This window comes from Scyliorhinus canicula, chromosome 16 (genome assembly GCF_902713615.1).
Source record: "Scyliorhinus canicula chromosome 16, sScyCan1.1, whole genome shotgun sequence".
NCBI lineage: Eukaryota > Metazoa > Chordata > Chondrichthyes > Carcharhiniformes > Scyliorhinidae > Scyliorhinus > Scyliorhinus canicula.
This window is the reverse complement of record NC_052161.1, coordinates 117036040-117156839: the sequence shown is the minus strand read 5'-3', so window position 1 is coordinate 117156839 and position 120800 is coordinate 117036040. Positions and strand designations below refer to the sequence as shown.

General features: G+C 47.1%; 2 protein-coding genes across 7 annotated transcripts; both read left to right on the top strand.

Annotated features, from left to right (window-relative positions):
• Positions 1-15683: 15683 nt before the first annotated feature.
• On the top strand, positions 15684-35968 carry cplane2 (ciliogenesis and planar polarity effector 2). Of its 4 annotated transcripts, XM_038773136.1 has the most exons (7): positions 15684-15796; positions 22942-23101; positions 24190-24342; positions 24883-25007; positions 32500-32636; positions 33673-33935; positions 35660-35968. In XM_038773136.1, exons 2-6 carry the CDS (start codon positions 22990-22992, stop codon positions 33911-33913), a joined length of 768 nt encoding a protein of 255 aa, XP_038629064.1. In that variant the 5' UTR covers positions 15684-15796; positions 22942-22989; the 3' UTR covers positions 33914-33935; positions 35660-35968. The 4 variants fall into 4 exon arrangements, with proteins under 4 accessions (XP_038629064.1, XP_038629062.1, XP_038629065.1 ...); XM_038773134.1 differs by having other exon boundaries at positions 33673-35968; XM_038773135.1 differs by lacking the exon at positions 15684-15796 and adding an exon at positions 20609-20811 and having other exon boundaries at positions 33673-35968.
• Positions 35969-46457: 10489 nt separating this feature from the next.
• ano11 (anoctamin 11) lies at positions 46458-116350 on the top strand. Of its 3 annotated transcripts, none has more exons than XM_038773129.1 (23): positions 46458-46955; positions 51272-51368; positions 64527-64708; positions 69365-69472; positions 69929-70065; positions 73332-73389; positions 76758-76868; positions 77124-77289; positions 79558-79648; positions 82835-82931; positions 84236-84379; positions 86154-86291; positions 87351-87449; positions 88769-88871; positions 92237-92348; positions 93118-93172; positions 94311-94408; positions 97848-97984; positions 100343-100548; positions 102464-102606; positions 111975-112065; positions 112529-112688; positions 114651-116350. In XM_038773129.1, the coding sequence occupies exons 1-23, from the start codon at positions 46824-46826 to the stop codon at positions 114743-114745; spliced, it is 2760 nt and encodes a 919-aa protein (XP_038629057.1). In that variant the 5' UTR covers positions 46458-46823; the 3' UTR covers positions 114746-116350. The 3 variants fall into 3 exon arrangements, with proteins under 3 accessions (XP_038629057.1, XP_038629058.1, XP_038629059.1); XM_038773130.1 differs by having other exon boundaries at positions 46824-46955; positions 112529-112663; XM_038773131.1 differs by lacking the exon at positions 46458-46955 and adding an exon at positions 47415-47725.
• Positions 116351-120800: the final 4450 nt, after the last annotated feature.

The window sequence follows — 120800 nt, the reverse complement described above, 5'->3', positions numbered from 1 at the left end:
GTTTATAACTAATTTATTTTTAAAGAGAAACAGTGCAGCTAATGTATTGAGAAAGAGAAATACAGACGTGGACAGAATTGGTACTTGCCACAGTACTTGTCCCACTGCAGATTGGGGTCATTGATACCAGGGCATACCTGTCCAACTGTGGAAAGAGACATCTGCCCTGATTGTATTCACCCAATGGGAGGAGAGAGCGTTCATTGCATCTATTCCATTATAAAGGATGGGGGGGGGGGGGGGGGGGGGGGGGGCGCTCTATTCTTGGTGGGGGCAAGTGACGAAGGAATGTTGGCTTTTCTATAGTTGTCCTAATGACTTAATATAGAGATACTTGAGAGATGGAAGCCCCATAATTGTCACCAAGATAGGATGGAGTCAATTCAAAGGACAAGAGCCTTTTTGTTGAAGACAGGTTGAGTCTGGTAGTAATCAGTTGGAATGTATTGCTGCAGCCCTATGTTGTATTAAATTCTGTTGTCTCTTAGAAATATGACTCTCATTTCAGTCTGGGCACAATTGGTAACTGGTGTTTTATTTATATTTTAATGGCTATTATCAGGGAACTAGTTAACACCGCTGTCTCAGTTTAATTGAGAGAATCGCACATCTCACTTGCTTTGATCTATTTTCAGTGACACAGGGAACTTGCTCGGTGATGTTTGATAGCTTTTCTGTTTCTGGAATTTCGCTTTTGTAAAGCCAATGTTTTATTTTCCTGCCTGTTCCAATCAATTAAGGCCATTTAACTGACACCACGCAATGTCTTTGTTCATCAATTGTGTACAGTTGTCTTTTGAAACAAAAACAATATCCTGTTTTAATTAAATAACGATTTTTAATTTTATCTTGCGTTAAGAGCAATTCCATCATCAAATGAGTTGGCGTGTACTGCCTATAATTGTCTATTAATCCAAGGCTAAGATCAGAATTAAGTTGCCGAGAGAAATAGGTACTTTGCTTCAATCTTGCTGTGGGAAATTTTCCTGAACTATTTACTTTAAGAATCCATTGTCTTTCTGCTGATTTTTGAGTCATGGACTTCAAGTCAGTATAATTTGCCGCCATTTTATTGTGAACCCCATTGCCTTTAGGATTGCTCCTGTGAGTTGCACCAAGGAGAGGTGGTGAGTTTTGCGATTTGTCACACACTGAGATCCCAAAATGAAATATGGTACTCTGGGTAGCTTCCATGGAGAGATTGTGAAAGGGAAAAAAAACACACAAAAACCCCACACACACAACAGAGAGTTAACATAATTGTCTTATAGTTTTAATATAGCCTTTTCAGCCACTTTGTGGATGCCAGGATAGTCTTGTCTCCTAATTTTTCTTTGTCCTCTTTCTCACTTGTCAGTAAGAGAAACAATATTGAATCCCAGCTCTGGCTATAACCCACATCAGGCAGGGTGCAATGTAAGCCCATGGGCATGCACAGAGAGAGGAACTGTGTTAACGGTGAAAGGGAGGCAGTTATGAGCCGATCCCACAGTATTGTGAGTGTCAGTGCCCTATTATTAGAAAGTGGGATAGTTTGTGGTGTGATGCTCCATAAATTTCACATTGTTAAAATCTAACAAACTGCTGATCATAAAGGATGGAAGAATTTGGATAAGATTTAACACGCGCAGCAGAATTAAAGAATTGCAGCTTTCAAAAGCACATGGCAGCAAATACAGGCCTTTAAAGGACATTCTGTCTTTTGAAAGCCAATCACCCACATTATAGCTTTCAAATTGGAACTCATGAGGTCACCATGAATTTTGTTGGATGGTTGAGCTTTTGATTTACTAATATGTATATGTAGCCACATAAAGGTTTATCTAGACCCCAGGCCAGCCCTGTAGTCCTACACGAGATGAATGTACATTGAAGCTAATGGGTGCAACAGTTCACACATTAACCAACTCCCTCAGTTGTCTTTGTGAAATTTGGTGGTTTGGCATCTGCTGCAACAAAATGGGTAACATTTTATATGATGTGACACAGTCAAGAGACCCTGGCTGATTTGTATGCTGTTTGGGTTAATCTGCAAATGCCAGATCCTTCAAAATGAAACTCAAAGTGTTGACAATTGCCCTGAAAACCAGAGAATCATGTGCGGTCCCTGAGCACAGGAAAATCACTCTGGAGAGAAGTGAGCTTGTCACAGGGCTCTGAATGCCATGATTTTATGGAAGATATCAGCTTCTTTGAGTTTACTACAAACGTGTTGAAGGCAGTAAAATGGCTTTAAATTGCACAGATGTGGTCCCTTTGCCAGACCTGCTGCTTTGATCTATTTTCTACAGGTTTCAGTTAATGTAAGGATGAACTAAAATGCTGCTCAAATTTTGAATCAAGTAAATGTAACTGGTGAAAAACCTTTCACTTTTTGATGTGCTCCAGGTATATGACAAGACTGTTGGATATATGGGTACATATCTGGGAATCCTTTTCACACCTCAATTCATTGAATTCATGCCCGGGTTTGATGAGGTTTGTGATGCAGATGTATTTTGTATTTGTGATTTTTCTCCAAGTAAAACCACAGCTGTGGTGCTATTTATGTCAGCCTGTTTCCTAATCACGTAATCATACTATTGATTCACAAAATCAGTGACGTTAAATTCTATGCAATACTTTCAACCCCAAAACGTAGCTATTCAAACTGGTTCCAGCTTATCCTTCCACTGATTCTCAAACTTTTTTTCTATCCAAGCTGTGTCATGCTGTCACTGTATCAATTGCGTGTCTATCTTCCTGAGGAGGAAGGTAAGCATGGTCTGTTGCACTCTGGATTGCTCCAAGATGTTATGCCTGGTGGTGGATATTTAGAGCCAGTAAGTTCTCTGTACAGACTTGGCTATCTGATAACTAAAGCAGCCATATCCACAGTACTCTAGGATATTGTTGATTAACCAGCTAATCTCACTAATGGAACGTAATGGGGTAGATGTTCACTGGCGAGGATGTGGGATCTTTCCTACTAACGGTCAGAAAACCCTAATGGGTAGAGTAATTCTGTACCAAAAGGTGGGAAGAATGTAAGTTGGGCAGTTTTAGCTAGTTATGCACCAGCAAGTATCCCTGTGTACACATGAGGGTCCTTAACCATTTGTTCTGCCAACCTGTGCCTAATTTATCTAATAGTGGATGAGATGTGATTTTATGGGACGAGCATGACCAATTCATTTTGGACACAAGTGTAGCCTGGTTCATAGACTCACATATTGTGATGGGTTTCCCGGCAACAAGCACCTGAATGTACAGTAGCTCTGTTGGCATCCTGTTACTGGCACATAGCTGTTCCTCTTTGCATACCCTGACCCCTCAGGATAGTCTGATTTCAGTATAGTATGGTGAAAAAACACTTGACCAATTAACCAATTGTATTTAGAGAATACCTAAATGATTGGCTCTTGACTTCAGCTCCTGCCATCCAATCCGATGATTTTACATGTTCAGCTGTTGCAGAACTGGGCATCAATACAAACTAGTTCAAACAATTTCAAACACAACAGGAAGGGAAATTATGACACTTGAAGCCTGAGAACTCTTTGTTCATTGACTATTTATAATCCCCTGCAGATGTTCTATTGATGTATTACACCGAGCAGTTAAGTGCTGAGTTGGTTTCATCTTCCTCTGCCAATTTCTATCAGGGTGCATCTTCACTGGCTTGGGTTTATCTATTTATCAACCATTTGATTTGTTTCACCTCTTTTGATGCGCTATTTTTGACTTTGCACCGTTGCTTAATATCATTTTTGTTCAGTTTTTTAAAAAATCCTAATTTGTGCTTAAGATGAAAGAGTGAACCAGTTTGCAAATTGACCATCTAGCTCACAGGTCACGTACAGCACAAGCACCCTCCGCATTTTCACAGGAACAGAAGAAAACGTTAATTTTCCATTACTAAAAAGCCTGTTGCCTCTCTCGTATTGTCAACTTACTTTTTTGTTGACGAGTGCCCACTTGGAATGGCCAACCCTATTTCATACAGGATTTCTCCAGCGAGCAGATTTTGGGAGACTTATTTCACAAACTCAGGCGTAAAGGTTAAAGATTAGTGACAGACTCTGCATCACCCAATACCCCCTCTTTATTTTTTCAGAAATCTAAAGCTTTACTATCATAAATTTAGGAAGAAAAAATTACATTGAAATAAATTGCACTTCAGTATATCAGAATTTGACAAAACATTTCATATTCCAATGAAATACTTTCAAAATTCAGTTCACTTGTAACATAGGGAAAGACGATTTGCACACACAGTCCCAACATTTTGTAACTGAGACAAATGACCAGTCATGTGTGGTGGTGGTTGAGGGATTAATGTTGATCTGGACACTGAGTAACATCGTCCTGTTTGAATAGTGCTAAGGAATCTAACATACACCTAAAAAGGCAGACTTGTCTCATCCGAAAGCCAACAACACTGATGGAGCAGGCTCCCTTGGTACTGTATTGAGTAGCCAAACCTATTTTATAGTATGCCCAAGACCTGATTAACTCAATGACAAATTTAGGGCTTAGGCATGTTGGGAGCTGAGACCGACCAGATGCAGTTTTTAACCCTTGATACCCAATTGGGTGGTTCAGAGAAGTTTTTGCAATGTTAGAAAAACAAGAAACTAAATCTCAAAATATTCCTTTTTTTTGTATTTTCCTCTAGGCTTGTCACATGGTAGAGTAGTCCCTGGTAGCAACATCTTATTTTTAGCTCTTCTGTATGAACTGAGAGAATCTGTTTTGCATTCAATTCTTTGCACAACCATGGAGATTCTTGCCCAGGGAGTTGCTGCTGCTCTGTCCCTATAGCAAATGTTTTTTTGTTCCCTCCGAGCTGCAGCTGGCAGCTTGAGTAGAGCAGAAATTCTGGAGTTGCAGTGGGCAAACCACTGCTTTCTTTTCCACTCCCCACTCTGAATGTGCAAGTATGAATTGTAAAATTAATTGGGAAGGAGGGAATCTGAGATTTCAGCACAAGTGCACCAGAGCAGGTTTCCAGCCAGGTCATCAGCCTGATGCACAAGGAATGTGTTGCAGTCACCTACTGAAATATAAAGATACAAACATTTTTTGCGCAGCTGTGAATAGTCTAATGCTGAATCTGTGTTTTCTTGATTTACATCTGGTTCCAAATGAACACAAATGATATGCAGAAACCTCTTTAATGCTAAAACAAGGCAAAAAGAAAAAAATACTCCAGATGCTGGAAATCTGAAATACAAAACAAATGCTGGAAATACTTGGCAGATCTGGCAACATTGTGGAGAGAAAAGTAGAAATGACATTTCAGGTCGATGACCATTAATCATAATGCTGTCTAGCTTTCTCCGGTAGTTTAAATAAACAGTTGATGCCTCAGTTACAATTGGGATTCCATCTCATTATTCTTGTTCTCCCCCCCCCCCCCCCCCCCCCCCCCCTCAACGCCGCATAATAGCTAGCACTATTAGCAATGCTTATGTACAAATCTGACACATTGATTTTTTTTTTTGCAATATGGTGATGGTATTTGAAACAGTTGGCATTCTGTACTCTTGTATTAATATTTTGAATTTGAAACTTAACCTTTTCAGTGGAAGGAGAAATTGAAAACTTATCTGGACATATTATAACAACAGTCATTTCAGTGAGAGTCAATAGAATTTTGTAAAACCTGCTTTTGTGCTGAAATGACTGTTGTTGTCAATGCGGATGATTGAATCAGCGTTGGGAAGCTGTACTTAAACCAGGTTTCTCCCCATCAGAATAGCTTCTGTTTATATCAGAAGCTTTCCTCTCTAATGCAGTGGTCTTGTGTAAAATCTGCACAGCATTCCTACACAGATGCAACAGTAGCTTGTATTATGGGCTGAGCAGGTGTTGTTGCCTGAGTCCATGATTTAGAGTGAAATGGAGGTGTTTTGTAAAACTGAACCAACCTTTAATTAAAAAGACATTGTTTAAAGAAAGAATTGAATTGTTATTGCTGTTAAGTAGAGCACCTGATAGTGTAGTTTCAACGTGAATTGCGTCTGAGCAACGCAGACTCCAGGTTAAATTCCTGGTTTGTTCTATGTTAACTGATTTCAGACAGATTAGTAATAGGAATGCCAGCATTGGCCTAGGAGGGGAAATCAACCAAGGTTCTTGCTCCCATTGCATATGCAATATCCTCTGTTGAAAAGTGTATGTGTGTGGAAGTTGGGATACCCTACATGACCAAATAGCCCGTCATCACTCATCTAGACTCACATATGATTGACTATTTGGGTAGGTTACTTTTGGGTAATTTACCTAGCCCAGATCTTGTAACCGAGCAAGGGTTATCACTGGGAAGATAGGAATAGGAAGGAAAAAACATTGACATAATTAGCAGGTGAATGTGTATCTGATGATTACCGTCCACAGAGAGTAAATCATAAAAGTGAAGATCATGGCAACAGACCTTTTGATAATTAATTTTAGGTGTGATCCTTCCCATCCCATGATATTTATATCCACTGTGAGCTCTTGCATGTTTTACCCAAGTAATCAAGTGACCTACCTGTTGTTGAAAGTTGAATGTGGCTGGCACAGTGGTTAGCACAGTGCTGCCTCTGCACCGAGGACCCGATACGATACTGGCCCCCGGGGCACTGTCCATGTGGATTTTGCACATTTTCCCCATGTCTGTGTGGGTCTCACCCCCACAACTCAAAAAGGTGTGCAGGGTAGGTGGATTGGCCACACTAAATTGCCCCTTGATTGGGAAAAAAAGAATCGGGTACTCTAAATTTATTTTTTAAAAGTTGAATGAAATTGTAAATTCACTGTGGTCAACCTCTAGGAACGTGATGTCCTTTCATATTGAGGAAGGTTTAAAAAGCTGCCTCAGATTGCACCAGACAGCAGCTGACTTACTGCATTTATCATAGTAGTCAGGATAGTTCCTGATGGCCGAAAGAATTGAGCCTTTTCCCAAAAGGTCACATTTTCCTTTTCTTGAGCTGATGCTCGGAAGAACATGAATTGTTCCAGAGGCTCAATCTTAGCCAAAACTTTAGACGAACATGATTTTGATAGTTCTCACTTGAAATTTCTTCAGCTGCATCTTTACCACTGCAGATATAAGGTGGTATGAGGCGAGGATCACACATTTGTGGAATACTTTTAATTTTTTTTTATCAGCGAAATGGGTGGAAAAATTGCTGAGGCCCTAGAAATTTGTTTTATGCTTCTATTGAGAGGAGGTGCATGCTGGAAGACTGGCATTTGGTAAATACAATCCGTTTTCAAAAACTAAGATGGAAGTAGCCCAGGAAATTACACACAATTAACATCTGTGGTAGGAAACATTGGGATCTTTAATAAAGGTGAAATTACTAAATACTGCCTCTGCTATTTCTTTGCCTATTTCCCTCAGGATTATTGGGTGTGTCCCATGAAGTCTCAGCACCTTGTTTAGATTAACTAACTTCTCTAATACTTGCCGTTTATCTTTGATAATATTGCACATCTGGCTTTTAACCAATTCAAGGTGCGTCTCCTCATTTGGAAACACTGAAGTCATGACTCACCAACCAGTGGAAATAGATTTGTCCAATTTACTTTGAGGTGTTCAAATTTGAGTGATTACTATCAAAATAAGACCATGAGACATTGGAGCAGAATTAAGCCACTCGGCCCATCGAGTCTGCTCCGCCATTCAATCATGGCTGATATGTTTCTCATCCCATCCTCCTGCCTTCTCTCCATAACCCCAATTCCCTTATTAATCAAGAACCTATCTATCCTTGTAAAGACACTCAGTGACTTGGCCTCCATAGCCTACTGCGGCACAGATTCACCATCCTCTGGCTGAAGAAATTCCTCCTCATCTCAGTTCTAAAGGATCATCCCTTTAATCTGAGACTGTGCCTTTAGATTTTAGTTTTTCCTACTGGTGGAAACATCCTCTCCACGTTCACTCTATCCAGGTCTCTCAGTATCCTGTAAGTTACAATAAGATCCCCTCCTCGTCCTTCTAAACACCAACGAGTACAGACCTAGAGTCCTCAACCGCTCCTCTTATGACAAGCAATTTCCTCTTCATCTCACTCTTCTTGTGAAAATAATTCACAATATTTCTAGCCTCACCCCAGCTAAAACCTCTTAATCCCTTGTATCACAATAAATATCTTCTGTACTCTCTCCATGATCTTTATATCCCTAAAGATGGGTGCTGAAAGTTAGATAAAACATTCTAACTATAGCCTGGGGTGGCACAGTGGTTAGCATTGCTGCATCACAGCGCCAGGGACCCGGGTTTGATTCCGACCTTGTGGAGTTTGCACATTCTCCCCGCGTCTGCCTGGGTTTCCTCCGGGGGCTCCGGTTTCCTCCCACAGTCCAACGGTTTGCAGGTTAGATGGATTGGCTATTTAAATTGCCCCTATATGGGGTTACAGGGATAGGATGGGGGCTTGGGCCTAGGTAGGGTGGCCTTTCAGAGGGTCGGTGCAGACATTGACCGAATGGGCTCCTTCTGCAAAATAAGGATTCTATGATTCTAATCAATTATTTATAGGGTTTTAACTTTCACTGCGCTAATACCCTGTGCACTTATTTATACCTGTACAATTAGTATAGTTAGGAAAGTCTCTCCCATCAAAAGGTACCATGTAGACACTGAAGGATTTTACAAAATATTAGAATAATTTAATAAATCTAAAAAGTTACAATTTCTGAAAATCAATGTAAAACTGAAGTTGATGAAACTACAGTAGATCCCCATCCATATCTGCTTAAAAACAAAAAGATTGGACTATTGGCCCAGAGATAATTTAACACATCCCATCACTCATACCTGTGCACAAGACTTGGTGTCAAGTACAAAGCCTGCTGATTAAAGGCACAACTTACTATAGTACAATGCTAAATAGAACAAAACTTTCCAGGTTGTCGATACTTGATCTTGTAGCAATGCTACAATTGACAGTGTAAGGAAAGGGCAGTACCCTGCAGCTAAAGTATTCCAGTGCCTTTTACTTGAAAGCATATGCATGTGGAGCTCAACTGTGATGGTCTTCATAACTTAACCTGCCAAAGCTCACTGCTGAGACCAAAATAATTACAAAAAAGAATTGACTGGGGAGATTAGAAAAAATTCTTCATGCAATTTTAGAACCTGGGATTCTCTACCACAAGTAGCTTTTGGAGCAGAGTGCTTCAGTTTGTTTCAATGGCAATTGTAGTTAATTGAAAAATGAATACTTAAAGGTGTGGCAATCAAACAAAGGACAGATCATAGAATTTACAGTGCAGAAGCAGGCCATTCGGCCCATCGAATCTGCACCGGCTCTTTTTTGAAAGAGCACCCTACCCAAGCCCCCACCTCCACCCTATCCCCATAACCCAGTAACCCCACCCAACACGAAGGGCAATTTAGCATGGCCAATCCACCTATCCTGCACATCTTTGGACTGAGGGAGGAAACTGGAGCACCCGGAGGAAACCCACGCACACACACTGAGAACGTGTAGACTCCGCACAGTGACCCAAGCCGGGAATCGAACCTGGTAAATAATTTGTGCAGAAACAGTTCATTGGAGACTTGGAAGGTAATGTAGCCTGTTGTGCTGAATTGTGCTATGACTATACAATTGGTGACTGATATTCGTTGATCAATTCAGTATCTTCCATTACATTATTTCCCTAATGAATAAAGTTCAAATTTGATACCCGAATTCAAGAAAAGTTCACAAACCTCTGATAATACATAGATGGGTTTATTTACAAGAGTGAGATACATCAAAATATCCCCAGTGAGAGTCTCATTCCGGCTTAATGCATGGGGGTGGGGGGAGAGACATAATAAGTGTGCAGGGAAATGACCAAGATCAAACAAAATAGGAAGGTTTATAGTATGGAAACCAGGAGTGATTAAATAGTATGATGTGAGCCAAATGGAGACGATAGACAAATATAGAAGCAAAAGATGGGTGCATAGAGGTGTAAATTGTTGCAGCAGATTAACAGTGGAGGGGAAGCATGGAAAACTGACAAAATGGGAGGATTTCTGTGGCCTGGAATGTGTTAAAATAAAGGACGATGGTGGCGCAGTGGTTAGCACTGTTGTCTCATGGCACCGAGGTCCCAGGTTCGATCCCGGCCCCTGGTCACTGTCCATGTGGAGTTTGCACATTCTCCCTGTGTTTGCGTGGTTTCGCCCTCACAACCCAAAGATGTGCAGGGTAGGTGGATAGGCCACGCTAAATTGCCACTGAATTGGACAAAATGAATTGGGCACTCTAAATTTAAAAAAAAAAGAAAGGCCGATAGACCTCAATGGTGAAGACCACCCATAGGGGATCTTTACCTCTTCACAATATTTAAGAAGCATTTTGATGAGCACTTGAAATGCCATAACATACAAGGCTACGGACCAAGTGTTTGGAAAATAGGATTGGATTAGATAGGTGCTTGATGGCTGGTGCAGACACAATGGGCCGAAGGGTTTCTTTCTGTGCTGTAAAACTCTGACTCCATTCCCAGAAATTCTGGTGCAGCCTCAGTGTTAAAGCTGTAAAAGTGGAAAGATGGGTTGCTGTATTTTGAACTTGCATTCAGCCTCATTGAACAGCATTCGAGGCCAAAGATAGTGATGTTTGAGCAAGATGGAGAAAGTGGCAGGAATCAGAAGCTTCAATGTTTAATCTTAAGGACATTATCTCTGGTATTGCAGCACTCCCTCAGTTTGGCACTGGAATGTCAGTCTGAAAATAAATGCAGGCGAGCACTGTCATGTGAATCTGGAGCCAGAAACAAATTTGAGCTGCATTTATCAGTAAACACTGATGATGTTAGTGATTTCCTTACCAGACCAGGCACTAATTATTTTTTATAACCTCAAGTTTTTGAACTCTGCCAAGGAAACCGGTTACTCCTGTCTACTCTATCTCTACCCCTCACAATTTTGTATACCTCAATCGTGTCACCCCTCAGCCTTTTCAGTTCCAAGGAAAACAACCTCAATCCTCATGGCTACAATTCCCCAGCCCTGGCAACATTCTAGTAAATCTTCTCTCCAGAGCAGTTACATCCTTCCTGTAATGTGGTGACCAGAACAGCACAGAATACCCCATTTGTGACCTCACTGCTGTTCTGAATAGTTCCACCATCATATCCCTATGTTTGTATTCAAGACCTCTGCCAATGAGGGACAGCATTCCACATTTCTTTTTTTAAATAAAGTTAACCCAATTCATTTTTTCCAATTAAGGGGCAATTTAGCGTGATCAATCCAATCAACACGGGGAGAATGTGCAAACTCCACACGGACAGTGACCCAGAGCTGGGATTGAATCTGGGACCTCGGCGCCATGAGGCAACAGGGCTAACCCACTGCGCCACCGTGTGCCCCCACCGAGCATACCTGACCAGAACCCGAATGAGCAGGTTCTTCCCGGAGGTGGAGGGACAAATGAGAATGGTGCCAGGAAGGAGTCGAGTGGAGATACTTCATTGAGGTACTAGAGCGGTTTGGACTAAATAATAACAATCTTGATTAGTGTCACAAGTAGGCTTACATCAGACTGCAATGAAGTTACTGTGAAAATCCCCTAGTCGCCACATTCTGGCTCCTGTTCGGGTACACTGAATTCAGAATGTCCAATTCACCTAAGAAGCACATCTTTTGGGACTTGTGGAAGGAAACCCACGCAAACATGGGGCGGGGAGAACGTGCAGACTCTTCACAGACAATCACCCAAGCTGGTAATCGGACACTGGACTTTGCCGCAGTGAAGCAACAAAGTTAACCACTGTGCTGCTGTAAGGATAGGGTTATCTCATAGGTGAAACTCCTATACAATGCCCCCAAGACCAGTGAACGGACCAATGCCACCAGACCTGAATACTTCCAGCTACACAGAGGCACCAGGCAGGGATGTCTGCTGTTCCTGCTCCTGTTCGCCCCGGCCATCGAGTCATTGGCGATCGCCCTGAGAGCGGCGAGAGGCTGGAAGGGAATCCGAAGGGGGGTAGAGAGCACAGAGTCTCGCTCTATGTGGGTGACCTGCTCCTCTACATCTCAGATCCACAAAGTGACATGAAAGAAATCATGAAGCACCTGGGAGAGTTTGGAGCCATCTCGGGCTACAAACTTAACCTGGGCAAAAGTGTCCAAGAATCCCCAAAACAGTACTACAAAGTAGAAGAAACAGGTACCTGGCCCTCCCGAACTTGCAATACTACCGCTGGGCAACCAAAGCAGAAAAGGTGAAGGGATGGGCACAGGACCCAAACACGGAATAGGTGAGGGTGGAGGAGTCCTCTTGTACAGGGACACCCTTCCGGGCGCTTCCCATGGCGGCACTCCCATCCCCGCCAGCAAAACACTCCTAAGCCCAGTGGTGGTAGCGACCCTGTGAACTTGGAACCAGATGAGGCAACATTTCAGTCTGACTCGTATGTCCATCATGGCCCCCATCTGCAGCAACCATAAGTTTGCACCAGCCATGCTCGACGCCACATTTAAGAGGTGGAGACAGGACTGGGGGGGACACTGACAGTTAGGGACTTTTGCAAGGGGGACAGATTAGCGACCCTCGGGGAGCTGACGGAGGCACTGGACCTACCAACCGGGAACGAATGCCGACATCTACAGGTCAAAAACTTTCTTTGCAAGGAGAAGACTACATACCCACAAACCCCGAGAAGCACAATGCTCGAAGAGTTACTGGACGTGGACAGTCTGGGGAGGGGAAACTGTGGGGATTTATAAGGTCAACATTTAGAAAGGTCTCCACTGGAAGAAGCTCAGGAGAAATGGGCAGAAGAGCTTGGGATGGAAATAGGGTGGGGACTCTGGAGTGAAGCACTGTGCAGAACCAACTCCACTTCCTCATGCAAGGCTAAGCCTCATTCAGGTGAAAGTGGTGCACAGAGCACACCTTTTCTTTTTTTAAATAAATTTAGAGTACCCAATTCATTTTTTCCAATTATGGGGCAATTTTAGTGTGGCCAATCCATCTAGCCAGAGCCAGGATCGAACCTGGGACCTCGGCGCTGCAGGGCTAACCCACTGCACCACCGTGTTGTCTCCACAGAGCATACCTGACCAGAACCTGAATGAGCAGGTTCTTCCCGGAGGTGGAGAGACAAATGAGAATGGCACCGGTAAGGCCCGGTCAACACACCCACATGCCGCAGAGTTGTCAGGTTCTGTACAGCCTTCTTTGAGGCAATGTCCAAGGTTGTGGGAGTGAGGGTGGAGCCTTGCCCAAAAGTGGCAATCTTCGGGCTATCGAACTATTCATGGGGAAGAGGACCAACCTCCTTGCCTTTGCCTCTCTCATCGCCCACTGGAGAATCGGCTGGCAATCAGCAGCACCACCCATAGCTGCAGACTGGCTGGCAGACCTATCAGAATTTCACTACCTGGAGAAGTTCAAGTTTACCATCTCTGGCATCAGGGAGTCAACATACCATCCTGGATTCACATCTGCGGCACAGAAATGCCTGTCTGTACCCCTTGCTATCATAGCCCTGCTTTCCTCCCGTTCTGTGCAGCAGAGCCACTTGTGGTGCCATTAACTTGGCTGTTGCTGCTTTCTACTGAGAGGCTATCTTCCCCCCCGTCCTCCGCCCCCCCCCCCCCCCCCCCCCCCGGATACCAGCACAAGATGTTATCTTTCCAAAAGATTGGAGTATCCAAAGCGGTATATCTATTTGAGAGGGGGATGACCACAGGGGACTCCTGCACTTCCTTCCTCAGCCTTTTACTTTGTTTGATGGGCATCTTTCTGCCTGTGCAACCCTCACCTGTGGTGTGACCATCTCACTGGACGTGTTATCCATAATGTTCTCAGCATTGTGGAGGCTCCACAGTGATTCCAGCCGCAACTCCAGCTCCAAAATGCAGTTAGCCACTAGCCACTGCTGGACACACTTCCTGCATATGTGGTCATCAGGGACACTGGAATCATCCTTTACTTCCCGCACACTGCGCAAGAAGAGCACACCCCAGGCCTGAGATCTCCTGCCATGACTTCTCTCTAGATTAAACTAGTTATTCCCTTCAAGAGAATTTAATTAAGCTCGGGATCTTACTTTGTTTCAAACACTTCTATTGTAATCAAAAGTCCCTACCTTTATTTAAGCTAATATATCATATTTTAAAAACAGTGAGAAGATACTCTGCAGGTCTCACCTGTTTTTGTTGGGACTGTTTCGTTTGGGACCATGTCACTTTCTGAACTGTGACGTCACCTCCAAAAGCCGCTATTGGTGGCCCCGATGGGCCCCGCTGTTGCTAAACAACAGGTTTCACATGGACACTGTTGACACCCAGCTCTGCCTCACCACCAAATCTCCTGACCTTTCCATTGTCTCTAAATTACCAGTCTTGTCCAACATCAGGACTGGATGAACAGAAGTTTCCTCCAACTAGATATTGGGAAGACCAAAGTCATTGTCCTTGGTTTCTGCCAGAAACTCTGTTCTCTAACCACTGACTCTATCCCTATTCCCCCACCAAACATCAGAGGCTCTCAGACGTGATGTTGTATTTGATCCTGCCATGGGATTCCGACCACCTATTTGCTCTGTCACCAAGACTGCATACTTCCACCTCCAGGGACCAAGGTTCAATTCCATACTTGGGTGACTGCCTGTGTGGAGTCCATTTGCGTGTTCTCCCCTGTCCGCGTGGTGCTCTGTTTCTTCCCACACTCCAAAGTTGTGCAGGTTAGGTGGATTGGCCATTATCGATGTGTGGGGTCACGGGGATAGGCTGAAGTAGGGTGTTCCTTCAGAGGGTTGGTGCAGTCTTGATGGGCCAAATGGCTTTCTTCTGCACTGAAGGGATTCAATGGAACTGTGTATAGATGTGGTGAATTATAAACACTAATAATCCACACTGTATTGTACAACATGTGTTGAGCCTGTACCTTGTACTAGATCATGTGTAGTTGCGCGGCTCTACCCCATAGGGGGAGATGAGGAGCTTGTACTGGGCTCCACCCATGGCTCCACCCCCTAACCAGATGTCTAAAGGTTGCTGTTGTGAGTCTGCCTGCCAGTTCATCTAGAGTTCATCTCATCACAGGCAGGCTCTATTGTCAGACGATTAAAACCACTGTTCACTTCTAACCACGTGTCGTGTGAATTGATGGTCTCATCAATAGATTGATGGCCACACTTCCAACATTGAACATTCAGGTCAGCCTCAGCTCATTTGCTGAAACCTATTATTATAGACTTGACCTACAGAACACTCTTCTGCCAGCCTCCCATCTTTCACCATAAATGAATTTGAGCTCATCTAAAACTGTTGCCCCTATCATAAATTACACCAAGTCCCCATCACCGCTCAGCATTTGAGAGCTGCTGTCTCAACCCAGATCCCTCTTCTCCAAAGAGAAAATGCTGGAAAATCTCAGCCGATCTCACAGCATCTGCAGGGAGAGAAAAGAGCTAAAGTTTCGAGTCCAGATGGCCCTTTGTCAAAGCAGATTGCTCTTCTTCCTGATTTAATTCTGAGAATGAATTGCCTTGGGCTCCGACTGGGATGCACCGACATGCAGGAGCTGTCTGGGGGATAGAGCAGGAGGAAGGCTGAGCAAGGGACAGCTTGACGCCCGGGGCCGCCATGGAAACGACGTACGTGCCGTGGCATCACGCCTTGTGACGTCGCTAAGAGGGGCACCAGCGCGCAGGGTTACTGAGGTGCCTGGTTGCCATGGAAATGTGGAGAGCAGGCCGCGGCTTCAGACTAAGGGGCGCGCGCGCGGCATAAGCAGAATCGCCGGGGGCGCGCTTGAGGCAAAAGAAGAATCGCCGGGCGCGCGAACTTTCGTGAAATGTGAGTCCAGGGGCGGTGCAGGGATGGACTTCGTCCGAGAAACAGAGAGATTGGACTGGTCCCGGGGATTGGGGGTGGGGTGGGGTAATGGGGCTGGTCCTGGGGATTGGGGGTAATGGGACGTCCTGGGGATTGGGGGTAATGGGACTGGTTCTGGGGATTGGGGGTAATGGGACGTCCTGGGGACTGGGGGTAAGGGGACTGGTTCTGGGGATTGGAGGGATAATGGGGCTGGTCCTGGGGATTGGGGGATAATGGCACTGGTCCTGGGGACTGAGGGATAATGGGACTGGTCCTGGGGATTGGGGGGAATAATGGGGCTGGTCCTGGGGATTGGGGGGCTAATGGGGCTGGTCCTGGGGATTGGGGGGGATAGTGGGGCTGGTCCCGGGGATTGGGGGGATAATGGGGCTGGTCCTGGGGATTGGGGGGATAATGGGGCTGGTCCTGGGGATTGGGGGTAATGGGACTGGTCCTGGGGACTGGGGGGATAATGGGGCTGGTCCTGGGGATTGGGGGATAATGGGGCTGGTCCTGGGGATTGGGGGATAATGGGACTGGGGGATAATGGGGCTGGTCCTGGGGATTGGGGGATAATGGGGCTGGTCCTGGGGATTGGGGGATAATGGGACTGGTTCTGGGGACTGGGGGGGAATAATGGGACTGGTCCTGGGGATTGGGGGGCTAATGGGGCTGGTCCTGGGGATTGGGGGGGGATAGTGGGGCTGGTCCCGGGGATTGGGGGGGATAATGGGGCTGGTCCTGGGGATTGGGGGGATAATGGGGCTGGTCCTGGGGATTGGGGGGATAATGGGGCTGGTCCTGGGGATTGGGGGTAATGGGACTGGTCCTGGGGACTGGGGGGATAATGGGGCTGGTCCTGGGGATTGGGGGATAATGGGACTGAGGGATAATGGGGCTGGTCCTGGGGATTGGGGGATAATGGGGCTGGTCCTGGGGACTGGGGGGATAATGGGGCTGGTCCTGGGGATTGGGGGATAATGGGGCTGGTCCTGGGGATTGGGGGATAATGGGACTGGTTCTGGGGACTGGGGGATAATGGGACTGGTCCTAGGGATTGGGGGGATAATGGGGCTGGTCCTGGGGATTGGGAAATAATGGGACTGGGGGATAATGTGGCTGGTCCTAGGGATTGGGGGGATAATGGGGCTGGTCTTGGGGATTGGGGGGATAATGGGACTGGGGGATAATGGGACTGGTTCTGGGGACTGGGGGATAATGGGGCTGGTCTTGGGGATTGGGGGATAATGGGGCTGGTCCTGGGGATTGGGGGGATAATGGGGCTGGTCCTGGGACTGGGGGGGATAATGGGGCTGGTCCCAGGGACTGGGGGGATAATGGGGCTGGTCCCAGGGACAGGGGGGATAATGGGGCTGGTCCCAGGGACTGGGGGGATAATGGGGCTGGTCCCAGGGACTGGGGGGATAATGGGGCTGGTCCTGGGGATTGGAGGAGATAATGGGATTGGTCCCGGGGATTGGGATAATGGGGCTGGTCCTGGGGATTGGGGGAGATAATGGGATTGGTCCCGGGGATTGGGATAATGGGGCTGGTCCCGGGGATTGGGGGATAATGGGGCTGGTCCTGGGGATTGGGGGATAATGGGGCTGGTTCTGGGGACTGAGGGGGATAATGGGACTGGGGGATAATGGGACTGGTCCTGGGGATTGGGGATAATGGGGCTGGTCCCGGGGATTGGGGGGATAATGGGGCTGGGGCTGGTCCCGGGGACTGGGGGGGGGGGGGGGGATAATGGGGCTGGTCCTGGGGATTGGGGGGGATAATGGGGCTGGTCCTGGGGATTGGGGGGGATAATGGGGCTGGTCCTGGGGATTGGGGGGGATAATGGGGCTGGTCCTGGGGATTGGGGGGGATAATGGGGCTGGTCCTGGGGATTGGAGGGGATAATGGGGCTGGTCCCGGGGATTGGGGTATAATGGGGCTGGTCCTGGGGATTGGAGGGGATAATGGGGCTGGTCCTGGGGATTGGGGGGGATAATGGGGCTGGTCCTGGGGATTGGAGGGGATAATGGGGCTGGTCCCGGGGATTGGGGTATAATGGGGCTGGTCCTGGGGATTGGGGGATAATGGGACTGGTTCTGGGGACTGGGGGATAATGGGACTGGTCCTAGGGATTGGGAGATAATGTCTGGGGGATAATGGGGCTGGTCCTAGGGATTAGGGGGATAATGGGGCTGGTCCTGGGGATTGGGAGATAATGTCTGGGGGATAATGGGGCTGGTCATAGGGATTGGGGGGATAATGGGGCTGGTCCCGGGGATTGGGATAATGGGGCTGGTCACGGGGATTGGGGGATAATGGGGCTGGTCCCGCGGATTGGGGGATAATGGGGCTGGTCCCGCGGATTGGGGGATAATGGGGCTGGTCCCGGGGATTGGGATAATGGGGCTGGTCACGGGGATTGGGGGATAATGGGGCTGGTCCCGGGGATTGGGATAATGGGGCTGGTCATGGGGATTGGGGATAATGGGGCTGGTCCCGCGGATTGGGGGATAATGGGGCTGGTCCTGGGGATTGGGGGATAATGGGGCTGGTTCTGGGGACTGGGGGGTAATGGGGCTGGTCCTGGGGATTGGGAGATAATGGGGCTGGTTCTGGGGATTGGGGGATAATGGGACTGGTCCTGGGGATTGGGGGATAATGGGGCTGGTCCTGGGGATTTGGGGATAATGGGGCTGGTCCCGGGGACTGGGGGGATAATGGGGCTGGTTCCGGGGACTGGGGGGGATAATGGGGCTGGTTCCGGGGACTGGGGGGGATAATGGGGCTGGTTCCGGGGACTGGGGGGGGATAATGGGGCTGGTCCCGGGGATTGGGGGATAATGGGGCTGGTCCTGGGGACTTGGGGATAATGGGGCTGGTCCCGGGGATTGGGGGGATAATGGGGCTGGTCCCGGGGATTGGGGGGATAATGGGGCTGGTCCTGGGGATTGGGGGATAATGGGGCTGGTCCTGGGGAAGGGGGATAATGGGGCTGGTCCCGGGGACTGGGGGGGGGGGGGGATAATGGGGTTGGTCCTGGAGATTGGGGGATAATGGGACTGGTCCTGGGGACTGAGGGGGATAATGGGGCTGGTCCTGGGGACGGGGATAATGGGACTGTCCTGGGGATTGGGGGGGGGGATAATGGGACTGGTCCTGGGGATTGGGGGGATAATGGGACTGGGGGATAATGGGACTGGTTCTGGGGACGGGGATAATGGGGCTGGTCCTGGGGACTGGGGGATAATGGGACTGGTCCTGGGGATTGGGGGGTAATGGGGGTGGTCCTGGGGATTGGGGGATAATGGGGCTGGTCCTGGGGATTGGGGGATAATGGGACTGGTCCTGGGGATTGGGGGGTAATGGGGGTGGTCCCGGGAATTGGGGGATAATGGGGCTGGTCCTGGGGATTGGGGGATAATGGGGCTGGTCCTGGGGAAGGGGGATAATGGGACTGGTCCTGGGGATTGGGGGGTAATGGGGGTGGTCCCGGGGACTGGGGGATAATGGGGCTCGTCCCGGGGACTGCGGGGGGGATAATGGGGCTGGTCCTGGGGATTGGGGGTAATGGGACTGGTCCTGGGGACTGGGGGGGATAATGGGGCTGGTCCTGGGGACGGGGATAATGGGACTGTCCTGGGGATTGGGGGGAAAATGGGACTGGTGTTGCGGATAGAGGCTAATGGAACGGGTGGAGAGAATAGAGGGGAAAGGGGCTATTACTGAGTGGTTGGACCAGATAGTAACAAAATTGGTGCATAGTGGAAAAGATTAGCATTGTGTGGAGATTGACAGTGACTGGTTGAAAGTATATGGTGACATTGGCTCACATCTGTTTCCTTGCATTCATTACAAATAAGGAATGTCATTGTTGGAATAACTTTGTGTTTGTCTTGACGCCCCAGTATGGTGCACCGTCAGAGGTACCATCCTTTGGGTCAGGTGTAAACTGAGGCTGCAGCACAGTTGGATGTAAAAGATTTTGTGGCGCTATTTTGAAGAAGAGCGCGAGAGCTCCCTGCAGTATCCTGGTCCTTGGCACAGGTTGGCACAGCCAGGGGCAGTGGGAGGGCGGACCCTCTGGGCAACCATATTGGGGGGCAGGGTTTGGGTTATGTTACTTTTGGGGGTGGGGCAGAGGGTGAGAGAGAGAGAAGTGAGCCCCAATGCTGTGGTGAGGGGGCACCGATGCCGTGGTAGGGTGGGTTGGGGGAGAGCCCCTGATGTTGACACCTGTGGGGAGAGCCCTCAATTATTGTGGTGGGATCGCTGCATCCTTACGGGGTTGTGGGGGGGGGGGGGGGGGGGCTTTACTTTCTGTGCCCTGATCTCTGTGAAGTTGGCCATGCCAGCTCCATCAGGCTCCACCCTGTCACAATGAACCATGCCCAGTGTTTTATTTTCAGTGAGGCTCCAGTTCTAAAATTCCAGCTGGGCCACTGGAAAACTGCACGGCGAGTCTCAGTCAGAGCTTGACACTCTGGAAAAAATATGGGAAAATCTTGCCCGATATCTCCGTCCCTGACGATCCCTCTCATTTTCTCTCCATGAGTTTATCTTCCTCCTCGCTGCATCCACGGTTGTCTTTCAGTTATGTATTCCTTTTTTTTAAAAATAATTTTTATTGAAAAATTTTGAATTTATACAACAATAACGCACCTTAGTAAAATACCAAAAATAACAATAATATTAACAATCATAAACATTCACCCCACCTCCATGAACTATCCCCTCCTCATCTACTTTCTTGGGCTGTGCCAGGGTGTTTGCAACTTTGGCGCCCTATTTGTCCCCAGATAAATTTCCAGCTCCATATTGTCTCCATCACAAAGGCTGCCTAATTCACTGGGGGAGCAGAGAGGTGAGCGGGTGGTGATCAAGGAGAAATGGGAAGAGGAGTTGGGAAGGGAGATCATTTGGGGAGTATGGAGTGACGCACAGCGAAGGCTAAACGGGACCTCTTGTGCAAGAATGAGCCTGATCAGTTTAAGGTAGCGAACAGGGTGCATATGATACAAATAGTATCTCGCACTAAATATAAACTTTTCTGTTCTCTTCAAAATGTCAAACTAGCACAGAGTTTTCTATTGCACCAACTCTCAACATAGATAAAATCCACTCTTGAAAAGCAGTCAGTACTCCGATTAGGTTAATACTCCTGATAGCCTCTGACTGCTTTCTGGTTGCATGATCACAATACATTTCCAAATATCTTTGAAAATCATCTCGAGAAATGGAAACTAAAAGCAAATATTCCTAATTTATTTTTGGTGGTTGGATATTTTAGGACTCAAAACAACATCTATTTAAACACAAATCTAATTAGCCCGATGAGATGCGTGTAATGGAATGGAATAGCTCAACCCGTTGAGCCCTTCCAAATGCTTGGAATGATCTGTGAGACATGTCCCTAACTAAGAGCAAAGAGCATCTTGTAATTGCAGGCATGATCCAATTGATGCTTATTAAACCACTGTGAACATAGAAAGGCAATGATTTCCGTATACCAGTGCCTTTAGAATTGCCTCTTTTTGTTCACCTCAGGAAAAGGTGGCGCCACCTGATTTTCTCCTTGATCATGCAGTCACCCAACAAAGAAATTCACCAAGTAATTCATAAGAGACAAAAATACTTCTGACACCTTCTGCATCATTTAAAAAGTAAATTTGAAAACTTGGTTCTCGGAGACGTTTTCATTCAAAAGATTATTGGAAATTATCACAATGTTTGAAATGTGAAGGATACCACTGAAAGCGAAAAATACAATGTTATGTAATATATGTTAGAATTTATTATTTTTTTGCAGAAATGTTATTAAGTTTCTAAAACTGCTGGTGAAATCTTTGTATAAAAAAAGTATCCCCTGGAAATGACTGTCATTGGATTATGGTGAATGGTATATAACATGGAAGCTTTATGCTTAAGTAGTTGGGTGCCTTTTATGTACGAAGCTTGGGCTGAGAATAATAAGTGTTCAGAATTGTAACAATGTGTTCTCGAGGCAGCCCTAGGGGCTTGTTTAGCACAGTGGGCTTGTAATGCAGAACAAGGCCAGCAGCGCAGGTTCAATTCCCGTACTGGCCTCCCTGAACAGGCGCTGGAATGTGGCGACTAGGGGCTTTTCACAGTAACTTCATTGAAGCCTGCTTGTGACAATAAGCGATAATTATATAAAATTAAATGAGATCTACAAAGACCTGACTGCTGGTAGGTTATAATCCGTGTGGTCATGCTGGGATTGCCACTCGGTGGCTGAGTGATGGGTAGCTTTACGCTGCTCTTACGTCACGTTAGACATGAACCTGATTGATGGGACCTAGGAGAGCTTTATCCAATACCAACAAGGAGTCAGTCCTGTTCCTGTCAGTATTTGAATTTGGTGACACTATGTGTTTGTCTCCAGGATTGCTTGAGTGACCGGTGCAAAGGTTGCACCTCACACCACTAGTTACAGAATCTTTTTTTTTTAATTGTTATTAAGATTTTCACAAAATATAAACAACAAAACAATATTAACCAAACAACCATAGTAACAACCAAAGAACAAACCCCCCCCCCCCCCCCCCCCCCAGCAACTACAAAAACAAAAAAAAAGAAAACAACAAAAAGGAAAGAGATAACACCCGCCACATCCAACAAACCCATGTACACAATTCTCCCTCCCACCGAACCAAACCCCCCCCCCCCCACCCCGGGTTCCTGCTGCTGCTGACCTATTTCCCTACCGTTCCGCCAGGAAGTCCAGGAAAGGCTGCCACCGCCTAAAGAACCCTTGCACCGACCCTCTCGGGGCGAATTTCACCCTCTCCAACTTAATGAACCCCGCCATGCCATTGATCCAGGCCTCCACGCTTGGGGGCCTCGCATCTTTCCACTGAAGCAAAATCCTGCGCCGGGCTACTAGGGACGCAAAGGCCAGAACACCGGCCTCTTTCGCCTCCTGCACTCCCTGCTCAGCTGCTACCCCAAATATACTAGTTACAGAATCTATCTGTCTGGAAAGAGTGGAGTAGGAACAGACCAATCAACGTCCAACCTGCCATCCTGGCCATTTACATTTTTGAGATACAAACATCTGGAAGTATAATTTCTACAATAGGAGCCTGCTTCATTTTTCACAGTGTGCTGGCTGATGGCAACTGGACATTCTTGACTTCAAAGCCCAAGAAATGGCAACCTTCCTGAAATCAGGATCTCTAGTAACAGCTGATTGGCTCAGTTCTGTGGAGGGCCGGGAACATCTGGCCAGTATTTTGCGCAGAAACAAGAGGAAAATATTTGGTAAGTAAAAATCTATCCTCCTCAAAAACCTGAAGGGAAACACACGATGGACAGGCAGATTTCTGACAATCTCTCTTCACAGAAAGATGTGAAAAAAGGCTGGGAAGGACTAGTTGATTTGTTAAAACTCCAGATTCGGGGATTTAATCTGTTTAATTCCTTTCCACAATTTCCTTTCGCTAGGGTGGGTGGTGTTTACTGCTTGTCATATTTTAATATCCTCATTGCAATTTTGATAATCAAGAGGACATGGGGTGGTCGCGGGGAGGGGGGGTGAAAAGAGGGAAAATCTGTACAGACTGTATAGTTGATTATTGGGAAGTATGTTTCCCGGGGTGTTTATTTGCTGTAATCTGTTCTGATACATGTTTGTAATAAAATACATTTAAAAAAAAGAAGACACGGGTTGCACAGTGGTTAGCACTGCTGCATCACAACGCCAGGGACCTGGATTGAATTCTGGTCTTGGGTGACTGTCTGTGTGGAGTTTGCACGTTCTCTCCGTGTCTGTGTGGGTTTCCTCTTGGTGCTTCGGTTTTCTCCCACAGTCCAAAGATGCGCAGGTTAGGTGTATTGGCTAAAATTGCCCCTTGGTGTCCAACGGTTAGGTGGGGTTACGGGGATAGGGCGGGCAGTGGGCCTTGGTAGGGTACTCTTTTGGAGTACAGGTCTGATGGGCCGAATGGCCTTCTGCACTGTGGGGATTCTGTGAGGACAAGAGGACATACATGTGTATATATACAGTGGGAATGAGTACAGTACAGACAGCTGGTTTGGTTTAACTGTGTTGTGCGCAAGTTTCCATCCACTCAAATCACATTTTTGGTGCATTTATTCTGGAATTGATACCAGCTCTTTAGTTCATTAGATGTGTCATTGCTGGTTGTGGTTGTTTTGTCCGACAAACTGGCATCACTATGATAGTTCAAGTTTGGGAACATTTTGAGTAATTGAAGAAGGATTTATTTTTCAAAAGCATGGATTGATGGAACCTAGACTTGCATTATCTGTTACCAATCAAGAGTCAGTTCTGTTCCTGTCAGGATTTGACCTTGGCAACACTATTAAACAAATGTGTTCGTCTCCAGGATTGCTTGAGCGACCAATGCTCCCCCCACAGGTTGCACCTGACACCGCTAGTTACAAGATCTTTCTGTCTGGGAAGAGTGGCGTGGGGAAAACAGCAGCAGTTGCAAAGTTTGCCGGCCTAGAAATTTCCAGTGTTCATCATGAGACCACAGGTGAAGCTACAGACTATATCAGCTTTATGTATGTATGTATGTATGTATACTAAAGTGTCCATACTGGCTATATGCATGTGTCTATACATATATATTCTATAATTATGGCAGCACGGTGGTGCAGTGGGTAGCACTGCAGTCTCACGGCGCTGAGGTCCCAGGTTCGATCCCGGCTCTGGGTCACTGTCCGTGTGCAGTTTGCACATTCTCCCTGTGTTTGCGTGGGTTCTGCCCCCACAACCTAAAGATGTGCAGGGTAGGTGGATTGGCCGCGCTAAATTGCCCTTAATTGGAAAAATGAATTGGGTACTCTAATTTAAAAAATAATGTATTCTGTATTTATATATGGCGCTATTTCTGTATTGGCTGTGTATGTAAGTTGATGCAGTATTATGCTATACATGTACATGTACACAGTACTGCTCTGGCTGTGGGTATGTGTGTTCTATAAAATCACTAAAGCAAAAACAATATCTCTGATTCTAGTGAAGGATTTATCTGTTTTTTTGAGATAAAACCTCTTGATTGTCTTAAATGCAGGAATTCAGACAAGGACAGTTTATTGGCCAGCAAAGCTGGTGGAGAATGGTCGAGTGATCATGTTTCGTTTTCAATTCTGGGACTGCGGTGAGGCCTCACTGAAGAAGTTTGACCACATTCTTGCTGTAAGAAAGCATCAAAAACATTGTCTAAAGTAATGTACAGATTGAGTGTTGTAGGTGCATTCCTCATGTCATGGCCAAATAGGACAAGCAATTGCCAAACAACAACCAAACAAAACTCAGTAACTGGAAATGTATTCTGAGGACTGCTTCCTTCCTCATGTCCGTAAATAATTATCTAGTTTAGTGCATCTATGTTCTGTTGTGAGATGCTAATCTCTTTTTTCATTCTCTCATTCAGTCGGCATAATGGGCGGCATGGTGGCTCAGTGGTTAGCACTGCTGCCTCACAGCGCCAGGGACCCGGGTTCAATTCCCACCTTGCGTCATTGTTTGTCTGGAGTTTGTACGTTCTCCCCGTGTCAGCGTTGGTTTCCTCCCGGTGATCTGGTTTCCTCCCACAGTCCAAAGATTTGCGGATTAGGTGGATTGGCCACGCTAAAATTTCCCCTTAGTGCCCAGAGGTTTGCAGGTTAGGCTACGGGGTTATAGTAATAGGGTTCGGCAGACATGGATAAAGTGCTTATTCGAAGGGTCGGTGCAGACTCGATGGGCCAAATGGCCTTCTTCTGCACTGTAGGGATTCTATGACATAACCTCTTTCAATGGAATCCCACCAGCACACATGACTCCCTTGGGAGTCTTTGGGGACTATATTACAATTCGTATTAGTACAAAGACTTAGTGCGTACAGGCGCCCCCATATTTGACCCCAGGTTTGATTCTGGGTTTCTGTTGAATGAATTCATCTCAGCGGGGATGATTATTATAAAGGCAAAATGCAATGGATGCTGGAAATCCAAAATAGAAACGGAAAATGCTGGATAAACTCAAGAAGTCGGGCAGCATCTGTGGAGAGAGAAAATTCTTCAGCAGAAGAATTCTACAAACTCAAAATGTTAACCCAGTTTCTTTTGTCACAGATGCTGCCAGACCTGCTGAGTTTTCCCAGCATTTTCTGCTTTTCTTTCAGCAGGGATGGTTGTTGGTTCTCTAAAATTGACCATAACGTTGTTGGGGCTAGAGAGAGGATAAATTGATCCGTTTTTGCTGCTAATTGCAATTCAGTGACCCCTGCTGAAAAGGGAAAATGTGGAGTGTTGGATGAGAACAGGATTAGATGTGCTTACAGGTGTGTGTAACACCGTTCAAGTGGCTCCCAGCTTTCGTTGCATAGATTGACATATGAAACTTGGCCATCAGTCAAGAGATTGGCTGCATCTTGGAGATGGTTAATGTTCATAAAACCCATATCCTACCAGGTGTCAGCAGCTTTGAAAGGGGAAAATTTACTTTGAAGGCATAATATCTTATAACCATTGTTTGAGGACATGTGCCTACTATTCCCCACATAAGGGGCAATTTTAGCGTGGCCAATCCACTTACCCGGCACATCTTTGTTGTGGGCATGAGACCCACGCAGACACAGGGAGAATGTGCAAACTCCACACAGACAGTGACCTGGGGCTGGGATCGAATCTGGGTCCTCAGCGTCTGGGGCAGCAGGGTAGCACAGTGGTTAGCACTGTTGCTTCACAGCACCAGGGAGAAAGGTTCGACTCCTGGCTTGGGTCACTGTCTGTGCGCAGACTGCACGTTCTCCCGCATCTGCGTGGGTTCCCTCCGGTGCTCCGGTTTCCTCCCACAAGTCCTGAAAGACGTGCTTGTTAGGTGAATTGGACATTCTGAATTCTCCCTCAGTGTACCCGAGCAGGCATTGTAGTGTGGCGACTAGGGGGATTCTCACAGTAACTTCATTGCAGTGTTAATGGAAGCCTACATGTCACACTAATAAAGAGTATTATTATAACCACTGCGCCACCGTGCTGACCCTCACGTATACTGATATATAATTCTGATTCCAGAGTGCTAAAGTACCTACTGGGGCCAATTGTCATGGGAAATGGGAGATGAAACTCCAAGAAAACTTGGCCCAAATTGTTTCAATACGCTTCTGTTGGCTCATTATCTACCAAGTGAATCACATAGCACAGAAGGAAGCCTTTCAGCCCATTGTGAATGTACCAGCTTTTAAAAGGACTCACCAATTAGTCCCACTCCCCTGTTCTTTCCATGTAGCCCTCTACATTTCTCCTTTTTAGGTATATATTCAATTCCCTTTCCTACTACCCAATACTACTGAATCTGCTTCCACCATCTCTTCAGAGAGTACATTCCAGACCTTCACAAGACTCACTAAAAAATAAATTCTCAAATTTATTTATTAAACCTCCTTTACACCTCTATGCTTTGACTCACGACCAAAGTGTGGTGCCCAGTATTGACAATACTCTACTTGAGGCTTAATCAGTGATTTATAACAGTTTAACAATACACCCTTGCTTTTGTACACCGTGCCTCTATTTATATATTTATTTTTCATAAATTTAGAGTACCCAATTCATTTGTCCAATTAAGGGGCAACTTAGCGTGTTCAATCCACCTACCTTGCACATCTTTGGGTTGTGGGGCAAAACCCACGCATACATGGGGAGAATGTGCAAATTTCACACGGACAGTGACCCAGAGCCGGGATCGAACCTGGGACCTCGGCGGTGTGAGACTGCAGTGCTACCGCTGCGCCACCGTGCTGCCCCTCCCTGCCTCTATAACGCCAACGATCCCATATATTTCTTTTAAACAGTCTTATCACCTTCAAAAAATTGTGTTTGTGAACTCCTGCACCTCCTTCAAAATTGTATCATAGAGTGCCTCTCTTCTATTTTGCTTCCAAAATGCCTCACCTTACACTTCTGTACATTAATTTCAGCTGTCATTTATCTGCCCTGTCTATAGCCTCCTGCAGACAGCTGCTATTATGCTTATAATTTTAAGCACTATGTTAGCTATATTTGAAATGATGCCCTCTGCACCCAGTCCAAGTCACTAATATATATCAAAATGAGCCGTAGTCCTAATACCAATCTTCAGTACGGGGCCTCACGGTAGCATGGTGGTTAGCATAAATGCTTCACAGCTCCAGGGTCCCAGATTCGATTCCCGGCTGGATCACTGTCTGTGCAGAGTCTGCACGTCCTCCCCGTGTGTGCGTGGGTTTCCTCCGGGTGCTCCGGTTTCCTCCCACAGTCCAAAGATGTGCGGGTTAGGTGGATTGGCCATGCTAAATTGCCCGTAGTGTCCTAAAATGTAAGGTTAAGGGGGGGGGGGGGGGGGTTGTTGGGTTACGGGTATAGGGTGGATACGTGGGTCTGAGTAGGGTGATCATGGCTCGGCACAACATCGAGGGCCGAAGGGCCTGTTCTGTGCTGTACTGTTCTATGTTCTATATACACCTACCTGTGCTAGTCTAATAAATAACCATTCAACACTACTCTCTTGCTTTCTGACTCTTAGCCAATTTTGGATCCAGGCTGCCATAGTCCATTTAATCCCATAGGTTTCAATTTTGCTAACAAGTCTTTTATATGGCATTTTATCAAACATTGTAAAATCCATGTACACAACATTAACTGCAGTACCTTTATCAGCCCTCTCAATTATTTAATTGGAGAAGTCCAGTCACACATGTTGCTAAATAATTTATCAGGCATTTCTTCTTCATCCATTTAGTTTGATCAATTTTTATAATCAACTTTCATAATACAAAAGGCAGAAACCTGCCCTATATTACCTTTGGGCTGTCTAAATAACAGGAGACAAACAGCAGGCCTGGACAGAACTGTCCTGTTCATTGGTGCTCCAGAGAGAGCAAAGAAAATCATTGCAATCTGATTCTGAATGTCAAGCAATTACCTATCATTTCTGTCTGTCATTAAATCTTTAACAAGTGCTTTCTGAAAATCCAAGTGAAATATTTTAACTATTTTTAATTCTCGTGTATTAGTTCAATAAATTCCTCGAACTGAGCTCCTATATTTAAGTGATAAAAATATTAACGAGTTTTGTGTATATGTAGATATGGTGTCCTGGAGGGAGACAAAGAGTGTAAAGATGAATAACCAGTTAATTTATTTGGTATTGGATGATGAAGTAATGGTGGCATTGTGTGGAATCTTCATGCTCAACTGAACCAGTAGAACAGGCAGAAGGGCCCTCCAATAAATGTCTTGCATATATCCCTCAGTATTCTACTGGAGTGTTGGCCAAGGCTCTCTGCTGAAAGTCCTGAGAGTGGTACTTGAAACCTATTGACTTAGAGACAGGAATGCCATTAATTGAATTTAGCTGGTGCACATTAGTGCACTGAGCTTCGTCAAAACACTCAATTTGATGACTTTGGCATTTGAGGTATTTTGATTGAATTACAATTTTCTCCAGTGTCTTCATATTTAGAGAATCATTTGAATATTCCATTTCGCTTCTGCTGCTCCTTACTTTTGCCTAATTAAATTTGTATACAATTTATACGTCATAGCCTAACCGTCAACACACTGTAGCTTACAAATTATAAGCAATTTATAACAAACATAGATGAAAAAGCATAACCAAAAATGGTGACAATAGGAAGTTTGCATCCTCTGCAAGATTTTAAATATTATATTGTTTGACATCTATAGTGCTGCATGATGGGAATCAAGACCAAGTGTAGTTTTCTGGTGAGATAACGTGAAAGAATTGAAATGAAAGATTAAGGGCGGGATCCTCCGTCCCACTGCACCCATTTTCTGGTGTGGTGCACCCCCATCGGCAGCAGGATTCTCCGTCCTAGCAGCCGGCCAATATGATTTCCCATTGTGGGCAGCCTGACGGTGTTGATAAATACGGGGACGTGAGTGCGCTGCCGGCGAAATGGAGGATCCCGCTGATGGAGAGTCCAGCCCTGAGTTAAATAGAATTTGACCAGGCTTACCAGTGTAGTTAAGTCCCTATTCTAAAGTCGTCAAACAATGCCTTTATTTTCATAAATTAATTATAAATTCCCTTGCCCAGGTTTGTAATGGAAACTACCAGATTGGTTATTGAGATGAGATGGTTGTACAATGAGGACCGACTGAATAGAATGGGCCTCTACTCACTGGAATTTAGAAGAATGAGTCGTGATCTCTTTGAAGCAAATAAGATTCTCTTTTTTTAATATTTTGATTCTCCATTTTCACATTTTCTTCAAAATTTACACCCCACCAACAAACAGTAAACGGTAATGAATACAATGTCAAACCCTTATCAACAACAACGATCCCATCCTCCCACCACCCCCAAACAATATGACAATATAAGCATCAAATAAAACGAAACCTCCCAAAGAAAAAGGAATCAGGAATCGCCTATGGTCACCATTGACATATATAGTCCACCCCCCCCCCCCCCCCCCCCAACCCCCCTCCCCTAGTATTCGAAGCCATCCAATCCCCGAAAGAGTACTGTGAATTACACCCTTGAATTGTAGACCCCCCCCCAACCACACACAGATTCTCCCCCCCCCCTCCCCCTCCACTTCCTCTTGTAAACTCCTCCTCCCAGCCTCAGTTCCTTCCCCAAACTTTTCACCCCGGCTAGACTCACCAAAACTTGTTCTACCAGGCCCCAACGGTTGCAGCTCCTCCCCCCACCTCACTCCCGTTCACTGGCCAGCTTAAACCGGCCAGAGTGGAGGCCCCGCCCGGGTCTCCTTCCCCCTTGCCCGACCCAGGAAAACCAAGAAATCCCCTTTAACATGCAACCCCAGCATACACACCCAAGCCCCAAAGAACCATCATTGCAAATGAAAGTCCCAACTCTTACCTTGTCCAAATATACAGTGTCGACTCATTTAGTACATACACCAACACGCAGTGAAAAGATTAAGTTACTGGAGGCTACATCGGTACAAGACCCGCTCTCAGTCCCATTTCTCAATTCTGCCACAGTCCTTCTGCCTTCGTTAACCCCTCCGCTACATCCGCCGTCCCAAAATAAAAGTCCTTGGATTTCTAGGTTACCCTCAACTTAGCTGGATACACTGTGCCGCACTGCACCTTGCTGTTGCATAGTGCCTTCTTCACCTGGCTGAAGGTCGCCCACCTCCTCGCCAACTCCACCGTAAAGTCCTGATATATGCATATACCAGCTCCAGCCCACTGCACCTCCTGCTTCTGCTTTGCCCAGCACAAGACCTTCTCCTTCACGCAGTACCGATGGAAGCAAACAGTTACCACTCTTGGCGGCTCACTCGCCTTTGGTACAGGCCTCCACGACTTATGAACTTGATCCAGTTCGTATCGAGAGGGATTGTCCCCCTCCCCCAATAGCTCCACCAACATCGTGGCAAAATACTCCGTTGGCCTCGGGACTTCCACCCTTTGGGCAGACACACGATCCTCAGATTCTGTCGCCTGGATCTGTTTTCCACGTCTTCCATTTTGGCTCGCAGACTGTTGTTGGTCTCTGTCACTCTCCGCAGCTCCTTCCCCATTGAGGTGAGTTGATCGCTGTGCTGCGAAAATGTCTCTTTCACTTCCTTCAGTGTCTCACCTTGCTCCCGCACCTCCGCCACTGCTCTCGATACCGCCGCCCTCACCGGGGCAATCGCCTCCTCCACCAGCACTTTCAATACCTCCCCCCATCTCCTCCTTCATCGCTTCCATGTGCTTTGTTAACTGTTTTTCAAGTTCCACGGACATCACTTTGGTCATTTCTTCTGCTGTGAGCGATGCTGCCTCCCCTGGTGCCCCAGCCTCCGCTTTCCTTACGGTTCCTGCGCTGACTTTTCCACTCACCGTCGGACTTTCATTAACCCCATTTTTCACGGCTGTTTTTTCCCCAAACTTGGACATTTCTCTTCACTGTGCCATCCACGACTTTTTCAGCCTCCGTTGCCCCTGGGACCGGGCGTTAAAACCCCAAAAATTCTATTCCCAAGCAGGAGCCCTCCAGTGTGCAGCTGCCTCCCGCCCACCATCACTGGAAGTCAGTTCAAGAGCCTTTAAGGAAAACCTGTAATCCTTTCTACGGCCTATATTCCTCCCCACAAGTCCATCTCAATGGCAACATTAACCAATTGGTCAGCAAATAAGATTCTTGAGAGGGTTTGACAGGGTAAATGCCGAGGAGCTGTTTCCCCCATGGCTGGAAAGACTGTAACTAGGGGGCACAGTCCCGGAGTAAAAGATCAGCCATTTAGGACTTGGATGTGTAGAAATGTCTGCACTTATCAGTTGTGAACTTTTGTGACTCTCTACCTCAGAGAGCTGTGGATACTTGGTTGGCATGCAGCATTCCAAGCTGAGATTGATAGATTTTTCAACTCTAAGGGAATCGAGGGATACGGGGATCAGGTGGGAAAGTGAAGTTGAGGCCGAAAATCAGCCATAATGTAATTGAATGGCTTATGTTTTAATGTTTAGTTGAGGCGCTGCAGCAAAATGACTGCAAGAGTGTAATTACATAGGAACCATGGAAACTGGCTTGCGGGACTAATCCTATCCCTCTTCCTTGGAATATTCTTTCACCTGCAGTAATGCTGCAATGCATAGGGGTATTGACTGAGATTGAGTAGACTGTTGTATGTACTGTTTGCAGTGAGCAGTTCTTGAATCATTTGCTTTATTCCCCTCAGGCCTGCAAAGACAAGGCTGACGCCATCTTATTCCTTTTCTCCTTCACTGATCGGTCATCGTTCGACGATTTACCCAGTCAAATGTCACGGATCATGCATGATTCCGAGAAGATTGTTAAAATTGTTATCGGCACAAAGTATCCTTTAATTATCAAGGAATTTCAGATTTGGACTTCAGATAACTGCTGACATTTGAAAAACTTTAATGTGTCTCAGAGATTATAAAATCAGTCACAGTTATGTATCAATATTTTACTAATTTATTTTCTTTCTTGATTTTAACTTGAAAGTATTTAACCAAACTTGTATTTTCAGCATGCTGTCCAATTAGTGGTTGAAGGATTTACTAAGTTTAAAAATGGTGTACATTCACCTCTAGCAAGTACACTTGCACGTTAAAATTTAAGCTTTACCTTCCAGTTCTTAAACACAAACTCTCGCTGGGAATTAGCATCCCCAAGGTGGCCTTTTTTCACACGTGGCCGCTTGACTGTGGAGGCATCACAACAAAGCTTTATTTTATCCTAATCCAATGTCAATACTTGTTCTTTCCAGCAAGAGACACTGGATAGCGATCAGTAATAGGAATCCAGCTGATTTTGTTTTTTCTTTGAGGGCAGCACGGTAGCACAAGTGGATATCACTGTGGCTTCACAGCTCCAGGGTCCCAGGTTCGGTTCCCCGCAGGGTCACTGTCTGTGCGGAGTCTGCACGTTCTCCCCGTGTCTGCGTGGGTTTCCTCCGGGTACTCCGGTTTCCTCCCACAGTCCAAAGACGTGCAGGTTAGGTGGATTGGCCATGATGAATTGCCCTGAGTGACCAAAAAAGTTAAGAGGGGTGATTGGGGTACAGGGATAGGGTGGAAGTGAGGGCTTAAGTGGGTTGGTGCAGACTTAGTGGGCCGAATGGCCTCCTTCTGCACTGTATGTTCTATGTTCCTTAGCCTGGGTGCACTGCCACTGCTTATAGGCTTTCAATGTCTTATTACAATTTATTTTTTTCCTTGAAGGAGCTCACAGTTTCGTACTGGTTTTAAATAGCTGCTGGACTGTATTGATATTATGAGCTATAGAATTGTAGCGGAAGGTAAATGTAACCTTTAGATAGTTTCTGTTGATATATGTGTAAATATCACTCAATATCCACTCATTTTCTCTAACTGAATGTGTACAGATTTGATCAATATATGCACACAGATGTCACCGAGAGGGAACTTCGTGATTTCCAGAGGACATGGCATCTGCCTGTCTTCAAAATAAAGAGTGTCAATGGTCCACGGTTGTCAGATGGAAAGACTCTTGATGGCAAAGCAGGGCTGCTGGAGGTAGAGCACATACTGAACGGTGTGGCTGAACAGCTCTGGTACCAAGATCAAGTGACAGCAGGACTTGTCCCTGCATCACATCACCATTGAGAGCCTTTAAGCCCTTGCTGAGGTAACTACAGCCTCTCCCCTAGAGCACGGTCTTAATCTATGTCTACGTGAAGGTAGTGACCTGCAAACCCTGGACCAAGTGTGCTTGGTTAGGTACCACAACCATTGCCATGCGCCTACTTCTGCAGTTTCACAATTAACAGCCAGAGTTCATATGTGTGTGAAGATTTGTTTTACAGTTTTTCAGCTGGCAACATTCAGCAAGAGGTCTGGGGAAGAGAAGTGCTTCAACTCAAGGCAACAACATGACTTTAAATCTGTTCAGCATGGATGAATGTCTGAGCTGCCACACACACTCTGCAACACTTAGCCAACTGGTAACTGCAGGGTGAACGGCCATGACTAGAAGGCGGGTGTTCTCCGTTTCTGTGCATTTTTGGACCAAACCATATTTATTGGATGGGTTAGGTTCATGTGCAGTTGGCCTCTGCATTGGCATGTTCCAGACCTATGCAACCCAATTTAAATGTACAGGGATTCTAATTAAAAACCAGCCAGGAGTAAAGGTTGCAATCTCTGGAAAAACGAGCAATCTTTACACTACCTGCATGGAAATGTAAACGATTTATACTGAGATGGATCCCAAGGTATATAGTGCCACTGGGCTTTAGTCCTGACTTTGAGATCAGTGATTGGCATAACCCAGGGGTGCACAGCAATTAACAGAGTCCTAAGTGTACAATCACAGATTGCTGATCACTACAAAAGTACAAATAAAGTAAAATAGGTTGGCAAAAAGGCGACTCTTTTTCCAAGCATATTGATGGTTCGATAATTTTTGTTCCATTTCGCCCCTTCCTCCTGAGGGGATGAGCTCTTGTTGGGGAGTGAGGCCACAGCGAGTGGCCCATAACTCATCCAAGGGACACTCCTGCCTATGGGAGCTTGAAGACAGCATTGCTTGGACCTTTAATAACAGAGGGCATCATAGCACAACTTGAACATGTTCAATGTCTACACATTGACACCACTGGGTAGCAGGATGTGGAACTTTGACTGATTACCACAGTCTTTTGACCCTGGGCATGGATCAGCTAACTCAACACAGACCAGGATCAATCCTAGGATTTTCTTCTTGAACAAGCTTGGTAAAGGCTTTCAATCCCTGATGCACAGGAATCAGTTCTCCCTATTGCAAAGGGTTTTCAAATGAGTATTTTATCACCCAACAGCTGCCACTTAACCTCTTGTTGAAAAGTTAATGCCTGCCTTACATAGCTTAACAGCTTTAAATGAATATTGCAGAGAGTGGCATATGTTACTTGATAATTAATCTCATATTTCCTAGCTGAAACTTTATGATCAATTTAAGTTGCTTTGCAAATATCTGAGAAGGGATCAGTGTGCAAGGGCACATTGCAGGAAATAACATCCAGTCCTGTGAAACTACAGATGGTGATATAATGATTGATTATATTTAAAAAGGGGTCAGATGACAGTTAAGACCCAAGTGAATGTTCACTCAGGAGTGTCACCATGGCTTCAAGCTGCCTGGAAATCATGGTCAGGAGAGGTGGTCATTTCTAGTCTCCCTTAAATGGGTGTAGTTGCAATAGGTAAAGCTAAAAACAGCTTTATATCTCATTTTTCATTACTGCTTTTGGACATGTTTAACCTTGAGACTTCTTTAATTTCAATGCTTTGCTGCTGCTTTTGCTCAGTAAATTTAACTGATTCTGAAATATGTTACCCCATTGTCCTCTCCCACCCTCTTTCAATCCCCAGGCTCATGATCTGTGTCTGCCCTACTGGATTTCCTGCTCTCTCAAACAATTCAACTGTCTATAATCAGTGCAATAAACTCACTTATTCAGTGCTAATGACGCATAACCATGGAACCGTGGCCTACGACTGACTTCATCAGCTGGGTAGGGCACATAACCTCTCCCTCTATTTAGGCTGGAGATGAATATTAGGCTGCAGAGAGTAAGAAGTAAAGGATTTGTGCACTAAGATTTTATTTACTCAAGGAAACATTTTTGTTAATAAATATTTATTTAAATAAACTATTGCTTCGCCTGCTCTCCCAAACAATTCAATTGTCTATAATCTCACTTATTCAGTGCTAATGACGCATATCCATGGAACCATGGCCTACTACTGACTTCATCAGCTGGGTAGGGCAGATATCCTGTCCCTCTATTTAGGCTGGAGATAAATATTGGGCTGCAGAGAGTAAGAAGGAAAAAGATTTTATTCACTTGAGGAAACATTGATGTTAATAAGTATTTATTTAAATATGCCACTGCTTCACCATCAACTCAAAATATTCTCTATCACTGAATAGTTCCACATAAGTGCTGGGTGTCAATGATCTTCTCCCCATGACATTCAGCATCATTACCATCACTGAATTGCTCCACCATCAATATCCTGGGGTGTACCATTGGCCAGAAGTTTAAATGGACCAGCTAGGCTGAGAGGGTAAGGTAAAGTCACCATATTCGCAGATGACCATAGGCTGCACTCCCCTTTGAGGGGTGATTTAACCTGAGGATCACCAGATCCCAGGCAAGGATACTGTAGTGGTAATGTCACTGGACTAGCAAACCAGAGGCCCAGGCTAATGCTCTTGAAACATGGATTCAAATCCCGTGGCAGCTGGTAGAATTGAATTCAGTTAAGAAATCTGGAATATAAAAGTAGTCTCAGTGACAACATGACAACGATCTTCGATTGTTGTAAAAACAAATCTGGTTTGCTAATGTCCCTCAGGAAGGAAATCTATCATCCTTACCAAGTGTGGTGGATGTATGACTCCGGAGAATAGCAATGGGTTGACTCTTAACTGCCTTGTGCAATGGCCTAGCAAGTCACTCAGTTCAAGGGCAATTAGAAATGGGCAACAAATGCTGGCCTTGCCAGCGATGCCTGCATCCCATGAGAACATTCAGGAAAAATATTTATAAATATTGTGGATAGGGTGGCACAGTGGTTAGCATTGCTGCCTACGGCGCTGAGGACCCGGGTTCGAATCCCAGCTCTGGGTCACTGTCCATGAGGAGTTTGCACATTCTCCCCCTGTCTGCGTGGGTTTCACCCCCACAACCCAAAAGATGTGCAAGATAAGTGGATTGGCCACGCTAAATTGCCCCTTAATTGGAAAAAATAATTGGGTACTCTAAATTTATTTTTAAAATAAAAATATCGTGGATCATTCTGTGATGAGGAACTTGTATCCTAATTCCCCAAAGCCTGCCCAAAGCTTACAATCCACTTGCCGGGATGAGTGCAGCTCAATGTAACAAAGAAATCCACTTGATTGGCACCCCATTCACCAATTTAAATATTAACTCCTTTGATCACTTGCATACAGAGCATTAGTGTGTACCATCGACAAGATGTGCTGCAGGACCTCACTAATGTTCCTTCGACAACACCTTCCAAACCTGCACTGACCACTGTCTAGATCAGGGTTTCAAACTCAGGGTCGCGACCCATGGGCGTGTGTCGGGAGGGTCGCGGAGCAATCAATCACAACGTTCCCAATCGCAGAAGTACCCAACGGCCGTGACCGGCTTTTAAAAATGCCAGCTGGGACTGACCTTTAGGTTGGGAATGCCAGCCACCCCACATACATCCACCCCTGGATCCGCCAGTGAACAGGCCCGGAGCCCAGCTGTGCAGACTGCCTCCTCCTGATGTCCGTGCTTTCCCAGGACCACATTTATTTTTTAAAACGGCAGAGTCTTCCCAACAGAAATGGCGGCAGAGAGCAGGTCACGCACCTGGCACTATATGGACGTCACGTTGTCCGTGCTTTGTGTGTGAAATCATGGAGAAGAGATTCCTCCATTTTGTAGCTGCCAGCAAGCAAACAACAGGACTGTGAAGAACTGAAGATGGATCATTTTGTAATAAGGAACAGAGGGCCAGAGACACAAACAGGCAAGAATCTCACAACGGAATCTGCTGGAGAGAGCTTCACAAGAGAGTCCACGGTAGGACAAAGCAATGCCGGTGTGAGCTGTATGCAGTGCTCCAGTGAACAACCCATTAAGAAGAAGCTGAAGTTGATAACAAAGCAGTATAATGATTTCTTGAGGTGTGGCTTTATTAACTGTGCCAATGCAAACCCCACGAGTGTTATGTGCAGGGAACTACTGGCAAATGAAACTATTAAACCGTCAAAACTTCAAAGGCATTGAAAGACTAAGCATAGTGAATTTGAGGACAAGCCTCTTGATATTTTTCAAAGGATGCAGAGAGGAATTAAATCATCAGCTGAGGTCCTTAGCAGAAATGTAACATTGAATTAAAAAGCAAGTGAGATTGTGAGGACCGAGCAGGCTCACCTGTCGCATTAAAGGCAAGCAAAAATGGTATTTCACGAAGGTCGGCCAGCATGGGTCCCGAAGGTCAGCTGGTTGGTAAAAGTGGGCCCAGGGGAAAAGAAGTTTGACAAACACGTCTAGGTGCGCAAAGGCAATAGGCACATGGGAGCACCACCATCTGCATATTCCTCCTCCCAAGGGCGGCTTGGTGGCGCTATGGTTAGCATTGCTGCCTACAGTGCTGAGGACCCGGGTTCTATTGTGGCCCCGGGTCATTGTCCATGTGGAGTTTTGTCACTGTCTGTGTGGAGTCTGCACGTCCTCCCCGTGTGTGCGTGGGCTTCCTCCGGGTGCTCCGGTTTCCTCCCACAGTCCAAAGATGTGCGGGTTAGGTGGATTGGCCATGCTAAATTGCCCGTAGTGTAAGGTTAATGGGGGGGGTTGTTGGGTTACGGGTATACGGGTTACGTTGGTTTAAGTAGGGTGATCATTGCTCGGCACAACATCGAGGGCCGAAGGGCCTGTTCTGTGCTGTACTGTTCTATGTTCTATATTCTCCCCGTGTCTGTGCGGGTTTCACCCCCACAACCCAAAGATATGCAGGTTAGGTGGATTGGCCACGCTAAATTGCCCCTTAATCGGAAAAAAAAATAATTGGGTACTCTAAATATTTTTAAAAATTTCTCCTAGCCAAGCACCATCTTGACTTGGAACTATGTTACCATTCCTGTACTGTCGCTAGGTCAGAAACCTGGAACTGAATGGGGATCACATGATGTGAGCTGGGCAGTGGCTACATTTTCGCGAGCTCCGGCAATGATCATCTTTCAATCTTTGTTTTTATCTATGTGCACATCTCTTTTTTGTATTTTCTTTTGCGTCTGCATGGCTTTTACTTTGTGCCAAGGTATGCTGGTCAAGATTTGTTGGTCACTGTTTCAGCACTTTTGAGTCAAGTCAATATGCTTTAATCCTCATTAATTCATGGCAGCTGGAGGGAGCTAGGGTGGGGCCTTGTCTTTGGTGATGCAGCTGCCTTCGAGTGGTTTCCTGCCCTGACGATATGGCGCATGCCAACGGATGGTGGCTGTTCTCTGGTGGAAGGAAGCCTGTCTCCTCATGGCTGAGTTCCTGTTGTGTAGCCAGCCATCCATCCTGAGGAATTTGGGTGACGACAAAGGGGAACTGGTGAGGAGCTCGGTTATGCCTGGTGTCTCTGGTGAGGTGGTGGAGAAGTTCCCAGCCAAGTTTGACAACTGTCTGCCATGTGTCGACAATTTTGATCTGGAAGCTGGGCAGCTCAAATTCAATGGAGCACCTTTAATCCTGACTCCGAGACCTGGGGTTGGGTTGGCCTCTGTGTGGTCTTGTTCTGGTTGCCTTGTCGAGAGGAATTGGGGCCACCTAATCCAGGCTCCACCCCCCACTGCCTCGCGGCAGCCTAGGTAGTTGACCACCTGGCTCAGTCGAGTTAGCATGTTGGAATAAGGTTCAATTTCCGATGATTAGAATCCCTGGAAGATCCTGAAGAGTGCTCTCCGTTTCAGATCCTGCTTTACCCTGGATGTCTACTTTCTTCATGTGCCAATGGTCTTTAACCCGATGATTGCCTCACTCCTCAGTTGTTATCCTGGACTTTACTCCCTGATAATCATTTTGTTGTCTGTTAATGTTGTCAATTTATCTGTTTGCAGGTAAGTAAATATTTCAGGTGTGACGTCCTGCAGCGTTGGTTATCCTGATTGAATAAGGTTTTATCATGTTAGGCTGAATGCTGATTTTGGTATTTGTGCAGTTTCTTTACCCATATACATCCTTGGGGGGAGGATGAGCAGAGCTGGAGCGTGGAGGGTTTGGATGATAAGGTTAGTCCTGTCCTCGCTATGTTCGAGGAAGCTTCCTCATTGTCAGTATTTATTTTATTTTGCCTGTTTTTCGTTTTCAGGCCCAGGTGGGCTGTTGAGGACAGGGCTTTGTTGGCCTTCCCTTTAGGGGGGGGGAACTTGGTCATTTCTCCTAATGGTTTCTCCCTATTGATTGTTCTAACTGCTGTCTTGTGAGTGAGGCTGGTCTGAATATCCTTTACCTGATGGTAGGTGGTTGTGTAGTGGGGTGATCCCACCCAAAGGGTTTTTTCCTTCTCTTGTTGGGTTATGGGATGTTGGTCCTGTTGTTGGTATATGTATTGGATGTTTTGGGGAGGGGAGGGGAGGTGTTGTGTCCTGTACGGGACCGAACTGGCTTACCCTCTGAGGAGTGTAAGGACTTGGATGTCATGTGAGTTCTTGGAGCTAGTTCTCTGATTTGCTTTTCTTTGTGAGGCTGGGTTAGGCCAGGCTCGACATCGTGCACAGTATCCTGATCTCCTTCGATGGGGAGTCGTGGGAGAGTCTGATGTGGGTGGGTCCACATCCAGGGAGGTGAAGATTGGGGAACAGTCTGAAGGTTGTGTCCAGTAATTATCCTTATTCTTTTTGTCATGGGTGGGTGTTGGAAAGGACCCACTTGGCAGTTGGTTGGCCGGTTCTATTCTAGTCATAATATCTTAGGAGAGGGCAGCACGATGGCGGGTTGGTTAGCACTGCTGCCTCATGGCGCCAAGGTGCCAGGTTTGATCCCAGCTCTGGGTCACTGTCCATGTGGAGTTTGCACATTCTCCCCGTGTTGCATGGGTGTCGCCTCCACAACCCAAAGATGTGCAGGGTAGGTGGATTGGCCACGCTAAATTGCCCCTTAATTGGAAAAGATTAATTGGGTACTCTAAATTTTAAAAGAATAGTAATAATAATATCTTAGGAGGTGATGTGTGGATTCAAGGGGTTAGTTCTGACAATTCCTGTTCTTCTTCACTCTTCTGACTTTGAGAGGTTTTGGGGGATTTTTTTCTACTTCTATGTGCATTGATGTCTGTGAGGGCTGGCTGTAGTGGTGTTGGATCCTGGGCCTTCGTGTCATGTACACTCAGATATGGACTGGCATTGACTTTTGGTTGGCCTAATCCTTTCTTCTTTTGACTGGTCCTTGTTGTGAAGGGGGTCCTGCGGTTCCGTTGTCAAACGGGAGGGCGTAGGATGGTTTAAAGGGCTTTACGCCACAGTGTCTACCCGCAGTGCGACGTTACGTCAGTGCGAATCACTACTGGTTTTCAGGCCCCATGGGGTTGAGGGGCAATGCTGGGCATTTCCCTCTAGCACGCTAGCAATGCCAGTGGGCGCAGGAACGGGGCTCCATTGGAGGGAGATAACCTTCCTCCACGTGGTTTGGAGGGGGAGGGGTAGGAAGAGGGGAGAGCCCCAGTGCCCGCGAGTTGTGGGGAGAGAGAGGAGGAATGGGGAAGAGCTACAATTCCTGCGAGAGGGGGTGGAGAAGGGAGCGTCCCGATGTCTGTGGGGGGCAGGGGAGAACCTGATGCCTGCAAGAGTTGGGGCAGAGGAGAGAAGTGGGAGCTTTGATACCTCCAGGGGTGGGGGTGTGAGCCCCAATGACTGCAGAGGTTGGGTGTGGGGGAGCCCCAGTGCCTGCAGGGGTGGGGGAGTGGGGAGGAGTAGCTCTGATGCCTGTGAGGTTTGGGGTGGAAGAGGGGATGGAGAGCCGATGCCTGTGAGGGTTGGTGGGGAATAGAGGGGAGCACTGATGCCTGCAAGGTGGGGGGAGGGCGAAAGAGAGGGAACCCCTATACTTGTGAGAAAGGGGGGAACCCCAGACCTGTAAGGGGAGGGGAAAGCCCCGATGTTGGCATTGTGGGGGGAGGGGGAGGGGGGGTGGGGACAGCGGCCTTTGAAATTGGTACGCTGTTTTTAAAGGGCGTCTCGGTCTCGGAATTCTCGCTTTGCCAGAGATTTTTCACCTGATCCCGTACCCTGTGCAATTTTAGGAAACTTCCACCCACAGTCTTTCACTTCTGCATTCTTGAGGTAAGGAATCTGTAAGGGTGCTTCCTGTTCATTACCTGTTTATTCCCTTATATCCCCTTTTGTTTTCACCACTTAATTGATTTGGCTGATGGCCAATGAATTGGCACAAAAGGCTGTTCTCTGCCTGTTAACAGGTGATGATTGGATATTATTTCACTGGAAGATTTTTCAGAGTGCTGAGGTGCCAGTTTGGTTTCAGTTTTGTTTCTGTCAGCCCGATGAAGAGATCTACCTAACATTCTACAAAGAAAAACAACTAATTCTCTTCAGAAAGTCACTTTGAGGGCTTACTCTCTCTCCAGCAATTCTGGGTGCCATTCTCTTGAGACTGCAGAGGTCTGAGTTCAAACCACGAGCTGTAAGCAAAGTTTGATGTGAAATACAGTGTCCCTGCAAAAGATAGAGGCCTGAATGCGAACCTCTAGCGGAAGACCCAGTTTGATGAGAATTAAGGTGCCTCTCCAGAAAGTCTGCTGTCTATGAGTACTGCATTTTTTAAACTGCAGGGACCCTGAATGAATGACTCTGAAAAGAAAATTATTACTAGCTGTAAACCAGAGTATTTTAATCAGCAAGCATGCTGTGAGGAAAGTGTGCTGAAGAACCACCATCAGAAACAAAGATTTATCTATCTTTTTAAATTTTAGAGTAGCCAATTATTTTTCTTTTCCAATTAAGGGACAGTTTAGTGTGGCCAATCCACCTAACCAGCACATCTTTGGATTGTGAAACCCACACAGACACGGGGATAATGTGCAAACTCCACACGGACAGTGACCCAGGGCCGGGATTCGAACCTGGGTCCTCAGCGCTGCAGTCCCAGTGCTAACCATTGTGCCACATGCCGCCAAAGATTTTTATTTTGACTTTCATCCTTCTTAGTTGTTGTCCCATCCCCCCGCTCTGTGTTTGCCTGTCTTCTGTGTGTGTGTGTGTGTGTGTGTGGGGGGGTAAAGGGTGGGACAGTTAAAAAGGGTAGCAGGTATTAGCTTGTTGTAATTCAGATGTATTTTCTGCATATAATGTGATAGTTCTTGCTATAAATAAACCGTAATTGTATTTAAATGTACAAACCTGGTGACTGTAATTAAGGACCAAAGACTTTGGGTATTTTTATAATTCACTTGTATTGTGACTCGAGGACACGTGGGGCTGGAATTGACCATGCACTAACCCAGGGCGCCATAACAAATCACATGAAAAGAAGATATTGCATGAGATCTGCAATGTAACCAATCATTATTTGTTGATGTACTATTTGTCAATGCACTCTGTTGATTATTCTTTGGTCTACTGTGTACGTATTGTGTACGTTCCCTTGGCCGCAGAAAAATACTTTGATACATGTGACAATAAATATTAATCAATCAATGTCTACACCAACTGTGCTAATTCTATTTAATCTCAAAAATACCAAATGACTCATTTAAGATTAGGAGTTCTTTTCTGCTTTCTTCAGGGTGTTCCTTCCTTATTGGGATATTGTTCCACAGGTAATGGTTGGCCTCAGCCAAGTGGTCAATCTTCATCTATGAACCTCATGAAAACCTAGCCCAATTCCAGCCTCATTCTTCATTCTGGAACCTTTCTCATCGCTATTGTTCAAGAAATAGAGACACAAACTTCATCTCCAAGCCACATATTGTGACTCTGCCTCTGCTCCAAGTCTCCTCAGTGGACCCTAACACATCCCCTTTATAGGGATTAATTCCCTTATTTATTCAAATGTCAACACCATCATCCTAAAATACATTATTTAATGTAGAGGCTGTAGCTCAGTGGGCAATGGTGCTGTTCAATGGGATATTTAGTCCTACACAGGAAAATGCGAGGTTTCCTCTCACAATTTGCTCCATCAACGTATCTCAATTGGGCAGCTGCTGAGTGATTCAATTGCCTTTTGTATTCCCAACCCAGGGAGAGGAAAATCAGCTGTATTTTCTTAAGCAGTAGCTCCTGATGGAAGTTATATGTGTGGGCGAGGCTCAGCTGTAATGTTCTTTCGCCATCGGGGTGGCATGGTAGCGCAGTGGTTAGCACTGCTGCCTACGGTGCTGAGGAGTCAGGTTCGAATCCCGGCCCCGGGTCACTGTCTGTATGGAGTTTGCACATTCTCCCTGTGTTTGCATGGGTTTCACCCCCCCCCCAACCCAAAACATGTGAAGGGTAGGTGGATTGGTCATACTAAATTGCCCCTTAATTGGAAAAAAAAAATAATTGGGTACTCCAAAATGTAAAAAATAAGAAAATGTTCTTTTGCCATAATAAGGCTTGCACATAAGGCATAGCCAACTGATTGCGATACTGTTTGGTACTCAAGAAACTATCTCCAAGGGCAGCACGGTGGCCTAGTGGTTAGCACAACCGCCTCACGGCGCTGAGGTCCCAGGTTCGATCCCGGCTCTGGGTCACTGTCCGTGTGGAGTTTGCACATTCTCCCCGTGTCTGCGTGGGTTTCGCCCCCACAACCCAAAAATGTGCAGAGTAGGTGGATTGGCCATGCTAAATTGCCCCTTAATTGGAAAAAATAATTGGGTAATCTAAATTTTTTAAAAAAGAGAAACTATCTCCAAGCAAAACTCAGCATCTTCAGGACAAAGGGGACACAACTGAAAGTGGTGAAAATCGTGCCAATGTGAATATCGCTGCTTGTGGATTTTGAGTGATTAGGATTTTCAATGGCTGAATTCCATAGATAAAGCACAGTCTACTTGCATTCAGATATATTCAAATACTGCATTGGTATCTCTTACCTCTTGAGTCAGAGAATTGTGGCTTCAAATCCCACTCCAGGGACTTTGCACACAATCTAGGCTGATGCTTCAGTGGTCCTTGGATAGACAGCAATCATTCATAGAACAGTACAGCACAGAACAGGCCTTCGGCCCTCAATGTTGTGCCGAGCCATGATCACCCTACTCAAACCCACATATCCACCCTATACCCGTAACCCAACAACCCCCCCCTTAACCTTACTTTTATTAGGACACTACGGGCAATTTAGCATGGCCAATCCACCTAACCCGCACATCTTTGGACTGTGGGAGGAAACCGGAGCACCCGGAGGAAACCCACGCACACAGGGGGAGGACGTGTAGACTCCACACAGACAGTGACCCAGCCGGGAATCGAACCTGGGATCCTGGAGCGGTGAAGCATTTATGCTAACCACCATGCTACCCTGCTGCATGTGCATCACCTTTGACAGAAAACATTATTAACCTTTGGCACCAACTTTGTCCCCTCCTTCTCGGAAAGCACCAACTGAAGCTTGTGTGGGATTGCACAGATTTTGTATAAATGCAAACTGATCATATAAATAGGATATCAATGGATGAAAACGTGAAAAGGACTTTACTTGAATATAAACATGAATGATCATTTTACATCATTGATCACACACAAATTGCCACACAGAAAGTGACGGACATCCAAGGGTAAGTTGCACACAAGTGAATAGATACCCAGAGATGAATGACACAACTAGCAATTGACATCCAGGGGTGAATTTCACAGCAAATCTGTTTTTTCTTTTTTTCAAAATTTAGAGTACCCAATTCATTTTTTTTTTCCAATTAAGGGGCAATTTAACGTGGCCAATCAACCTAACTTGCGCATCTTTTGGGTTGTGGGGGCAAAACCATGCAAACATGGGGAGATTGTGCAAACTCCACACGGACAGTGACCCAGAGCCGGGATTGAACCTGGGACCTTGGCGCCGTGAGGCCGCAGTGCTAACCACTGCGCCACCGTGCTGCCCTCACAGCAAATCATGGACATCCAAGGGTACGTTACAGCAAGTAATGGGCATTTGGGATAAATTAGGCAGCAAGCGATGGACAACTTGGGGTAAATTGCACAGCAAGTGATGGACGTACAAAAGCACATTTACACAGAAAGTGACTAGTTAAACAGCAGGTGGTAGACGCTATGGAACAAGTTATACAGTGAATGGTGGGCAACTACAGCATAAGTACTCAGAATAATGAACCTTATTGGTAGTAACTTCTGGAGTAACAGTACTGAGAGTGAAGTACAGTATGTTTTTGTATGTCTGCATTTCGATGACATTGTGTAAGTTTACAGAAGTCTCTCTATTTCAAGCTATGCCTATGTGACACCAAAAGAAGTGAGATCTGTTCAGATGTTTTCAGTGGATTGAATTGGCTGATAGATTTACAACATTTGGGATGCCAGTCACATTCAATAAGGGGAAATACAATATTGCACCTGCCTCATGTTGATTCTTTGCAAAAGCGCAGCCTTTTCTTTTGCTCTATTATGTCGTCTCCTCCCACTGCTGCATATTTACATTACATTATTAATATTTAATCAGTGCCGAGGAAGCAACTATCCTGGAATATTTTGTTTCTGAGGAGGGAAAGCAGCATTTGCAATGGCCCGATTTTAGCGCTCAGACTGAGTGCTAGAAGGCCATTTTTTAAAAACAATATAAATGGGAAATGCTGAAGACTTAATGCAGTTCATTGCGCCTGTGCACAGCACATCTGTATGAGCAGCAAAAGAGTCCACTATTGCATTGAATCGCACGGCCAGATTTTATGGCTGCAAAAAAAAAATGCTTAAGTCTCATTTCGATAAAGGAGCTGAAGTTCTCGCTGACTGGAGGCGTTAGAGTGGGTCTCTGTGTTCCACAGTTTTGCATCCATAACCACGTTTGTTGTGCTGTGAGACTGGAAGATGCTGCAGAGTGAGAGCTTTGAGACTCGGGAGAACCGGAATGTACTAATGGGCTTAGAAAAGGATCCTTCCCGGATATTGATGGATACATATGGAAGTGTTCAGAATGGGGGTTACCGTTCTAATGTTTATGTAAGTTACCTTGTTTATTCTGCTGCCAATTATAATTCCGCCGGTTTCTCAGCCTTGCAGACACATCTTGTAACGGCACAATTTTAGCACTGAAAAAGGTTACTTTAAATAAAAAAAACCCCCAGCTAATTAACTGTATGTTTGTGCAATTGATTTCAGTGCAATAACTTTGATCCCCACAGAGGACAGATAGCAGATCCCCACCAGTGCTGCTGTTTCGGTGATGTGTTGAGAGGAAGGACATTTAAAATCTTAATTTTCTTTTTTTTTTAAATCCAGTTTATTACATATGATGCTCTCTTGAGATTTTGTTATGTTCGAAAAAATTATATTCTATTTTTTTTTAATTGCAGTTAATTATCAGCCCCCCCCCCCCCCCCCCCCCCCCCGACTCCCTTGAATTAAATTCATCAACTTTACGTTGCCAGCAAATTTCCACTATTGCCTCCAAAACCTGGTTCTCCCTCTTTGACTTCTGTCAGCATCTCTGACTGACTGACACAAGGTAGCAGTGAACCTGCCCCGGACATCAATATACATCTTGGAGAGATCTTTCAACCCGATCCTCAATCACGAGACGCTCGGGGCCCTCTAGCTATGGGCTGTTGCTCTGGTAGGCCTCTGGCCAGGAAGATGTGCCAGATTCAAGCCCCACTCCAGGGACGTGAGCACAAATTCTAGGGCTGACACTCGCAGTGCTATATCAAGGCAGCGTTGCAGTGTTGGAGGTGCCGTCTCTCAGCTGAAACATGAAACCAAGGCCTTCTCAGGTGAGCGTCAAAGATCCCACAGCACTGTTTTGAAGAGCAATGGGAGTTTCCCCTCCTAATGTTCTGGCTCGTTTTTATGGCTCGTTTTTATGCCGCATCAAAAATCAGCAAAAACAGATTATCTGGATGTTATCACATTGTTATTTGGGGAACTTGCTATGTGCAAAATGCTACCCTGTCCCCCTACCTTACAACATTGATTATGCTGCTGAAGCATTTCATTGGTGGTAGAGTGCTTTGGGTTTCTGAAGTTGTGGAAGATATCTATATGTAGGAATATATATATATATATATATATCTGGGGCTGGTTTAGCACACTGGGCTAAATCGCTGGCTTTTAAAGCAGACCAAGCAGGCCAGCAGCACGGTTCAATTCCCGTACCAGCCTCCCCGAACAGGCGTCAGAATGGGACGACTAGGCGCTTTTCACAGTAACTTCATTGAAGCCTACTTGTGACAATAAGCAATTTCATTTCATTTCATTTATATATATATATATATTCTATAGGCACTTGTTGGGACACAGTAAAGTCCCACAGGGTACCAACACACACACCCTGCTCCATACCCTAGTCAAATGGCCACAAATTTTGAGTGTTTAGCCGGAGAATGTTACAGCTGAGTCCAGTCGTGTCTTTAGGCAACATTATTTTCCAGCCTGTGGCATTATTTAGCAATCAGGGTCAGGCATGTGAGCTTGTTTCTCCTCCCCCACTCCCCTGTAAACCCTGGTCAATAAGGCGAATGGCATGGCTTCCATTACATTAGTTAACCACACAGATCTTCCTGGAGTGAGTTCTATTGTAAAACCTGATTTTAAAAAAAAAATCTTTTTATTGGCATTTTCAAAATTTATAAATAGTTATGTACATTGTTGGCCATGTTTATTTACTGTATTATACAGAAAGGTTTGTCTTGTCCTTCCCTAAATTTACCCTATTTACATTCTGCTGCCCTCTGGCTTGGCGTGTGGTCCCTCCCAGTCCCCCCCTTTCGCTCCCCTTCCTCTCCCCGCCTTTCTTTTCTTCCCCATCGACTTCGGCTGTGTTTCACCTGTGATTGGGGGGGGGGGCTGCCCCCCCCCCCCACCCCCACCCCACCCCCCCCACCCCCCCCCCCCCACCCCACCCCCCCCCCACCCCACCCCCCCCCTCCCCCCCTCCCACCCAAGTTGTTCCTTTTTGTGTCTTTCTCCCCCCCCCCCCCCCGCGTTGCATGTTCCAATGGTCCCCACCCCGTCTTTATTTTTCTTTTTCCTCTCCCTTTTCTTTCTATCTTTCCCTTCTCTCCATCTTACTCGTTGTTGCTGGCCTCGAAAAGATTCTGGAACAGGCTGACAAACTGCCCCCATGCATTTAGGAAGCCTTCCTCCAACTTTCGGGTGGCGTACTTAATCTTCTCCAGTTGGAGAAATTCTGTAAGGTCAGCAAGCCAGTCTGCAGTTGTGGGTGGTGCTGTCGATCGCCAACTGAGCAGGAGTCTCCGGCGTGCGATTAGGCAAGCGAAAGCTAGGGCGTTGGCCTTCTTTCTGCATGTGTAGCTCTGGCCGCTCTGATACCCCGAAGATTGCCACTGTTGGACATGTCTTCACCCTCACCCCCACAACCTTTGACATTGCCTCAGAGAAGGCTGTCCAGAACCCAGCAAGTTTGGGACAAGCCCAGAACATGTGGGCCTGCTTAGCTGGGCCCCACCTCCGGGAAGAACCTGCTCATTTGGGTTCTGGTCAGCTGTGCTCTGTGCACCACTTTGAGCTGCATGAGGCTAAGCCTTGCGCAGGAGGAGGTGGAGTTGGTCCTGCTCAGCTTCGCTCTGGAGTCCCCACCCCACTTCTGTCCCCAGTTCGTCCTCCCATTTCCACCTGGTCTCATTCAGTGGTGTTCGGGCTCTGTCCATACATAGTCCCCCTTCTTTACTGTCTGTGTTTATCAGGTCCTCTAATAGTGTAGTTTCCGGGGCTCCGGGGTATCCGACTGTCTCTTTGCGGAGGATGTGCTTTATTTGCAGGTGCCTCATTTCCTGTCCTGTTGGCAGTTCCCACTCCTCCATACGTTCATCCAGTGTCGCTAGTCTGTGCCCTACGTAGAAGTCCCTAACTGTCTGTGCCCCTGTCCCGTCTCCATTTCCTAAAGGTAGTGTCTAGCATGGCTGGGGGGAATTTGTGATTGCCGCAGATGAGAGCTATGGGCGACATCCTAGTCAGCCCAAAGTGCTGTCTGAATTGGGCCCAAGGTTTCAGTGTGGCCGCTACCACTGGGCTTGATGTGTATTTTGCCGAGGGGGATGGGAGTGTTGCTGTAGCCACGGCCCAGAGGGTCGTTCCCTTGCAGGCCTCCTCCATCTGGAGCCACTCTGAGTTGGGTTTGTTTACCTATCCCCTCAGTAAAATCTGATTCAATTGCTTTAGACTGTGGAAAAAGTTCAAAAACTGTGATTCAATCCAAAGGGTTCAAAAGGGAACTGGTTCAGTTCCTATCAGGCATCGGAGATCACAGCATACAAAAGATAGGTGGACTGTGAAGTAAAATAAATGATTATGCAATATAAATTGTGGTCAATGCGGTTTCCTGCACTAGTCTTGGTCATCTAAGTATCTTCTAGAAGTAGTTTTCAGATTTTTGTCCCCCCCATTTATTTCCAAATTTGGATTTTTACAGGGGACTACAGATCTGCTAGTGTGTCGGAGGGTATTGTGAATCATGGTGTCTAAGGCATTGTGACTATGTGGCATACTCGTGGACCCCATCCATCAGCCCTCTATGTTTGTATGTTCCTTTTAAGCTAGAGCATCCGGGAGCTTGGTTCGTGTGTGACGGAGGCACCTGACTTGTCTGTATAGTCTGTCTCTATGTATTTAAACCAGTGCTATTAAATCAGAAGCCACAATAGTTTAGTTGCGGTGGGTTTGGGATGCATTTGTAAAGTGGGTATATTAGGTGCTGATAAGTATTGCCTTTTGCGATTTTAATGATTAATATCTGTGTTCACTGACCATGCCATTGGTAATGTCTGTATTCACTGCTTAGTGTAGAAGTTTGCTCAGTAAGACGTCTTACAACACCAGGTTAAAGTCCAACAGGTTTGATTCAAACACGAGCTTTCGGAGCACTGCTCCTTCCTCAGCTGCGCTCCGAAAGCTCGTGTTTGAATCAAACCTGTTGGACTTTAACCTGGTGTTGTAAGACTTCTTACTGTGCTCACCCCAGTCCAACGCCGGCATCTCCACATCATAGAAGTTTGCTGATCAATGCTGGTGTTTTCTGTTTAAACACCTCTGCTTGCTGGTTTTTACTCACGTTCATTGGTTAATGACATTCTTGCTCGTTAATTCCTTTACTTGCTGCCTAATACCTATATCTGCTGGTTAATGTCAGCCGTCATTAGTTAATTTCTATGCTTACTGTCTGTGTTCACTGGTTAATTGCCAGCATTCATTGATTAATGCAACCTCTCTACTCTCACTGGTTGATATCTGTATTTCCTGGATCAAGCCCATATTTGTTGCTGTGTTAAGTAATTAACCCCATCTCTGCTGTTATGTTGTAGGGGGACGAGGGTGATGATGACTTGTATGTTAATTCCAACAGTGGATACAACCCTGACTGCAGAGGGAACTATTTCAGCAATGGGACAACAAAAATTGGTGAGAAGTAATTTCTGTTGTGAAACAGAAATGTTCTGTCCTGTTCTATGTCATATCGGCCATCTCAATTTCTCTGTCCCTTTTATCCACTCGTACCTGTTTCCCTCTGAACTTGCGGCACTGCGTTCTCTTGGGTCCAACCCTGACCTTGTGATCAATCCTGTGGACAAGGGTGATGATGCCGCTGTTGTCTGGCGTACTGACCTCTACCTCATAGTGGCTGAGCGCCAATTCTCAGACACCTTCCCCAGACCATGACCCCACCACCAAGCATCAATCCATTGTTTCCAGGACCGTCACTGACTTCATCGCCTCTGGAGATCTTCCCTCCACAGCTTCATAGTCCCCAGTCCCGCACAGTCCGCTTCTGCCTCCTTTCCAAAATCCACAAACTGGGCTGCCGAGGTAGACCCATCGTATCAGCCTGTTCCGGCCCCACAAACCCCTGTTTTGACTCCACATTTCTCTCCTTGTCCTGGTTGTTCCCACCTACGTTTGTAATTCCTTTGATGCCCACGGTCATGTCAACAATTTCTAGTTCCCTGGTCCTAACTTCCTCCTCTTCTCTCTGGATGTCCAAACCCTGTGCAGCTCCATCCTCCATTTGGATGTCTGAAGACTCTCCATTCTTCCTTGAGCACAGGCGCAAACAATCCCTGTCCACCACCATTCTCCACTGCCTGGCTGGACTTGTTCTATCACTCAACAATTTATCCTTTAACTTGTCTCACTTCCTGCAAATAAAAGGTGTGTCTATGGGCACCCGCATGGTCCCCAAATATGTCTGATATTTTGAGGGATATGTGAAACACTCCTTTTTCCAGTCAGTCTCAGGCCCCCTCCAGTAACTCCTTCTTCATAACATCAATGACTATATTGGTACTGTTTCATTCTCTTGTTCACTATTATTCATTAAAAGCCCACCAACTCCCTTAGCTACCTCGACTACAGCTTCTCAAACCCTGCTCCCTGTAAAGACCCCACCCATTCTCCCAGTTTCTCCTCTTCGGTTGCATTTATTCTGACAGTGCCACCATCGGACATTACACTTCTGGCATGTCTCTGCCTTTTTACTTAACTGAGGTTTTCCATTGTTGATTCATACGTTTCACTTACTGCCCCCGTCATCACGTCTTTCATTGGCCTTTTCGCTTCCTAGTTCTCTAAGTTTTTGAATGATCATAATGGAAACAGAAACATGTTGGTTGAACCCCAGACATATTGCATATTGGGGCCGTATGCTGCACTCTCAAGTCAGTGCCCATGATTGAAACAAAGTGATTTGCTACTTATTTTTCAGAAAAAGAGCTCTCTGCGACCAGTAGGGTGTGCTGATACACAGTTGGTTACATCAGGGAGATTCATTTTCTTGTCCGTTGTGGAAGAGCCGAGAAAAATAGTGGACAAGGAGGAGAACTGCAAAAATTCATCACACATTTAAAAAAGCAATTTTGCACTTATCGCCACATCATAGAAACATCTCAAAATGTATCACATACAATGGGTTATTAGGCAGTGCAGTAGCTGCAGTAATACAGATGAGGTCATCTCTTTAGTTGGACAAGAAGAACGGTTCAGAATAAAAATCATATAGCAATGTCATTGACTTCCTTACCTTTGCCTAAACTGCACTGTCTCCGTGGCAGAGTTAATGGTGCTTTTAATTCTGGAGGGTGTGCATTGACGTTTAATCTGTGATCTGAGCACATAAACTAGCCTGACATTGTCATGTTGTATTCTAACCCAACCTGACACTCCCGTGTCCTATTATAACTCAGCCTGACACTCCCACGTCGTACTGTAATCCAGTCTGACACTCCCATGTCATAGTGTAACCCAGCCTGACACTCCCATATCATACTGTAACCCAGCCTGACACTCCCATATCATACTGTAACCCAGCCTGACACTCCCATGTCATAGTGTAACCCAGCCTGACACTCCCATATCATACTGTAACCCAGCCTGACACTCCCATATCATACTGTAATCCAGCCTGACACTCCCATATCATACTGTAACCCAGCCTGACACTCCCATATCATACTGTAATCCAGCCTGACACTCCCATATCATACTGTAACCCAGCCTGACACTCCCATATCGTACTGTAACCCAGCCTGACACTCCCATGTCATAGTGTAACCCAGTCTGACACTCCCATATCATACTGTAATCCAGCCTGACACTCCCATATCATACTGTAACCCAGCCTGACACTCCCATATCATACTGTAATCCAGCCTGACACTCCCATATCATACTGTAATCCAGCCTGACACTCCCATATCATACTGTAACCCAGCCTGACACTCCCATATCATACTGTAACCCAGTCTGACACTCCCATGTCATACTGTAACCCAGCCTGACACTCCCATATCATACTGTAACCCAGCCTGACACTCCCATATCATACTGTAATCCAGCCTGACACTCCCATATCATACTGTAATCCAGCCTGACACTCCCATATCATACTGTAATCCAGCCTGACACTCCCATATCATACTGTAATCCAGCCTGACACTCCCATATCATACTGTAATCCAGCCTGACACTCCCATATCATACTGTAATCCAGCCTGACACTCCCATAGTCATACTGTAATCCAGCCTGACACTCCCATATCATACTGTAACCCAGCCTGACACTCCCATATCATACTGTAATCCAGCCTGACACTCCCATGTCATACTGTAACCCAGCCTGACACTCCCATGTCATACTGTAATCCAGCCTGACACTCCCATATCATACTGTAATCCAGCCTGACACTCCCATATCATACTGTAATCCAGCCTGACACTCCCATATCATACTGTAATCCAGCCTGACACTCCCATATCATACTGTAATCCAGCCTGACATTCCCATATCATACTGTAATCCAGCCTGACACTCCCATGTCATACTGTAACCCAGCCTGACACTCCCATATCATACTGTAACCCAGTCTGACACTCCCATATCATACTGTAATCCAGTCTGACACTCCCATATCATACTGTAATCCAGTCTGACATTCCCATATCATACTGTAATCCAGCCTGACACTCCCATGTCATACTGTAACCCAGCCTGACACTCCCATATCATACTGTAACCCAGCCTGACACTCCCATATCATACTGTAATCCAGTCTGACACTCCCATATCATACTGTAATCCAGCCTGACACTCCCATATCATACTGTAATCCAGCCTGACACTCCCATGTCATACTGTAATCCAGCCTGACACTCCCATGTCATACTGTAATCCAGCCTGACACTCCCATGTCGTACAGTAACCCAGCCTGACACTCCCATATCATACTGTAATCCAGCCTGACATTCCCATATGATACTGTAAACCAGCCTGACACTCCCATGTCATACTGTAATCCAGCCTGACACTCCCATGTCATACTGTAATCCAGCCTGACACTCCCATGTCGTACAGTAACCCAGCCTGACATTCCCATATCATACAGTAACCCAGCCTGACACTCCCATATCATACTGTAATCCAGCCTGACACTCCCATGTCATACTGTAACCCAGCCCGACACTCCCATATCATACTGTAATCCAACCCGACACTCCCATATCATACTGTAATCCAGCCTGACACTCCCATATCATACTGTAACCCAGCCTGACACTCCCATATCATACTGTAATCCAGCCTGACACTCCCATATCATACAGTAATCCAGCCTGACACTCCCATATCATACAGTAATCCAGCCTGACACTCCCATGTCATACTGTAATCCAGCCCGACACTCCCATATCATACTGTAACCCAGTCTGACACTCCCATGTCATACTGTAATCCAGCCCGACACTCCCATATCATACTGTAATCCAGCCTGACACTCCCATATCATACTGTAATCCAGCCTGACACTCCCATATCATACTGTAATCCAGCCTGACACTCCCATATCATACTGTAACCCAGCCTGACACTCCCATATCATACTGTAACCCAGTCTGACACTCTCATGTCGTACTGTAATCCAGCCTGGCACTCCCATGTCGTACTGTAATCCAGCCTGACACTCCCATATCATACTGTAACCCAGCCTGACACTCCCATATCATACTGTAATCCAGTCTGACACTCTCATGTCATACTGTAACCCAGCCTGACACTCCCATATCATACTGTAATCCAGCCTGACACTCCCATATCATACTGTAATCCAGCCTGACACTCCCATATCATACTGTAACCCAGCCTGACACTCCCATATCATACTGTAATCCAGTCTGACACTCTCATGTCATACTGTAACCCAGCCTGACACTCCCATATCATACTGTAATCCAGTCTGACACTCTCATGTCATACTGTAACCCAGCCTGACACTCCCATGTCATACTGTAACCCAGCCTGACACTCCCATGTCATAGTGTAACCCAGTCTGACATTCCCATATCATAGTGTAACCCAGCCTGGCACTCCCATATCATACTGTAATCCAGCCTGACACTCCCATATCATACTGTAATCCAGCCTGACACTCCCATATCATACTGTAACCCAGCCTGACACTCCCATATCATACTGTAACCCAGTCTGACACTCCCATGTCATACTGTAACCCAGCCTGACACTCCCATATCATACTGTAACCCAGCCTGACACTCCCATATCATACTGTAATCCAGCCTGACACTCCCATATCATTCTGTAATCCAGCCTGACACTCCCATATCATACTGTAATCCAGCCTGACACTCCCATATCATACTGTAATCCAGCCTGACACTCCCATATCATACTGTAATCCAGCCTGACACTCCCATATCATACTGTAATCCAGCCTGACACTCCCATGTCATACTGTAATCCAGCCTGACACTCCCATGTCATACTGTAACCCAGCCTGACACTCCCATGTCATAGTGTAACCCAGCCTGACACTCCCATATCATACTGTAATCCAGCCTGACACTCCCATATCATACTGTAATCCAGCCTGACACTCCCATATCATACTGTAATCCAGCCTGACACTCCCATATCATACTGTAATCCAGCCTGACACTCCCATATCATACTGTAATCCAGCCTGACACTCCCATATCATACTGTAATCCAGCCTGACACTCCCATGTCATACTGTAATCCAGCCTGACACTCCCATGTCATACTGTAACCCAGCCTGACACTCCCATGTCATACTGTAACCCAGCCTGACACTCCCATGTCATAGTGTAACCCAGTCTGACATTCCCATATCATAGTGTAACCCAGCCTGGCACTCCCATGTCGTACTGTAATCCAGTCTGACACTCCCATATCATACTGTAATCCAGCCTGACACTCCCATATCATCCTGTAACCCAGTCTGACACTCCCATGTCATAGTGTAATCCAGGCAGACACTCCCATGTTGTATTATAATCCAGCCTGACACTCCCATGTTGTACTATAACCCAGTCTAACACTCCCATGTTGTATTGTAATCCAGCCTGACACTCCCATGTTGTATTATAATCCAGCCTGACACTCCCATGTTGTATTGTGATCCAGCCTGACACCCCCATGTTGTATTGTGATCCAGCCTGACACCCCCATGTTGTATTGTGATCCAGCCTGACACTCCCATGTTGTATTGTGATCCAGCCTGACACTCCCATGTTGTATTGTGATCCAGCCTGACACCCCCATGTTGTATTATAATCCAGCCTGACACTCCCATGTTGTATTGTGATACAGCCTATTGTAGAAATCCCTAAACCCTTTATTCACCCCTGCTCAATCTCCAACCAATCCCCCCCCCCCGGCGATTCTCCGGCCCGTGATGGGCCGAAGTCCCGCTGCTGTAATGCACCTCCCGCCGGCGTGAATCAAACCACCTCCCTTACCAGCGGGACTGGCGGCGTGGGCGGGCTCCGGGGTCCTGGGGAGGGCGCGGGCCGATCTGGCCACGGGGGGTGCCCCCACGGTGGCCTGGCCCACAATCGGATCCCACCAATCCGCGGGCGGGCCTGTGCCGTGTGGGCACTCTTTTCCTTCCGCGTCGGCCATAGCCTCCGCGATGGCGAAAGTGACCCCCTCCCCTGCACTTGCGCAGGGATGATGTCAGCAGCCGCTGACACTCCGGCGCATGCGTAGACTTCCGCTGGCCGGATATCCGCACCTTTGGGGCGGCCCGACGCCGGAGTGGTTCACGCCACTCCATCCCACCGGGATCCCCTGCCCTACTGGGTAGGGGAGAATCCAGCCCCAGATTCCCATCTCTGTCATTTTCTTTCCCTATCTTCCTGGCTGCCTCCCTCTTTCTAAGCTGCTGTGCAAGCATTCTGCTGGCCTTCTCTCCATGCTCATAGATCGCCCCCCCCCTCGCCTTTCTCAGCTGCTCCACCGCCCTCCCTGTGGTTAGCAAGCCGAACTCCACCTGTAGCCTCCGCCGTTACTTTAAAAGCCCTGCCTCTGGGGTCTCCGCACACCTCCTATCAATCTGTAATATCTCCTTAACCAGTCGGTCCGTCTCTGCCCTGTTCACCTCCTTATCAGATCGTATCGAGATCAGCTCCCCTCTGACCACCGCCTTCAGTGCTTCCCAGACCATCGCTGCTTAAATTTTCCCCCGTGTCGTTGACCTGCAGGTAGTTCTGAATACATTTCCTCAGCCACTCGCACACCCCTTCGTCAGCCAAAAGTCCCACATCTAACCTCCAGTGTGGGCGTTGGCTACTGTCTTTACTAACCTGCAGGTCAACCCAGTGCAGAGCATGGTCTGAGATTGTGATCGCAGAGTATCCTGTGTTCCCCACCCCTGCCAGTAAGGCCCTGCTCGAAATGAAGAAATTGATCCAGGAGTACACTTTATGCACGTGTGAGTAGAAGGAGAACTTCTTCACCCTCGGCTGTCCAAATCTCTATGGATTCACCCCCCATATCTGCTCCATGAACCCTTTTAGTTCCTTTGCCATTGCTGGCACCCTGCCCGTTTTCGAGCTTGACCGGTCCAAGCCAGGGTCAATAACCGTGTCGAAGTCCCCTCCCATGACCAACCTGTGCGACTCCAGGTCCAGTATCTTCCGCAGCATCCTCTTTATAAACTCCACATCATCCCAATTTGCCGCATGCACATTTACTAGTACCATCTGCACCCCATCCAGTTTCCCACTGACCATAATGTACCCACCTCCCACATCCAAAACTATTCTTCCCGCCTCAAACACCACCTGCTTATTGATCAGGATCGCGACCCCCCTAGTCTTTGAATCCAGTCCCGAGTGAAAAACCTGACTGACCCAGCCTTTCCTCAAACTAATCTGGTCAGTTACCCTAAAATGCGTCTCCTGCAACATTACCACGTCCGCCTTCAGTCCCCTAAGATGCACAAACACATGTGCCCTCTTGACCGGCCCATTTAACCCTCGAACATTCCAGGTGATCAGCCTAGTTGGGGGGCTCATTGGGCCCCCCCCCCCCACTTCGCCGATTAGCCATCCCCTTTTTTTGACCCGCCTCCAGCCCATGCTCCGCGCCTCCACCGGCCTGCCCCCAAGCAGCCTCCGTCCCCAACCTCCTCTCTGTACCCTGGCCCAAGTCCCTCCCTCGTCAGCAGAACATCTCCCCCTCCCCTAGTAACAACACTGTAACCCAACCCCTTTGATAAACCAAACATATGCACAAGCATTACAAACAGCTCCCACAAAACGAAAAACGAGAAACTTTTTTGTTTAAAGAAAAAGAAAAAAAACATGAACGTTGCAGCAAAGTTCAAAAGTTCTCAGTCCACCACCAGTCCTTTCCTTTTCACGAAGTCCAGCGCGTCCTCAGGCGACTCGAAATGAAAGTGCTGTTCCTCGTACGTGACCCACAGACGGGCCGGATATAACAGTCCGAACTTCACCTTTTTCTCAAAAAGGATCGACCTAATCTGGTTGAAGCCTGCTCTTCTCCTGGCCATCTCCACACTTGGGTCTTGGTAGACCCGCAGGATACTGTGTTGTTACTCGTGTCTTAATAAAGCTCGTAGTCTCAAATGTGGAGAAGATGCTTTATTGTGAGTTCGTTCTCTCTTCAGAGCTGTTTCCTAAGGTTACCTTCAGTGTTCCTAGCTGGTATGTGTGGGTGTCTGTCCTGCTCCAAGTTCTGCCCTCTGTGAAGTGTGTCCTCACTTCCTGTCCCCGTCTATTTATATGGCTCTCCCGTACCCCCTCTAGTGTTTGCTCAGTTGTATTGCATCTAGTTAACTTGTGATCACCACATCCCCCTTTTTCTCTTTACATATTTTCTGTACATCGTTAAAGAAAATTGTACATCCTGTCCCGGTGTATTTATAGCTCTCCCTCTGGTGTTTGCTCAGTTGTTTTGTATCTAGTAAATCTACGATCACCACATCCCCCTTTTTCTCTTTACATATTTGCTGTACATCGTTAAAGAAAATTATAGAAAACAGTTACTTATGATATGCGTATCTATACAGGTGATGGTGCTATTGCATACTGTACAAAGCCAATGTAGTTATATGTCCAATCTCAATAAAACATTTATGAGTCCAAACTTGATGAATTTGTTCAGAGCTTTTTTTTTCTTTTTGTTGTTGATGACGTGGTGATATTGATATTGCAAGTCCGCTGTGAATGTTGTTGGTGTTCCTTGTTATTTTAAGTACCCAATGCATCATCCCGAGGTGTTTGCATGGTCACCTCACTGATGTTGACTGGCATGGCCTTTTTTCTGTGCTTGTGGTGTTGATTTATTGTCTCATCCGCCTTGGATGCCGGTGTGCTTGCTCGTTCTGGAGCAGACGTGAGTTTGTGCGATTCGTTGTCATCCCATGACATGTTTGTAGTCTTGTCATCGTTTTGCAGTGAGCTGTGGCATTGTCCTTCATGTGCCGAGTAGTACCATTGTGTACAAGTCGTTGTTTCATTGCTGTTGTCTCTGTCGTTCCTGTTTTTGTTGTTTTCGTTGCCGTACTTGTTGCTGTTTTTGTCGTTTCTGTCTTTGGTGTTGGCACTGTCGTTGTTCCTGACTTTGTTGTTGTCGTTGCCGTTCGTGTTGCTGTTTTTGTCGTTTCTGTCTTTGGTGTTGTCGCTATCTTTGTTCCTGACTTTGTTGTTTTCGTTGCCGTTCTTGTTGTCTCTGTGGTACTTGCTATTGTTGTTGGTCTTGTCGCGCTTCATGTTGCTTTTGTTCTTGCTGTTGTTTGTCCCGTTTCTGCTGTGCTTCTTTTGACTTTTGTTTTTCTTGTTATACTCTATGAGTGTCCCGAGTGGATAATTTGAGTCATTTAGCATTTCGTCTCGAGAGTGGTGCGAATGATCTGATGTTGCATCGGTGCAGGTGACCTCAATCATTTGTGGAGAATTGGATTCCTCATCTTTGCTTTCTTGGTGCTCCTCTTCCGGAGTCAAATTCTTCTCGATTTCATTTGACGCGGTGTCTCTGGATTCTTGGCGCTCCTCTTCTGGAGTCAAAACCTCCATGATTACAATTGACGTGATGTCTCCGGACTCTTGGTGCTCCGCTTCTGGAGTTGAAATCTTCATGATTTCCGTTGATGTTGTCTCACTGGACTCCAGGTGCTCCTCTTCTGGAGTCAAAATCTGCATGGTTTCTTTTGGCTTGGTCTCTCTGGACTCCAGGTGCTCCTCTTCTGGAGTCAAAATCTGCATGTTTTCTTTCGGCATTGTCTCTCTGGACTGTTGGGTGGCCCGACTCTGTGCTTCTGTACAGACAAGCTGAGAACTGTCAGTCTCGCTGTGATCCTGTACGTCGAGTGCGATCACCTTGTTACTGTTCTCGCTCTGTGCGTCGGTACAGACAAGCTGAGAACTGTCAGTCTCGCTGTGATCCTGTACGTCGAGTGTGATCATCTTGTCACTGTCTTCGCATGCAGTGGGTAGAGGTGCATTGTCTTCTTCTTGTTCATGTGAGCTTGTTAGACTGTCATAGTCTGCTTGCGGTTGCTCAGATACAGCGGGTTTACCTGCATGGTCTTGTTCATGCATGGTGTTCGCCAGGGAGTGTTTGCTTGCATCCCTTTTGGAGTCTTTCATTACTTGCACTGTGGAGCCTGTCATCGCTCGCTCTGTGGAGTCTTCCTGTGCTCTCTGTGTGGCGTCGTCTTCGTCTAGGGTATTGCTGTCATCCACTGTATCGACGAGCTGCCATGGCATCATGGTGTTGGATTCATCTACCATGAGTAGAGTCGTGTTGAGCTTTGCAACGGTGTCGCTGATGCTGTGATCAGCATGTCCAAATAACTCCTCCATGTCTGAGTAGTATTCTTTGACACCCATTTCATCTTCGTTGGCTTCTTCTACCACGAGTTGATTCGTGTTGAACTTTGCGACCGTGTCGCTGATGCTGTGATAAGCATATCCGACTGACTCAGCTGTGTCTGAGTAGTATTCTCCGAAAACCAAATCATCCTGGTTGGATTCATCTACCACGAGTTGATTCGTGTTGAACTTTGCGACCGTGTCGCTGATGCTGTGAGAAGCATATCCGACTGACTCAGCTGTGTCTGAGTAGTATTCTTTGAAAAACAAATCATCTTTTGTTGTTTCGGAATTCTTTTTGTTCTCTTCACTTTGGGTGGTGCAGACTGCTTTTTTCAGGGTGTTGTGCAAGTTGTTTTTTACTGTTGGTGTAAGTTCAGGCGTTTTTCTGTGTTCTGAGGCAAGAAAATTTGTGTTTACCACTTTAAGTGTCTTGTTTTCAATTTTCGGGCATTTCCCTTTTAAGTGGGCGTGGTCGGGATGATCAGACGTCATGACGTCACGCGTAGGAATGAATTGCGCATGCGCAAATCGGCTTTCCTTCCCTGTGCGGTTCTGTGTCCATTGCGCATGCGCGGCTTGCGCATGCGCATGACGATCCGCGACCAAGACTTTTTCTGACTGCGCATGCGCGGCTTGCGCATGCGCATCACGATCGGCACCGCGATCTTTTTTAAACTGCGCATGCGCGGCTTCCGGTTCCGGCGCATGCGCAGACGCCATTTGTAGTTCTTTGCTTACCGGAGACTGCAAAATGTGCTCCAACGCCATTTTTTGGCGTTTTTCGCGGATTTCAGCGATTTTTCTTTCCCACCAGGACCGGTCCTCCAAAATTCGTAAGTAATCTTCTCTTCCCGATTTGGACAGGGTTTCAGCGTTTTGTCTTTGTGAGAAATTCTTGTTATTTCTTCTTTTTGATCTGTACTTTTTATTCGCGATTTCTTGTTCTTTTCGTGATTTTTTAAGTTTGGCATCACTCAGTCTCTGTGCAGTTTGGACTCTGAGCATGTCTTGCTGTTCAAATTTCTCACAGTACTCTTCAAATTTGTTTAGTAACGTTTGTGAGCTGTTTCTGTCTTCACCTTTTGAGTATTTAAATCCATTATACACTTTCCTATTTACAGGCCCTGCGGTGAGAATTGCTATTTTAATGTTGTCTGAGGCTTCTTGTATTCCATTAGCTACGAGATGAAAATCAAACATTTGTTTAAACCTTTTCCAGACATTTCTTACATTGCCAGTCAGGTCCAGCTGTTCTGGGTATTCAAGCCACATCCTCGAATTAGCGATGTCTTCCCAAGTCAAATGTCCAGTAGGAGATTTCCATGCCATTTTGAGCTTTCTGTATCTGCCACTGAGTTGTCCTGTAGTAAGCGTCTGAAGCCACTCCTGGGTACCATGTGTTGTTACTCGTGTCTTAATAAAGCTCGTAGTCTCAAATGTGGAGAAGATGCTTTATTGTGAGTTCGTTCTCTCTTCAGAGCTGTTTCCTAAGGTTACCTTCAGTGTTCCTAGCTGGTATGTGTGGGTGTCTGTCCTGCTCCAAGTTCTGCCCTCTGTGAAGTGTGTCCTCACTTCCTGTCCCCGTCTATTTACATGGCTCTCCCGTGCCCCCTCTAGTGTTTGCTCAGTTGTATTGCATCTAGTTAACTTGTGATCACCACAGATACTATTGTCCCACTTACGGCTCTGTGTCTGCTTGGCCCACTGTGGAATGCACTCCTCATCCAAGTACCTGTGGAATCTCACCACCGTTGCCCGGGGGGGTCGCCCATTCGCGGCTTCCTCGCAAGTGCTCTGTGAGCCCTGTCCACCTCTAAGGGTCGGGAGAATGCCCCATCCCCCAGCAGCTTCTCAAACATTTCTGCTATATATGCCCCAGCAGCCGCTCCTTCGGACCCCTCCGGGAGCCCAACGATTCTCGAGTTCTGCCGGCAGGGCCTATTCTCTAGGTCCTCCTCATTCTCCAGGAGCTTCTTCTGCTGATCTCTCAGCATCCCCACCTCCAACTCCACCGCAGCTTAATGTTCCTCTTGCTCAGCCAGCGCCTTCTCTACCTTCTGGATAGCCTGATCTTGGGCGTCCAATCTAAGCTCCAGCCGCTCAATCGACTCTTTTATCAGGTCCAAGCAGTCCCGTGTCTGCTTAGCAAAGCCTTCCTGAATAACTTGCATCAGCTGCTCCATTGATCGCTGTGTCGCGAAGCCAGAGGTCGGGTCCTCCGCCATGCTGTCTCCTGCTGCAGCTTCAGCCCAAGCCTTCTCTGTCTTTCTGTTTCTGCCTTTACGAGCACTTCTAGTCCTTCTCTCCATGCACCGATGTGAGAATTCAGTACACAATTGCCTCTGTCATCAGTTTTACAGTCCAAGTCCGGTAGGAAATCGGGGGAAAAGGTTCAAAAGTCCGACCCGAGCGGGGGCCACCAAATGTGCGACTTACTCCTTCATAGCTGCCACCGGAAGTCCTCTGACACTCGCATGTTGTACTGTAACCCAGCCTGGCACTCCCATGTCGTACTATAATCCAACCCGACACTCCCATGTCGTACTATAATCCAGCCCGACACTCCCATGTTGTACTATAATCCAGCCCGACACTCCCATGTCGTACTATAATCCAGCCCGACACTCCCATGTCGTACTATAAACCAGCCCGACACTCCCATGTCGTACTATAATCCAGCCTGACACTCCCATGTCGTACTATAATCCAGCCCGACACTCCCATGTCGTACTGTAATCCAGCCCGACACTCCCATGTTGTACTGTAACCCAGCCTGGCACTCCCATGTTGTACTAAAGTACTGCCTGACACGCCAGTTTGCGCACTGATGCTTGATTGATGGTCTGTATTTGTCAGTGGGCAAACAGCGCACCCTTAATGCGTCTCTCACTATGATTTTCTTCATTTCAGATTTTGTGCTGATTTGGGAGGTCAAAAAGAAAAAGCCCAAAAAGCAGAAGGTGAGGTGCACATATCAGGAGATGGAAAAAGAAGAGAAAGACATGGCAAAAATGAACATGTTCAACAAATACGAGAAATGGAGGAACAAATTTGTGAAGAATTTGCAGAATGCGGGGCTCCTGATGGAGAAGGTGAGGGGCTGGTTCAGCACAGTGGGCTAAACAGCTGGCTTGTAATGCAGAACAAGACCAACAGCATGGGTTCAATTCCCGTACCAGCCTCCCCGAACAGGCGCTGGAATGTGGTGACTAGGGGCTTTTCACAGTAATTTACTTGAAGCCTATTTGTGACAATAAGCGATTATTATTATTATTATTATTATTATTAATTTCCAACCAGCAGTAACAGTCTGTTCCCACAGGAGTAAATGGTGTCAGGGGATTAGCTACTATATTACAGTGCTGTGTTCTTCAGTCCAAGGAGCCAGTCCAAGTCACTTTCCAATTTCAAACAGCCAAAGGAATACCTCTTGATTTAAAAAAAAATCTGTTCCCCCCTCCCCTCAAAAAAAAACACCAGCAGAAGTAGCTAATCTCTCATTGGGAAGGAAGCAAACTTATCTCAGCACGGATTCAGCAGGATAGGGAATGCAACCCCACTGGGAGGAGAAGGTAAATATCACGTGACCGCTACCAGAGCTCTCTGAAATAAGGTTGAGAATCTAGTTCAAAAGATACCATTGGGCAGCATGGTAGCATGGTGGTTAGCATCAATGCTTCACAGCTCCAGGGTCCCAGGTTCGATCCCCGGCTGGATCACTGTCTGTGTGGAGTCTGCACGTCCTCCCTGTGTGCGCGTGGGTTTCCTCCGGGTGCTCCGGTTTCCTCCCACAGTCCAAAGATGTGCGGGTTAGGTGGATTGGCCATGCTAAATTGCCCATAGTGTCCTAATAGCAAGGTTAAGGGGGGGAGTTGTTGGGTTACGGGTAAAAGGTGGATACGTGGATTTAGGTAGGGTGATCATGGCTCGGCACAACATCGAGGGCCGAAGGGCCTGTTCTGTGCTGTACTGTTCTATGTTCTATGTTCTACCTTAACGGACTCAGTACCTTGCGCTAAATAAAATTGTTCACGCTTACTATTTGGTGCACTTGGGTTTCTTTTTTAAAGATGTACATAGGTCGTTTATATGGAGCATGTGTGAGATAAAATGTCCCCGTGGAGTCATCTGGTGGGTGCTTGAGTGCATCTCTCAACCAAAACCCCAGTCTTTTCTGCAGTGACATGGCGACAGGTTATTGGGTAAACTCAAGGATTGCCCAGTCTCAGTGGGGAGAAGTGCTGAAAGAGTGATGGGCTGGGAAAATGGTCACAACTTTGACCTTCCAATTCCCCTTTCTAACACTCCCCTTGAGAAGGCAAGTAAGCAGAGACCAGGGGCTGGATTCTCCGATTTTGGGGGGATGGCTGGAGAGTCCGTGGCGTTTTATGTGGGAAAAATTGGCGTCGCCCCAGCTCCGATCCTCCGACCGGTTAGAGGCTAGCAGTCGCGCCAGCCCTCGCCGAAGCCCCTCTGGCCAGCAGCACGGCTCCTGCCCACCTGTGGCTGCACTGGACACAGTCCGCAGTTACCTCGCCGGGTTCCCGACCACTGAGACCACATGTCAACCGCGCGGTCCAGGAACCCGGCCCATAGGGAGCAGAGCATCGAGGGAGGGCCTTCAGGTGATGTCCTGAGGCCGTCCCAACGGCGTGCACACAGATGCTGCCCTTTTGGAGGGGGCGGAGCCTGTGAAAACCGGCACCGCCCCCAATTCCATTGTAAAAAAGGATTCTCTGTACAACCGCCGATTCCGAAATTGCCGTCGGGGAACGGAGAATCGCGCCCCAGAGATTTAAAGTAATTGGCAAAACAACTAAAGAAGGTATGAGAAATTTCATAACGCAGAGCTGAGAGGCACTCCCTCAGAGTGTGGTGGAAACAGATTCCACTGTCCTTTTCAAAAGGCAGTTGGGCCTGTACTTGACGAGGACTCATTTATAGGATGAAAAGAAAAAGCTGGGTTGCGGAACAAAATTGGATAGCTGCTGCAAAGAGCTGGCATAGACACAAAGGACCGAATGGCCTCCTTTTGTACTATAAGATTCTGTTATTCTATTCAATGATTCTGAGTGGAGCTCCCCATTGGAATGTGAATTGATGACTTTAATACTCTGTATTATCTAAATTCTTGCTGCTGGGTGTGTGACTGTAACATGTTTCTGATGTGCGACACCTATTTGGCAACAGTGTGAAAGCTGTGTGTGTGTGTGTGATGGATATCCGAGTTAGGGAACACTATGCAGATGTCCGAGTTCGGGAACACTATGCAGATGCCCGAGTTAGGGAACACTATGCAGATGTCCGAGTTAGGGAACACTATGCAGATGTCCGAGTTAGGGAACACTATGCAGATGTCCGAGTTAGGGAACACTATGCAGATGTCCGAGTTAGGGAACACTATGCAGATGCCCGAGTTATGGAACACTATGCAGATGTCCGAGTTGGGGAACACTATGCAGATGCCCGAGTTAGGGAACACTATGCAGATGTCCGAGTTAGGGAACACTATGCAGATGTCCGAGTTAGGGAACACTATGCAGATGTCCGAGTTAGGGAACACTATGCAGATGTCCGAGTTAGGGAACACTATGCAGATGTCCGAGTTAGGGAACACTATGCAGATGTCCGAGTTAGGGAACACTATGCAGATGTCCGAGTTAGGGAACACTATGCAGATGTCCGAGTTAGGGAACACTATGCAGATGTCCGAGTTAGGGAACACTATGTAGATGTCCGAGTTAGGGAACACTATGCAGATGTCCGAGTTAGAGAACACTATGCAGATGTCCGAGTTATGGAACACTATGCAGATGTCCGAGTTAGGGAACACTATGCAGATGTCCGAGTTAGGGAACACTATGTAGATGTCCGAGTTAGGGAACACTATGTAGATGTCCGAGTTAGGGAACACTATGCAGATGTCCGAGTTAGGGAACACTATGCAGATGTCCGAGTTAGGGAACACTATGCAGATGTCCGAGTTAGGGAACACTATGCAGATGTCCGAGTTAGGGAACACTATGTAGATGTCCGAGTTATGGAACACTATGCAGATGTCTGAGTTAGGGAACACTATGCAGATGTCCGAGTTAGGGAACACTATGCAGATGTCCGAGTTAGGGAACACTATGCAGATGTCCGAGTTAGGGAACACTATGCAGATGTCCGAGTTAGGGAACACTATGCAGATGTCTGAGTTAGGGAACGCTATGCAGATGTCCGAGTTAGGGAACGCTATGCAGATGTCCGAGTTAGGGAACACTATGTAGATGTCCGAGTTATGGAACACTATGCAGATGTCTGAGTTAGGGAACACTATGCAGATGTCCGAGTTAGGGAACACTATGCAGATGTCCGAGTTAGGGAACACTATGCAGATGTCCGAGTTGGGGAACACTATGCAGATGTCCGAGTTAGGGAACACTATGCAGATGTCCGAGTTAGGGAACACTATGCAGATGCCCGAGTTATGGAACACTATGCAGATGTCCGAGTTATGGAACACTATGCAGATGTCCGAGTTAGGGAACACTATGCAGATGCCCGAGTTAGGGAACACTATGCAGATGTCCGAGTTAGGGAACACTATGCAGATGTCCGAGTTAGGGAACACTATGCAGATGTCCGAGTTCGGGAACACTATGCAGATGTCCGAGTTAGGGAACTCTATGCAGATGTCCGAGTTAGGGAACTCTATGCAGATGTCCGAGTTAGGGAACACTATGCAGATGTCCGAGTTAGGGAACTCTATGCAGATGTCCGAGTTAGGGAACACTATGCAGATGTCCGAGTTAGGGAACACTATGCAGATGTCCGAGTTAGGGAACACTATGCAGATGTCCGAGTTACGGAACACTATGCAGATGTCCGAGTTAGAGAACACTATGCAGATGTCCGAGTTGGGGAACACTATGCAGATGCCCGAGTTAGGGAACACTATGCAGATGTCCGAGTTAGGGAACACTATGCAGATGCCCGAGTTATGGAACACTATGCAGATGTCCGAGTTAGGGAACACTATGCAGATGTCCGAGTTAGGGAACACTATGCAGATGTCCGAGTTGGGGAACACTATGCAGATGTCCGAGTTAGGGAACACTATGCAGATGTCCGAGTTAGGGAACACTATGTAGATGTCCGAGTTAGGGAACACTATGCAGATGTCCGAGTTAGGGAACACTATGCAGATGTCCGAGTTAGGGAACACTATGCAGATGTCCGAGTTAGGGAACACTATGCAGATGTCCGAGTTAGGGAACACTATGCAGATGTCCAAGTTAGGGAACACTATGCAGATGTCCGAGTTAGGGAACACTATGTAGATGTCCGAGTTAGGGAACACTATGTAGATGTCCGAGTTAGGGAACACTATGCAGATGTCCGAGTTAGGGAACACTATGTAGATGTCCGAGTTAGGGAACACTATGCAGATGTCCGAGTTAGGGAACACTATGCAGATGTCCGAGTTAGGGAACACTATGCAGATGTCCGAGTTAGGGAACACTATGCAGATGTCCGAGTTAGGGAACACTATGTAGATGTCCGAGTTAGGGAACACTATGCAGATGTCCGAGTTGGGGAACACTATGCAGATGCCCGAGTTAGGGAACACTATGCAGATGTCCGAGTTAGGGAACACTATGCAGATGTCCGAGTTAGGGAACACTATGCATGATGTTTTATGTACCTTAACTGATATCCATGTGGCCAATAATCTATTGGTATCTCATTTAATTGTTCCCTAGGATATAGCTGCCAGTGAGAAGAAAAGCATCCACTACCTGAAGCTGAGCGCCCCCTGGGATGTGCTGGTGTATTATGCAGAAGAGCTGTCTATGAGGGCGCCTCTGCAGGTCGGAGGAATACTTTCATATCGCAAAACACTTTCAACCACCAACGTTTCACTGACATTTTATATGACTGCATAGGGATCTCAAAATAAGCCGTGTACATAGGAAAGTGCCAGCTTTCCCTTCCAGCCTAAACTGAGGTTGCTTATCTTACAATAGAGTATTTATGCAAATTGATTAACAAGCCTGCTAAAAACAGCAGATGGAGCATTTAAATTTGTCGCTTGCTTCACTTGCCTCTTCCCACCCATCAGTAAAAAAACAAATGGTGCAGTTCCCTTACTCGCCAAGACTGTGGTCTATCTGTGTCACTCCAAATTTGCTCCACCTGTCCTGGCTGCCTCTGGCTTTTGTTTGGCACTTTACTGTTTGGCTTGTTTTGGTTATCCAGCATTGTGTTTGTTTCCTGTGTATGTCTTGGATGAATCACTAGCTCAACATTTTTCATGTTACTCGCAGGCACAGCCCAATCCCTGTATGAATTCGTCTGAGACAGTCCTGAGGAAATTGAACATCCCCAACATCATGTCCGAATATATCCCCAACAGGCCAGTGGATTACTATACCTGTCCTTTCCGCAAATCCAAGCTGGACAAGTAAGTAATCACAGTAGGGGTTGCTCCATTTGTTCCCCCGCCCAGCCCCCCTGCAAGGGAATTACTGTGTGTTGGTGCCTCTGTGCATCATAGAGCCTCTAACAGAGGTGAATAGGGAAGCTGGAGGAGGGGCAAACAGCATGAATAACAGTGGGTGGAATTAATTTATTTACTTGCAACTGGATATATGGTCCAAGGTTTCTGACCAGTCAAAGATTTTCAGTATAGCTCCACCTACAGTGTGAATTTTAGGGGGAGTGTGTCCTTGAGATGATCATTACGATAGGTCTCTACCTATAATAGAATGCTGATATGTCCCTTTTCAGAGTGAATATGTGGTCAGTCCCAAAGCCCTAGAATTAATACTTGTATTTTAAACTTGTGCTTGTAATGAGCAGCTGACTTTGGCTGAGCTAGCATGGAGAGAAAACAATTAGCACTGCTGCCTCACGGCGCCGAGGTCCCAGGTTCGGTCCCGGCTCTGGGCCACTGTCTGTGTGGAGTTTGCACATTCTCCCCGAGACTGCGTGGGTTTCGCCCCCACAATCCAAAGATGTGCAGGCTAGGTGGATTGGCCTCGCTAAATTGCCCCTTAATTGGAAAAACTGAATTGGGTACTCTTAAATTTATTTTTTTTTAAATTTTTTTAAAAAGAGAAAACAAGTGGTACATTACCTCCAAGTGGAGCTTTTCTCCACAGCACAGAGCAAATCCAGGCACACATTTACATCTCAGTTGTTAATTCCAACAAAAGTGTATGGTGAAGGAATAAGTGTGAAGCTTGTCTTTTACCTTAAACTAGTTTATCCTCAGAACAGCTCAGTTTAGTAACAGCCTCCTCTCCCTTCCCCTTCCAGCTGTTTTGGAGGTTGAGCCAATAATCATCACATGTCTTTAACAATACAATTAGCTTAACAATGTCATTACCAAAGGGTTCATTTGATGACTGACGGGTTCCAGAGCAGCTTTGGTAAAGTTTACTAAGTGGAATCATAGAAATCTATGGCACAAAAGGAGACCATTGAGCCCATCATATATGTGCCAGCTGAAAACCCTGCCTAATTCCACTTTCCAGCTCTTGATCCATAGTCTTGTAGGTTATGGCATCTCGAGTACGTGTCTAAGTACTTTTTTTTTTAATAAATGTTTTTATTGTTATACACACACATTTAGAGGAGAAGGGCACACCCCAACATAAAAAAAAATACAATAACATATGAAATGGAATAACTGGTGGGGTATTGTGCACCAGCTCGACAGCGGTATCTCTGTACATCTGTTACTTCTTAAACGTGATGAGGGTTTCAGTGTCCACCACTCTTTCAAGCAGTGAGTTCCAGATCCTCAAGTTCCCCCCGGGTGAAAAATAATCCCCCCAATCTTCCTATCAATTACTATTAATCTAAGGCCCTTGGTTATTGACCTCCCTACTAAGGGAAATAGGTCATGCCTATCCACACTATCTAGGCCCCTTATCATTTTTATTTTATTCATTCAAGGGATATGGGTTTTCCTGGCCGGGCCAGCATTAATCGCCCTTGAGAAAGTGGCGGTAAGCTATCTTCTCGAACCACTGGAGTCCATGTACATACACCCACAGTGCTGTTAGGGAGGGATTTCCAGGATTTTGACCCAGCAACAGTGAAGGAACAGTGATATACTTCCAAGTCAGGATGGTGAGTGGCTTGGAGAAGAACTTGCAGGTGATGGTGATCATAGAATTTCCAGTGCAGAAGGAGGCCATTCGGCCCATCGAGTCTGCACCGGCTCTTGGAAAGAGCGCCCTACCCAAGGTCAACACCTCCACCCTATCCCCATAACCCAGTAACCCCACCCAACACTAAGGGCAATTTTGGACACCAAGGGCAATTTATCATGGCCAATCCACCTAACCTGCACATCTTTGGACTGTGGGAGGAAACCGGAGCACTCGGAGGAAACCCACGGACACAAGGGGTGGTGTTCCCATGTGTCTGCTGCCCTTGTCCTTTTAGAAGGTAGCGGTTATGGATTTGAAAGGTGCTGTCTAAGGAGCAATGGTGAGTTCCTTAGAACATCTCAATGTAGCTGAGGGCCATGCACGGGAGAAAACACATATACGAAAGGCGAGCTTTGTCCAATCAAGATTCCTTTGGATTGTTTAAGATAGTTTTTCCACCTCCAAACATTATATTACATGGTGAGAAATAATCCTTTGGTAGCTTTGACGAGTGTGTGCTCAGTAGATCGATACACCACAGGGTGTAAATTCTGGTCCCTCGAGTGTGAGTCAGAATGAGGAAAGTAGAAGATTGAGGAGTTGTCCCCAAGTGTGTGAGAAAAAGAGGACCAGGACTGCTCCTGTCAGATGGAGGCACAGGTTTGAAGGCTTCATGAACTGGGGAAAAAAGAGCTCGGATCGCTTTGGATGCTACGCCTTTGAAGATGTTTATGACCTGTTTTCCACTGTGTTTTAGGATAGTACTGGTTAACTATTGTAAATGGACAATAATTCTAAGTCAACAATGTTATCTGCGTATACAAACTGCACCTAAATCCCATCTTTCCCAATCGCCGCAAGTTGGTACCCATGAAGAATAGAGGGCTAGATTTTCCTCCACCCTCCCTGACGCCAAAATCACGTTCGGTGATGGGGCGGAGAATCCGTTTTCGCGCACGAAATCGGGCCCGGCACAGGTTTCGCAATTCTCCGCCCCCCTGAAAATCGGCGTACTCGTGGAAGACGCCGCGCCGAGTATCCACCGCTTCAGGCCATTGCCTGAGGCCCACCCCGTGATTCTCCGTCCCCAACCGGTCGAATTCCCAACGGCGTGGCTCTAACATGGTCCTGCCGTCCGGGAACCTCGCGAGGCGACTGCGGATTCAATCCAGGACCGTCACAGTCGGGGAAGGGCCAATTGGCGGGCAGGGGGAGGCTCCATTCGGGACTGGAGGTTACGTGTGCGGATGGTCCCGGGCGAGCGGCCGATGCGGGCACTATTTCAGCGGTCCAGGCCCGCAGGCTGAGTCCGCCATGGAGCGCGGCCACTGGAGGCTGCCGCCGTGAGCATGGGCCCCTGAACCAGAAGTGCGGGGGGCGGTATTGGCAGCCAGAGCTGCGATCTCTACAGCAGCTGACTGCTATCCCCCTGCAAGATGGTGCATCTGTGGCCTTTTGAGACCAGTCATGAAAACCAATCTCAATTGGTGATTTCAATGTTCTTATTCAGACTTTGGTACCATACAGCACTTCAAGACCAAATTACCTTTTCTCTCTTGTTTAATAGGTTTTTGGGAAGCAATAATCATGAGACGTACTTTACTAACACACAGCGGCATCGGATTGTAAGTCTTGTTTAACTATGTGAACGTAAAAGTGCAGCGACACAAGTATGTGTGTATGTATGTGAGATATGCAAGCATTTCTAGGCATGTAAAAAGGCCAGTAGCCCCCATAATGTACTATATAAGCACCACCTTTTTAACATATCCGTCTATCCTTTTCTGTCAATTGTTTCATGAACGCATCTGTATTCACCTTCCTTGGGAACTTATTTATTTGAGTTCTTTGCATGGTGCACCTTTGCCTCCCCTTCATTATGACCACCTCAAAATTTCTACCTCCACCATGCCAAAATTGGATAGTAAAGAGGCGAGCTTTGTCCAATCAAGATTCTTTTCCCTCTCGGGTAATTTTCTTAGAATGCATAGGATTCCGGCAGCTTGTGCTAATAACATTAACAAAGTAAGAAGTCTTACAACACCAGGTTACAGTCCAACAGGTTTGTTTCAAACACGAGCTTTCGGAGCACGGCTCCTTCTTCAGGTGAATGAAGAAGAAGCAGTGCTCCGAAAGCTCGTGTTTGAAACAAACCTGTTGGACTGTAACCTGGTGTTGTAAGACTTCTTACTGTGCTCACCCCAGTCCAACGCCGGCATCTCCACATCATGGCTAACATTAACAACGGCAGAGACCTAGGGTGCGATCCAATTGCCACACTGCTCCTGGAAAACAGCTCGCGCAGCGCAGCGTGGCTGATAGAAGCCTGGAAATACTGTTCCTGGGATCTAGCCGACTCGCAACACCTTCCGAGATCCAGAGTGAGCTCCAACGCAATCCCGAGGAGCACCCCAGTGTACAAAACGGAGCTATGTGCAGCCTCGACCACATATTCCCTGCTGAGGCCCCTTATTTAAAGTGGGTCGCATTGTATAGCCATGTGTTTCTTGACTCTGTGAGCGCCGGGAAACATGCGGCTAAATGTGCTCACTATGGGACTTTGTTCCCAATTAGTTGAATCGAGCGCCTAATTTCAGGCCAGCCTTACGCCTCTTGGCTGGAGTGTAGATTCCATGCGCAAGCACCCGTTGCAGACCCAGAAACGGGTATAAAGGAATTTCTAACCCACAGCAGCATAAACTCTTCTTTTCCTTTTATAGACACTGTTGGCTGGTAATTTTTCCCTCTCGGGTAATTTTCTTAGAATGCATAGGATTCTGGCAGCTTGTGCTAATAACATTAATAAAGACACAGACCTAGGGCACGATCCAAAACCTTTTCTCAATCACGTCATCGCACAACAATCACCAAGCAGGAATGTCCCCTTCCAGTCGGGGAACACTTCAGTAGTCAGGGACATTCGGCTTCCATTCTTCGGGTAAGTGTTCTCCAAGGCAACCTTCAGGACGCACGACAACGCAGAATTGCCGAGCAGAAACTGATAACCAAGTTCTGCACACGTGGGTACGGCCTCAACCGGGACCTTGGATTTATGTCGGATTACATTCACCCCCCACCATCTGGCCTGGGCTTGCAAAATCCTACCAACTGTCCTACCACCTCTTTAACCTGCTCCATCTGGACCTGTAAAAACGTAATTACCTGCAAATATTCGCATTCAAAGTATCGTCTTGCAATTTTGACTTTGTCTACATATGTTTCTGGAACCTACCTCTTCATTCACCTGAGGAAGGAGCAGTGCTCCGAAAGCTAGTGATTTGAAACAAACCTGTTGGACTTTAACCTGGTGTTGTGAGACTTCTTACTATTCATAGACACTGACTGAGCTTCTGTGTACTTTGAACATGACTGTTTTCATTCTTAACTTCCTTTAAAAACTCCCTATAACTTAAATTCTGGTCAACTAGAATTTTCTTTATTACTTTCCTCTGTGCCCCCTTGAGGGAATATCGGATGTGGAGTCTGACAGTCTGCACCATGCAGAAGGATGTTGCGTTGTCTAATAATTTGCCAGGGATATTGAAGTGAGCAGCATAAATGAGTTCAAGAGTTAAGTTTGTGGAGAGAGAACGAACTGATGGATCATGAGAAAGTGGATAGATAAGTTTGTCTGCGTGTTTCCTGGTGCTTGCAGGCAGCGCTGAGAAACATGAGGCTATAAAATGGCACCCGGGTCAGATACGGAGCCTCAGTGGGGAATGCGCGACTGTGCAAGGCACCCTGGCTCGATCACCACCACGCAAACAAAATGCCAGCTTGGCACCTTAGCAGTGCCAGGTGAGCACCCAGGTGGCACTGACAGGCTGGCAGTGGTGCCTAGGTGTCACCAGCAGTGCCAGGGCATGCACCTAGGGGTGTCCGTTCCCCTGGGAGACTCCTATGTGCGCTGTTCCCTCTGGTCCCCATTTGTGGAGATCAGAACTGAACAGCGCCCACCTAAGGTCTCCGAGGCAAAGAGGATAATAATTTTTAAATAATAATCTTTATTGTCACAATAGGCTTACATTAACACTGAAATAAAGGGATAGATCCCAATGCCTCGGGAATCTGCACATTTAAATGAGACTAGCTATCTCGCTCTAATATGCAGATGTGCCCAAAAGTGATCCCACCCACAATGGGCCGCATTTACATCGCAAAGTCTCACAAGATTGCGTTAGATCTCGCGAGGCTTTGAGAGCCGGGTAGATCCCGAGAGCGGGGTCTCCCAACTTCTATCGGCCACACTGCGCCGTGGTGCACTGTATTTCAGGCGTAGCATGGTTGTTCAGTCGCACCCATTTGTGTATTAGTATTGGATGATGATTTGGGGTTAAGGTGAAGCGGTACTCTGGTATAGAATGTCTTTTTGAGGTGCTGAATGGGGTATTGGTGGAGTTGTTCAAGGTTGGACTGGAGTATTAGGAAGGGATGCAAAGTAGGCAGCACGAGGCGCCGCGGTTAGCATTGCTGCCTCACAGCGCCGATCCTGGCTCTGGGTCACTGTCCATGATGTGGAGTTTGCACATTCTCCCAATGTCTGCGTGGATTTCGCCCCCACAACCCAAAGATGTGCAGGCTAGGTGGATTGGCCACACTAAATTGCCCATTAATTGGAAAAATGAATTGGGTACTCTAAATTTATTTAAAAAAAGGAAAGGACGCAAAGTGACAGTGGATATTTGAAATGTAAATGAAAAATGAAAATCGCTTATTGTCATGAGTAGGCTTCAATGAAGTTACTGTGAAAAGCCCCTAGTTGCCACATTCCGGCGCCTGTTCGGGGAGGCTGGTACGGAAATTGAACCATGCTGCTGGCCTGCCTTGGTCTGCTTTAAAAGCCAGCGATTTCGCCCATTTGGTGGAAATTATTTGGTGGAAACATTTGAGAACTCTGCATTGAGATGTCAGAGGGGCATTGAGTTAGGGGTATTGTTCTGGTCTGTGATGTGAATGGATGTTTAGTGAGTCACTGGATCTTGCTATGTTTCAGGTGTATGAAATTCTAGCCACAACTGTGTACGGGAAAAGGAAAAGAGCAGAAATTGGGATTGATCGCTTGTTAAATGAAAGAATCTTTGCTTCTGCCTTCCCACTCCATGAGGTAAGATGTACTGGGATAAAGATAAAATGTGTTTTCTGTGACAGATAGGAGGCTATGGAATAGGGTAGTCAACAGCGAGTGATTGCCTGTCAACTGCAGGCTGCATTTAAGTCCGGTCATTACTTCCATAGCTAGTCCTTGCTCTCTGTCTCTCTCTGTGTGTCACCATCTGTATTGATACCTTTTGTATTGTTGTGAATTGGATCTCTCAATACTCATGTATTTATCTGTTGGTGTATCTTGTGCTGCCTGTAGGGCCCATATGAATTACCAGAGTATGACATACCTCCAGAAAATCTGAATCCAAGACAAAGTTTGTACAAGTACTGGGCTCGTTGGTCCAAGTGGTATAAATATCAACCGCTTGATCATATTCAAGAATACTTTGGAGAAAAGATTGCCATTTACTTTGCTTGGCTGGGTAAGTTTCCTTGTTCTATGGTTCCTTGTGTAAGGTATGACTACGAAACAGTCAAGAGGCATATATCTATAACAGTGGTCCCAATTGTGCTTTCCCTCTGTTTCTCAACCGGGCCAGGTCTGCGATGGGTACAATTTCAACAATAAATATATATATTGGAGTTAAGCAAGGCAGTGTGAGTGAAGGTAACATTTCTGTCACCATGCTCAACAAATGGCTCTTGGGTGTTAATTCTTACTTATGGAAACTAAGCATCATCAAACTTTTCAAGAGTGCGCATTTTCACAGATCTGCTTACCCCTGGCAGCATCATTCAGTTATTATTTGCATTTAGGGGCAGCACGGTGGCACAGTGGTTAGCATTGCTGCCTACGGCGCTGAGGACCCGGGTTCGAATCCCGGCCCTGGGTCACTGTCCGTGTGGAGTTTGCACATTCTCCCCGTGTCTGCGCGGGTTTCGCCCCCACAACCCAAAAAGATGTGCAGGATAGGTGGATTGGCCACTCTAAATTACCCCTTAATTGGAAAAAATAATTGGGTACTCTAAATTTATTTTTTTTTAAAGAAAAAAAGAAAACAAAAAATAAAAAAATAAAATTATTTGCATTTAGTACAGAGAGAAAAGTTGAAAATTAAGAAGGTGAGAGTGCGATGGAAATCAGGTGGAACTCCTTCACCCCAAGGAGAACGCTATTGAAGTTGTCAATGAGACAATTAGATGAGGGTTTGAAGAGAATGGATATGATGAAAATGTATTGGGAGGTACAGTGAGAAGTGATTGAGGAATACGATATGCCATAAGTGCCTGCCTTTTCTTTCTTATATCCCAGAGACCACATAGACCATCTTGATTTGATTTGATTTATTATTGTCACATGTATTGGTGTACAGTGCAAAGTATTGTTTCTTGCATGTTATACAGACAACATAGGGAAGGAAGGAGAGACTGCAGAATATAATGTTACAGTCATAGCTAGGGTGTAGAGAAAAGACCAACTTAATACGAGGTAGGTCCATTCAAAAGTCTGATGGCAGTATGGAAGAAGCTGTTCTTGCGTCGGTTGATACGCAATCTCAAACTTTTGTATCTTTTTCCTGACGGGAGAAGGTGGAAGAGAGTATGTCCGGGGTGCGTGGGGTCCTTAATTATGCTGGCTGCCTTTCCAAGGCAGCGGGAATTGTAGATTCTTTAGATTCATTGTGACTTTTCCTGAAAGCATTGGCTGATTTCATATGGTGAAATTCTTCTTCTTAGACAGACCCTTGGAGTTGCAGACGATTTGTTACCATAAGAATAATGAGTTCTCAGGAGACTGAGGAGTCCAATGCGTGACCTCCAGTGTCTGTCACAGGCGGGGCAGACGGTGAGGCAGACGGTGTTTGGAGGCACGAGTGGGTGGTGTACAAGTCGCCATGTGCTCCTTTCATTGTTGATGCAAGCTTTAGCTTACTCTCGGTGATGAAACTTGAGCTGTTTAGCTCTTTCCCGAACAGTCTTGGGCCAGGGATTCCCAGGTGTCGGTGGAAATGTTTTTCCAAGGAGGCTTTGAGAGTGTCCTTGAAGCGTTTCCTCTGCCCGCCTGGGATTCACTTGCTGTGTCGAAGCTCCGAATGGAGCGCTTGTTTCGGGAGTCTCACATCAGGCATGCGGACGATATGGCTTGGCCAGAGGAGCTGATCGAGTGTAGTCAATGCTTCGATTTTAGGGATGTTGATCTGAGCACGAACACTGACGTTGGTGCGCCTATGCAGTCAATGGGATTGCAGAGTCTGGTGGTATTTCTCCAGCGTTTGGAGGTGCCTGCTGTACATCGTCCAAGTTTCTGAGCCGTATGGAAGGGCAGATATCACTACTGCTCTGTAGATCATGAGCTTATGTCAGGTCTGAGGTCCAGGTCTTCAAACACTCTCTTACTCAGGCGACCGAAGGCTGCACTGGCATACTGAAGGTGATGTTGAACCTGATCATCGATGTCTACCCTTCTTGACAGTAGGCTTCTAAGGTTGAAAACTTGTCCACATCGTCCAAGGCCTCGTTGTGGATTTTGATAGCTGGTGGCAGTGCTGTATGGCAGGGGCAGATTGGTAGGAGACCTTTGGTGAAATTCTGGGGAAAACGGTGTGCCATTTGTAAATCGGTGGATTTCCTCTGGTTGTATTAACCATTAACACCTGGCTATGTTTTGACATTAAACAATGATAAGAGCACTTGGGGAGTTTGCCACATTTAAATATCTACAATGGGACTTTTTACCTCTTTCTCTTCAGGTTTTTACACTACTTGGCTTCTCCCTGCTGCTCTCGTTGGGACTTTTGTTTTCATCTCTGGAATGATGTCAATGAATACGAACTTGCCAGCGTAAGTCAATGAGTGGCAGAAACTTCACAATTACCAAACTCTATATAGTTACCAGACAAAACAGCCTCATAATTACTGAAAGGTACAAGTCTCACAAGCATTGATTCTAAATGAACCCCGATTTTCCATAATTTACCACATGTTAAGGCTGTGGACTACTGAACCTTGATTTAAACCAAGGTCTCCCTGGTTTAGAACACTTGGATTTTTGAATGTGTTCATAGTTCATGAAGTGCGATGGAAAATGTAGAACCCCAATAAACATGAATTTTGTCCAATTAAGGGGCAATTTTAGCGTGGCCAGTCCACCTACCCTGCACATCTTTTGGGTTGTGGGGAGAATGTGCAAACTCCACACGGACAGTGACCCAGAAAGGGGAATTTTTGAATGATTATTTTCACAATCTTTTCTCATCAAAAGATTTCAATAGTTTTCCTAGTTCCAAAGTCTTTGGGGAGCCTGTGAATTCATGAGAGTGATGATAATTGAATCACGGCAGATGACAGAATGGAGTAAATGCATTTGAGATACTGATGGAAATGTGAATTAGGGGTGGTGGAGAAATTATCAGACAGAGGTTTAGTATGAAAGCAGCAGAATGTAATGCAAACTCTAAGAAGGTCAAAAGCAAGGTTCTATAAATTCCAACTTCACATCTTTAATTAGATAAATAGTAGAGTTGATTTTACTGGAAGAGCCAGGCGGGTTTACTGGGTTGGCTAGATTGCTAGAGTGAGGTGCAGAATGAGACCAACAGCAAGGATTTGATCCCCATATCGATTGTGGTGGTAGCTCCTGGAAGCCTCCCTCTCCTTGCCTCACACTTAATGTGGAGTATTGCCCCTCAAGCATTTACCTCTCTTTGATGGAGGCAGCTGCCTGCGGTACTTTGTGGACTATGGCTAATTACCTGCAGTGAGAATGAAGGCAGGTCACCGTCAGAAATTTATCAAAATAGCCCGAGTATGTGACTTGATTAAATGGATGATGGTTGTGGTGAATGTAACTTGGTAATTCACACTGTATCTTTGTAAGCGCAGTAGTGTTATCCGACCACTAGGGGGAGTAGCTCTGGGAATGCTCAGGAGTTTGTACGGGGCTCCACCCTTGGCTCCGCCCATGACTCCTCCCCCTTGTACTGCTGTATAAATACCCTTGTCCAGAGTCAGCCTGCAGTTCACCGAGAGTTCATCAACGGGTAACAGGCTGACTCTGTAGTAAGTAGATTAAAACCACTGTTCATATCGGAAAGCACGTGTCTGGTGAATTGATGGTTCCATCAATGGTAGAGTGATGGATTTTGCATGTGAATGCTTTCAAAAGGTTTTTGATAAAATTCCTCAAGACTTTAAATGCAATCTCATGGAATCGAGGAGGACGTAGTGAATGTTGGTAATAGATGTGATAAATGTTTGGGAGGGCTGATTAGATCAGTTGGTTCGACAGCTAGCATGTGGTTCAGAATAACAACAGCAATGTGGGGTTCAACCCTGTTCCAGTTGATTTAGACTTGGGGCGGACCTCCTCACCCAGCCCTGTAATAAAGCCATAGTATAAGCTGTGGGTTGGCAACTTTGATTTCTTAAGGATTCTATCAGGAACAGAAGAAGAAGAAATGTTGTTATTAATTAACTAATTAATAGAAAGCTTCACTGAATAGCATTTGCCGTGGAGAATTGTAAGGAAGGCTTGTAAGATGAGGAAACATAATAACACCATAAAGGTTCTATATTTATCAGAGACAAGATTCAGGTGTGCTGAATTATCAAATGTTGAAAATATTGGGCAAGTAGAATAAGAATCTGAGAATCGGCCAGGTAACTCAGTGGACATGTGCACTGCTCAGAGTAGAGCCAATTCAAGCATACCAGGAAGCCGACATTGTGACTCCCAGTTTGTGCTAAATTAGCTAATTTGATGGGGAGGCAGCGTTGAAGTGGCATTGTCGCTGGATTAGTAATCTGGAGACCAGGGGTAATACTTCAGTGACCCAGGTTCGAATCCCACCGCCAAAATCTGGAATCGAAAGTCTAATGATGACCCATGAAACCATTGGTCACTAATGTCCTTCAGGGAAGGAAATCTGCCAGCTCGGCTGTCCTTATCTGGTCAGACATGTGACTCCAGATCCACAACAACGTGATTGACTCTTAAATGCCCTCTGAAATGGCCTAGCAAGCCACCCAGTTCAAGGGAAATTCGGGATGGGCAATAAATGCCGGCCCAGCCAGTGACACCCACATCCCATAAATAAATAAGAAAAAGCTAACTCATTAAGGAAAGAGGATGCTACAATTTGCCTCAAAGCTCCTGGGGCGAAGAATACCAGACCGGGACCCTGCTCCTGATCATTACCTGGCAATCCCAGTTGGCTTTGTGTGCTTAAGTGTATACATATCAGGTGAGGATAGGTTTTGAAATGGTTGAATGGGCACCATGGTCAAGTAACCCGCTCTCGGGGCAGCACGGTGGCCTAGTGGTTAGCACAGCTGCCTCACGGCGCTGAGGTCCCAGGTTCGATCCCGGCCCTGGGTCACTGTCCGTGTGGAGTTTGCACATTCTCCCCGTGTCTGCGTGGGTTTCGCCCCCACAACCCAAAAAAATGTGCAGGGTAGGTGGATTGGCCACGCTAAATTGCCCCTTAATTGGAAAAAATAATTGGGTAATCTAAATTTTAAAAAAAGTAACCCGCTCTCAGTATTTAATCTTGCGCGTGTCGATTGGCCATTTCAGTGAAGTGCCCAAGAGTGGCTGCTGTGGAAGTTGTACACCAGGTTGGTTCATTATCTCAGGAAAAGTTGCAAGAAAACTTTGTGGGGCAGTGAATCATATGGGGGGAAAAGGGAAGGATTTAGTCCATGTTACCAGTTACTGTCCCTTGTTGATTAAGAACCGTGCAGAATATGCATGTAATGTGGCTGCCTCATTACGCTGAGGACCCGGGGTTGAATCTCGGCCCTGGGTCACTGTCCGTGTGCAGTGTGCACATTCTCCCCGTGTTTGTGTGGGTCTGACCCCCACAACCCAAAGATGTGCAGGGTAGGTGGATTGGCCACGCTAAATTGCCCCTTAATTGGAAAAAAATGAATTAGGTACTCTAAATTAATTTTTTAAAATGCATGTAGTGTGAGAACGAGACTGTGCACTCAGACCTATGGATTGATCATGTGTTTTGCTTCTTGCAGAGAAGAGATTTGTAACATCAGCAACTATTACCGCATGTGTCCTCTCTGTGATACCTGTGACACCTGGAATATTTCTGAGATCTGTTCCATAGCTAAAGTAAGTCTGCTAAAACTATGGTTATTATTTATATCCATTTGCCACCGTCAGTGGCACAGTGGTTAGCACTGTTGCCTCACATCGCCCGGGACCCGGGTTTATTTCCGACCTTGGGTGACTGTGCAGAGTTTGCACTTTCTTTTTGTGTCTGCTCGGCTTTCCTCCGGGGGCTCCGGTTTCCTCCCATAGTCCGAAGATGTGCATTGAGGTAGATTGGCCGTGCTAAATTGACCCTTAGGGTCCAAAGATGTGTAGGTTATGGGGTGACCGGGTTAGAGCAGGGTAGTGGGCCTAAGTTAGGATGCTCTTACATAGGGTAGGTGCAGACCAAATGGCCTCCTTCTGCACTGTAGAAATCTATGATTCTATGGTTCTATTTGCATGGATATGTTTATATCCTGGTGCATGTGGTTGTTCAATTACCTGCTTTTGTACCATCATTAGGTCAACTCCACACAGAGTCTTTTGGCTCCAAGTATTCTTTTTTCAGTATTTTATTTTATTGTGTGCTGTCAGTCCCCAAGCTTTTCCTGTCTGTGTCCATGAAGCATCTTAATTGTAGAAATATCACAAAAGGCTAATTGTTGCCTGAGGACAGTCTGGTGATGAATAAATAGCAATCTACTTGTCCATGTAGGGACACGAATAGCCCATTTTGCCCTTGAACATGTTCCATCATTCAGTGAGATCATCGTTGATCTATGACCAAACTCCATACAAGTTCCACAGGACTACCCTATCTGTGAAACAGTACAGAATCCCTCTAACAGCAGGAATGGACTCACTTGCTAGGTGGACATGCTGGTTGTTGCCTGCCACTGGAGTTCTCTCTCACTCCAAACAAGGGAGGAGAAGTGTGAGAAAGCGTGAACATGAAGGAGGTTTGTCTATCCCTCATTGCTGCCCTTTGTTTCATCAATGTAGATTGTGAACCCATTTACCTCAGCTACTTCCTGTGGCACTGTGTTCCACATTCTAACCACTCTCTGGGTGAAGAGGTGTCTCCTGAATTTCCAATGGACTTGATTAGTGACCATCTTGCATTTAAAACCCTGGATTCCCCCACACGTGTACACAATCCGTAATTTTAAAGACCTCTATTATATCGTCCCTCAGCCTTCTCTTTTCTAGAGAAATGTGCCCCAGCCTCTTCACTTTCCTGATAGTTATAGCTTCAGCATTGGTCAATATAACAGAGTTCAGTTATAACCATAAGATCCATTCCTTAAAGATTTGCACTCTTAATGAGAAATAGGGTAACCCTGATTTGTCTTTTGTTGTCTCATCACTTCTGATCCCTGCAGCTGGGTTACCTCTTTGACCATTCTGGCACTGTCTTCTTCAGCATCTTCATGTCTTTCTGGGCAGTAACCTTTCTGGAGTACTGGAAGCGGAAGAATGCCACTCTGGCACATCACTGGGATTGCATAAACTTTGAGGAAGAGGAGGTGAGGCTAAAAAAATTTTAAAAGTTGTATCCATTGATTCAGTCTGTAAGTTCAGTCCTGTTTTGTTTAGGTCCAAGATCCTTGAAATCTTAATTGTCCTTTAAATCTTCAAATCATATACAACTTCAACATATATGCTGATAGAAAAATTGTAGGTAATTATTCATATCTTTTGAGATGATTTGAATGATGCGAAGCCAACATGAAAATCATCCCAATGGAAGAAAGGTGCAGTAGGCTCGTGGATGGGTGTTTGAACAGCCACTGTGTTCCTGAGCACTAGCTTATTCTAAGCAAAAGCACTGTAAGTAAGATTAAAAACATTTTGCAAAGTGATAATAACCGGAAGTGGTGGCTGACAATATTGTGCGAGTGAAATAGTTTACTTTCCGATAGCTAAAGACAGCTGGTGTATTCTGGGAGCAGCGTACTGACTCAAATTTACACTAAGCATTGCATCCAGGAGATGATAGTTGGGACTTTCCACTCCCGACTGTGTCGGGAGGGTTCAATAACGGGAATGGAACGTCGGGAACATCATTTGAATATATTAACATATAATTCTCAGATCCCTACCCCTGAATCTTCTCCCCGCCCCCCCTCCCAATCAGATAATCCACCCATAGTGGTGTGGTGGCAGAGTGCTGTGAATCTTGATTGGTCTCCCAAGGCCTCTCCCTGGTGAACAGACCTCCCAGGGGAGCTCAGGTGAGTGCAGTGCTCTGGGGAGAGGGTCATGCCCTGGCACTACCCCCTGGCACTTCGGAGGCAGAAGTACGGTGGGGGTTCCAGGGTAGCTCCTTTGACCTCTCTGCGCTGGACTGGCCTTTAAAAATGGCGTCCCAGGGGCAGCACGGTGGTGCAGTGGTTAGCACTGCAGTCTCACGGCGCCAAGGTCCCAGGTTCGATCCCGACCCTGGGTCACTGTCCGTGTGGAGTTTGCACATTCTCCCCGTGCTTGCGTGGGTTTCGCCCCCACAACCCAAAGATGTGCAAGGTCGGAGGATTGGTCACGCTAAATTGCCCCTTAATTGGAAAAAATGAATTGGCTACACTAAATTAATTTTTTTTAAATGGCGTCCCATCCTCGGCAGACTAAGTTGCTAGAGGCTGCCCCGCTGGCGATATGTTGTGGGACGCACCCCTGGAAGTTTGTTTTCAAAGTCTCAGACTAAACGATGGAGAAAGCCTCCATTGCTCTCGGCGGCTTCAACGCCGCTTTTCCGCCCGACACTGGCTTTTGCCAATCTCTGGGGAAAATCTCGCCGGATGATCCAACCAACCTCTCCAAGTGCAATAAACATGATCCATTGGGAAGCACTTGGGACCCTTCGGTGAACCAAATGGAAGGGGCAAATGGCACCAAGAAGGCAATAAAGACAAACTGACATCATTTATAATTTTTTTACAATATACCTTGTAAGGAGAGGAAATGATTCAGCCAGATCCAGAAGCTGAGTGATGAGAGAATTTGTATATGTGACTGCCTCCACTAGTGCTTCCAAAGTAGGAAAGAAGAGAGTAGGTACATGACTTTGTTTAGTTATTGTTTGGCTGTGTTCTATTTGCTGGCAATGGTTTTGCTATCAAATGCCAAGGTTTGGACCACTGTTAACATTCACTGATTACTTATGCCATTATTTTTCAATGCTTGTAAGCAGAAATGGCACTGGGTATTAACAGCAGGGTGAAATGAAGGGCGATGACACCAGACCTCAGGGAGTTACGGCCAGCTACTCCGATCTACTTTCTAACAACAGCTCTTTTCCTGCAGGAGCGACCCAGGCCTGAGTTTGCAGCAATGGCTCCAATGATGGAACACAATCCAGTAACTGGGGTCAAGGAGCCGTATTTCCCAGAGAAAGACCGTCTGTCCCGAATCATCACTGGATCGATGGTTATTATAATTATGGTGAGGGGGGGAAGATTTATTAGAAAGAATGAACCTTTAAGTGCTTCTATCTGTCCAATACTGGGTTCCAGACTCAGACTTGTGGGCATTGGCTTGCCAAGAATTAAGGACTTTCATTTCTGACAATCCTTCTTCAATTGCTGGTGGAAGCCTGTTCAGAAACTCGTGAAAATGTGGACAGGCCTGGCAAGCAAGCAACCAGGGAAATAGTGGCCGTTCTTCCTGCCTGCTGCACATATTTCTGTTGTTGTACTGCAGAGGTGGATTTTCCCAGAACTGCTGGCAACAGAGCCACCTCACTTAACCAAAGCTGGGAGTGGCATCAGAATCGGTATGAGAAGTAAATGCCTCAACTGACACCACAGTGTATGAATAATACCATCCTTGGAATGTTAAAATGGAAGGTGGAGCTTATGTAAATAAGTATAGGGAAGCGTTTGAATTACTTCTCTTCCATTTTCTTTGCCACAAATCCACTACAATTCTGCACATGCTCTTGACAATTGAGTCACAATAGTTTCTGATCCCCAACACAGTGTCCGAGGCAAAGATAAGCAATTTGACCTCTTTCGTGCTCATTCAGACTAAGACAGTGCTGGGCGTAGGACAGTTTTCACCTTGTGTTTCCATTATTGGGAAAGAACACTCTTGGTTTAAGGGATGCATCATGAGTTGTGCATACTTATTGGGGATGCTGCAGGGTATTGGTTTGTGTTGGATTAAGGAGAGTGATAGGACGTTTGGCTAAATGGGAAGTGTTGGAGGCTTGTTGGGCTTGGGTGGTTTAAATTGGTCTCTTATTTCATGCTTCTAATAATTTTGAGGAAATGCTAAAGGTTATTTATGTTCCCTCCTTCAATCCTCCCTTTTTGGCGTTTCATATCTCCTCTCCACTCTCTTTTCTCATTCACTTTCTCCTTCTTCTACCTTCCTTTCCCTCTTCCTTGATCCTCCATTTCTTATTCCCTTTATCTTACTGTTACTGTCCTCTCTGCCTATCCCTTGATTCTGCCCGTGATCATCACTCTTTCCAATTCACATATTTCCTGCCTGGCCCAGCTGTGCGTAGTGATGATTTTCCTGGTGACGGTGATCATGTATCGTGGGATTATCAGTGTGATGATGTACCACACAGGCAACACTATTCTAATGACCCAGGTAAGAGAAGAATAACCCACCCTGTGTGTTAACTGCTGTGCGTTGTTTAAAACAGTTAGAACCAATACGGCGTGTGCAGGTACCCACGTGCATTAAGCTCCCCTGCAGGAGCATTATTCTGCATTGCACCTGACTGAGCGTGTGTGATGGGACAGTGTCGAAGGAGCTTTACTTTGCATCTAACACATGCTGTACCGTACCATGTTGTGCTTGGTGGAACAGTGCAGAGGGAGCACAATTGTGCATTTAATCCATGCCGTTCAACAAAGGAGTAAATGACCAAGGCCGACACCTGGTATTTAAAATGGAAGGTGCTGCATTTATCTGCACTTGCAGTATCAACAACTTGCACTTAATGTTCCACTTTTCAGGTGAACAATGCTGCATAAGTTAGCATAGTGACAACAATGGCAGAATTACGAGACTGGAGATTTTGGAGGGATGATTGATGAAAATGGATTTTGGTGAGGTTTTTAAACGCGGCCAGAGATTAAAAACGGACTTGGGAGGGGGTAGAAGAATGCAAAGAGAATCTGACAAGAGAAGGAAGAAGCACAGAGGCCGGAGTCTGAGGCACGGTGGTCAATGAGGAAACAGGGCTGGAGCAGATTTCAGGGATAAAATGAGGTTGGGGCCTGGCTATGAAGGCTTTTTGTGGATGTATAGAAGGGTTGTAAATTGAACAGTTTGAGGCAAAGATAGTGTGTACCACTTGCATGAGAAAACTTTTAAGGGCAAGCCACCTGCGGTGGTAGATTGGACAATGGAAATGCCCCTGCCTTTGGGTAAAACACATGGCCTCGAGATTAAACATGCAGATCTGCAGTGGAGAACTGGTGGAAGATTAGTCTCTTGAGGTTGGGTGGTCATTAAGTTTTGCTTACGTATGTAACCTATTTTCATGTGTCAACTGCTCTGTAATCTGGCTCACTCTTGCTAAGAATAAATGTCACTTCTGACATTTTCCCACTATGGCAACTCTCGATTCATGATATCCAGATTTCATCTCCAGGCAGAAGATCCTGCAGCTTCTTAAATCTTTGGTGCAAGGTGGGGCTCCTTCGAATATTGCAGCTGCAAGTATGTGCTGGTGAGATCACCAAGACAGCCCCTCTCACGCAGAAGTAATATCCAATTTTCTCTCCCCCCCCCCCCCCCCCCCCCCCCCCCCCCCCCCAATGTGCTAACTGTTTTTGGGCAACAGTCCCACAGGTGGAGGCAGCCCTCTGGTTCCTCATCCACTTGTCTATTCTTCATGTATCGTTGTTACGTTGCATATATTGAGGCTGTACTCCGTGTGTTACTTTAATCCCTAACAGGCTGGAAACATTGCAAACATCAGTAGCTCCTTGGTAAACCTTATACTCATCCTGTTGATGGGCCAGGTCTACACTTCACTGGCAGAACAACTCACCAGATGGGGTAAGGAAACTATCTCAAGCCATTAACACAGTGAATTCAAAATCAGACCCTATTGAGTTTAAATATGTCAATGACTCTACCCCTTTCAGTTGGCTCTTAAGACACAAGTCAGATTAAACTCGGTCACATGCTTTCAACCCCTTTCCCCATTATAGATCCCGAGTGACACCATGCTTACAATTACACTCTAGATTGTAACTGTGGTAGGGTGTTGGATGCAGTTCAAACCTTAGTAAAGATTTCATAATCTTAAGTAGGCTAACTGTATGTATTTGTTAACTGTAAAAGTTTTGGACCTATATGCAGCATAGGGTTCACGCTATGAGCAGTCTCCATATTTGTATGTGCACACAGCTCTGTCCAACACTCGTTACGGACGCCTGATCAGCTCTCAGCAGTGGCTAAGATACTGGACCAGAGCCGCAACGGTTTTTTAAGTTTTAATGCGCTGCGGAGAAATTGATTTGTTCCAGGAATGATAACATAATAAACAGGGGTGGCTATTTTCGAAACAAACTTTATTAAAACAAAAGAAAAAACAATATTTCAACTTTTAAATTTCAACCTTAACAATAACAGATTACATGTAGTTTATTAATTCTAGCACACGAGTTCTGATTAAATAGCACATCAAATGAAAATGCAGCTCTCATTCCAGTTACACAGGTAGGCAAAGATGATGCTTGCATTTACGAAGCAATATTTTTTCTGTTAGTGACGTTCTTTCAGAACCCTTTTCAGAAGCCTGTCTCTGGGACAGTTTCCACGACCTCTCTCTGTGGTGGTCAGATTATCCTCCCCACCAGTTCAAACAGGATTCTTCCTCTCTCTGAGCTCCACCCTGCCCCTCAGACAAAGGTTCTCTGCTGGAATATCCAGACTTGAACCCATTATCGTTATCTTGGCTGTCTGATTTCCCATTCCCATTTATACAAAAGAACAAATGCTATTGATATGCAACTAACCTCCCATTATGGACAAAATATTAGACTCTGTAATGGGCTAATTGCTGGTCAAACAAGAGTGCCCCAAAGGACAATGGTTCTTGAGTGGATCATCCTGGCTGAACAGGGACAGCCTATGTATTCCTATGAAGGAGTTTAAGTCTGAATGGGACAATGTAACTCAGGCCAGATGTGGGCGTATCCCTCTGACTCCATGCTAGCAGTTTTTCCCTTAATCTATTAACCTCTACATTGCCTACTATATCTTCGATACCATTTCTGGACCCAAGTTGCTAATATCTCCATCTTGTGACACACTAGATGGACGCTTGAAAGTGGGTCATGTGTTCTCTTACACCAGTGTGTAGGCAGTACTACATTCCTGTACTCAGTCCCACGTTAGCTCTGCATGTGCCGAGGGCAGCACGGTGGCCTAGTGGTTAGCACAGATGCCTCACGACGCTGAGGTCCCAGTTTCGATCCCGGCTCTGGGTCACTGTCCGTGTGGAGTTTGCACAGTCTCCCCGTGTCTGCGTGGGTTTCACCCCCACAACCCAAAAATGTGCAGTGTAGGTGGATTGGCCATGCTAAATTGCCTCTTAATTGGAACAAATAATTGGGTAATCTAAATTTTTTTTAAAAGCTCCGCATGTGCCAGACTTATACTACAGTGACCAGTTCCCATTGGGTAGATCATTAATTAAAAATGCTGTACGATGAGAAATACGGCCCTGATCTTTCAGAAATCTCAAGGAGGAACTGGTGGAATTAAGACTGAAAAGGTCAGTGAAAAATTGAATTTGCACAAGTGTCACATGTACAGTATGTTTGCAGAGGGCCAGGTTACAGAATTATGGAATTTACAGGAGGCCATTCGGTTCATCGAGTCTGCACCAGCCCTTGGAAGCCCACATCTCCATCTGTACCCAACTTACCCTTTTGGATACGAGGGAGCAATTTATCATGGCCAATCCACCTAACGTGAACATCTTTGGACTGTGGGAGGAAACCGAAGCACCCGGAGGAAACCCACGCACACACAGGGAGAATGTGCAGATTCCACTTCCACACAGGCAGTCACCTGAGGCCGGGATTGAACCCGGGACCCTGGAGCTGTGGGGCAATAGTGCTAACCATTGTGCCACTTCTGATATTACGATAGAAGGAAGGTCATTGATGACGCAGCTGAAAATGGTTGGGTCGAGTACACTACCCCGAGGAGCTCCTGCAGTGATGTCCCAGGACTGAGATGATTGACCTCGAACAGCCACACTATCTTTCTTTGTGCTCAGTATGACTCTAACCAGTTTTCTTCCAATTCCCATTGACTCCAGATTTGCTAGGGCTCTTTGATGCCACATTTGGTCAAACGCTGCCTTAATGCCAAGGACAGTCACTCACCTCATTTCTGAAGTTCATTTATTTTGTGCATGTTTGAACCAAAGCTGTAATGAGGTCAGGAAGTGAGTAGCCCTGGCTGGACCCAAACTAAGCCAGTGAGCAGGTTATTGCTGAGTAAGTATTGCTTGATAACACTGTTGATGACATCTTCCGTCAATTTGCTGGTCACTGAGAGTAGATCAATGGGGCCGTCATTGGCTTGGTTGGATTTGTCCTGCTTTCCCTGGACAGAAGTTTGTTCTGGTTTTTTGTCATCTTCTTCAGCATTCACTCCCTCCATCACTGGCGCACAGTAGCAACAGTGTTTACGATCTACACTACCAACTCTTACCAAGGCTTCTTTAACAGCATCTCCCAAACTTGCAACCTTTATCACTTGGAAGGACAAGGGCAGCAGACTCATCACGACTTAACCAATAATTTGTATAAAGAGCCAGATGTCTGCATTTAATTCAACAGAGAATTGATAAGCAGCCGTCCGTCACTTTGCTTCTCTGTGCCAACGGCATGGTGGCACAGTGGTTAGCACTGCTGCCTCACAGCACCAAGTTCGATTCTGACCTTTGTGTGGAGTTTGCACATTCTCCCCGAGTCGGCTTGGGTTTCCTCCCACAGTCCAAAAATGTTCAGGTTAGGTGGATTGGCCATGCTAAATTACCCCTTAGGGTGGGGGATTGGGCCTAGGGTAGAGTGGTCTTCCCAAAGGTCAGCGTAGACCCGATGGGCCAAATGGCTTCCTTCTGCACTGTAGGGATTCTATGATTCTACATTTACCATCACTGTCACAAAATCCTGGAAACTCCTACCGAACTGTGCTGTGGATGTACCTTCACTACACGAGTGTAGCAGCCCCAGAACGAAGATGATTCACCGCCACCTTCCCAAGGGCATTTAGGGGTGGGCAATAAACACTGGCCTTACCAGGGATGTCCGCATCCCATGCACAAATAGGAAAATGCTCACATGTTCATCCATGCACCCAGGTTACATATTGATACTTGTTTTTCTGACTTTTTTCAGAGATGCACCGCACACAGACGCAGTTTGACGATGCTTTCACCTTTAAAGTGTTTGTGTTCCAGTTTGTGAACTTTTATTCCTCTCCATTCTACGTGGCATTTGTCAAAGGCAGGTGAGTGAAAAATGTAAATAAATAGTTTTGGGTTCAAATAAGAAGGTATTGATCCTTGGAGATAACCTCTGGCTCTTTTCCAGAGCATGCCACTATATTGAAACTGAAAATGAGTAAGTGCCAGAATAGAAAGACATATTTAATATGGATTTGGATATACGTGTCAGTTTCTGAAAGTCTGGCCTCTAGTAGTGGTGGGGTGGGGGTGGGTGAACCTCGTCACGTCATCAGCGAGAGGCGTGGAAAATCTGAAAATCTCAACGGCGAGAATCGTGTTTTCCGATTCTCCCAGGATTCTCTGCCCGTGTCTCCGATCTTGCTGACGGCTAACAAAATCACCCCCTGTTAACTCTGTCTGTCTCCACAGATGCTTCCTGATCTGTCGAGCCTTTTCTGTTTTTTACTTCAATTATTTCAATACTCTCCTGGCTAGTCTCCCACAATCCATCCTCCTTCAGCTCATATACAACTCGGCTGCCCATATCCCATATCGCCCTGAGTTCGGTCCATGTAGCATTCCTATCTTTTCTGGCATACAGTACCTCGTCCCCCAAACCTCTACTTTAAAATCCTTTTCCTTATGTTTAAATCGCTTCATGGGTTCACTCCTTCCTATCCTTGTCACCTTGCCCGCCTTTACTTTTACCTGATTATATCTCTGGGGAAACGCCTCAGGAATCTTTCTGAAATAAAAGCGCTATGTAAATGGAAAACTGTGACTGAATGCTGAATGTCTCTTTTAAAGATTTTCTTGTTTGCTTCTCCTAAGGTTTGTGGGTTACCCAGGACATTATGGAAAGTTGTTTGGGATGAGGAATGAGGATGTAAGTACCTGACCATCGGGATAGGACCATTTATTTTCCCCTAATTCCCTCCTCCTTTCCTGAGGAAGTGACTGCGTTCCGTATAGAGGGAGGCACATATACTCGCATTCCAGGGCCACACCTTTGAGACTCTTTCCTATTCCTCGATGTTAGGGGATCACCTCAGTGGCCCATATACTGGAATGAAGAGTCCATCCTGTTTCTCTCACTGACGCACCATCACACTTGAAACATTTATCTGTCTTTTCTTTTTCAAAGAGAAAAATTCCTGCATTTTCAGCTTTATTTCAGTCTTTTCATTTTTATTCCCCTCTTGCATTTTATAGATGGGACTAGTTTGAAAGTGTAAAGGGGGTTAGGCAAGGCCTATCTCCCTTTTGCACACTTGATCCCTTGATGTTGAGAACAACAGCACGGTAGCATAAGCGATAGTACTGTGGCTTCACAGCGCCAGGGTCCCAGGTTCAATTCCCTGCTGGGTCACTGTCTGTGCGGAGGCTGTACGTTCTCCCTGTGTCTGCGTGGGTTTCCTCCAGGTGCTCCGGTTTCCTCCCACAGTCCAAAGACGGGCAGGTTAGGTGGATTGACCATGGTAAATTGTCCTGAGTAACCAAAAAGGTAAGGAGCGGTTATTGGGTTACGGAGATAGGGTGGAAGTGAGGGCTTAGGTGGGTCAGTGCAGACTCGATGGACCAAATGGCCTCCTTCTGCACTGTATGTTCTATGTTCCACAGGGAGAAATGATACACAATGAATGCATCTCAAACAGCCGGGAGAAGATGCTTGAAGCAATCAGAAAGTAATGTGGGTTGGTGTGGGTAGGGAACAGCTTTCACCAGATCATTGAGTGAGGAGATTTGTATCTTACCCAGAGCACTGATCCCCAGGTTCAAGCATGGCCCTCTCTCCTTATACAGGTAGCAAAGCTTCCAGATAATGTTGCTTTTTACTCTTGCTTGTTAGTTATTGAGAAATCAATTGTGGAGTTGGCCGGTTAATATTTTACCTGTTTTGGTTGCTTCATACTCCTCCTCGCTGCTCTCTCTCTCTCTCTCTCTCTTCTACCTGTCCTGCAATATTTCACCCTGACAGAGACTGCAGTGTGTGTGAAATGACTTGTCCTCTTTGATTCTGGCAGTGTGGCTCAGGAGGATGCCTGATCGAACTCGCTCAGCAGCTTTTCATCATCATGGTGGGGAAACAGATCATCGGCAACATTGAGGAGTTTGTCATTCCGTGAGTAGAGATTCCCAGCTCCTTATCACACTCGGCATCAGACCAGGACTAACTGAGAGGACACTGGGGAATTCTGCATCCTGCGCACTGTCAGACAAGTTACCTCTGCAGTGTTACCCAATGCAAGAAGGAAAAATTAGTCACATAACATGGGTGGATGATTTGGAAAAGTTTGAAATTCAGTTGAAACAAAACTGGATTTTGAAAGTCCAGGAGACAGAAGAGTTTCAAACTTTGCTTTTTTTAAAAATGTTTTTATTAAAAGCTTTTTCAACAGCACAAAACAATACAACAATATAATAAAGAATAAAATCAGCAATCAACATATCCAATTCTTGCCCCTTTATAAATTGAAACAAAAACCCCCTTAACAACTGATGGTGGCTAATTCCTTGAAAAAGGAAATGAATGGCAGCCATCTTAGGTAGAACCCTTCTACGACCCCAAGGTGTACTTGACCTCCAAATATAAAAGTTCCATGAGGTCACTCGACCAAGGAGTCCTCCACCCAAGCAGAACTCCCTTCCGAGCTATCAACAAATCGAAGGCGAGAACATCCATCTTCAACGCAAGTGAGTCCGAGACCCCGAAATGGCCACCAGTGGACATGGCTCCAGCCCGACATTCAGAATTGCTGACATGGCGCTGAAGAAGGAGATCCAAAAGCTCAACAATTGGGGACATGACCAGAACGTGTACGTATGATTACCCAGTCCCCGAGAACACCTCTCCAACCTGCCATCTACACGAAAGAAAAACACTCGCCCCCGCCTTGGTCAGATGAGCTCTGTGCACCACCTTGAACTGGATCAGACTAAGACGAGCGCAGGAGGACGTGAAGTTGACCCTACGAATAACCTCGCTCCACACCTCGTCACCCAGACTAGGGCCCAGTTCACCCTCCCATTTTACTTCAGCCCACCTACTGGAGCCGATTCCATTGACATGATCTGACCATAAATACCCAAAATACCCCCCCCCCCCCCCCACCAGATCCGGCCAAAGATATAAATCTCTTCAACAAGAAGGACGGTGGTGCCAGGGGGAAAAGAGTCTTTTGGACCTGCAAGAACCTGAACAAATTGGTTGCAGGAGCTGAAATTTTTCTGACAGCTCCTCAAAACTGGTAAACCTTCCCTCCACGGACAAGTCCCCAAATCTCTCCAGGCCCTTCCCCTCCCATGCCCTTAAAATCGAGTCGAAGCACGCTGGGACAATGAGATGGTCACCACAGATGGGGGCTAACAACAACAAGGAGCTCAATTTAAATTGCTTCTGAATTGCTTCCAGACCCTCCAGATGGACACGACCACCGGACCCGAAGAAAATCTCGCAGGGGAGAACAGAGGCAGTTGCCAAAGCACCCATACTAGGGCCCATACAAGAGTTTATCTCCATCTGTCCCCTAATGGAACCCAGATCCCTCAGCACTTTCTCAATGTAGCAGCCCAATAACAAAATAACAAATTGGACAGAGCCAACCCATCGACTGTCTATCCCTCTGGAGAAATGCCCTCCGGATTATATCCCCAAATAAAAGAAGACACTAATCTTAGAACTCGAGCACAAAGGAGAGATACTGAAAGAAAGCCAAAAACCTCGGTCGGACCTTCATTTTAATAGTGTGGAACCTGCCCACTACGGAAAGGGGAAGATTGTCCCACTTCTGTAAGTCAGACTGGACCCCATTCAACAGACTAGCAAAGTTTAATTTATTGAGCGAGACCCAATCATGGGCCACTCGGATTCCCAGATAACTAAAGCTAGACCTGACAAGGCGAAAAGGCAACATTCTCAGATTGGCCCCCGCTCCCCCGGGGCTTAATCTGAAAGTATTTGCTCTTGTACTCAGAGAAGGAGCTTCATTATCTCATCCATAGCAGTGGTTGGCACTGCTGCCTCACGGCGCCGAGGACCTGGGTTTGATCCCAGCCCCGGGTCACTGTCTGTGTGGAGTTTGCAAATTCTCCTCGTGTCTGCGTGGGTCTCCCCCCCCCCCCCCCCCCCCCCCCCCCCAAGTTTTCAGGTGTGCAGATAACCTCTACCTTTTCACTGGGCCGTTCAACCCTCTTACCTTTCAGATGATCAACCAAATTGGGGGCCTCCTACCCCCCTCGATCTGGAGTCAGCCAGTTCCATCCAACAATTACTTCGAGAATACAGGGACCAGTCCCATTCAGAGTGGCCGTCAAACACACCAACTAGAGAAAAGAAAAAAGAATCAGTAGTCACTGTCTGCAAACTATCTCTGCCACGCAACCCTCCCACCTCCCCGTCCCCAAACAGAATCACACCCAAGCACATATCTACACACAGCAAAGAGGCAAACCCAAACCCCCAAATCTTACTCACACTAACCCTAGCAAAAACACTAAGGCCAATCTAAACTGCGGTAATGAGCTGCAGTTACAAGCCTCTTCCCCCACCCCCAGCCCACCACAGCCTCCGCTGTGGCCTGGCCCGTGATCGGGGCCCACCGATCAGCTGGCCGGTCTCTCAGGCCACCTTTGTTCCGCGCCGGCCCCTGGAGCCCAACGCCATGTTGCGTAGGGGCCGGCATGGAAATCGCGCCGGTCCCACTGCGCATGTGCAGACTCGCGGCGCCCATCTGACACCGGAATCAGCAGCTGGTGCGGCATGGGTCGCCCCAGTGTCATGCTGGCCCCCTGTAGGGGTCAGAATTGCTGATCCTGAGGCCATGTTGACGCCATCAGAGAATCCCGCCCCCCCCTGTAATGAAAATAATGGATTTGCTGTGATGGTTAGAGAACATTGAAATTGTACTTCTAATACTTAGACAAGTCAAGACGCGTTCTGAAGTATTTCTTAATCTATAAGAAAAAACATTGTCCTGCCTACTCACGGGGGCTGCGAGTGATCTGGCAATTACATATCTTAGTCATGGAGTTAATGATGTGGAGATGCCGGCGTTGGACTGGGGTGAGCACAGGAAGAAGTCTTACCACACCAGGTTAAAGTCCAACAGGTTTGTTTTGAATCACTAGCTTTTGGAGCACTGCTCCTTCACCTGAGGAAGGAGCAGTGCTCCGAAAGCTAGTGATTCAAAACAAACCTGTTGGGCTTTAACCTGGTGTGGTGAGACTTCTTACTGGAGGAAATGGATTGTGACATTCTTGTGAGGGAAGTCATGGGCCTTTTACAGCCAATTCAAGCTCACTGGTGATGCAGCATTCGGTAACCCACAATTTCAGCAGTTCTTCACATTATGAGGAGAGACTGCGGTGATGACTCCATTAGAATCACAGCGTCATTGGCACCACAGGAGGCGCTATTTGGCCCATTGAGCCCAGGCCAGCTCTCTACGGAGCAATCTAATCAGTCCACTTTATTCTGCTGGATCCCCACAGCCCTGCAAGTGCCTCCATCCAATTTCCTTTTGAAAGTATTGATTGTTTCCGCTTGTTGTTGCATTTGTCAGGAAACTGAAGGCCTGGCGGCAGAAACGCAAACTGGCCATTGTCCGGGGCTCCCAGATCTCTCAGGAGCCCAAACGATGGGAGGACGACAATGAACTCATCCCGTGTGAGGGGTTGTTTGAGGAGTATCTGGAAATGGGTGAGTGATTGGAGCAAGCCTTTTATCTCTTTTGAGTGTACGTTTTAGAATGGAATTCACAATACGGCTGCAGAAATAGAAATAAAATACACACATTATTTTACCCACAGCTACAATTTTAATTTAATTAGGTGCACAATATTTGGTAAATCTCTTTGAAATAGCACAGAAGTGATATTCAGAGGTGGTGAAAGAGTGAAAATGATTTTCATCCAATACTTGCGATATTTAGTCTATCTCTGTGGTATCCAGTCACATTGATGACCAGTGACAGATAGCGATGCTCAGTGATATCTGCTGGTAGCTAGTTATGTCACTAATGTCCAATGATATCAAATAATAATAACCAGTAATAACAAATAGCATCCAATGATGGGGATAATAGAATATCCAGTCTTAGCCAGGACAATACATTATTTGGTACAGACTCACATTCTGTAAAAGATCCAGCAAACCTCTACATTTAACTCCAATTTGCCACCTATATATTCTAACGTCGCACCCCTGGGCGGCACAGTGGTTAGCACTGCTGCCTCACAGCTCCAGGGTTCAATTTCCGGCCGCGGGTGACTGTCTGTGTGGAGTTTGCATGTTCTCCCCGTGTCTGCGTGGGTTTCCTCCCACAGTGCAGGTGAATTGGCCATGCTAAATTGCCCCTTGGTGAACAAAAGGTTAGGTGGGGTTACTGGGTTATGGGGATAGGGTGGAGGCGTGGGCGTAAGTAGGGTGCTCTTCCCAAGGACCGGTGCAGACCCGATGGGCCGAATGGCCTCCTTCTGCGCTGTAAATTCTGATTCTGTAAATTCTATGATTCAAAGATCTGGAGAGAATGAAAATGGGACTTTCTGAACAGATGTGAATAATAACCGGTAATTACCAATGACAGTGCGGTCCAGCAGGTTTCCCCTGAGATCAGGCGATGCAGTAATGTGCTGTGCTATTCAGGATAATATTGACTATAGTTCAAGCAAGCCACACATTCAGGGGTTGAGATGTCATTATAATTTTGGGAGAGAATGTTGTGCAGCTTATGATCATCCTGATTTCGAGTATGCTGTGTTACTCCACATACCACACTGTAAAACAGATGATGCTATGATTGCCTTGGTGATAATAATGGTGGATTGGCTGTGTGAATGGGGTACGGTGAAATAAAAAATGGTGCTAAAATTTACTTTACTAGTGCTTGCAACACCGGCCCTCCACTGGACTAGTGACCCAGAGAATTAAATAAAAATCTGGGGCGGGATTCTCCGGTTGCCGACCCCGAAATCACATTCGGCGATCGACTGGCGAATACCTGTTCCCGATGAAATCGGGGGCGGTGCCGCTTTCGCGATGCTCCGCCCCCTCCAAAGCAGTGTACTCTCAGAGTACGCCGCGCGCTGTATCGATGGCCTCAGGACGTGGCCTGAGTCCCACACCCTGATGCTCCGCCCCCGAACGGCTGAGTTGCCGACGGCGTGGGTCTCTCGTGATCTCTGCCGGGAACTCGACGTGGCGGCTGCGTAGTCAGTCCAGCGCCACCAGAGTCGCGGGAGGGCAGGGAGAACTTTGTCAGGGGCTGGGGGCACTGTTTGGGAGGGGGGGGGGGGGATTGTCCGCATGCGGCCAGTACCATGTTGTATGGCTCGGTTGCTGCAGACCGATGCAGCCGTGTGCATGCGCGGCCGCAGGCCCGGCAATTCTCCGAGCTGCATCGACAGCTCGAGCTGGGTGCTCTAAGCTGCTCGGCTTCTAGTCCCCAACCAAATGGAGAATCGGTGGCCGCTTTGCGCCGAATTTCCGGTTGAAAATGCCACCGCACGACGTGAGGACATAGCCTCAAAATCGGAGATTCCAGCCCCCAGAACTTTATATATTTTTTAATTTAGAGTACTCAATTCATTTTTTTCCAATTAAGGAGCAATTTAGCGAGTCCAGTCCACCTACCCTGCACATCTTTGGGTTGTGAAGGCGAAACCCTCGCAAACACTGGGAGGAATTGCAAACTCCACACGGTCAGTGACCCAGAGCTGAGATCGAACCTGAGACCTCAGCGCCGTGAGGCAGCAGTGCTATCCAATGCGCCACCGTGCTGCCCCAGGCCCCAGAATGATGACCATGAAATCGTCGTTAAAAATCCATCCAGTTCACAAATGTGACTCGTAAAAGCCCTCTGAAGTGGCCGAGCAAAGCGCTCAGTTAAAGGGCAATTAGGGAGGAGAAATTAATGTTGGCTCAGCTCAGTGACGCCCAAATGAATTAATACAATTTTTAAAAAGTTCATCTGAATGTTGTGTAACGGATGGCAGTGGCACATAATGACACATAGAGATTTGAGGTTGCTGATACCCTCCCTGTTCTTCCTCTTATTAGTCCTGCAGTTTGGTTTTATCACTATCTTTGTGGCTGCCTTTCCACTGGCTCCCCTTTTTGCTTTGCTCAACAACTGGGTGGAGATTCGTCTGGATGCTCAGAAGTTTGTGTGTGAATACCGGCGGCCTGTGGCAGAACGTGCTCAGAACATCGGGGTCTGGTTTAACATCCTCGAAGGATTAGCCCAACTCTCCGTCATTGTTAATGTGAGTAATCAGTCAGTCTGTATTGGTTAACCCAACTCTCGCCCTTTCGTCACCAACTTTCTCCCCCTGTGATTGTTGCTCGGGGGAGAAATTCAACAGACACCTACTGCCCTCCGATACCTCACCCCAGGGCAGTCTTTTTCAAACTTTTTTTCTGGGGACCCATTTTTACCAACCTTCGGGACCCACGCTGGCCGACCTTAGCGAGCCACGCCAGCCGACCTTTGTAACTCACACAGGCTGAACGTCACAACCCACCATTTTCTCTTACCTTTAATGCGAGAGGTGAGCTACTTGGTCCTCATGATCTCACTCCAATTGACGTTTGGGGGGGGTGGGGGGGGAGGTGCTCTCTACCTTCCTTCAGGCAGGAAGATTACATTGAACTTAAAAAAAAATCTCCTGCATCTCCGATTGCACAAATTCGCGAGCAGCAGCCGCAGGAGCCGGCTTTTAACAATGCCAGCTGGCCTTCAAAATGACGTCCGCAACCATATAGAAAAATGCGTGCGGCTCCGCGACCCTCTCGACACCCGCCCACGACCCACCCGCAGGTCACGACCCCGACTTTGAAAATGCCTGGCCTAGTGGACAGTTTCTATGAACTTGGACAGTGAGTTTGGCGGGGGATTTCGCTGTGGGCACATCCATCCTGTTTCTCCCACACCGTGCACAGAAGTCTTTTCCAAATGGAGTTAAAAAGGAAGAAAAGACTTGCATTACTGCAGGGCCTTTCATGACCTGAGTTCCCGCAGTTTCCATCTGTGACATCCAGCACCACAAAAAAGAGGGACCAATCACACATCCAGCAAACTAGCCTGGCATCTCGCCATCCCTAAGCTCTTCACAATCAATTCAATTATTTTTAATGTAGTTACAGTTGTAATATCAGTAAAGCAGTAGCCAAACTGGATGTTGGAAGCTCTGACAAGCATCAATGTCATGATTGGATATTCAGTTTTAGTGATGTTGATGGAGGAATAAATATAGGCCAGGATACAGAGGAGAATTGTCCTGCTCCTCTTCAAAATAGTGCTGAGGATTATTTTCTGACTCTCCGAAAAGGCAGACCAGGGTCTCAGTTTAACATGTCATCCAAAAGCGCTCTCTCAATACTGCACTGGAGTGTCAGCCTAGTGCTTGTGCTTGAAGTAAGGCCTTGAGTGGGACTTGAACCCACAGCCTTTTGACTCGGAGAGGGTGCCACGAATGGAGCCATGACTGGATAGTATTTGGGAACAGGAACTGTGGATAATTTCTGCCTCCTCCCCAACCTTGGACCATCAAGGTCAAACGTAACACTTCAGCAGCTGCCCTGGGTGAGGTCAGCTTATGGAGCACAGGCCAGGGATCAACGCTGGGATCGTCTTGGCCGTATAACTCACTGCCGCAACAGGTAAGCTATGAGGAGCACAATAAGTGAAGCTAGGACCCAGCAACCTTAACTTAGGCTTTGTCGTGTGATCTTAAATTTGTTTGCAACAAGTATATTTCCAACTTTGCTTAAAAATAAGAGAAAATTGCCTCCATCCAAGCCCTAGCAAACCTAGTGAGGTGAGGAATATTAAAGTTACTGTCTGAGTGACCACATTAGCAATTTGTTGAGTATTAATGCTGGAGACTATTTATATACTCACTAATTCCAGTAATGTTAAAAACTGCTTATTGGAAATAGTCACCGTATGCATATTAATGTCAGAGATCACCATGTTGATAAGCGGATCGCAAAGCTGGCCAATTTAAGGTGAATTATTTCAGATATTTTGAAAAATCTGTCTTCTGCTCTCTGTACGCTCTGCATACCTGGCTTGTGTATGTGATGGTATATGTCTGTTGCACTGCCTGTTACAGCATGCGCCGATTTACTCTTTTGCCATTTATTCCTGTCTGAGCTCTCTTCCCTTTTCTCCTCCAGGCTTTTCTGATTGCTTTCACGTCAGAATTCCTGCCCCGCCTACTCTATCAGTACGAACACAACATGAACCTGGACGGATATGTGAACTTTACATTAGCGTACGCTCCCCACAGCTATGTGCAAAGCAACCACACCATGTGCAGGTGAGACTAACTTGAGATACCCAAATGTTATTGATGGGACAGAAAGTGCAGGTGGATTTTTCCCCCCCCAAAGTCCTGCAATGTGTAAGCTTTGGCAGTTTCCATGTCTTGGAGGTTAGGGGCTGGACTGCTCTTCAGCCACCCTAAGATGGTCAGGGTGAGGCTTCTGCCTATTGCCCCGACCCTGGCGAGATGCCAGGCTAGTTTTCTGCACTAGAGATTAGTCCCTCTTTCTGTGGTGCAGGGTGCCGAAGATAAAATCTGCAGGCATTCAGGAAGTATCTGCACTGTGTAAGAGGGGAAGTCAGGGCTGCAGAGATGATGGCTGCCTGCAAACTTGGGCAGTACCACCAAGGCAGACCTCCGAGGTAAGGTTACAGAAAGAAAATGGTATACTCGACCTGACCGCAATGAGGCCTGGGAGAGTTAAGATAACCCTGTTCTACTCTTGAAAGTACCTTTTGGTGACTTTGGCCTGGTCTTGGTGCAATGGGCAGGGTGGAAACAGGGCAGTGTTGGGCATACAATTGGTAAAGAAATTCCCGGCGCTGAGGACCCGGGTTCGATCCCGGCCCCGGGTCACTATCCGTGTGGAGTTTTCACATTCTCCCCGTGTTTGCGTGGGTCCCACCCCCACATCCCAAAGATGTGCCGGGTAGGTGGATTGGCCACGCTAAATTGTCCTTTAATTGGAAAAAAAATGAATTGGGCACTTCAAATTTATGAAAAAAGTAAAAAGATTGGTAAATAAACAGCAAGACAAGAACAGGAAACAGTGCCAAATCCATCTCGACCAACATGTCATCCAATCAGTGAATGGAAAGGCAATGAGCTGCAATTCCCCCGAGGGCTGCAAGTCCTCCCCTGTCTGCCCATCCTTTTTTTTTATAAATTTAGAGTACCCAATTATTTTTTCCAATTAAGGGGCAATTTAGCATGGCCAATCCACCTTCTCTGCACATTTTGGGTTGTGTGGGGGCGAAACCCACGCAGACACGGGGAGAATGTGCAAACTCCACACGGACAGTGACCCAGAGCCGGGATCGAACCTGGGACCTCAGCGCCGTGAGGTGGTTGTGCTAACCACTAGGCCACCGTGCTGCCCTTTGTCTGCCCATCCTGACTCTAGTCTGAGCGTTATTATTAATCCAAAGTCTAGTGATCGGCTTAAGAGGTTCAGGTTTACAAGACGCGAAAAGCAGCACCTCAAGTTGAATAGACAGATGGGGACTTCCGGTTGCGGCTATGCGGAGCTAAGCCGCATGTTCGGCAGCTCCCGCCAGGAACTGACTTTTGGGCTCTTTTCAGGGCCCCCAGCGGTACTTTTTCGACGTTTCCCGACGTGGGAAGGAGTCAGCAACATTTTCACAGCAGTGTATGGCTTGGACCAGGAGTGGGGCGAGTAAAAAAGTGGTAGCAAAGCCAAAGCAGGTGTGAGGGAAGAAGCACAAGATGGCGGCGGGCGGAGACCAGACGGCGTGAATGCAGTGGGCACAGGAGCAGCAGGAGGCTCTTCAGCGCTGCTTCAGGGAGCTTAAAACGGAGCTGCTGGAGCCGATGAAGGCTTCAATTGATAAGCTGCTGGAGACCCAGGCGGCCCAGGGGGTGGCGATCTGAGAGGTCTGACAAAAGGTCTCCGAAAACGAGGACGAGATCTTAGGCCTCGCGGTGGAGGCGCACGAGGCGCTCCATAAAAAATGGCAGGAGAGGTTCGAGGAGATGGAGAACTGTTTGAGGCGGAAAACTCTGCGGATCCTGGGCCTCCCGGAGGGGTCAGACCTGGGGGCCTATGTGGTCACCATGCTAAATTTGCTGATGGGAGCTGGGTCCTTCCAGGGGCCCCTGGAGCTGGAGGGGGCCCACAGAATTCTGGCAAGAAGGCCCAAGCCTAATGAGCCGCCACGGGCGGTACTGGTGCGGTTCCACCGGTTCGCTGACCGGGAGCGCGTGATCAGGTGGGCCAAGAAGGAGCAGAGCAGCAAGTGGGAGAACACAGAGGTGCGGATCTACCAGGACTGGAGTGCGGAGGTGGCTAAGCAGAGGGCCGGGTACAACCGGACGAAGGTGGTGCTACACAGGAAGGGAGTGAGGTTCGGCATGCTGCAGCCGACGCGTCTGTGGGTCACCTACAAGGACCGACACTTTTGCTGTAAGTCCCCGGAGGAGGCGTGGGCCTTCGTACAGGCCGAAAAATTGGACTCAAACTGAGGGTTGGGTACGGGGGTTTGCGTGTAACTGTGTTATATTTTGAGGGAGGGGTTCTCTGTTTATTGTTGGTTCTTTGTTGCTTTTAGGGTGGGTGGGGCACTGTTTTTTGCTTGGGTCTGTCGGATGGGCTCGGGGAGGGGGGCAGGCCTGCAGTGTGGGGGGCTGATGGCGGGAAGGGGGGTTGGGGCCCCGTGAGGGGACCGGGCCGGTAAAGGGAGCTGCGTCAGAGGAGGTGGGGTCGGGCAAGTGGAAAGCGCGGGCTTCTTCCTGCGCTGAGGGTTGAAGGGGGCGGGGCCGGAGCTGGGAAGTGCGGGCTTTTCCCCGCGTTGAAAGCGGTAGGGGGAGGAGGAGAACCTGCTGGTGGGCAATGGGGAGGAGGGGAAGCCCCACGCTGGGAAGGGCCGAAGGAGTGGCGGGAGTGGCCGGGGTCAGCAGGAGTCAGCTGACTTACGGGAGTGCAATGGAGGGAGCAATGCAGCTAGGGTGGTCCTAGCCCGGGGGGGGGGGGGGGGGGGGGGGGGGGGGTTTTACCGGGTTGCTGCTGGAATGGCCAAGAGGGAGCTAGAGCAGGCAGAGGGGGTCGGGATGGGGGTTTGCTGCTGTGGGGAACGGGCCGAGCATGGGGCGCGGGCACGTGGCGGGCTGAGGAAGGGTAATGGCTAGTCGGCGGGGCAGGAGGTAGGTAGCCCCCTGATCCGGCTGATAACTTGGAATGTAAGGGGACTGAATGGGCCGGTCAAACGGACCCGGGTGTTTGCGCACCTGAGGGGGCTGAAGGCGGACGTGGCTATGCTCCAGGAGACGCACCTGAAGCTGGCGGACCAGGTTAGATTGCGCAAGGGATGGGTAGGCCAGGTGTTTCATTCGGGGCTGGATGCAAAAAATCGGGGGGTGGCGATCCTGGTGGGAAAGAGGGTGTTGTTTGAGGCGTTGAACGTTGTGGCAGACAGTGGCGAGAGGTATGTGATGGTAAGTGGCAAGCTGCAGGGGGAGAAAGTCAATGTATACGCCCCGGATTGGGACGATGCGGGTTTCATGCGTCACATGTTGGGCCGGATACCAGACTTGGAGACAGGGGGCCTGATAATGGGAGGGGATTTCAATATGGTGCTGGATCTGGCACTGGATCGATCCAGATCCAGGACGGGTAGGAGGCCAGCGGCGGCTAAGGTGCTGAGGGGGTTTATGGACCAGATGGGAGGGGTGGATCCTTGGAGGTTTGCGAGACCAAGGGCCAGGGAATTTTCATACTTCTCCCATGTGCATAAGGCCTACTCCCAGATTGATTTTTTTTGTTATGAGTAGGGCGCTGATTGTGAGAGTGGAGGATACTGAGTACTCGGCGATAGCCATTTCTGATCATGCCCCGCACTGGGTGGACCTCGAGCTTGGGGGGGGGGGGGGGGGGGGGACCAGCGCCCGCTTTGGCGCTTGGAGGTGGGGCTGCTGGCGGACGAGGAGGTGGCGGGCGGGTCCGAGGATGTATTGAGAGGTACCTAGAGGCCAATGACAATGGGGAGGTCCGAGACGGTCTGGGAGGCGTTGAAGGCGGTGGTCAGGGGAGAGTTGATCTCTATCCGGGCCCACAGGGAGAGGAGAGAGCAGAGGGAGAGGTTGGTAGGGGAGATAGTGAGGGTGGACAGGAGGTACGCGGAGGCTCCAGAGGAGGGATTACTGAGGGAGCGGCGTAGTCTCCAGGCTGAATTCGACCTGTTGACCACCAGGAAGGCGGAAGTTCAGTGGAGGAAGGCACAGGGGGCGGTGTATGAATATGGGGAAAAGGTGAGCCGGATGCTGGCACACCAGCTTCGGAAGCGAGATGCGGCTAGGGAGATCGGTGGAGTTAAGGATAGGGGAGGGAATGTGTTGCGAAGGGGAGTAGGCATCAATGGGGTCTTCAGGGATTTCTACGAGGAACTGTAACGGTCTGAACCCCCACTGGGGGAGGGGGGGATGGGGCGTTTTCTGGACAGGCTGAGATTCCCGAGGGTGGAGGAGGGACAGGTGGAGGGACTGGGGGCGCCGGTTGGGCTGGAGGAGTTGGTCAAAGGGATAGGGAGCATGCAGTCGGGGAAGGCGCAGGGCCCGGATGGGTTCCCGGGCGAATTCTATAAGATGTATGCAGACCTGTTGGGCCCTCTGTTGGTTAGGACCTTCAACGAGGCAAGGGAAGGAGGGGCTTTGCCTCCGACAATGTTACGGGCACTGATTTCCTTGATCCTTAAGCGGGACAAGGATCCCCTGCAGTGTGGGTCATACAGGCCGATCTCACTCTTAAATGTAGACGCCAAGTTGTTGCCGAAGATTTTAGCCACGAGGATAGAGGACTGTGTGCCGCAGGTTATTCATGAGGGTCAAACGGCGTTCGTGAAAGGGAGGCAGTTGAATACTAACATACGGAGACTTTTGAATGTTATAATGATGCCGGCGGTGGAAGGGGAGGCGGAGATAGTGGTGGCGATGGACGCGGAGAAGGCCTTTGATAGGGTCGAGTGGGGGTACTTGTGGGAGGTGCTGAAAAGGTTCGGGGAGGGGTTTGTCAGTTGGGTGAGGCTGTTATATGAGGCCCCGGTGGCGAGTGTGGCCACGAATAGGAGGAGGTCGGAGTATTTTTGGTTATACCGAGGGACGAGGCAGGGGTGTCCCCTGTCCCCCTGCTTTTTGTGCTGGCAATTGAACCCCTGGCCATGGTGTTGAGGGAGTCGAGGAACTGGAGGGGCCTGGTGCGAGGTGGGGAGGAGCACCGAGTGTCGCTCTATGCGGATGACCTGTTGTTGTATGTGGCGGACTCGGTGGGGGGGATGCCGGAGGTGATGAGGATTCTCAGGGAGTTTGGGGATTTCTCAGGGTACAAGTTCAACTTGGGGAAGAGCGAGTTGTTCGTTGTTCACCCAGGGGACCAGGAGGGAGGGATTGGTAAGCTCCCACTAAAAAGGGTGGAGAGGAGCTTCAGGTACTTGGGGGTCCAGGTGGCCAGGAGCTGGGGGGCCTTGCATAAGCTTAACCTCACGAGGCTGGTGGAGCAAATGGAGGAGGGGTTTAAGAGGTGGGACATGCTGCTGCTGTCTCTGGCGGGTAGGGTGCAGTCAGTCAAGATGACGGTGCTCCCGAGGTTCCTGTTCCAGTGCCTCCCCATCCTTATCCCGAAGGCCTTTTTCAGGCGGTTTAATAGGAGCATTACGGGGTTTGTGTGGGCGCACGGGACCCCGAGGGTGAGAAGGGTGTTCCTGGAGCGGGGTAGGGATGGGAGGGGGGCTGGCGCTGCCCAACCTCTGTGGGTATTATTGGGCTGCCAACGCAGCGATGGTGCCCAAGTGGGTGATGGAGGGGAAGGGGGAAGCATGGAAGAGGATGGAGATGGCGTCCTGTGTGGGCACGAGCCTGGGAGCGCTGGTAATGGCGCCGCTGCCGCTCCCTCCAACGAGGTATACCACGAGCCCGGTGGTGGCGGCTACCCTCAAAATTTGGGGGCAATGGAGACGGCATAGGGGGGAGGTGGGGGCCTCGATGGGGTCCCCGATACGGGGGAACCACCAGTTTGTCCGGGGGAGAATTAACGGCGGGTTCCTGAGTTGGCACAGGGCAGGTATTAGGAGGTTGAGGGACCTGTTTGTGGATGGGAGGTTTGCGAGCCTGGGTGAGTTAGAGGGGAAGATTGGGCTCCCCCGGGGAGCACCTTCAGGTACATGCAGGTAAGGGTGTTTGTCAGGCGGCAAGTGGCGGAGTTCCCTCTGTTGCCGCCGCGTGGGGCCCAGGACAGAGTGCTCTCGGGGGTGTGGGTTGGAGAGGGGAGGATCTCGGCAATGTACCAAGTGATGCAGGAGGAGGACGAGGCCTCGGTGGAGTTGCTGAAGGGTAAATGGGAGGAGGAGCTGGGGGAGGAGATTGAGGAGGGGATGTGGGCGGATGCCCTGGAAAGGGTGAACTCCTCCTCTTCTTGCGCGAGGCTCAGCCTCATACAGTTTAAGGTGCTGCATAGGGCTCACATGACCGGGACAAGGATGAGCCGGTTTTTTGGGAGTGAGGACAGGTGTGTTAGGTGCTCAGGGAGCCCAGCAAACCATGTCCATATGTTCTGGGCATGCCCAGCGCTGGTGGAATTTTGGAAGGGCGTAGCAAGGACGGTGCCGAGGATGATAGGATCCAGGGTCAAACCGGGCTGGGGACTCGCAATATTTGGGGTTGCAGAGGAGCCGGGAGTGCAGGAGGCGAAAGAGGCCGGTCTTCTGGCCTTTGCGTCCCTAGTAGCCCAGCGGAGGATTCTTCTTCAATGGAAGGATGCGAGACCCCCCAAGTGTGGAGGCCTGGATCAATGATATGGCGGGGTTTATTAAATTGGAGAGGGTGAAATTTGCCCTAAGGGGATCAGTGCAGGGGTTTTTCAGGAAGTGGCAACCATTCCTGGATTTCCTGGCAGAACGGTAGAAAAAGGCCGGCAGCAGCAACCGGGGGGGGGGGGGGGGGGGGGTACGTCTCTGTTTTGTGTTGAAGGGGCGTGTATATTTGTTCATTGTAGATGATGGGTGTTAATTTATCTCTTTTTTTGTATATATGGGGGGTGGGGGGGTTTGTTGTTTCTTTTCCTATTATATTTTGTTGTTGATATTTTGTGAAAATTTGAATAAAAATTATTTTTTTTAAAAAAAATGTTGAATAGACAGATGAAATCTAATAGAGGACTAGATGTTGATTAGAAGTCAAATGTGATCATGGATAATAACGGGTCCCATTAGAGCCACTCGGCTCCTGACCCTAGCCTTTGTCTTCAGTAAAAAGTCTTACAACACCAGGTTAAAGTCCAACAGGTTTGTTCAAACACGAGCTTTCGAAGCACTGCTCCTTCCTCAGGTGAGTGAAGAGGTTGGTTCCATAAACACATATATAGACAGAGTCAAAGATGAAATACAATATTTTGAATGCAAGTCTTTGCAGGTAATTAAGTCTACAGGTCCAGACGGAGCAACTGGAGAGAGGGATAATCACAGGTTAAAGAGGTGTGAATTATCTCAAGCCAGGACAGTTGGTAGGATTACGCTAGCCCAGGCCAGATGGTGGGGGGTGAATGTAGTGCGACATGAATCCAAGGTCCCGGTTTGAGGCCGTACTCATGTGTGCGGAACTTGGCTATAAGTTTCTGCTCGGCAATTCTGCGTTGTCGCACGTCCTGAAGGTCGCCTTGGAGAATGCTTACCCCAAGATCAGAGGCTGAAAAATGCCCTTGACTGCTGTAGTGTTCCCCGACTGGAAGGGAATATTCCTGCCTTGCAATTGTCGCGCGATATCCGTTCATCCATTGTCGTAGCATCTGCATGATCTCGCCAATGTACCACGCTTCGGGACATCCTTTCTTGCCATTCTTCATTCATGTGAGGAAGGAGCTGTGCTCCGAAAGCTAGTGATTCGAAACAAACCTGTTGGACTTTAACCTGGTGTTGTAAGACTTCTTACTGTGCTCACCCCAGTCCAACGCCGGCATCTTCACATCATGGCAGCCTTTGTCAAACATGGACAAAAGAGCTGAACCCAACAGTTCAGTGATTGCCCTTGACATCAATGCAGCATTTCACCGGGTATGGCATCAAGGAGCCCAGCAAAACTGAAGTAAATGGGAATCAGGGGGAAATCTCTCCACTGGTTGGAGTCCTACCTAGCACAAAAGAAGATGGTTTTTGTTCTTCAAGATCAATCATCTCAGTCCTGGGGCATCGCTGCAGGAGTTCCTCATGGTAGTATTCTAGGTCCAACCATCTTCAGCTGCTTCATCAATTACTTTCCTCTCATGAAAAAGTCAGAGGTGGGGATGTTGCGGTTTCAATTCCGGCCTCTGGTCACTGTCTGTGCGGAGTTTGCACTTTCTCCCCGTGTCTGCGTGGGTTTCCTCCGGGTGCTCCAGTTTCCTCCCACAGTCCAAAGACGTGCAGGTTAGGTGGGTTGGCTACCCTAAATTGGCCCTTAGTGTCCAAAAGGTTAGTTGGGGTTACTGATTTGTGGGGATAGGATCGGAGTGTGGGCCTAGGTAAGGTGCTCTTTCCAAGGGCACTGTAGAGATTTTATGATTCTAAGTCAAGAATGTGATGGCATATTCCACATTTGCCTGGATGAATGGGATTCCAACAGCACTCAAGAAGCTTGGCACCATTCGGGACAAAGCAGCCCAACTTGATTGGCAGCCCTTCAACATTCACTCCCTCCACTACAGATGTCCAGTGACAACCGTATGTACCATCTACAAGATGCACTGCAGAAACTCACAAAGGCTTTTGAACAGCCCCTTCCAAAACCCGCAATCCCTACCACGTAGAAGGACCTAGGCAGCAGATATATGGGAACACCACCACCTGGAAGATCCCTTCCAAGTTACTCATCATCCTGACTTGGAAATATATCGGCGTTCCTTCACTGTTGCTGGGGCAACATCCTGGAGCCCCCTCCCTGACAGCACCTACAATGCAGGGCCTGCAGCGGATCAAGAAGGCAGTTCACCCGCTACCTTCCCAACGGCAACTACGGATGGGCAATAAAAGTTGGCCAAACCAGCAACGCCTGCATCCCATGAACATATTAAACAAAATGACATGATGTAGGATGGCAGGCGGTAACGAGAGAACAGCAGCGATTCATTTGGATGTTGCCTCGGACAAGAAAATGCAGATCTGACAAGAAGAACCTTTTCATTAGAGCAGTGGAGATTAAAGGTGAAAGGGATGTTTAACATTTTGAAGGGATGGAATAGAATAGATACAAACCAATGTTTCCATTGATTGAAGTATTTGGAACATAGACATAAGATTGAATGTTTTAGGCGGCCAGAGGGCAGGAGGGATATTGCTACACAGCGGCTGTTCCCACCGGCGGGATCGTCCGGTCGTACTGACATCATTCCACCCTGCCGTGAATCCCCAGCGGCAGAGGGTACTAACAACGGGAAACCTGGAAGATCCGTCTCTGCCGCTGCAGCACACACAGGGTGGGTGGAAAATCCCACCCCATGTTCATATCCAAGAATAGGTTAGGTGGGTGGTTGAAGGAAATGGAGGCTAAGAACCAAGGGGCATTTGGAACAGTGTGATTAAGACTATATCCAATAAGTAAAATAGACAGCTTGGGTCAAACAGTCTGTTTCTGCGCTGTAACTTCTAATTGTTTCTATCTGATGACAGGTACAAAGCATTCCGTGACCCAGATGGAAATCTCACACTGTTCTACTGGAAGCTGCTGGCTGTTCGACTCGGATTCATCATCGCCTTTGAGGTAAAGCTGTGGCTAGAAGCAGTAATTTAGGTAAAAGACTCATTCACTTGCGTTCAGTAGCTGCAGTCTTGTACTCTTGCCCACTGGACCTGTTGGGTCTCCTTGGGTATGTCGCATCATTACAGACCGCTGCACCTCGGTTATCATTCTCCAATTCAATGGGTTGAAAGTATTAAAACAGCTAATTCTTTGTAGAACCCAGAGTGTTCCTAGAAAACCTGAAATGTATCCCTGATTGTTAATTGAAAGAAGTCCGTTGTGTATGGCTGATGTGCTGCTGCCCCTTCCTAGTTGACATTCCTCAGCTGCACTTCCCTTGAAGATTTTGCTTTGATGATCCTCCACAGTGTACTTTCCCTCAGGTAGTACTTTCTGGTCTCCCCGAAGCCTACTGGACCCGATTGCTTCTGGTGCAGGTTGGGTGTAGTCTATGTCATTGAGTCACTATGTTTTCGTTTCGCAGCACGTGGTGTTTTTCATTCTTCGTGTTATTGACTGGATGGTACCGGATATTCCAGAATCCCTTGAAGTGAAAATGAAACGAGAATATTATCTGGCAAAGCAGGCATTAGCAGATAACCAGGATGTTTATCTGTCGGTGAGTCAGCATGCAGCTTCCCCAGGTTAGTAAGGATAGAGCTCTGTGTCAGCTAGAGGCAGCAAACTATCAGATAAGGGTGGTTGGGCCGGGTTGCCTGCCGTGGGTGTTGGGGACCCTCCATTGTGCATTCGGGCTGGGGGGAGAGGTGGGGGATTGGTCCGGGGGCCTGATCTCTCGCGAAAATCGGGAGTTCTGGCGAGCGGAGCTTCCCAGTCTACAAATCGGGGCAATGTGCGGCCCCGACCACACGTTCCCCATTCAGGCACCTTATTCAACACCAGTCATGTTGCACTGCAAGCGCCGGGAAACACCTGGCTAAACGCACTCGCTAGGGGACTTTATTCCCTTTTGGGAGAATTATGCCCGAAGTGTCATTTTGGCCGTTTTTCTACGGCTTTTTGGGTGAGAGCCACACCGCTACTCAGCCACACGGTCATTTTTTGGGGTCTCAGGAGTTTCTCCCTGGTCAAGCCCACACTTAAAAATGTTTTCAACATCAGAGAGCTGAACCTGTCGAATTGACTGGATCCTCAGAGATCAGGCCGCCAGTTTGGGAGGATGCCCTGATCTCCAAGTGAGCTTGTGAGTGCTCCACACCCCCTCCCATGGGCATGACACCCCCCATACACATGGACAATACCCCACACCCCCAAGTGAGAACACCCTGCCAAAGGGCCGTTCAGGGTCTTCCCTTTTCAGGCCAATCCACCTCCCTTTCAGGGCCTCACCCATCACCCCCCAACCTTTGAGGCCCCTTCATACCTGCTCTTCACTCCCCCCCCCCCCCCCCAAAACCCCCACCCTTCATACCCCCCTCTCATCTGTCCTTTCATGGGCATGGTCCCCCCTCAGTCCCAGACCCTTAGGGCCAACCAGGTACCTGGGCACCCTGGCACTGCCACCCAGGCATCCTGTCAGTGTTCCTGCCTGCCTAGCAGTGCCACCTGAGCACCTTGGCAGTGCCAGGGTAGCAGTACCAAGATGCCAGCCTGGCAATACCAAGGTGCCTGGGTGCTTGAGGGAGAGCCAGGGTGCCACCTTCCCCTATCCCCAACCATCCTGGTCTCCAATGGCCTGGGTGACTCCTCCGGTGTCATTATGCCTGGTCCATGTTTGTGTGGACCAGTACTAAACAGTGCCTGGTCCAGGCCTTGCTGGGGAGGCCGTTAGTTCCTGGGCACCGGGAGAATCCGGCACAGACATATTTATACAAGCATATTGGCCCAGTGAGCCCAGTGAGGATGAGATCCAGATGGTGATGTCTCGTGAGGTTCGGATGAATCTCGTGAGATGTCACAAGCGTCGCAAATCTCGCGAGAGATCTCTTGCGAGATTCAGCGGCCTCGTCACGCCACCTAGGCAGGCGCAACGAGGACGGTAAAACGTGCCCGTGGAGTTAAATAAAGGAACTTAATTTTGACACGGTGAGAAGACAGGAGAGAGGAAGAGTATGAGGAAGACACAGTGGGAAGACAGGGGAGAGGAAGAGTATGAGGTAGACACAGTGGGAAGACAGGAGTGAGGAAGATTATGAGGAGGACACAGTGGGAAGACAGGGGAGAGGAAGAGTATGAGGAGGACACAGTGGGAAGACAGGAGAGAGGAAGAGTATGAGGAAGACACAGTGGGAAGACAGGGGAGAGGAAGAGTATGAGGAGGACACAGTGGGAAGACAGGAGAGAGGAAGAGTATGAGGAGGACACAGTGGGAAGACAGGGGAGAGGAAGAGTATGAGGAAGACACAGTGGGAAGACAGGAGTGAGGAAGAGTATGAGGAGGACACAGTGGGAAGACAGGAGAGAGGAAGAGTATGAGGAGGACATTTTACAGCTTGAGGAACAATAAAGAAAAATTTGAATCGGCAAAGACCATATTAACGTGGATAGAACGGATAAACCGGGATAACAGATTGTCCTCCACTCCTGGCAGATTTTACTGTCCTATTCACATTCTTGTTCTAATTTCACTGATTATCTCTCCACAGGAAGTGGTATGTCCCACAGCATCGTAAGCCAGCAATTGGCAGCTTTGACCCATCCTGGGGAAAGGAGCCCACTGGCTGAATCGCCTATTAAATAGCCAGCTAACGTGTCCCCACAGCGGTAGGACATGGGGAACGAAGGCGAAGGATGATGGTATTGATCCGTTTGGACAAGTCAATGCTTTTGGCTTGGTGTCGGCTGCAAACGTGGCATGTTGTACCCTAACCAGCTGACTGTGCATGGCTGTGTAGCGTCTCCATTTTAATAACGGACAACGGGGTCAGGCTTGACCACCCCTCTTCTCCCCCCCCCCCCCCCCCACCCCCTCAGGCTGTCCTTTTGTGTTATCCTCGATGAGTAAGCAACGCCACCCACGACCAATGATAACTCCAACCAATCGAACTCTTACTCCGTGGCAGCATTGCCTCAACTATGGGACTTTTTTTGCTAATGCATCCTGGAACCTTTGATTTCTGAGCAGAACCAGAAATGCCCTTGTCATTGAATCCCAAGAAGAACAAAGATGCTCAGAGACCCAACCCACATCGGCAATTGAAGTTTGGTGAGGATCCAGGCTGGGTCTCAGGAGCAGGCCAGACACAGTGACGACACAGACCTCCATTCCAACACCAAAAAGGCTTCAATTCAAAATACTCTCCATCCCACTCTCCACCCCACTCTCCAATACCCTCCTTTAACTGCCCTGCTCCAGAGCAGACAGATGCAGACATTAAAGGCTTCAACATGTTCTTGGACCGCGTACAAATGCAAGCAAAAGAACTGCCGACTTCTTGAACTGTGCTGGAAGCTTTTGTGTGCAGAAGTGAGCCATGTTTGAGCCTTACTGGGCTTAATCGTGCAAGAAAACAGCACAGCTCTGCCCATCTTGGGAACTTGACAACAGGAAGAAAACCAAACTATTCCTATATATATATATATATTGCTGCTACTTTGCCTTATTACTATACCAATCACAGAAGTGAAGTGTTCAATAAAGAACCCAAACAGAGCTGCATGATTAGTTTAATCTGATCCTGGTTCACCCTGCATTTTATTTTGGTACAGATATATATACCGTACTTCATGTGTCATCTAAAACACGCCTAGAAAACTTGTTGCCTGGCTCCCACACCTCTACCCTCCAGCTATTGCAATCTTGTCTCTCTTTCAATTTTATCAAACCTGCTACAATCAATACTCATCTGAACTTTGCTCTCTTGTTTCAGCTGTGCCGTAAATCTTACGTTTGGCGCGCTCTTTTTTTCCCCTTTCGGGTGCTGAGAAACACTGCCTCGTCGTTTGTTTATTCTTTCACGGGATGTGGCTGTCGCTGGCTAGGCCGGTATTTATTGCCCATCCCCAATCGCTTAGCTATCCTCCTTAAACTGCTGCAGTCCATGCGGTGTAGGTGCACCCATAGTGCTGTTTGGGAGGGAGCGCCGGGATTTTGACCCTGCCCCTGTGAAGAAACGGCGTTGTGTTTCCCAGTCAGAATGGGGTGTGTGGCTTGGAGGGGAATCTGCAGTTGGCGGTGTTTCGAGTCTAACTCAAAGTTAAAATTATTGATACATCAACCTATACGTGCACTTGAATAAATTTAGAGTACACAATTAATTTTTTCCAATTAGAACATAGAACAGTACAGCACAGAACAGGCCCTTCGGCCCTCAATGTTGTGCCGAGCCATGATCACCCTACTCAAACCCACGTATCCACCCTATACCCGTAACCCAACAACCCCCCCCCTTAACCTTACTTTTATTAGGACACTACGGGCAATTTAGAATGGCCAATCCACCTAACCCGCACATCTTTGGACTTTTTTAAGGGGCAATTTAGCGTGGCCAATCCACCAAGCTTGCACGTCTTTGGGTTGTGGGGGCGAAACCCACGCAAACACGGGGAGAATGTGCAAACTCCACACGGACAGTGACCCAGAGCTGGGATGGAACCTGGGACCTCGGCGCTGTGAGGCAGCAGTGCTAACCCACTGTGCCACCGTGCTGCCCCTAACAGCTTGTATTTATATAGCGCTTTAATGTAATAAAACTCCCCAGATTACTGCACGGGAATGTCCCAAAGCAAAATATGACACCGAGCCACATATGGCGACATTAGCTGGTGGTGAAAACCTTATCAAAGGAGTAGGTTTTAAGGAGTGTATTAAAAGAGGGGTGAGAGAGGAGGTGTGATTGAAAGAGTGAAGTGAGAGAATTCAGGGCCAAATCAGCTGAAGGCACTGCCACCAACGGTGGAGCAATTAAAAAATAACCCATGACCCAACGTCAAATTTTATTTGACAGTTGCTCCTGTGGAGAGCCTTGTGATATGTTACTATGTGAATGGTGCTATATAGATGCAAGTTGTTCTAGGGGGTGTGCGTCTTTCACGTAGCGCCTCGACAGATCCACAGGATATCCTAAAGCATTTCACAAACAATTAATTGCTTTTGAAATCCAGTCATTATTGCTATTTTAGGCAAGTGCACCAATCAATTTGCAAACTGTAGGGCCTCATAAATAACAAGTAAAATGAAGACCAGTTAATCTGTTTTGGTGGTGCAGACTGAAGCAAGAATGTTGACCTGGACACCAGGAGAACTTTCTGGACCTCTTTGCATAGTGTTGGTTTAGTATCCTACCTAAAAGGTGGAACCTCTGAAAATGCAGCCCTCCCTCAGTACTGCACTGGAGTGTTAAGCTAACCTTTGCATGCAAGTGTTGGAGGTGCAACGTGAGCTGGTAATCCTCTGCCTCAGTGATGTGGGAGCTACCAATTCAACTCAACTGTCTCATTCCATGTAACATCAGTCCAATGACCTGGACAAGGAGAGACTGCAGTCATACGATACAAGATGGCATTAATACGATAACCCCCACACTTGCGGAGATGTTGTCAAACTAGTGGAAATGGCGGTTGTTTCCACTGAATAACATGTTCCTACCAAGCCGTGATTTCCTTAACCCGCGATGTAAACCACAGATACCTCCCCAATCAGGTGTAATGTCCGTGGTGCGGCCTATTCTGATTTGGACGAGAAACACAAAATGGGGTGAGCACGTCTGTGAACATTCCTGTTTCTGTCAATCTTCATCCGACCTCTTTGTAGCAAAATCCCTTCTCTCCATTCCCGTTCTGACCTTCAAATCATCAGCCTTAGCATTGCTCAACCTAACACTAGCGTGAGGATTATTATATAGCAGGCTATTTTGCATGATATATGCATCCCTTAAGGAAAAAAAAGGCAACTAATTATTTTGGATTCATCCGGGCAAAAGCCTAAGGACAAAGCTTTTGCTTAATTCCTGTGTGAATAAATTGTCCTCCGATAGCCCTGTGGAAGAGTTACAAAGATATTTAGATGTGGTTCTGTTGCCTCTTCAATGTGGCCGCGGTGGTTGATGCCTTTTGTTCGGAAACTTGCATTTTAAATTGCTACAAATTACACTAACACTTTCTGCTAAACTGGTTTGTATCTATTGTAAATTTGAGGTATTTCGATTGCAGACTGGCCTGGATATATACTGGTATATTTTGATTGAATAAACTGGTTCACACAACAGTTTGTTTGGGATCTTTATTTGAGTTAAGTTATTTGTGATTTGTTGTCTGTCCTGCAGCTCTAGGCTTTTTGGATCTTGGTTAAGAAATACAGGTCCAAATGTGTTCCGACATGATACATTTTATTCTGCAATTGTCCCTCTTTTTTTGGCCCGGTGTGCATCCGTGGAGATGTTCTGAGACTACTGTTGCATTTTTTTGTCTTGTTTCGCCTTTTTTTATTTGAGCTGTTTCCAAAATTTCACTTTGCTCTCATGAGTAGCAGCTCTTTTTTTTTAAATTTAGAGTACCCAATTTTTTTTTTTCCCAATTAAGGGGGCAATTTAGCGTGGTCAATCCACCTACCCTGCTCATCTTTTGGGGTTGTGGGGGCAAACCCCAGGAGAATGTGCAAACTCCACACGGACAGTGACCCAGAGCCGGAATCGAACCTGGGACCTCGGCGCCGCGAAGCAGCAGGGCTAACCCACTGCGCCACCGTGCTGCCCAGTAGCAGCTCTTGAATGAAAACGTCTTGATTTGTTTCCCTTACCTTTTTTTAAATACATTTAGCGTACCCAATTTTTTTTCCAACTAAGAGGCAATTTATCATGGACAAGCCACCTAACCTGCACATCTTTGGGTTGTGGGGGCGTAACCCACGCAGGCACGGGGAGACTGTGCAAACTCCACACGGACAGTGACTTGGGGCTGTGATGCGCGATCAATAACTACTGAAATGAGGAAGTAGTCCGAATTGAAGGCTTTAATCAACAAGATGTTTCCCCAGCAGCTCGAGTACAGAAAAAAATGGTTGGCTGCTGGGAAACACGGGTTCTTATACCCCGCCTCCCTGGGCGGAGCTACCTTCCGTCCCGACCAATGAAATGCAAACACTTGGTCCAATGAGCAGCGAGCCTTCTCCACCAATGGTAGCTCACACTCCCAGGTACCGTAGTACCTCTGGGCATGCTACCACAGGCTGAGATCGAACACCACCATGCCGCCCCTCTTTTCCCTAATCTGTGGTCTTTTTGAATTATTACAGGTATACAGATGGGACATGTGCACGCACAGATTACTTATACCCTCGACAGCCTTGAGACTATTGCGAGTAAAATCCTTCACCTTAACACTATCATTCCTTCAGCAATTGGTCCTATCTTGCAGCTCTGTGGGATATTCAATCATCTTCAAAAACTGAAATAAAAGCAAAATACTGCGGATGCTGGAAATGTGAAATAAAAACGGAAAGTACTGGACAAACTCAGCAGGTCTGACAGCATCTGTGGAGAGAGAAACAAGAGTTAATGTTTCAAGTCCATATGACTCCTTCAGCTCTGGCCTGAGTTTCTCCAGCATTTTCCGTTTAGACTAGACTAGACCTCGCCTTTTGACGTCAAATAGGTTTATTAAATAGTCAATGAATACTGGAAGGATAGCAAAAACACACCTCAATTTACAATAACTGTTACGTTTTTTGAACTTCTATTTTGTGTGAAATAATAAGTTCACCTGGTGTTAAAAACATGACTTTGTTTATTTTTTATTCAGATGCTTTTGGTGCTAATTTTGGGTGATATCTGGCTTATCCCAGCAGTGATTGCAGCCCCAAATGTTGCCTTAAAGCTCCCAATCACACTCAAATGATATGAGAAAGGATAGCTTATAAATTTCCCTGAAACAGTATCCAGACATAAGGAAAATCTGGATAATTAAGTTCCAAAAACTCCAACATGTTTGTATTTAAATTGAGTGATTCAACTTCTTGAAGTAAGCTGCTTGGTTGCTAGCTGAACAATAGTTTGCAATATTGGAATGGGATAAGCTGGTCATATTCTGGAAATGGAGATTTTTCATCTTTAATGCACCATGTTACAATTTTTAAAGCTGCACAGCGAGTTAATTGTGACAAGCACATAAATCATTGCTTTTACTTTGTACATATTTTTAAATCACTAATATTTAATGAGAGGTTGCGTTAGAACATAGAACATTACAGCGCAGTACGGGCCCTTCGGCCCTCGATGTTGCGCCGACCTGTGAAACCATCTGAAGCCTATCTGACCTACACTATTCCATTTCCATCCATATGTCTATCCAGTGACCACTTAAAGGCCACTTGATTTAGCTCCGAGAACGGGGCATTAGATAGCCTGGTGGCAAACTCTGTTCAAGAATTTGTTGAAGTAAAATTAGTTTGCTAGTAGAGCATGTTTGAAATATTAACCTATGCAGTTTGACAAATTAAGCTGTAATTTTTCATGTTGATCGAGCTGCAAATCAGTGGGATGGGGATAGCGTTGGAAGATGGGGCGGCATGGTAGCACAGGGGTTAGCATTGTTGCTTACACTGTTGTGCCACGGACCTGATTCCATGTTTGGGTCACTGTCTGTGCGGAGTCTGCACATTCTCCCTGTGTCTGAGTGGGTTTCCTCCCGGTGCTCCGGTTTCCTCCCACCAGTCCAAAGATGTGCGGGCTAGGTGGATTAGCCATGCTAAATTGCACCCGAGTGTCCAAAGTTAGGTGAGGTTCCTGGGTTACGGGGATAGGGGATAGGTATGGGTTTGAGTAGGGTGCTCTTTCAAGGGCCGGTGTAGACTCGATGGG

Coding starts and splice junctions, on each gene's coding strand:
- cplane2 (XM_038773136.1), top strand. CDS start 22,990: ATGGCAACCTTCCTGAAATCAGGATCTCTAGTAACAGCTGATTGGCTC. Junction 23,102..24,189: donor AAACAAGAGGAAAATATTTG/GTAAGTAAAAAT, acceptor GTTCGTCTCCAG/GATTGCTTGAGCGACCAATG. Junction 25,008..32,499: donor AGTTTGACCACATTCTTGCT/GTAAGAAAGCAT, acceptor TATTCCCCTCAG/GCCTGCAAAGACAAGGCTGA.
- ano11 (XM_038773129.1), top strand. CDS start 46,824: ATGCTGCAGAGTGAGAGCTTTGAGACTCGGGAGAACCGGAATGTACTA. Junction 64,709..69,364: donor CGGGGCTCCTGATGGAGAAG/GTGAGGGGCTGG, acceptor ATTGTTCCCTAG/GATATAGCTGCCAGTGAGAA. Junction 112,689..114,650: donor TCAGCATGCAGCTTCCCCAG/GTTAGTAAGGAT, acceptor ATCTCTCCACAG/GAAGTGGTATGTCCCACAGC.